The sequence below is a fragment of the Larus michahellis genome, chromosome 2 (genome assembly GCF_964199755.1).
Source record: "Larus michahellis chromosome 2, bLarMic1.1, whole genome shotgun sequence".
NCBI classification, from domain to species: Eukaryota; Metazoa; Chordata; class Aves; order Charadriiformes; family Laridae; genus Larus; species Larus michahellis.
Window position 1 is genome coordinate 113,378,845 of NC_133897.1, and position 133,122 is coordinate 113,511,966.

At 41.8% G+C, this 133,122-nt stretch overlaps 2 protein-coding genes across 3 annotated transcripts; both read right to left on the reverse strand.

Annotated features, from left to right (window-relative positions):
* Positions 1-617: 617 nt before the first annotated feature.
* VAPA (VAMP associated protein A) lies at positions 618-33,062 on the reverse strand. Its single transcript, XM_074576630.1, has 6 exons — positions 32,758-33,062; positions 14,922-15,074; positions 9,434-9,537; positions 7,315-7,395; positions 4,248-4,424; positions 618-3,270 (listed from the first exon to the last, which is right to left on the reverse strand). Exons 1-6 carry the CDS (start codon positions 32,831-32,833, stop codon positions 3,112-3,114), a joined length of 750 nt encoding a protein of 249 aa, XP_074432731.1. The 5' UTR covers positions 32,834-33,062; the 3' UTR covers positions 618-3,111.
* Positions 33,063-48,227: 15,165 nt separating this feature from the next.
* RAB31 (RAB31, member RAS oncogene family) lies at positions 48,228-118,216 on the reverse strand. 2 transcript variants are annotated; one of them, XM_074576633.1, is made up of 7 exons: positions 118,083-118,216; positions 88,761-88,840; positions 86,072-86,153; positions 70,563-70,634; positions 68,558-68,664; positions 63,739-63,848; positions 48,228-52,533 (listed from the first exon to the last, which is right to left on the reverse strand). In XM_074576633.1, exons 1-7 carry the CDS (start codon positions 118,119-118,121, stop codon positions 52,436-52,438), a joined length of 588 nt encoding a protein of 195 aa, XP_074432734.1. In that variant the 5' UTR covers positions 118,122-118,216; the 3' UTR covers positions 48,228-52,435. The 2 variants fall into 2 exon arrangements, with proteins under 2 accessions (XP_074432734.1, XP_074432732.1); XM_074576631.1 differs by lacking the exon at positions 118,083-118,216 and adding an exon at positions 110,331-110,560 and having other exon boundaries at positions 52,153-52,533.
* Between the last annotated feature and the right edge of the window lie 14,906 nt (positions 118,217-133,122).

Here is a 133,122-nt window from a genome sequence, read left to right on the forward strand (position 1 = left end):
GCTTATTGACTTTGTCTTTCCCCCTTTGGCAAAATGTCACCTTCCACCTCCTCCCTCCAGCCTCTCTCCTCCCAAGAGGATAATGAAGTTTCAAGCTAGTGTTTGGTTGCTTCTTAGGTGTAAATTGGCTTCAATCATAGCAGCAGAAACATGCAAGCCTGGGCGACAGTGTTTGTCAACAGCTTTTAGAGAATGAGTAGAAGTGCACAAATAACTTGTGCATCAATACAAATTTTTCTTAAATGAACTTCATATATACATATTTTTTTTAGTAAGTGGCTTAAATTTGGTGCCCAGAATTACTGCAGAAGCTGTATCTTCTATTTAACTAGGCTTTTTTTTTTCCCCTGAACCACCATACTACCCTTTTTTTAAAGTGCTATATTCATAAAAACTTTAAAATACTACTTTGATACTGTATACTTGTTCCATCTTGCCCTTTTGAGAAATCAAAAGAGCAGCCTGCAATGCATATTTAACTGAAGTTACGCATTCAGCCTCACACAACTTTATGGACATCGTTGTCTGATCATATCACTAGGAGCAGTGGAGAGACTGTATTTCCCCATGCTTACATACACAAGTAAGCAGGCAGACAAAGCAAGAAGTTCTAACCATTTCAGGAACAAAGACAAACAATTTAATCCATATTACATAATTCACTGAATACAGTTGATCTCATCCAAAGTGACTCCTGAGAGCAAAATAGTTTTAGCATTACATTTTATATACAGCTAAGAAGGGATTACTGGAAACCAAGACAGTCTCCTTATACCATTAGTAAGTACACTGGTTATGAGACCGCTGCACACTTTCACTTTGAAGACATTACTTAAACCATAACCAAGTTTTACCACCACCTGTTTGTTATTTATTAAAAAAGTTATTTCAATCTGATTTTTTTGTTATTTTTGCTTTATTACTACTGCCAGACATCAAAACCTGAGTCAGCTGCATTGAGCAATGACTCCTTTTTCTCCTCTCAAGTCCTGAAAGTGCTAGCTACCCTTCAAAGTTTCCATACACTATGCTGTAAACATTTTAAGATCTTCCAGAGGATTTTTATATTTTTTTTCCCTTCAATGCAGGAATGACTGCTCTGTCTGAAGTAAACTACATCCTGCACACTATTGCTTTCGTTATTTTCCACATAATCAGTTTGGAACAGGCTATGAAGGTTTGATGTGGCAATGTTCTATTAGAGAAAAAAAAAAAAAAAGAAAAAAATTTGGGAGAATTACACCATTCTGAACCAGCGGAACCAAAATAATCAAGACCTTAACATAGTTTTTCCAGTCACTGGGATGGAAGGAGACTTGAATGCAGACACTGGAACAAGTAATTGGAAACATCTGTGCTAGCATGCTTAAGTGAAAAGATAAGCAGTATTTGCATTTTCTTCATCATCTTCCTTGCACATATGCAAGGTTTTATAAAAAAGTTTATCACAGAGAGCAATAACAGAACATGATGTAATTATAGTTGTTGTTTTTTTTAAAAAAAAAAAGCACTAGAAATCAAAGGCAACCAAGATAACGTACATCTTCTCCAGAACATTTTTCTCAGCTACATAAGATGTGCATATACCAAGGTCTAACACACTTAGCTGCACCACATCAAGTCAAGCTGTCCAAGAGTATATACAATTTTGCTTACAGGAGTATATACCTTCCACAATTTTTCAGTTTACAAGTAATTCCCTGTATGGGATTATGCTTAGTCAGATGTACAGATAATATTTTGTTCCAATACTACTGTTTGTTTTTATGACATATTCAGAGATGAGGCAAGACACAAGATTAAGTGCAGGGAAGCATTTCAGACCCCAAAAAATCCATTCTTTAAAACTTAGCTATACATGGTTAACACAGGTAGATCTGCCAAGACTTGCATAAGAATGATTTTCATTTTCAAAAGGTGAGCAACTGAGGCTCACTCAGCAAATATCAACTCTTCTGCATCATGGAATTCACTATGGGTGTCTGAAACATTCAAATTGCATTTTTGAATATCTGCTAAAACAGAATTACAAACTAAGTAAACTAGTGTATGTGAATTAAGTTCCCTTATGAAATCAAAGAATAATGTTGACTCCTGGAAGACACCCAGAAGATCCAAAGATGGAACAGAAGGTTGATTATTACACTCCTGCACAATCCAAGCAAATTGTTAATATATTGAAAACATTCATGTCTGATATTTGTACCTGCTGGATATCCAAATTATTCTGTCCCAAAACAAGTCTGATAACCATCCTCTCTGTAGCTGAAAGCAGCCAGAAAACAGTCCATCTTTTCAAACAAATGGAATGGAAACCTTTTTTTTTTAACCCCAAGCTTCAATTACAACAGTCTAAGCCAGAGACTTAAGCAAATAAACTTCAAAATAGCCATTTGTTACAAGTAGCAAATTACCATGAACAATGAACTTGTTAGAAATCCCTTCTAAAAGTACGACACACACAAACAGGCTACCCAGCAGAAAAATCTGTTAACAATTTTATTTCTTTTGTAATGTTAAATATTATGGGACAGGACTGTAAGGATGAAGAACTCTCAACAATGCCTCACAAGGGATAAAAAAGAAATTCTGCCATGATATTAACAAAGTAAGGTAAGGAGAAAATTTACACAGTAAGAGGCACCATTTCCCCCAGAATACCTCTTGTCATATTCCTGAATGAGTGGGATTAGCAATCTAATAAATCATTTTTCAAGAGGTAACAGCAACAGATAAAATTTTAAAGGATTATTAAAATAACATTTACAAGACTCTGAACAATTTTTGAATTCTTATTAAAACCACAGAAAGAAAGAACAATTCATTATTTATGAATTTTCATAAAGGACTGACTGTGCAACTGACACCTGCTATTAATGACTTAATGTACAATTTTGTCCAGTAGCCGAACAGTTTGTCTTTTCAGATTGTGTTTTCTAACCGTGCGAGATCATTAAAGGCAAAGCCTGTTATGACGCTGTACACAAAAATGGCCACTTGGGCCACACTACCAATGAAGTGGTAGGTAAACAAATCTTTTTCTGGCCAAGAAAAAAAAAAAAAAAAAAAAAAAGGAAGCTGCATTTTGCATGCTTCTCTCACTCATTCTTTCTACAAGATGAACTTCCCTAGAAAGAATCCAATGAAAATGGCTGCAATTACAACAAGAAGTGAAGGAAGAGAATTAGAGCCATTATCTCTGAGGGCCAAAGCTGTGGGTGATCCAGATTTATCCGAGTGCGCTACCTTTCTGAGCCTCAAGCCTTCATCCTGAGGGGGGGAAAAAGCACAGATGGAAAAAAATTTATGAACACATCTTCTTTACAATTGTAAAATCTGAACTCAAAGGCCAAATTTAGTGGTAAACATATAGATAAAGTTAAAAACAAAAACAACACACCACACCAAAATACAAAATATGAACATAGCAAACCATAATATTTCAAATAAGGACAGGTAATCCACTAGTCTCTCTCCATGCTCTGGTTAAGAAAAATTCTGAAATTCTTGCTAGGCACAATGAAGAATCCTGCTTTTACTTACTATGTGTCAGAATTAAAGAGCAGTAATTCCTTATTGTGAAGGAGAAACATCTGCTTTGTGTAGTGTTTCTCCAAATGTTCCAATGTCATCAGAATTACAGGTATGGAGACATCATTATTTCGTGGTTCTTCAAAAGGCTACCATGGCCAATGGAATTGTCAGATATCCGAAAGCAAATATATAGAAAAGTCATGTAGTGACATATTGACTAGTTACAGGTAACTGAAATGGTACCTTTACATAAAGGTACTGGAGTAGTGTTTGCTTAACTCCGCTGGCCAAACAATTGTTCACTAACAATTTGTGATACAGAGCATTACCGCTTTGGATCTCCTTTACACACTCTTAATTAATAATAATGCACTTTTATTAAAAGCTATGATTTTTATTATTAAAAGCTATGATCAGAAGTACTTCTGATTTAGACTTAAAGCAACTAAGATCACTTTAAATAGGACCATTTAATTTAAGAAGCAAATTATGTTGCTTCAGTATCTCATCCACAGCAATCACAAAGTCTCTATGACTGAGAAGTTCAAAATAAACAGATATATAAACAACAGTAAAATCATATTGCAAATCAATCTTGACATTCTAATAGTTGTATTTACTTTCCGGAATACACATCTATTGGCCTAATTACAAACCAGACCTTTCAGTCAAGAGTGAAGTCACTGCAATATAAACATGGAAGCAGAACTTACTCTCAGGTGCCGATTTTCATCCGTCAGCTTCATAATCTCTGCTTGAAGTCTTTTGCACTCCTCCACTAGCTTCCTTGTTTCAGTATCATTAAGTGAAACACTATGTGGTTTTGGCATCGGTCCATCCTGCTTAGATGTATTCAGTACTGGGGCAGGTTTGCTTGCATCTATATCATTCTACAAATATTAAGAATGACTTGAGAATTTTACTTACCTAGAGAAAAATCAGCCACAGCTTAAAACTGAAACAATCCAGCTATTAATATAGTTCCATGAAATTTATATTTACAGTAATCTGACCAAAGACTTCTGTTATCCATTCAATTCTGATTAGCTCAAATATTAAAAAGCACGAGAAGATTGCACTGTTTACATTTGGTACTACATGCTACTGAAACCAAAATTAATACTTTAGCTGCTTAACACTGACCCAGCAGGCACCCAAAAGATGGCATAAAATACACCAAACAGCATCTGAACTTGAGGGGGGAAAATAAAAGGAAGAAACTAATCCTGCAATAGTAAGAAACAAACCAAAGCAAAAAGAAAGCAGGTTGTGTCACTAACTAATACGAAGTACATATGGCACAAATATTTTGCACTTATAGATAGCACCTCTTAGTGAAGGAAAATAGTCTTGCACAAACATGGAATTTAAGTCTCACAGCACCTCTGAAATATACATTACTAATTTTGAATACAAGTGAAAAGTCACATAAAAAACTGTGAAAAAGCCAAAAATAAAATTAAAAATCTAGTTCCCACAGCTCTGCTCAAAATATACAATGATCTTCAGCAGACAATAATACAATGGATTCAACTGTATAGCCCAGGTTACCATTTGTAAAAATACAGCATTTATATGGCAATACACTCAGAAACAGCTTGTATTCAGATTCAGGCTTCTATATTCCTATTTCCTTGGCTACACAGCTATATCATTTAGACCACCACCATACTGCACCTTTCATAATCAAAGCAGTCCAAGCTAAGTACTAAATGTAATAGAAAACCTACTAAAAGGCAAACACACCTATGTAATAACAAAACAACTAAAAAAAGATGCAAGAAGTTCTTTAGTTCCTAAGCAATTAGCAGTTATTTGGTCTACAGCGTCTACTTGCATTTTATATTTTTTGCAATGCAGACATAGATAGCCTAAGAGCCAGATCCTGATACTCCACACAAGTACTCCTAACTGGATTTAAAAAGACCAACATACTTATATTACGAGTGAGCAGACCAGGATCTGTTGCTTTTTTAATTGGTTTGCTAGCTGAATTGAGTTCCTTTAGTAGCACTGAAACTTCACCAGAGACCTAAGACTTATTTCCCTGGAACAAACCTCCTTCTGCTGTGTGACCTCACTGACTGGTTTCTTCATGTCAGTCTTCTGGCTATGATTGGTAGGCATCTGCAGAACATCGTTGCTGACTGGAGTGAAATACTTGTGTCCTGGTGTAGGTATATCCTGAGGAGGCAGGTGAGGCTTACCCTCAGGACTTGGCAGATTTCTCATTGCCAGGTTGAAGGGATTGACTAAATCAACTGCTAAAGCAGGGTTCTGCAACCCTACACTGCTACTCAGAAAAATCCAAATATTATGTACAGTTAACACTACGAAGATATCACATTAAAGAAAGTAAAAAAGGAGATACTTTGGTATAATCCACCACATTTCTCTCACTTCATTATACATTTTGTAAAATTAAAAACAGGTATAATTTTTCTAATATCTAAAATGTAGTTTAATAAGAAGGTTAAAAACATAGAAAGTAGACAACTAAGTTCCTTGATAATAAATGCTTAATCTTTACAGTTTTAGCATTTCACACACACTTAGGCAGCTTACACCTGAATAAAAGGTTACATCTCATGAATTATCCTTTAAAAAAAAAAAACCACACAAAAACAAACCACCACACCAAAAACATTACACTGACATCACATCTGAAAACTATACTTAGATTACACTCCAAAAACTGTATTAAAAGAATGGTTGCAAAGACAGATACTGGCCAGCAAGCAGCCTTCACTGAGACCCTTTTATGCATGTAAATGAGATGTTTTTAACATGCATGGATTCATGCTACTTTCCCCCAATATGCCTTACAGACTACTGTAAGAACTGGACAGTACTAAAAAGAAAAGTCAAGGCCTCTAGCACTCTAATTCAGGCCTCAAGCACTCTAATTCACAATGCTAAATGGACCATCAAAAAAACCCCACCAAGCTCAAAAAACCCAAATCCAGAACATACAGTATTAAGATTCCATGAATGAGAATTTCAAGTATGAGGGTAAAAGAAGTATTAATCCATAAGAATTTAGTCATATTCCACAAAACTTCTAGGTAATTGATGGTTAACTATTATTCCAAATAACAGGCAACACAAAACAGACATCTTCAGTCAACGAAACTCATCTCCTACACAACTGGAATATGTTTTGTCTGAAGGCAGGAGCATGAAAGAGGTAATGGGATTTTTACTTTTTTTTTGTCTGAATATCTGTCTTTACCACTACCTTAAAAAATGCATTTAGGATTCCCAAAGCATGCGTTAATTTCTAATCAGTACTTCTTTTTCTAATTCAGCTGAATTAGAAAAAGAATTTTTAAAATTGAAAAGCATTTAATACTTTAAAAAGCAAATGATGCAATTCACTCTTCACTGTACGCAGTATTGAAGATTCTCTTTTTCTTTTTTTAATCTGACAGCAATATAATACTAAAGCAAATCAATAAACAAACAATAACAAAAAGATAATAATTTTTGACACTAGTCCCCATTTCTGGAGGTTTTTAAGACGCTGTTGGACAGGGTGCTCCCCTTCCAACAAATGGTTGGACCAGATGGTATTTCAAGGTGCCTTTCAAGCTGGGCTGTTCTATGATTCTATGAATTCTTCCGAAGTTATATACTGAACATGCCTCCTGTCTAATTTAGTACAAATTCCTACAATCCATTTAATCAAAAAATCAAATAGGTTTAAAAAAAATTCAAAATAAATTTCCATGAGATCCTACAAATCTATGTATGACAGTTTCTTACTCTTTTCTTACTTACCAGTTTATCATTTTCATTGGGCATTTCAAACACGCATCTCAATTTGGAGTCCATTAATTCATCAGGTTTTGCTTCTTTCCACTAAGACAACAATTAATACAGTTATTTAACTTGCCAGACTCATCCAAACATCTGAACAGTTAATACACCTGCACTTAGTACTTGCCTCCTATTTAGCTGAATACTGTCCTTACCTAGCTGCAATTTTCAGACTTGCTTCTGAACAATGTTTTTTTGTTCACTTTTACTACTGCAAAGTAATGAAAGCTAGAAATGGTTAATTAAGTTAATGGAAATGAGTAAATTGAACACAAGGATGGATCCAGAGGTTTGTACAGGATAAGAAGGGGACAATATAGCAGTTCTTTTAACACACAATGAGGAACGAGTACCATCTGAGTCAGTTTAAGAACAAATTCTAACCCTGTCACTCTTTAGTGAATGTACTCCTTATGTCCCATCTCGGAAGCACTGATTTTAAACAAAAGATTGAAAGACACCGTTTTGTGAATCTATCTTTAGTTCCAGAGTAAATTTCTGTAGTTCTTCGTATTTTAGATTTTTAACCCTTCCTCCTTTTACTACATAATACATTACAATTCTGGCCTAGAGAATTTTTCAAAGCCATTTATAAAAAATATTTTTAAATTATAATTATTCTAAATATACTTAAACAATTGTGAAATATGCTGGAATCTCTCTGCTCAATTGACAATTAACTTTCACTTCATGTAGTTGCCTTAAATCTTAGGCTCAGAGACTGATCTGAAGTCTGTGGCAATTTTCCCAACAATAGTTACAATAGACCAATTGCAGGTCTTACAGACTAGAATATCCAGGCTTTTCGTAACATCCTTCCTTCTTTTTTTTTTTTTTTTCCTTTTTTCAGTGGCATTAGTTGTACAGTAACTTATAACTACGATTACCGATTTTCTGCAAGATCTGTTTCTCAGTATTCTATACTTGAACACACTAAGAAAGCAGTTATTTGAAAGGTATTTCTAAAGTGGATTTTTATATCCTCACCAAACAATTACGCTTCACTTCCTACACATAACCAAGAGCTATCAGAGCATATTAAGGAAAAGTAAAGCAGATCAACAAGGGAGAGAGACGTTAACTTTCCAGCTACATGTCTCAAAAGCTTAAAAAAATCTAAAAGGTTTTCCACTGCCTTCAGTGAAGAGGGATGCCACAGTAGTCTCTGCCTTCATATCAGGGGACAGAGCCTAAACCTGCACAGGTCTAGCAGATTTCAGTGATTTATAAAACCTCATCTTTATCCTTTGTTTCCCCTCTCCTCCTCTGCCTTGAGTGCGCATTGAATGTATCTGTGTAAACTCAGGCATTCCTTAAAAGAGTCTCTAGAGACAGAAGCCTGCGCATCACTCCCCTCCACTGTAATATACATGCTTGTGGGAGCCCACATACAAAGGGCACATTCTGACAACTGAAGGCTACTTTCTCATTGCTGCCAGCTTGTAACGTCAGAACCAGGTGTCCTTACTTCTGAACTAACAAGCACAAACCTAAATATCTTGTTTCTGGATCTTCCATAGACCAATCCTGTCCAAGAACTGAATCTGCATGTTCTATTAAAACAGAAAATAAATCTATCATTTGTGCTGTGTTGAGCCATTTAGTATCTTGTAAAGAGACATGTCTTGGCCTTCCAAGTGTTTTAATTTATTATAATCCCATTCAACATTTCACTTAAACAATTTTCAGACCAAATGCACACATTTTATACAGCTTCAGGCTTGTTGTTTAAATATACTCTTGATTCCTTCAAATACAATCTGTTTATCCCCTGCATGTTAGCTGCACATAAGCTACAACATGCCCCTATTTTAACACTGAACTGACCTTACCTTAGATTCACTACTATTTCCATTCAACCAGTTCACTAGGTGAGTTCCAAGAACTGAGTTTGTATTCAATATTAAAAACCCTGGATCATGTATGCAAGTCATACTTGTTCAGATAAAACCCAATTCTTCTCCAAAAATAAATGGCAAAACCACGATTCATTTATACTTAAACCTGAATTTTTAAGTAAAAAAAAAAAAAAAACCAAAACCACAAACCCGAAGAGTCATTTTACTCCATTTTTACTTACCACTGCCTCCATATCTGAAATATTTGGTGGTGCATAGGTTGTTTGTACCATAAACTTGTGTTTACTCTTCTCATTTGGGTCATAGTCAAAAGGCTGCAACATTACTGTTCAAAAGAAAAAATAATGCATAAAACTGTGATTCTTCAGCTAATCACTGTAACAAGTATGCTATCCGCTTTAGATGTGCTTCTCACTGAAGACGCACTGAAAGTCAAAATGTAAAGGCAGTGTTGAAAATAGAGCAGATATACACTGTAGCAACAGGTACTGAGAGGAGAGACCTTAAGAAGTTTTCAGTCTGGCGTAGCTGACATGATTATTTCTGTAATTACTATAGCTAAAGGACATTTGATATACAAGTATGAACAAACAGAACCTGTAAGGCAGACAAAAAAAAAAACCCTTAAGCAAACACCACAGGACTCTTCTTTGAAATAAACACATTTTATGATTAAGAGAATGTAAAGTTAAAGAATTGTAGCATGCATTATGATAGTTACTCAGGGGAAGAAAGAAAAAATAGAGAGCAAATCTACATTAGGTAGACCACCGAGAGCAGCAGGGCAAGTTCAACTGACTCTCAAAGATATATTAACCTAAGCTGGGAGCAAAGCTACTAAAATAATTCCATTATTTCTACAGCACTACAATACTTTTAAATGAAAGCTTTAATTACAGAAGAACAGTACCTACACTCACCAAAGTTGTACAAGGCTACCCAGGAGCACACTGTATGTTTTTTCACCATATAGCGGTTGTCCAGGTCACCCTGGCATCACTATTTTGTGTGTGGTTTCTTTAGTCCAAAGGAACTGAAATAATATGTCTCTAATACAGACCAGGAGACTAGAGCTTTTACAGGATACAGCTGCATGTCCAGGGGCGTAATATAAGGGCTTGCAGAAACACCTGAATACACAAAGTTTGTTATGGTAGTGTTGGGGGACTACTGAAGCAGAGGGATGGGTACACAACCAGCAGAGCCTACCTCCAACCATACTGTCTGTCTGGAGCAGACCCTGAAACAAACGATTGCGTTATCCCCCTTGTCTCCTTTCAGAGACAATTAGTTGCCTTACTCCAGATGGGGGTACAAGACCACATGAATTATATTTAAATATATCTGTATGTGGGTGTCATGGTTTCAGCTGGGATGGAGTTACCTTTCTCACTAGCAGCTGGTGTGGGGCTGTGTTTCAGACTGAGGATGAGAGTAGCGTTGATGGCACACTGATGTTTGTGGTTGTTACTAAGCAGACAAGGCCTTTTCTGCTCCTCACACCACCCCACCAGCAAGTAGGCTGGGAGCACACAAGAAGTTGTGAGGAGACACAGCTGGGACAGCTGACTCCAACTAACCAAAGGGATATTCCATACCATATGTCATGCTCAGTATACAAAGCTGGGGGAAGAAGAAGGAAGGGGAGGACATTCGGAATGACGGTATTTGTCCTCCCAAGTAACTGTTACATGTAATGGCACCCTGTTGTCCCGGAGATGGCTAAACATCTGCCTGCCAATGGGAAGCAGGGAATAAATTCCTTGTTTTGCCTTGCTTGCATGTGCTGCTTTGGCTCTACCTATTAAACCGGCTTCACCTCAACCCCTGAGGTTTTTTCCTCACTTCTGCTCTTCCAATTCTCTCCCCCATCCCAACTGGGGAGAGTGAGTGAGCGGCTGCGTGGTCCTAGTTGCTGTCTGGGAATAAACCACAACAGTGGGTACACTTGCAACTTGATCTACCAGAGGATAAGGACTCAAGAGTGAACTGTAGAGATAAATTATTTGACAGTGTACATACACTTGTCTTCCACAGAATGTGAATTCCGGTTCAGTGTATCTTTATACAAAATTAGAAGTTGAAGATTAAAAAAAAAAAACAACCAACAAAGAATTACATTTATGGAGTCCTTTCAACAGTTATCTGTATATTTACCTATTTTGCAACAATGAAAAAGCTATAGCAGAAATAGTGATTTAGCTAGAAAAACACATTGTATGCTCTGAACAACCTTCCCATATATTCTAAACCAATTCAGTCTGTAGAGTTCAATACTGCTACAGTTTTCAACAATTCAACTCTATTTTCCAAAATTATGAATCTTCATTGGATGTGTAGTTCAACATGCACCCCTTCAGACAGAGTAACTTCTTCATAGTAGGACTCAACTGTATTACTTTATAAAATACTAAGTACAGTATCAAAATTACTAGCTTGCCTTTCCAAATTCCTTGGTACCTATGAAAAAAAGTTAATTCTAAATTTAGTCACACTGCCTCCTAACTTTAGGCCTTAAATACTAGTTACAAGTTAGTTGCAGGTGTTTACTAAAGGATGGTTTTAGTTTTTTTTTTTCCTTAAATGTTACATACAGCATAATCAAAGGATAAGTGAATAACCTGAATAAGATATATTTCAAAAATAAAGCACATAAAGGAAATGCAGTATTTGACATGCTTTCAAACAATCCTATTTAGAAAGGTTTAAAAGTCAGGTTTCCTTAATCACTGGTCTCACTGTGGTTCAGAACATAACTGATGAAACTAAATGCTTCTTCCAAGTATGGATGCTATAGCAATTTATTGTTCCATCAACAGACTACTGAATAGCATGCAGTTTCCTAAAGCTAAGGGAACAGATGGAGTAACTTGAAAGATGGCAAAGCCAGCTTTCCATCATCAGAGAACTTCTTCACATGTTGGCAGAATCCCTGGATAACTAGTTAAATAACTTTATGTTCTTTGACCACTCAGTAACAGCTGAAAATCTGATTGAACTGAAAAGCAGCAGAAAAAGACAATCCACAGATTCAAAGAGTTCTTCAAGCTCTTCATGGTTAAAGTAAACATTAAAAATTTCATGAATTTATGAAGCCACAGTTTTCAACACGTTCTTGGAATCCCCGAGTAGTCCAGAGATCACTTCTAGGGGAACTGCAATGAATAACAAGCCTCTTGTTAATAGGCCTAGGTTTTCTACACAAAATAAAACTTAAGAGTAGTCTGAAAAACAGAAGGAACAACAGTAACAAGTTGTGAAAAAAGAAGAGTAACATGCTATATTCTGAAAAGAAAAATCAACAATACATGATATGAAAATAAATAGTTAATTTAGGGCATCAGGGTAAAGAAAAACAGGTCTTAGCAAATTAGTATTTTTGGAAAAAATGTATAAACATGGTTGAAGAAGGTTACCTAGTGATTCACAATTGAATGATAAACAAAATGATGGTGGACTTCCTTAAAATGACTGTTAAATCACATCTCCAACAATGAATTTAAAAACTGGCTTGACTCTGAATCAGCACGATGCATTATACCGGCTGAAGACAGCTAACACTATCTCAATATTTAGTTTTGAACACAGAGTTTCAGCCCATGGTATCCTATAGTGAATTCTTGCTGCACAACAATGTGAGAGAAATCTATTTTTAATTATATGAAAGATGAGTCAGCACTGAAAACATTCAGTTGAGAGACTGATGAGATAAAGTGGGTCACTAGAAAAATTATCTGCGCACTTGGCTTACCAAGTGACCCAAAAGAAATGATACGCTTAAGATCAAAAAGACGAAGCTGACACTTTGGGCAAGAGAACTTAATTCTGAAAAGCACTGTGGAGTCACTCTAATTTAACAATTGCACATGAAAGCAGCTTGAGGTCACTATAGCTGAACAACTGCATGAGAATCCACTAATACAGAGAAAGGGATATCAAAGAGTCCCTGCTATGGAAACTGAAGAGTCGAGCAATACGATACTGTTTCCCTTTATTGGTGAACCTGAAGCTGAAATACTGTTTACAGCTCCAGTATTTCCTCATTTAAAAAACTGAAGCATTCAAAGCATTGAAAGGATGATTTGGAACTATGAAAGCACATTTTACAATAGGCAAACGGAATATTTCAATCTATTAAATTCCCTGAAGAGAAAATCCAGCAATATCTTGATCATGATGTATGACTACTCACAGGAAAGATCCCCAATACCAGATCAAACACACAGTTAAGACAAAATGGCTGTAAGTCAAAGCTGAAGACGGAAATAAAGTAGCCTTTTGACAACTTGAATCTTGAACCAATTCTCAGCAAAATGATCTTTCATCCACAAAATGCTGGACTGTCCACGGTAAGCAATACTGAAGAGTTTTAAAGGGTCACATTCTACAGATCGTATTTGATTAGAAAACTGGCTTCTCTCCTACAAGGGAAGTTACTCTAATGTTTTAATCAATCATAAATATAAAGTTTTCTTGAGTTATTCCTTGCAACACTTGAACGTATCACCTGAAGCTACTTCTCCAACTTCTTTTAAACTTGCCAAAGGGTATAACGATATCAATCCAAAAAGCTCTGAGGATTGCTCCGAGTTTCCCTTTTGCTTTGCTACAGCTCTCCAAGGGTTCTACAAAAATCAGCTTTCTAGACTTAGGAGATCTAGGAGCTCACTCCTGTATTGCTTGTGATCTCTACAACCTATAAGACCACAACCTATAAAAAGGGTATTCCCCTTTCTCCCAGGTTAGGAAATGCGACAGGTCTAGAGAAATAAAATTTCTCTCCTCTTACAATCACCGGTTTGAGAATCCCCTTTATTCTGCAGATTCCTAACTCATTTCCCATTTTCTTGAGAATGTCTACTCCCACAATTACTAACACCTGGTCTTTTTGACACTCTACAGTACAGTATAGGATCAGACCGATACACATCCAGCTATGAAAATTCAGTGAGTTGTTAGAATGAAGTATGTAGGCCAAACCTACATGGAGTTTCACAGGAAAAAAGAAAATATTGTCTGGCTTCAGGGCTCACACTCTGCTGAAAAGTAAGGATTCTTTTTTTAATCCCCTCACGCAAAAACAGAATAAGGAGAGAGTATCTCTATAGTGCAACACGCTAGATTTCCCAAATTTAAGGGCTACAAACTGCTCCACCTACCTAAAATAAAAGAAAACGTATTTTTTAAAAAGGAATTCAGTGATTGCCACTTAACATATACTACCATGATAAATGGAAGAATTACAGAACAATAGAGTTCAGGGACCGATACTATGGTCAAAACTTGCCTACAATTATAAATGAATTATTTTATTTATTTTTTTTTAAATGCAACAAACTGTCAAATGTTAAATTTTGAAGACATCAGACCAGCCAAGCAATGCTCTACTTCAAGATATAAGCATGAATATAGCAGTCTGAAGCAAAGGTACCCTTAATGTCACTGCCCATTTCCAAATTTATTTTCTTCCTTTCAGAGAGCTGCAGATAAATGCGACAAATGGTAAGTATTTCTGTACAGCAGATTTTACATATACTATTGCAGCTCTACATCAAGTTAACATTGCACTAATGAAGGGGAACAGTTTTATTTTTAAAAAATATTTTTAAAAAGCTGACATACTTCAAATAGACTCTACGATCAAGCATTAGAGAACTTCATGAAAGGCCTAAAAACATCTAACTTACAACTGCATATATTTGTTTTTACCTGAAACAACTACAGATGATCCTGGGTCAATAATTCCACTGTTCGGCCTCACACAGTATCGACGAGGTGCTGTGGTCTTCACTTTGAAGCATACTTTTCTATCTGATGGATTTCGTAGTTTAAGATTTGTAGTTACTACATCTGTAAAGGGACCTGGAAAAAGGGTTGATTTTTTTAAATATGCACGTATCTCTGGAAAATAAATCTGTTTACACAGTACAGATTACTCTTAAAAATCTAACTTGATGGCAACAAACTTCTAAAAGGAGGTTAAATCATACACCTGTTAAGCACATATAATGTTACATGCAAAGTACACTATCACTTTAGTTAATTAATATTAATTATTAATCAATATTACGATAATAATATTATAACAAATAACTTAAATAGTATGACAGATTCAAGCTGCTGGTGCAAAAAGTTCATATAGATGTATGCTAATTTTACCATATCATTCCTAACATTTTAAATACCTAGAAGGTAATGGTCACATGCAAAAGTAAATTTTGCTGGATTTTCCCTGAAGAACAGAAGCAACACATACTTTGGAACTCTTTCAAATGTTTAAAGAAAGAAAACACTGTGATACCAAAACATACTAACTGCTCATAAGATTTCAACTTCTGTTGTGCTTCTGAGCTCCAATAGACTCGACAGAAACAGACATCAACCTCATCTTTTAAACTCAAAATAAGTGAGATGACATTCTGCTTATGCATATATTCTAACTGATCCACAGAAAAGAAGCTGTAGTTGCCATATTTATGTATTCAATGCAGTGTATTCTCTAAACTGTGTTTATGTTAAACATCAGCATAGGAATTTTCTCTAAGACTCGATGAGACAAGAGGCATAATTTCAATGTCAAGCTGCAAAAGCACGTCTTCCAACAGAGATTACCGCCACGTGATGCCATACAGTAACAGCACGAAAACCAAGTAAGGTTCACAGTGTTCCGAGCTGTGTTAATCTCCCTTATGCTTGTGTCATCTGAAAGCACGACTGCACAGGCACTAAAAGAATGTAACTTAGAAAACAGAATTTCATATGAACATGAAATTTATTCAATAATACTTCATGTGTACATTAATTTTTAAGAACCTTCTTTATCATTCTTCAAAAATTACACATTAAATTACTACAAAATAATTGTCATAAGTGTTGAAAACATGACAACTACCTTTCCATTAAAAAAACAAAGAAAGCAAACTTTAGATTAAATTGGATGAAAAATATATGTGAATAAACAAGTGGTAAGGTACAACAAAACTACTAACTGCATGAGACAAAGTAAATTCTTTTCTGAATATCTTGTTTCACAGAGGTGTCTGGACTACTCTGAAGGAAACGGTACTGGCCACTATCAAACATGTTACTACACTAAAGGGCTCACTATCTGATCCATGTCTTTGTTTCTATAACTCTCGTTCCAAATCCTTGATTTTTGAGAGTCTTAAACACTCTTGACACAACACACTAAGATACAAATCAATAAAGGACTAAAACGGGAATTACTGAGAACCAGTATACCGAGATGTGGATGAAGATACATGTGAGCTAGGTTTACATTCAACAAGACTCTTTTGAGAAAATAAGAATTGGTATTACTTGTCTGAAACTTCATTTCTAATTTGGCTTTATACAGTGGATGAAATAGTCACCCTCTCAATCCAAGCAAATTTGACAGAGCCCCCAAGAGGAAGATTTACAAAAGTACTTCAAAGTTTCCTGCCACTTGCCTCTTGATGGCTCTTGAAGGATCCAGTTGCATTTACTTATAGACTGTGATCCCAAAATAACTCTCATCACCCATACGACAAGCCAAACTAAAATCAGGCAGCTGAATACTCCTCTAAAACTAAAACTGGTGATACACTCAGAAAAGACCAAACATTTATTTTTTCGAGGTATACAAACAATTTTGAGGAAGTTATTCTAGGAGTTTTACTAATAGCCACCTAGACATTGCTTGTGCAGTGCCCAGCAGCATACAGCACCTTGGATCTGGCTTTCAAAGGTGTGGGTTGCTTTTTTTTTAATTGCAACTCTGCACAACTTGAGGAGCTCTGCTTCTCAATCTTCTCAACTACTATTACTAAGGAAATTCTGCTCAAAGGAAAAAAAAAGGTCAGTTCAGAGGCTCATTTTGAAAGGCAGAGTTGTTTCGAAACAAAACTATACTGTTCAAAAATAGCTTATTTCAAAACAAAGCAGCAGTGAATTTAGAAAATGATGATAAACTGTTTTATAAACTTTAAAAAAAAAGTTCTGTTATTTTGGGTTTTTTTGAGACATGAAAGGTCCCCTCATGCCTGCCTTCTCAAAGTGCATAATAATGAGATAGGATTCAACATACTCTTCAAATTATTCTGGTATTTGCTGTCAGTTCTAACACCACGGACAATTAGAAAAAAATAATCTGTTTTTGTTCCCCAGGTGAGATGAATGCAGTGACTTCCTTTGCATTTCCTGGATACTTCCCAAAAAAAGAGCCTTTAGCTCCGGGACATTTTTTAGTATCAGACATTTCTTTCAGAGTGGACTGAGGTCTTTTTCAAGGTCTAGAGCACCCGTCTGACAGCTTTACCTTTCACCTGCTTTCTAAAAGCTTTAAAGGAAAAAAAGAGCTCTAATAAAGCCTCTCAAGACTTGCAACCATCAGATTTAATAAATAGCTGGTAACAAACTGGTGCACAAAAGGAAAAGACGACTGAATTTCACTGTTCCTGCAGAACTCAGCTATTTTGGTAGTTCAGTGGCATACTGACAGACAGCACTGATCTGAGCATGGATGGGCAGGAGCAGACACAAGGATAGTAAATCAGAAAAAAATACCTATTACTATTCAGGGGAGCCACATGATCTAAATTAGCATGACATATCCTTCAAAAAAAGAAGCCATGCAAGAGCAGAAGAGAATTCTGGAGTTCCCATTCACACAAACATAAACACCTCCACCCTCGGGGGAGTGGGGAAATAAAGTACAAGCTGGCACTAACAACCTGAGTGCAAAAGCCTAGATCATGACTGTTCCTTGAGAAAAACAAGAGAAGCTGGGGGTGAGAGGGAGAACCAGGACGGAAAAACATTTTGGACCTTACCTCACAGATCACATCTAAACAAGGAAAAGAACAGGCAAAGATGGACACAGACATTCTGCACATGCATCACAATGGACAAATGCATGCCAACTTTATCTCAAAAAACATACAGCTACACTAGGACAGCATTACACTTTCAAAAAAAGCACCTCGCTTACTGCTTGCATGACATCCAGGCCAAAGCTGTTTTTTATTTGAGCACTTAAATCTCAGACAGGCTCATGTCTAGCTGTACCCACCACACAAAATACCTCATGAGTTCACATCTACTGTTGTTTGCCCACTACTTCCACTGTAAACTGCTTAAGACTATCTTTAATCTTATATTTGTACAACTTAAGACAATGGAGTTCTGCATCTGCAACTAGGGTTTTCAGAAGCTGTAGTAATTTAACTAATAAAATCCTCAAGCTATGCTGATGTAACCATGATGTCTAATGACAAGAGATCATTGTCTATAAACCTGTAATTTCAAACTAACAGCCTCTGGGAGTCAGAGCTACTTTAAAGGGGACAGGGAGTTCAGCAACTCACTTAGTAGTGTAAATTCAAGACATCAATTACAGTGTCTTCCTAGCATAAAAGCTGTTAGAGCGCCAGGTTATTCCAACAGTTTGAATGGAGCAGTGACAATCCGTGCTGAGATTTTTCCTTTTTGACTTATTAAGGCCTTAGAAAGGAATGACAGACACATACCTAATCACATTCAGAAATACTAGAGATTTCCGAAAACATTATACACTCAATTTCTATTCCAGCAATCTTATAGTGCAGCCATTGCAACATTAATGCCAGGGTTGCCTCTGGCAACTACGCATCTCGAACTACAGCAACTAGTGGGCAGGAAAAAATGACACAGATTCTGCAGAGCCAGTTTCCACCGATGAAACACACTGCCAAGTTCCCCAGCTTGCCACATGCTTGCCAGTTACACTGCAGTAAAACCAAAATACTATGTACTACTGGACAGGTAGGACCTGTACAGAGATCTTTTTGATCAGCGGTGTCATTTTGTCTTCAAATTCAGGTCTCCTTCAGTTCCTCAGCTCCAAAAGTCATCCTTCTACCACCTGGGATGGTCAAACATAAGGGAAAAAATAATGACATGAATATGCCTTTCTAGAGTGGGAAGGAAGAGCTTAGTAGCTCTAGTTGTTGGTAGTACAGAGTGAACATAAAGAACTTCAGAGAAGTGGACAAGTTTGGTTATCAAGAAGCTCCATTCAAAATTAGCAAGGCTGTCATAGTGCCTGTCATAGAATATGAACTCTACCTAAAATTGTGTAAGAAATTAACATTTTATTAAATCACATAAAATATTTGATAATTAGAAAGCTGGTAACTGAGTTGTACAAAAGTGAGCATGCATTATTAAACAAATTCAACAGCATTTTATATGGAATAGCTTAAGTGTTAAGTAGATTGTCCTCTTCGATTTAAGACACTGAACTGCAGCTGTTATAAAAGCTAATACCTAAGCTGACTCTGCCAGAAAGCACTCTATTTCATGCACAGAACTAAAGTTTATTTAAGCTGTAAACTGGTACAGTAAAGTGATATATTCAATCACATCTGAAAACAATTTAAGTCCACATAAGAGAGTACACAGACTGGCAAAAGGAATCCAAACTCCTTAAAACGTGCAAGTTACAGTGTTAACTTCAAAAACTATTGGGATTATATGCTTTAAGCAGGATGTTGTTTTTTCACAACTGGTTTACCACCTTTGAAATTCCAAGAGCACTTGAAACATACAGAACTCTTCAAGGCATCTGTATCAAAACAAACTCAAGCAGGGTAGTTTTCTTTCAGCACACAACAAAGTTAGGTTAGGCAGGCAAAGAAAAATCATTTACTGCATTGACAGTTTGAGTCCTCATGAATGAGAAAGGACTTAAAAGTCAGCAGGATAAAAACTAGCAGTAATATTATAAAGACAGCAAGACAAATTTCGAGAACAAGTTAACTGACTTATGATAGACCTGACAGGAACAGAGTAACGTCTCCATCAACTCATTCTGCCAGAATTAGAAGTAACAACAGAATAAAGAAAAAGTAAATTAAATTAACATAGCCCCACGCAATCTAGTTCATATAATATAATAAATAATTTTTTAATTAGTCCAAACTTCAGTTGTTTTTCCTTCCCATCATTTGGCATAGCAATCACAGAATGGCTGAGGTTGGAAGGGGTCATTTGGACTTTGGAGGTCATTTCAGCCAAAGCACCTGCTCAGGCATGGACACACAGAACCAGCTGCCCAGGACCATGTCCTGACAGCTTCTGAGTATCTCCAACGATGAAGAGTCCACAGCCTCCCTGGGCAACCTGTGCCAGTGCTCAGTCATCCTTACAGTAAAAAAAAAGGCGTTTCCTGATGTTCAAACCTTCTGTGCTTCAGGTTGTGCTCACTGCCTCTGACCCTGTCACTGAGCCGCCTCTGACAAGAGTCTGTCTCTGTCCTCTTTGCACCCTCCCTTCAAGTATTTATACACGTTGGTAAGACCCCCATGAGCCTTCTCTTCTCCAGGCTGAGCAGCCAACTCTCTCAGCCTTCCCTCATAAGAGAGATGCTCCAGTCCCTTCATCATCTTTGTGGCACTTCACTGGACTCTCTCCACTATGTCCATGTGTCTTTTATAATGGGGAGCCCAGAACTGGACCCAAGCACTCCAGCTGCTGTCTCACCAGTGCTGAGCAGAGGGTGACTTTCTGGCAACACTCCTCCTGTTCCAGCCCAGGATACCATTGGCCTTCTTTGCTGCAAGGCCACATTATTGGTTCGTGGTCAACTTGGTGTCCATCAGGACCCCAAGGCCTTTTCTGCAAAGCTGCTTTCCAGCTGGTCAGACCCTAGCCTGTACTGGTGCACGCGGTGGTTGTTAACTCCTCCCCATGCGCAGAACTTTGCACTTCTTGTTGAATGTCACATCTGCCAGCTCCCTCAGCACTCCTGGGTGCATTCCATCAGGGCCCATGGACTTAGGTATGTCCAGTTTACTTAAGTATTCCCTCACCTGATCACCTTCCACCAAGGGTACCAAAAGAAAGATGTCTAAAAGTGAAAGACCATTCTGTGTTCTGTAGTGAGCCAAAAATACCTTGACTGTCAGATAAGAAAACGAATCTTAAAATATATACAAAGCACTTAATTGCTCCAAATGAGATTTTATCGTACTTTCTGAAAAAAGCACAGGTGACACAGATGACGCAAAAGAAAGTGAAAGGAATGTTGTTTATTTCCATAAATTAGTTTTAAGAAATTAATATTCAGACCTCTGTGAAAACAATCTGAGGAGAATCCATGACATGCATTGCCAATGAACATAATTCCTTCTTCTTGAAATACCAAAACCATGGTCATTCAAATACCTTCTTCAACTGGAAGAAAAATTCTGACTCTAACAGATCACCTATGTTAAAATTATTCACGGTCTATGAAGCATAACAGCTTAGGTTTCATGGATTAATACTTCAACATTAGAGGTCTGAATGATCAGGAATTATCAGTGGATGAAGGCGCAAGATTAATAACACCTACAAATAACCATGGCTCTCAGGTAGATATCCATATGTTAGAGCAATAATACATAAATCTTTCACTTCTTATTCTATGCGGGCACGTGAGAAATAGTTATTAGTTTTATCATCAACTTGCATGTAAATGTCAGAATGCAAAAAAGGCTTTAAATAAGAAAGCTGACACACCTCAATGTCCACAGCTCCTGAAGGCTGATTCTACGCTAGAACTGTTTACCACAGGTAACATCATATTTCATCTGAGCTCCCCACAATGACATGCTGTCAGCATCCATGCTGATGATGCATCTGTCAAAGATTTTTGCCTTCTAAAAAATGCTGAGACAATGCCCATTTTTTAATCCTAAAAGAGCTCATCCTCCTCTGTCAAAGGAGCAACTGGAGCCTATATATGGCTATGCAGCTTACTAGAGGTGCTTGTGCTTATGCTGGCATGCATGCTTTACTGGGGGCTGGTGTAAGAGAAATGGGAATTGAAACCTTTTCCCTGCCATTCTGACAGAGGAAAGACAGGAATACAATGCAGTGGTATTTCAAAGCAGACAAACAAATGATTTTTTTCCTTACATTTTTTTTCTGAATCAAAATTTCATATTCCCCCCAGCTAGTTACTGACCTGTTGCTAGTGGCCAAAAAACACAGTAAAAATGCAATAAGCATCTATCTCAAGGGTAAAAACACAGATCATTACCATGAATTCTGGTAAAGAGAACATTATCTACTTTATATATTAGACAAAATACAGACTAAAAGGAGATTGTCCTGCATTTAATGTCAATTATGGACAACGGTTTCTTTAGCCTCGACAACAAAAAACACTATTAGTAAGATGGCACAACATGGAATAACTTCACCCAAAAATATTAATGCCTGTATTTAGCTTAAGCCTTATAAATCTAGCAGTCTGAGTCCAATTCAGTCTATTCTTGATATTTTTGTTATTGAAAGAGTGTCATTACTAAAGAACTGTCAATGCTGCTAACACCAAAGGCATGTTTGTTTACTTAACCTTCACATTATTGTGAATTCCTTACTTCCAATTTACCTTTATGTGGCTACATTGTTATTCTTGACAAATATACATTATGAGCATACTAAAATTGGGAGCTCATAATTCCACTAGGATAAAGTCTTAAGAATCTAACAATATGTAGTATTCTTCCCAAAGCACTCTCACCGCTGAAATAACAAGAACAGTAGAAATACTTTCCTACTGCTAAACAGGAACATTTAAAACAGAAAATAATCCCCAAAGTCCTGAAACAACTAAGTAACAAGCAGTCTTTCAGTACAGATGCATTATTAACAATTTAGTTCAGTAAGGGCCATGGTATAAACCCTTCCTGCTGGAGCAACTATTCTCTTTACTTGCATAAGGCAGGATAACTAATGAATTTGGTAATTACAGAGGGTCTTAGATTTCAAAGAATACTAGCAGATTCGAACAACAAAACTAAATAAACATGGAACTTGCTCTGTATTTTAACCTGCTATAGCTTACAAAAGGTCTCAGTGATGCTGAAAAGCATGCATCTGCTGTTTAAAATATGCAAATATTCAGCAGCTTAAAATATGCATGCATCCTCAAATACTACATTTCCAATTGGATACACCTTTCCGATCTGAATTGCAACATACAAGATACTCTTCAAACTCTATAGCAGTAATCAGAATACTTGTAATCATCTCAGATGACAGCTGTAGTGGCACACAGAAAAAAAATCAGTCTATCCACAGAAGACCTGACCAAAAGCTGTTACCCAGCACTTTTCCCAGTGTGCTCCAAGAAATGGGTATCAGAGGCCAGATTCAAACACTAAACAGAACACCAGAGCCCTTGTGGTTTTCATAGGTTTCCTTGCAAGTAGTATCCCAAGAGTGCAACAAAGTAACTTTAAAAACAAATTAATTTCACAGTTCTCCAGTGTGGGCAAAAGCCCAGAAAGTTCTTTTTAATAAAACCCAAACTGTTTCAGGTGTTTGACTGTCAGATGGTGTCCAACCTCAGCACACAACACAGAGCTCGGTCTAAACAGAACTATACATCAGACATTAAAATTTCCTACAGACAGGTCTAGCTAATACTGGACTACCTCTCAAAGACATGAACAGCTCACTTCAATTTCAGGGTGACCTTTCATTCTCTGGAAGCACAGCCTACAGGTCTCCATTTCTCAAAGCTCCAAAAGCCAAGTACAGCACATCCTACAGTCACTCAGGAAAAGAAACACCTGCTTTAAATAAAAGCTGCATTCAGTTGCAGTCTCGTCACTCAGGCAGGATCACAAACTCCATTCCCTCATTACCTTCATACTACAGCACCGAGCTGAACTAATGCAGCCATGCTTCCCAGGACCAGTCAGCTCACTTAAACAGAAGCAGCTGGAGTTCTAACTTAAGCTGTAACATGGAATACTTCTAATAGCTGTCTAGTAGACGTCCAACTTAAAAACCAAGCAGTTTTTACTCTCATTGGGTCTACTAGACTTAGTGGCCACATTAACATCATACTATTAACATGTTAAACCTGACAAATCAACATCATACTCCTATGAATTACTAGGTTTAAGTCACATATGGAGCATTTACTCCTATGATTACGATTTTTGAATTTATGAACACCCCTTTTTACAAAGAAAAAAAACACTAAACATGTATCTCAGCCAAGCTATTCTAACATCTTCAAATGTAACATGAAATACCAGCTTCTAGCTTAAGGACATGATTAGGTACCACCATTGTCCTACCAAACTAAGAACACTGTAACCTCATAACATAGGAGAAGCCTTCTAATGTCCACACGAAACAAAACATTTTGTAAGACGGTATCTGATGAATTTAAAACTATTTTTGCCCACGTAATTTTTAGAAGGTTGGTTCAGACTGACATGATTCAGATTTGAAACTCAACTAGTTTCTGCTGATCTAAATACATTCATAGCCACGTGATGCCAATTCATTTTTGTACTAGTCCTACCCTTTAGCTTACATAGCTTTTCTTTTCCCCAGTGCTCACCTCTTCTGATATATTTATAGATAGCAATCAGATCCCCTTTCAGTCTTCATTTTGCTAAGATAAATAAGCCAAGCTATTCTACTTCACTTATGTTATTAACTTTTTCTTCGCACCATTCCCATTTGGGTTCATTTTCTCTCACTAGGCGCTGCCAGGGATGCATTCAGACAAAGCTTCATCAATGCCATAAACCTTCACATTAATACTTCCCTCACTACAAAACTACAGTCCCATATTCTCCTTGTTTCATGATTTGTCACACTCGCAATAAACAAGTGATTAAGTACTATTCTCTAGTTTTACTCCTTCATCACTTCCAAGTAAAATGAGAAAACAGCAGTTCTATTACTAGCACGCATCAAATGAACAAAAAAAATTTGTACATCACATCTCCTAACTTTGCATTATCGATGAGCTCTACCAGCACAGTCCTGCCCATACCAAAGTCACTAGTGAAGATACTAAATGAAGTTCAAACACATCCTTTAGAAATGTCCCTATTAAGCTTCCAATAGCCCAACAGCTGTACTGCAGTTTATTTTATAGCTTGTCCCTTCTCCACCTTATATTTTTCCACTAAGCTCTTACCTGCAAGTTAATTAATAATTTTGCAGATACGAAACATACAGAAGACGGTGAGGTAATTAGAGACAGCCAGTGTGGCTTGACCATGGGCAAGTCGTGCCTGACTAGTGGCCTTCTACAATGGAGTGACTGCATCAGCGGACAAGGGAAGAGCTAGGGATGTCATCTACCTGGACTTCTGTAAGGCCTTTGATATGATCCTGCCCAACATTCTTACCTCTAAATGGGAGAGGTATGAATAAGGAACCGGCTGGGTGGTCATGTCCAAAGACTTACGGTCAATGCCTCAATGTCCAAATGGAAACTTGCAGCAAGTGGTGCCCCTCTAGGTCCATACTCAGACCAATACTATTCAATGTCTTCCTCAGTGACACAGTAGAATTGAGTGCACCCTCAGCAAGTTTGCAGATTACACCAAGGTGAGTGTGAGGGAAGGGATGCCATCCACAGGGACCCTGACGGGCTTGAAGGGTGGGCTCATGTGAACCTCAACGTTCAACAAGGCCAAGTGCAAGGTCCTGCACCTATGTCAGGGCAATACCCAGTATCAGTACAGACTGGTGGACAAACGGATTGCGAGCAGCCCTGCAGAGAAGGACTTGGGGATACCAGTGGATGAAAAACTGAACATGAGCTAGCAATGTGCACTTGCAATAGAAAGCAAATCATATCCTGGGCTGCATAAATAGAAGCAGAGCCAGCAGGTTGAGGAAGGTGATTGTTCTGCCCTACTCTACTCTCATGACAGACCCCACCTGGGCACCGCATCCGGCTCTGGGATGCCCAGTACAAGACGGACATGGAACTGTTAGAGTGAGGTCCAGAGGAGGGCCACAAAAAACGTCAGAACACTTCTCCTGTGAAATAAGGCTAAGACAGTTAGGGTTGTTCAGGCTGGAGGAAGACTCTGGGGAGGCCTTGTTGCAGTCTTCCAATATATAAAGCAGGCAGGCAAGAAAGACAAAAACTCTTTACCAGGGCCTGTAATGACAGGAGAAGGGGCAACAGAGTTAAACTGAAAGAGGGTAGGTTTAGATCAGACATACTGAAGATATTTTTTTATGATGAGAGTGGTGCAATAGTGCGACAGGTTGCCAAGAGAAGCTGTGGATGCCCCATACTTGGAAGCATTCAAGGTCAGGTTAGATGGGGCTTTGGGCAACCTGATCTAGTGAAAGGTGTCCCTGGCCATAGGAGGGGAGTTGAACTAGGTGATGTTTAAAGGTTCCTTCCAACCCAAACCATTCTATGATTCTACGAAATACTGTAATGACATCAGTAAATCCAGTGTTAAGATGAGATTTTGTCTGGGGGTTGCACACAGAAGAGACACAGAAAAAAAGAAGAGATACAGAGAGAGAGAGAAGGAGGTCTCAGATCAGACTGACATATTCTACCTGGGACATTCATGCTGAATTTTATTCCATGTTCCATTTTCCTCCATGTCTTTAATTATTCTTTCCTCTAAGGCTTTGCATACTATCAAGGTCAGGCCTATTCAAGCACTGAAGTGTCAAATTAAGAATTACTCCAAGTGAGACCACATTTTCAGAAATGCAGGAGTGAAAAATTCTGATGTGACTATCTTTTTAAAATTCAGGCAAACAATAATTTACAATAATAGAGTCATTTTGCTGATTTATTTTTTATTTTGATATATTAGCTTATACGCACTGATCTGGCTCATCTGACGATAAAAGTCTTGTAATTTGACAACTTTCACACTGGAAAATGTAATAATCACTGACTAATTATATAAGTATTTTTTTTCCATTTTACACACAGCAAGTTCTCTCCAGCAGCCTTTTCCAACTTGAATTTATGGCTTGTAAGCTGAGCATGTAATAACCCTTTAATGACTGATGGTCACAAAGATCTGGTTAACAAGCATCTCCCAAAGACAAAGTTGACCAGAAAGTACAACATATTCACATACCACAGTCAACTGAAACAGGAACGATTTATAATACCACAATGGACAGTCAGTGCACTAAATATGCAGACCTGTTAACTGATGCATAAAACAGCCCCTCTTTTTCACACTAAGTTTCTACTTTTCAACTTGGCTTTGAACAATGGTACAGTTTTCATGTCTAATACGGTATTTTTTACAATATTAATAATGACGTCTTACAGTGATCTAGAACACTTGCTTAGGCTATCAACACACAGAATGAGTGGGCACTTTATACTAATTGACAATGTAAAGGTGAAGCTTTTATATCAATGAGTACACAGGAAGTACAAGACCGCGAGGTTTATACATTAAATGTTTAGATAGTGTTTCTCTGTTTAGTAATATTAAGTAAAATAGAGTCTTACAAATTGCAGGTAAAGGACAAAACTTTCAAATCTTCACTGCTGTATACCTCTTATCATCACAAGAAAATCTTCCATTATTCAATCTTAAAACAAATGGCAAACTAGGTATGCCAAAATATCATCCAACACCTATAATAACACCTGACTTGACAGATCAATACAACTCCCTTTCTATTAGTCAAATGAAGTCTAACACAGTGGTAGAGACATATGTATTAACATACTATCACCTCATAAACAACACCTGGTAAAAAAAAAAAATTATCTTCCTTTCTCTTCCTCAACACATTTCCACCAATCATTTTGTGTCTCAATTTTGACTAATACCTATCATTAAAAAAAAAAAAAACCAAACATTAAAATACTAACAAGTATTATTACATTTGAGCCAGGAAAAAATGGACTCAAGTACAGATATATAGGAATAGTAAACAATTCCTGGAATCCTTCTTGGAATAAAAAATAAAAAAAAAAAAAAAGTCCAAGACTACTTGTTGAATACTGAGTCATTCTATGGGATGTTCAATCTTTGTCATTACGCAATACTCAGCCAACAAAAATATTAACTTGAATGGAATCACTTCAAAGTATCTAAAAGCCACACTGTGTTAGTAATCCTTTACAAACAGTTTTTCCCCTCTGCACTCCCATTGTTTAGTTTCAAAAATTCCCTTGAATGAAGATACCAGAAAACTGACATACCAATTGCCTTTTTTTAACCTATCTTAGAAAGCTGGGATATCACAAATTTGCTGGTACTCAGAATAGAGTGAACACAGGCATAAAATCTGACATAATCAAGGCACACAAGTAAGGCAGCGAGATCACATTTGAGGACTTCAAACCCTGCCTACACTAAAAGATATCCTGGGCCAATTCTGGCAACAGACCTTGAGGGCAGGGGATGTATTTAACATTGAGCTATTTTTACCTTTAAATTCCACCTTCTCGATTTGCAGCAACACATAGCCTGCAGCTTTCAATGTTACCAATAGCAGCGTAATGATTACAAAATAATCTACAGCAATATTTCAGTGTTATTTAAAAGGTCGTTGAAATCTGCATTTCAGAATGAGCCGTAATACTTAAGTGAAGTGCTCTCTACCTCACCTGGAAAGAGTCAGTATACCAGCCGATAGCTGATTTTATACACTAACAATCCTAGATCATGAATCAGATTAATAATCAGAAATTAAACATCATCTGTTATACTGACCTCTCCCACTAACTCAAACCATCAAGGGGAAAATTTATTGCACACAGACATGCTCAAAAGTTGATTTTTGTTTGCTTACTTGCTCACTTATTTCTAGCCTCGAGGTTACAGAAAAAAAGTGTGCCTCATTATTTTGAGATGTTTACAAAGGTAACATAACTCAATTTCACACACTTGTAAGCAAAAACTTGAATAAAGGATATCACTTTAGAATATTCAGATGGTTTTATGTCTGACTATAGTAATAGTCAGACACCTCTGAATCACATGAAATTCAAATTCTGAACACTGTCTACTAATCTTCCAAGGCTCATCAAATCAACTAGTGTTGATTTCAATTAGGTATTGCAGAAGCATGTCTTATGACTGATTTAAAGATTTGGCAAAGGTTTTTAAAAAAGGACCATCATCTAAGACCAACTTAAAAACACATTACTTAGAGTGGCAAAACTGGCTTCTTTGACTTAAAGACGACCGCGTTTCCATAGACAGCCTAGAAATCTTTTAACTGAAAACTTCAAGTTTCGCTATCTAACTACAGAACTGTTAAAAAATTTATTAAATAAAAATGTATTTACTCACAAGCAACCAATTCCAGATTACCATAATCTTCACTAAACTAGAGCTACAGACAATGATTATATGCACGAGTCACGTGAAAAAGACCACAATAAGAAGCAGAGGATGTTCCACCTTCCAAATTAGTTGCTTTTAAGCATCTCATGTTTCAATTCTTCCTATCCAGTCCTGAACAAACCCAAACAGCTTCAGATTTGAGAAGCTAAACAAAATACATTAGACTAAAATATAAAAGAAAGCTAACCTACAGGAGTAATATGGCTGAAGACCTGGATACAAGAACCACAAGGCAAATTCTCAATGCACCATATTGAGTCTCTGAAAGTGGTATCACGTAGTGTATCAACTGCCTCTTAATTTCACTACTTTTAAGTACAGTTTTTCCCCTTGTCACATTTGCACAACACTCTGAAAAGTACTTTTTTTTTTTGTGGTTTTCCTTAGGTATTCCTGATAGTTCCAGAATCCAAAGAAACCTAGCTACCGTAGAAGCAGAGGGAATTAACCATGATCCAAAACACTATTAATAACTGAAATTTCTAGGAATGCAAAGTACTATAATAACAGGATTCAAATCTTTTGGTCACCAAGGGAAATATGTAATGTGCTAGCCACCATGGGACATATTATTTAGACTCCCCCCCCAAGATGTGTGGAATAAAATTCCTAATAAATGTATTATAGACGTTATTTTTGCTGACCAAGTCAATTAAAAAAACAAAACAAAACGACAGTTTCATCAGACAATGATGAATTTAAAGCCTTTTCAACAACCCCTTAAGATAAGCCCTATGTACTTTTTAAATTAAATCACTGTTTGCACAGGGTCGTACTAACACATTTCACTGTTACCCTAAAGGTCAGCAAATCCATTATAAGTTCCTGAGTCAAGAAAACCAACAAAACTATTTGTCCAGTTCAGATGTTTAGACAAACTGTATCTCTGTTACATACACATCAACAGTATTAAGTCAATAATAATAATGGATAATTGTCCCAATAAAATAACCTTGAATAACCAGCTGCACTGAAAAAATAAGTCATTTTTTTAAACCAAGTTGTGTGATTTTCCTATACTAAGTTACACTTATTCCAAGTCATACATTCTCTTACTAACCTATTACTTCTTAAAAGATAACACTCAGAATTTCCTTCTGCCAATATTGTATTATTTAATGTAGTACTTAAGAACTGAATTAGCTTGTGGCCCACAAACCTTTTTAAAACACCTCAGAATAATAAGCAGTTAGAAAATATTTGAGAGTGCACTCAATGCTCTCTCAATAGATAGCTCTTTCTATAGTATATTACTGTAATATTATAGTAATAGAGAGTGCTTTCCATAGAGTATTAAGACTGCAGTCTCATTATGCTTCAGATTTTGCTTTTGCTTAGTCTGCTCTACAGAAATTTTCCTAATATATGCATTAGCCTGAAACCAAAGTTTATGGTTAAAGAACATTTCATGCTCTAAGTACATAAACACAAAGCACAATAAAGATCACTTACTGACAATGGCTTCATGCAGACAGAATTTCTTATCTAGTAGTTATTCTATATTCCCTGTATCAACACTTTGTTTCATATCACATAAATATGGCTTACTTTTAGCTTGAAGACAGATCAACATTTGAAAGCTTTGTATTAGACACTTTTTAATCTGATAAAAAATTTAAAATAAAATAATTTAATTTAAAAAAATCATGCATTTTCCTCCAACCTGTTCTTGCAATAAGAATACAGTGTATTGAAATCTGAGTGCAGCCAGACCTGGCAGCATTTTAACAACCAACACAGAAGTGAAAAAGGTAAGTTCCCACTATGGTTTTGACCCTGTCTATGAATTTGCCATTTAAAAATTGAAGCTATCAAGAAATTAATGTGTGTGATCAGACAGATTTTAGTTTTTAATTGATCTAATGGATCAATAAAACAAGTACAGTTTGTTGAAAATCTCTTCGATAAACCAGACTTAAGCTTTATTTCTAAAACCCAGGCCAGCCAAAGGTATTTTGGGGGAATACAGCGTTCTTCTCTAATGCAAACATTAATTTGATCTAGTTATCCATTTAAAGATGCTTATAACATCATAAATTGCACTCTGTCCCTCTAAAACAATGAAAATGAGTCTACTAAAAAAAGGAAAATAAAATAGAAATGTTTACAAGATTAGGCAAGTACATGTGCTGACACTAGTTACAAAATATTAAAACGTAAGTTCAGATAACATTAACTGCTTTAAAAAAATCTAATATTGCTGATTCTAAATCTGAAATGTTCTGAGATTTTTCTCAATGCCTCTTACGGGTATAAAATATAATCACAGGATACTACTGGAAACTACTTATTCTGTCATGCTTTTCTTTATGCCCTTACCTTTCAACGATCTTTGGAAGAGCCTTTCTTTTCACAACTAGCTAATTTATTAGGAGAGAAAAACTCCCACATGATAACCGCACTAACTGGGACCTATTTTGACAGCAGCATGTCATGCCGGTCACAGTCATGCGGTCGGCACGCAATATCCAACACACAGAAACTTCTGAAACACACAGATTCGTTTCCCTCATTCCCAAGAAAGGAGCTAGCTGCCTATTTACGTACCGAGAACCTGTCTGAAAGATGACAATTTGGGGGTAAAAGGGCGGGGAGTCATTTACCAGGCCAGCGGGCCAGGCTGCACCGGGCAGAGCGTGCGAGTGCCTGCACATCGCCCACTCGCACACCCCTGGAGTGATGGTACAAAACCGCACCAGCCCCCGCGGGGACACCGGCGGGGCAAGGGCCGGCCTCTGACAGGCGCCCACAGCCGGCCCTCCGGGGCGAGGAAGGAGGAAAAGGCCGGACCTGAGGCAAGTTTTCCCCCTTCCCGCTCCCCAGCACGGCGACAAGGCTTCCATCGCCTACTTCGGGGCCTCTCCTACGCGCTGCAGCCAGAGGGAGACCTCACGGAGAGGGATCGGCGGCCACAGAAATGACAGGAGAGTGACTCCCCCTTCCCCGGGCCCCGCTACTCCAAGGCCGGGCCTCCCGAGCGGAGCAGTGACACGGCAACGGCCCCGCCGGCATGCAAGGGGACCAGCGGGAGCGGGCGGACTGGCACACCGGCGGGGGCTGGAGGGCGGGGGACGTGGGGGGCGGCCGGACGGCCCCCTCAGCGCCGCGCCCGGTAGAGCGGGCGGGGGCCCGCCGGGGCCGCGGACACGCTCTCGAGTCCCCACGGGATCCCAAGATGGCGGCGGCCGAGCCCGTTCACCGGCTCGGAGGCGCCCCCCCCACCCCACCCCTTCCCTCCCCTCCGACGGACCCGGGGCGGGCAGGGCCCGGCACCGCGGCCCGGCGGAGGAGGAAGGGGGGGTACGACGAAGCGCCTGGAGGCGGCCCAGCGCCGAGGCGAAACGGGACACCCCGCCGGGGCTGGGTCGTCCCGCTGCCCCCCCGGCAACTCCCCTTCCCCGGGCTCCCCCCCTCACCTTTGAATTTGAGGTCGGTGGGCGGATCGAGCACCAGGATCTGCTCGTGCTTCGCCAGAGCCCCGGCGGCCGCCATCTCGCTCTGCTCGCTCCGGCGGGAGGAGGAGTGAGGGGAGGAGGCGGAGGCGGGGCGGGAAGGGGAGGCCGGGCGGCGGCGGTGGCGCCGCTCCCTCGCGGCGGGCGGGCGGTGGCTGCGGGCGCTGTCGCCTGCCGCTGCGCGCGCTGCCGCCCCCAGCCCCACGCGACTGCCTCAACGGCCGGCCCTCAACGGCGGGCGCGAAGGCGGCGGCAGGCGCGGCCCCCCCGCGCGCATGCGCCCGCTCGCAGCGCGCGACTCCCCGGCCCTTGACGCGCCGGCGGTTGGAGCGGGACCCCGCGGTCCGGACCGGTCCTGTCCTCACAAGCGGTCCCGGCTGGAGCCGCCGGGGCCAGGAGCAGCGGCACACACGGCTCGGGTTCCGATCGGCGGAAGAGGGAGGGCGCCGCTAGCTCGGCCGTTCGGGCCGCTGGGGGAACTACCGCTCCCGGCGTGCGGCGCGGCGGGCGGGCGCGGGGAGTGCCGGGAGTTGTAGTCTGTGAGGGACGCGGCCTCCCCGCGAGGCCCATGGGGCTGTGGGGAAGCGCTGCCCTCACCGCCTGCGGATGGTTTGGGTGGCCCTTCCCTTGAAGCTGGAGGAGGGAGGGCGGAGCCTGGGTGGTGATCCCTGAGGGGCAGTTGGGAAAGGGAGAGTGGCAAATTGGGCAAATAGTCTCAAACGCCCCATGGCCACGTTTGAGGGTGGCTCTTGTTTGTGTCCGGGCTGCTCACAGGTGAGGCTTGAGGCGTCTGAGCCAGCTCCCAGCTGCTGTCAGGTACTCACATCCGAATGGCTGCGGCCTGGTCTAAAGGCAGCTCCACCACCCTGCCAGGCAGCAGACGGGTACTGAGGTGGATGGGCCTGGCTCTCAAACAGGCCTGGAAAGCATCCAAAAAATCTCCTTGAGAAGGAAAATTGTCATTAAGTGAAGGCTTAGCAATATTAACACAGAGTCAATGTTGAGCGAGATTGAGCTCTTGCAAAACCTGAATGAGAAATAAGAGCTATTATTTATCTGTAGACAGGAACACGGGGTATTTGCCATCCTTCTCACTTGCACTTTTTGTCAGACACAGTGTTTTCACAGTAGGCCTTTTCATGAATACCATACTTGTCAAGCGGATGGTGCATCTTGGGATATTTGAATACACCAATGATAACCAAACAAGAAAAAACAGATAGACAGCCAAATCCCTCTGAACCTTGATGATTCATGTGTCCTAAATCTACTTCTGAAGAATCTGGCTGTAAGATACACAAGTTTGTATTCATGTGAGGTTGAAGTACAGGCAACGGAAATGAAGTCAGAAGGATTAACACATTTATTTTTTCTCTCTTGCAATCTGGTGTAGGTATGCTAAGAACGTGTGTAGGGACATAATAACCCATTTGAAAAATATGTCCTGATAATAAATACATTGAAATGACTTAAATGCTCTACTTTCAAAATCAGCTCATGATAGTAAGACTTGTGAATCACATGATTTCTTTGGTGAATACCTGTACCTCAGCCCCAACCACAAAGGAAGGGTTTTGAGGCCATTCAGCAGGGGAGACCCTCTAAGTAATTTAGGTTCAGGCTCTGCCTTGGCTCCAGCAGAGACTTCATCCACTATTTTGGCTGCCTGCCTCTCCTCCAGGCCTGCCACCGTCACGCCTGCCTACTTCGGCACTATTCTCCAGGCCTCTCTTGCCGACAGCAGACATCCGTGTAACTTTTAATACCGTCAATGACTGAAGAAGAAATAAGTGAAGAAAGCTGTAGAAAAGTACTTCAGAACAGTTTTACCTCATTGGAATTGGCTTCAGTGGGTGGAGTTACATGGCATATATGTGAAAATGTTGCTACAGGTCTGCAACTATTCTGGCTGCAGTTTTCCTGCTACAGACTTGTTTTATGATGCGCATAAAACAGCATCTTAAATGACATCCTTTATTTACAGTGCAATATTTAAAAATACTGTCTGGTGGTTTGCTGGGCTTTGTTAGCAAAACCAAGGTTCCACTCTGTTTATGCATTCTTGGTATCTGGAAAATAAACTGGAAGACAGAGGAGTTTTTTCTGTCCTAGTATATTTTTTTCTTCTTCTGTTAACACGGACACTTAGTCTATTACCTCCACTCTGTTTCTGTTCATGAATCCACCAAAGATTAAGCCACAATGTACACTTCTCAGAAATAATAGTTCAGCTTCAGAATTACCTGGTGATTATGTACCAGAACTTCTGGGTCTCGGCTTGCAAAGAATGGGGAACAGCTGCAAAATACTAAATGCCACCAAAGGTTCTGTCTTTTCTCCTTTTAATGGGGTTTAAAAATAACAGTAAAGAGTACAAATTCAAAAGAAGCTTCCTCTATGCAGATTTAGAAGACAGAAATACCTCTGTTTTTTAATTCTTTTATACATCTCTTTTTAATCCTTATCACTAGCATATTGAGAGGCAGTGAATGAAGACAGGGCACAGCCTGAAGTACGCTGTGGCTCACAGAGGGAGCATCGCAGCATCACTGAGGCTGGAGGGGACCCCAGGTGGGCCGTAGTTCAATTTCCAACTCAAAGCAGGGTCAAAGCTGGATTCAGGCCAGGTCACTCAGGCCTTTGTGCTGTGGGGTCATTAAAATCTCCGAGGACAGAGATTTCACATCTCTGCCCCTGCCCGGGACAGCCCAGCTCAGTGCTTGCCTGTCCAGCTTCAGTCTGCTCATTTTGTGTTATAGTAATGGCAAAGTTAGTACATAAACATTGAGTGGGTGGATTAATGGAAATTATGTATGAACATGTTTTTTTAACGTAGTCTTTGTTGTTGCTTGAACACATTGAGAATCTTAATAATGCATTAATCTGTTTTGTTGCATTCAGTATCATTTCTCATCTAATGCTTTTATTTCATCCAGACTGATGTCATTTTTTTATATTAAACAACACCTGTCCTGTTGATCGGCAATATCTGGCAACCTTGTTCAACAGCTGATTCATTTCATTTTAACACCTCACAGCACAGTTCGGGAATGAAATCTTTGATCTCTTGCAGTCAATAGAAGTCCTCTCACTGCTTTCAGTGAGATCATGATGTCGTTCCAGAAGTGTCTTCAGTATATTCATCACTGCTTGCAAAAGGATAACATTTGCTTAATCTGAGGTCAACCTTTGTCCCACGTGTTTGCAGATCTTGATGTTTTTCACACTGAGAATTCAGTATCTTTGTTATAATACGTCAGTTTTGAGATGGACATTCACATTTTTCAAAACTGTTTGCCATTAAATATTAAATAAGCTCGCTCTATACCGGAGAAGTAGCAGAGTAGATTCGGTTTCGTAATAGTGTTTTCCACTGTTTAGTATGCAGGTAGTTTATTCAGTCCCACTAATTCTGAACTTGAAAATGTCTTGCAATAAAACAATATCGTGACCTTCTTTGCAATTTCTTGGTGTTATTAAGACTGTCAGAAAAAGCAACCGAGTGCCACATTACTTGTCATTTTAATGGGAAAATTCTAGAATGAACTCAGTGAAGTATCTCATGCATCCTGCACTGCTAAGTCAGTGAGTATTGCAAAATGCAAAGGTATAAAGGTAAGAGTATGTTTTAATTTCTCTTTAAGGAAATACCTGGCCTTTTGGTGCTGCTGTTTATCTTCTGAAATATAAAACTGTTCATACAGCAGGCACTAGTCATCATTTACTTGACTGCTAATGAGTTCCATATATAATCTTAGGCCCACTTGTTATATTGTAAATCAAAGGTAAAATTGGAGTCCGTGCTGTTATTGAGGATTTACGGCATTATTCAAATGTTGCCACAGACTGGAAAAGTAAATCTTAGTTAAATATCTTCAAGTTTGTTCAACTACAGTGTATTTCTTTACCTAGTGACATTATTATAAAAACATACAATGTGTGTTGAATATTCAAGTAGAGAGAAACCAATAACACATAATGGCATTCTCATATATAGCTATAGCATAAAATTTTAGGTACTTTTCATATTTTGGACCCAGTTCTGTTCTGCTGAACACAAAAATCCTCTAGTCCATTAAATTATGTAGGAACAAGACAAAACTTGTATCTTGTCTTTGTGTTTTAAAGTAGCGTTTAAATAACAGAATGATTCCCGAGACAATTTTAGATGTGCTAAAAGCCATTAGTCCTTTGGAAAAGGACAAAGTTATTAAGGAAATGGATTTTTGAATACTGTTTTCAATAATTGGTTCTTACAATTCATATACATTCATGAGGGATGCAATGAGACAATTCAATATACAAAACATGGAATGTGTGTGTTGGTTCTTGTTTGCTGCTGTTGCATTTCTAAAAATGCACAAACACTTTGCTAAAAAGTAGCCAAAGTATGCATAGGTAAGTAAACAAATATAAGTATGTACTTGAAACTCACCTCCAGAAGAGAAAAACTGTCTTAAATAACAGTCTTATCTAATTCTGCAGGAATAGCATGATGATGCCCTGTGGTCATTGCATCTCTTTTCCAATCTGAAATTCTTGCAAACAACATCATGATCTTTCTCAATCGCAGTTTGGAGAACTCATCTGGCAGCTAGGATTCAAATTTCACCTTTCATTTGCTCTGTTAATACACATAGCAGCTCAAGAATGCTAATTCTGCCCTCAGCATCTCCCAAGCAGAGGGAAAATTGTGTTTTCACATTATGCCTTGGTTCAGTTCTAATGGGTCACAAGGTGAATGGGAGCAAGTAATGTCACATCAACGTGCGAAAGACAAGCATTGTACTGCGACTGTGCATGACACATGAAGTGCTTTCCCTCCACTAAACATCGATAAGACATCACTGAAGTGCTGTGTCCAGTTTTGGGCGCTATCCTCCAGGAAAGATGTGGGATAATTGAAGGGAGTCCAGAAGAGAGGACTTGTAATGACCAAGGTCCAGAAAACAGATTGAAACGTGAGAACAGAGTGAAAAACTGAGGTTGTTTAGCCTAAGGAAGACAAGATTGACTCATGCATTCGGTAACAGTCTTCAAATACATGAAAAGCTCTTGCAAAGAGAAAGAAAATAGTCTGCTCTCGCTTAATTGGAATAGGGCAGGAACTAATGGGTGTAGATCAGAGCAAGAACTGATTTACAGCAGATATGAAGTTTTTAAGAGTAAGGATAATTAACAAAAAGATTGCCTGGAAGCGTAATCCATGGAGTCCCAGTCACTGACCTTTAAGAACAGGTTAGACATCTGTTGGGAGATATAAATTTAGCTGATCCTGCCTTGAGATGTGACCTCTGAAGTCCTTTCCAGCCCTGTGAGTCTATCATTGTGTAAATTCCAGCATGCTCAAAGGTTAAACTGATCATCCGCAGTGGAAATGTCCATTCCCTAAGGTCTGAGCTACAGTCCATTAAAATCAGGGGGGAATTTTTCCAGTGACTTCAATAAGCGTTGGATCAGGCCCTAATTGAGTGTGCAATTTGGAGCTGCGTATGGAATTTGATCCACAATTCTGTTAATGGTATTTGCAAATGAGAAGAATCCAACTCCTTTTCCCAGGGTACATTAGTTTGCAATGTTTACAAGAGAAAGTAAACACACGCTGAAGAAGCAGTGCTAGATCTTTCTTAGAAAATTGAGTAGAATTGACTGAAGACAGACACAAGGAGATGATCTCTGGGGGAAAATTAGCAACTTTTCTCAAGGAAGAACATTTTAGACAGCTATTTTTTCTATCAATAAAGCAGGGCCAGGCAGAAAGAGACAGCAAAAACTATGTTAACAACACTTCAAAAATATATAGGTATCATGAACATGAGAATGAAATGTTTGTCTCTGCTGAAAGATGAAATTAGCCAGGAGCCTGAAAATGGGCAGAGCAAAAGAACGGGACACATGGAGAAACTCAGCCTGTCAGTGGATTCCATCAGTTGCGTAGTGACTGACAAGGAAAGATCCATTCCCTCGTAGTCTCTTTACCAAATAACATAAGATTTTCCTCCACTCTGAATGATCAATTAAATCGCAAGGACTTATGCCAGCTAAAGCTCTGCCTCTGCAATCGCACATGTTTATGCAATCCGGAGGAATACTAATACGCATAAAGTTAAGAGTCTGCAGATTTGCAAAATCACAGCTCCTGTGGGCATCCGCAGCTGCTCTGCTTTCGTGGGTTGTCTGCATCTGCTGGAAACTCTTTCTCCGTTACCCTCGTGTTGTGGCAGGAAACAGGCAAATGCTCAAAATTCTCCTCTAACAGATGCAGGAAGCTAAGGTTACTAATACGTGGCTAATACACACATGAAAGATCTTTGCTTTTGATCAATTCATTATCTCTAGCAGTACAGACACAAGGCTTCTAGAATCATCTCCCCACCCCAGTTGGTTTGTGGCAGACATGTTCTGTGTCTGCACACAAGCTTGAACACTCAACCTGAGAGTTCATTTATGAAATATTTATTTACTTTGCATTCGGGGAAGAAAAAAAAAGTCTGCATAATATTATTGATGGAATGGTTGACTGCCAAATACTGAATTATTTATAGCTTAATTGTACAAATGATAACCACGAGGACCTGTTAGATTGCAATATGCAATTGATACACTGGGCAAAACCAGGGACACATCTTTCAGACTTTGTTCTGGTACTTCAGTGGGTCACCTTAAAACAGGTATGAACACTTTGCAGAGGCAAAGCTGGAATACCCAACAGCAGTTTTGAAGTTGCAAGAGGTATAAAGGCCTGCAAGAAAGCCCCGTGTAGCAAAAGATTCCCTGACCTGGATTACCTCATGTGGGACCTTTCCACTCCCAACCTGTGCCTGCTCGTCAACCAAGGATCTGACAGGCTGTGCACTATTCCCTGGTGCTCTCCCTGCCCGGTAACCCTGAGTATTCACCATTTTCCTCCCCCAACACCAAGCGCGAACAAGGAAAGTTAGGATAGCGTACCCACTCACCCGCTACTTGGGTCCTGTGCCTACCATACCTGTTGCAGATAGCTACATAAATAGATGTTTCACCACTAAACTCATAAAGTTAAATGCTTGTAAATATTTTGTGAGCATGCCTTTTAATACAGACCTTAACTGCGCCACCACTGTTTCAATTCCACAGGTTTCCTGGCTTCAGTTCTGCTTTTCAGAGGGAAACACACTAAAATGCATTGAGACCCTTCTGCTCCCACTCCATCACCCCAAACTACTTCTCTCCTGTTTTGCTGTTTTGGTTTGTTTTTTTTTTCCTTCCCTCTCTCCTAATCCACATTGCTCCTGCCCCTTTCTTTCTGCTGGCAGACAGACAGGACAGCAAGCTTCCCCTCCTTTCACCTTCAAATGAGGCAGGTGTGTTTTCTCCTCCTTTGTCCCTAGTATGAAAAAAAAAATTAATATAAATTAATAGCAATTCAGTGTAAATTAATAGCAATTTAATAGAAAACCAGAGTCAGCCACTGCAAACCTGGAATGTGACTTTTTTTCCCATGCCTGGCATTCCTTGCATTTTTTCCTTCCCCGAGTAAGGCAGATAACAGAAATGAGGAAAATGGGAATCTGTAGTGGATCAGAGAGCAATTTCTGTTCATCCACCATCCTCCCTCTCTGGGCCAGCACTGGGGGCTTCAGAGTCCCGCCACAGACAGATAGCAGATAGTATCTTCCACATTGAGACTCGTCCTATTTTTAAATACTGGCTTAAGGCTTAAGATCTGAAGCACCACGTTAAATACCCTTATGTCATTTTGTTCTCTTTCGTCTTTCCTTTCCAGCAGTTTTGGTGTCATTTGCAAAGTTATCAGCAAAGAGTTTACGTTTTCTTCCAGATCACTGATAAAGACATTGAGCTGCGTATGCTCCTTTGAAGCCATTAAATAACCCATTAGAAGCGAGTAGAGACATGCTGATGTAGCTGCTAATTGGTTCGCAGAGCATTTGATACAGGTAAATTGATTTTGTATAGTACTGGGGTTTTTTACCAGATTGTCATGCAGGGCTACATCAAATGACTTAAAGTAATCTATCTGTATTAAGTCAATACATCTACCTTAAGCAACTACCTTTAAATCTCATCTTGTTGCTTGAATGCACCTATTTTCCATTAAAAACATATTGATTAGCATTACATAAGCTACCACCTATGAATTAATTCCTATTTGTTTCCCATATCTGTCTTCATTAGTATTTTGCCCAGGGCCTATGTAACGCTTGTAATTATCCAAACCCATCACGTTTTTTCTTTACAATGTGCCACGTTCACTTTTTACCAGTCGTCTGAAATTTCCCCTGTGCACCAATATTTGTTCAGAATGAATATGAATGGCTCCAAGAGTATCTCCACCAATTTTTGTCATACTCTTGGGAGCATTCAGCCCTGAAGATTTAAATGTGTTTTGCTTTCACTGATGAACATTCTCTCACACATACAGTGAAAGGGAAAGAATTTCATATCGCTTCATTATTGTAACAGAAAAAATTCAGCTTTTCAAAGTAGCTTAGTAAAAACTGTGCTTTCTTATCCAGAAACTAGTCCCCAGGTGAATTACGGTGAATTCACTCACATCAAAGGCAAAAAAAGAAATCGTTGCATTTTGCTCTTGTTAGCTATTCAGACACAATACAATTGTGACAGAAACAGCTGAGCTGGATTTTGGCTTATGCATCAGAAACAAAACTTTTAACTAAGTTAAAATATTGGATGTTCAATCTTAGGGACGGCTAAGCCAAAGAGGCAATTTTCACATTCTCAATTGAGTTTCCAAGTCTGGCACGTAATCTTCAGCAAATCTTAGGAAGCTTCATCTGGATAGCTTTGATGGACAGCAAAGCAAGGAACTGCATCGTTACGTTTTTACTAAGTCACATTTTAAATCTGAGAATTAGGCTCTTCCTTAAAAACTGTCATGCATTTGGGAAAGCTTGTGTATTCCAGTGACATCACGCATGGTATTTTGTCACAATTTTTTTTTCCTTTATATTTAATGACAAGCGAAATGAGCATTTAAATCTTATGTTTGTCTCTTCGAGAGTGAACTGGATAGAGGTTTCTGACTGACTCATTTGGGCTACTAAATTTTAACAAATTTCAGTAACAACGTGTTATAAAAGACTGGACAGGATGGGAGGGCTTCTGGCCACATAATGACTGACCCAACTTCTGATTGGTTCAGCCTGGATAACATGGACGGATTCATTCTTAAATGCAAGCAGAAGCAATTTGCTTGGTGGGATGACCATAGGAATGTCTATCAATTATCTGACTCCTTTTCTAGAATCTAGAACAGCAGAGTTTGCCCAAGGCGTGCTTAAAAGGACTTTTGCACATTTTCATTTTTTTTACTGGCCTTTGTGTGAGTTGAGTAGCCAATAAAATATAACACTTCCCTTCATTGTGTCATCAGCAGATACCAGATGACATCATAAGGAAATGAAATATTTCCAGTTGCCTCACAGGAAAACTTAGAAATGCACAAAACCGCCCATGAAACCTGCTCTTGTATGAGGCAATACGGTGGCCAGTTCTGATGGAAGTGATGGTGTTGCCATGGGGGCCTGACAGCGTGTTAATTCAACGTACACCGGGGCAACCTAAGGCATCAAGGTCTCAAAGGCCTGACTCAAAATTGCCCTTATTCAGTGGCCTTCTAGAAGGACGGCATAGAATGATCCGTTCTCATCTGGCCTCTATCCAGAGAGGATGGATACATAAATGGGAAGATACATAAATTGGAGGCATTTACCCTGGTGGGAGGAGGCTGACAATTTACACTCTGTCATAATCAGTCAAAATCTCACTCTCCATAGACCAGCTCTGAGTATGAAAGACGTAGGTAAATGACAACTGTGACATTATAGTAATCGTTCTGTTTAAAATTGCAGATGGCTACAGAATTTGATAGAGAATTTTCCCATCACCTCATCACACACTTTTTATGACATGGTTGTGTGTAAAATCAGATAGGCCACCTAGCTTGAAGCATGGCTTGCTTACACCTCCAGCATGACCTGAAGATACCAAAAGAAAATCACAAGTTCCCAAACTCTAGTTTCCTGCCTGTGGCTGCCTGGCTTAAAATATACTTTGGAATTATCTAACACCCAGGATTTATTTACGCTTCCTGCTGAGTGGAAGGAAAATTTCCAATGCTGGTTGAAAATGGCAGGGAGCACGCCTTTCCTCAAATGTCTTGAGGAACGGGGACCTCTCCTGGGAATTCTGGCACCATTTCACTGAAAAAACCCCAGCTTTCTTCAAAAGCAGACCTGTCAGGAGGCAGCCTCAATAACTTCAGGCTCTCCTGCACTACCAGAGACATGGGCTGAGTCATCTTGCCAAATAGCTAAGTAACCACTTTCCCAGCGCTTTGAAACCCATAGCTCCTGGACATCCTCACCTCCCTGTCACTGATGTGATGCGGAACAGGCTTCTCGGACGGAGGCTCTCCTTCTAATCTGGTGGTTGCTTCAGGCCCTGTAATTTTTTAAACCGTGTCTATCACACAAGGAAGGGTGCAGTTTTGTGCCGTGGCGTGCATCTTTCGCTGGTGTGGGATTCGCAGTGAGATGAGGCGAGGTGTCTGAGAGACGTGCCCGCTGACGGTGATGACTGGATGACTCAAATCTTCTGGATTTTCTAAGGCATCAATTTCCTCCGGGAAAAATAAAATAAAAATCCCTCCATTTTATCTTTCAGTGATGGATGTTGTGTTATTGTAAAGCCTTTATACTCCCAGCAGCAAGTACTTAAGTACATACTACATGCTGCGGTTAAATCAGTCAATGCAAATCTACTTGGATACATTTATCACCACCTCATCCTTTCTTCCTTAGCCATCTCTCAAACAATTTGCCCTTTTCGTGGAAAACTACCCACCATTCCAAGACATTGTTCAGCCAAGTTCAAGCTTCATGAAAAGCTAAAGCATGCGGGCAGGGTGGCTACGTAAGTGCATCGGAATGTATTTGCCAAAGCCCTTTGTCCAGGGCTCCAAATCAGTAACCGGTGTGTCACGGACTGCATGAATGGGTATCATCTTTTATTCAATGGACTTTGTACTATTTAAATTGGGGCATACGCACAGGTAAAGATATGGTATCATTTTTTACAGGTGGAGTCTAGGCACCTGATGCACTCTTAATCTTGTATTTGATTATGCTCATTTATTAGCTAGGGTTCTCAAGTAACGATGGTGTTAACGTGGCTGTGCCATGAATAGCATGTATACGCACTTGGACCATTTATAATGTGATATCCTTTTTACCCCAAATCCAAATTTCTTATTTCAGACATTGCTTTTGTTCCTTCTCTATCACCTCGAGGGGGTTGTGACCCACCATGAAGAGTATCTTCCAGGGCAGGACATCATCATGTTGTTTGCCCCTTCTTTTCAATTCTAAACATTATTTTCCCTTCTCAGAATTTCATAATCAACGTCACATTCTGGCCTTGTTCTCATTTCAAGAAACCTATTTCCCCTCCAGAAATTTCACCTCTGAAAAACATTAAAAATGAAAAAAAAAAAAAAAACGTGGTGAAAAACTTACCAAAAAAAAAGGCGTTTTCTTTTGTGGTATCTGTCACGAGGAAACAAGTTTATCTGTTGAGAGCCCTTCCCTAGATCATTATGAGGTCATATTTCCAGCATATCTCAAAAGCCTTCTTTGTATTCAAAACTGCCAAGAAACTGAGTAACCTCCATTAGAAACATCAGGGGCTAATAAGACTTCTTGTCCCTCCTTACTGAGACTATGGGGAGAACCATTGCGGCGTTAAAGGCTGTGGCGTAGGAGGAGAGCTGGTTAGGTGCCAGCAGGCGGTTCAGGTTGCCACCTTGAAAGCAAATTTTCCCTGAGAACCAAGAATGACCTACAGAGCGTGGTGAAACTCAGAGGACAAATGGTATCTCTAAAAGGAATGCTGCCAGGAAAGCTATTTCATTCTCATTTGTGTTCCTGACTGTCTCAAGAAACCGCACAGAAAACTGAAGTCTTTATTTTGAACGTCCTTCTTTCTGAGGGCTCTTATTAGATTCCTACTACACATTTTATCCTTTTTTGGTAAATATCTACAGCGCAAAATTGTCCCATGTGATGAGTGATGAACAGAGACGGGAACTCGGATATTTGGCAGTGGTTCTAGGTGTGCTGACAACTTGATTTTTTTGCAGGGCTAGAATTTATCAGAGAGGGATTTTGAAATGCACTGTGTCCTCCAATTTGCATCCATTGGCCTTTCTTGCTAAACCTCCTTGAAAACTCCCAACGTATATTTGTCAGCAAAGCAGCCGGCTTCTTTGAAGATGACAGGAAGCAGGGATTTATTTTCTAAGGTGCTTAACCTACATTTCAACCCTACTAAACAAGCGAATAAAAACTGTTACCATCCTCTGACTCATTTTTTTATTTATTTTAAGTTACTAATAGCAAGCAGCGCTATCACTTGCCCCCCCAAGTCATGTTATATTGAGAAAGAGGAAGGAACGTGATGTTCATTTTCCTCAAGGGCATCTCTTAGTCATGTAAGCTGACTTCCTTATTGATTGGTACTTGTCAATAAGTACTCAGAAGCCTAGGGACTGTCTCTCTCTCAGTCCGTAACAGATCATTTCCCCCGAGGAATCTACTTGCTGTAGGGGAACAGGAATGATGGTGACTTGGTAAAATAAACGTGAATTAAATGGACTTCAGGGGAAACGCATTTTATCTTATTTATTTTATTTTATTTTATTTTATTTTATTTTATTTTATTTTATTTTATTTTATTTTATTTTATTTTATTTTATTTTATTTTAATTCTCCGAGTGTGGTAATCAGAAGGGTTAAGTGTTTCATCATAAATAAGGTGTGTCTCAAAGAGCTTTTGACAGATGATGGGAAAGATAAAGCTCGGGTTCTCAGGGAGGTTTTGAGAAAACAAGGTCAGTCCTTTTCAAAGAAAGCTTTTTTTTTAAAAAAAAAAATACTTCAAGGAGTCTCAGGGATAAAAATGATTTCTGGCAGGAGTAATTTAACAGCCAGAAAAAAAGAAATCCTTCCAAGCTGACAAATGTTTAATACCTAACCAGAAGCCTCAAAATTCTCTTCTACCAGAAGCCTCAAAATTCTCTTCTACCCTGGTGCTAGACTTTTCTGCACTGAATAAAGACATCTTATTAAAAACTTATTAATTGGTGCGACACTAAATGCAAGTTAGTACAGGTCTCTTACACTTCAGGTTCTGCCAGCGTGCTATCTTCAGTTTTCACAACAACTGTGTTACAAAACAATTTCAGTAACACTTCTGCCCTGTGTCTACTGAAAACACAGTGATTATGAATGCTAATGTCACGCACCTGCCCCCATGCTCCTACAAAATCCACAGCAGCGTAAGTGACCATGCAAACTAATCTGCATCAAGACCCACTTGGTAGTATCAGAAACACAGACATTTTGCAAGAAGGACTCCTCTTAATCAAAAGAGAAGAAACCCATCTGAAATAGATTTTTCAGACACGAAAAAGGCTGTATGATACTACGTTATGCTATTATTTATTCCTTCTCATCTTAACCTGCTAAATGCGGTCAATCATTGACTTTCCAGTTTCTGGTGAAGAAACTGTCTTTTGGACAGTGAGAGAGCATTTATATCAAGCACTGAATTTACCCGTTCCAGCTGTCAGAAACAGATGTAATCAAAAGCGGATCTTATTAATGGTCAAGAAGCCCATTACACGTGAATGCATCCTATCGTTGACGCCGAGTCCTTAGGGAGTAACCTCCACCAATTAACAGAGGCATTTGTACAAATACTTTTAGCCAGTCTATCCTCCCACGAGCGTTTTAAGGCTTTTAAGAAAATTACTGTGTAGCCTTCCGTAAAACAACACTGAGGAGGAAAAGGGAAAAAAAAAATTAATAAAATAATCCCGCAGCTTACTGTTTTCCTTTCAGGGAAGGGAGGCATTTCACAAACCCGGTAGTAGGCTAAACACTTTTGCAGATTGGGTGAGGGGGTGGAGGTATGAAGTAGATACACAGACTATTTCATCAGCCGTGCTGTCCTGATTTCAGACCAGTGCTCAGGAGAGCACAGCAGGGTGTCCTGTGATGCTCCCTGCAGAAAGACTGAAGCCGCTGTCGTGAAGATTTTGAAGGCTGAAACGTCAAATACTTTTCCTTAAGTACCCCGAGACACAACCTTCAGTCTTCAAAAGGAAAGCAGAGGAAGTTTATTTTCCAGACAATTGTACGGCTCCCCTCTCATTGCTAAATTCAACTGTAAACTAACCCAAAGCACTACAAGAACATGCTTCCAGGCCATGTAAAACATCCCACTGGCAATGCAAGGCCTGGTCCATCAAAGGGGCACAACTCCCTGCACTGAAAGGAAAAACAGCATTCCCTTCTGATTTTCCAACACACTGATAACAGTTGCGAGGAGCTCAATTGGGCTTTCCTTGAATTAAGTACATCACCTTTTACAGTTTACAGTTATGTACAGGATCATTTTTATTTACGCATAGCTGGAGATGAGGTATGTAATTTTTTCAATGTGATTATGAATGCTTTAAAGCAGGGAACGGATCCTGCCGGGTATCTTCAAGCTGTAACTAAACTCACAACCTACATAAATCCCCTTTGAAATACTGGTTTCTCCTTACGTAGAGAAATGGTGTTCTGTGCTGTTATTTGAGTTACCGCGCTTCTTGTGTACTGGTGTGTGTTTTTATCACGGTAATTTATCATAGTAATTATAATTTTTATCACAGTAATTTATTTAATTTTAAAACTTTATTTTATCATGGTAGTTAGAAAAGCCTTACTCCAAACCGCTGCTTTTCCTTAAAAAAAGGAAAGGACTTTATTCATAGTCCTCATAGTTGCAGTAACAACTTTGGAAATACGAACCAGACAGTGCAAAAAACTTCTGGTGAGTTTAAAGTCCTCCTGAAACAATAGCACTAAGAGCTATGAAATACTGCATACTTCTTAAGGGAGTGTTAATTCTTAACTCCTAAACACAAGTTCAAGGGACATAAAGTATGATAAAAAATTAAATGCACCACCAAAATAAAAACATACAAAAGAGAACGTGTCTTGTGAGCCATAGTCATGGTTGCTGTTCAAAGCAAGTGGTAACCGTACGCTCAATTTTTACTGACAGCTACTATTCTAAACTTCCAAGCTGACCCTGGCCATCAGGTACCTCTCTTCTAATGGATAAATCAACTAACTTAGCAAAGGGATTTCCAGATAATCTTTTTCTGGTTTTTGAAAGTTCGTCTGCACCGTGGGATCCCCCAGGAAGGCATTCAGTTTCTGCTAAAAGGCCAGCCACACACCTTTCAAGCAGCTTTTAAATCCCAGGTAAGCAATCCACAGACTGCAGACAGCCCTTTTGCGAGGGCAAATGATGTGAAAAATGGGACCTATTTTGCTTTACTGAAACCAGACATCTCCAAATCAGAGGTATTTAAAACATTTATTAGCATTAATCATTGTAGGTTAAATAAAACACAAAACCTACGTTTTAGGGCAAAAAAAAATATTATTAGGTATGATACAATTAATATGTAAAACAGAAGGTAAAGTATTAACAGATTGCAGCATCCCATACACCAAGCGAGTGGGTCCAGCCCAGTCAAAGCCCTTATATAAACAAAACAGAGGAAGAGTACTTAGCAGGTGATTTTAAACTTACAATTTATCACTGACTCTGGTTTAAATAATGAAGGGTAGGATAGTAAAATATAGCATCATTGTACTGAAAAGGTCTGATTATAGTCAGAGTGCTCGCATGTATAATCTATCTAGTCACGTTTATTACCACGTGCCATGAAGGATTAGTGAAGACAAGGGATGACAGGTAACTTTTCTAGGTATTGATACAGACCCATGTCACATTGCAGCACTTCAGATAGACCTGCTGTACCATGAACAAAAACTATAATTTTTTTTTATTTTTAGAGTGTAACTTGAATGCTTCTGAGTCCCAATTCTTGCAAAATAATGGCCTTTTTTAGATTTCTCAGTCTGCAAGACAAACTTTTTCTACAATATGCCATTTTCACGCGTAAGAATGGCAAGTCAACAATTGTACCTACGTGTACCTTCATCTTCTTGCTACCTTTGATCCGTAACTTTAAGTTCAGAGGTGAAATGACCATTAACAAAAAAAATGTACTTACAGAATACAATGTGCAGTATATGAGAACCAGACATAGTGAAAAAACACTACATGTCAGCATAACAATATAAAACTGTACTTATATACACACACATATGCAGAGCATATATGAAAACTAGTTCCTTCATAATCTTGTTTTTAAACTAGTTCATGACAAGCCAGAAAAGCAAGTCACCCACAATTGGACAGTCAGAGTCTGGAGTCACGGTGCAAACAAGCTCCACCAAAGATCCTTGGCACTGCAGCCTGGGCTTCGCTCCTGCTGCCGGCTCTCTCCAGAAAACCCACCTTGGGACGAACCCAGCACCAGCTGGCCAACCTAGAACCACAGCAGCGTTATTCTTCTTCATATTATTATTAGAGCAGATCAGCTACAGCGGCAGGCGCTCCTGTACAGTAATTGAGCTTTTCACCAGCCATTAACTGCTAAGAGGAATTCCGGTTGCTGCTGAAACTTTTGACTCAGATTTTGGGGTCGGTTTTTTTTGTATGTCATTTTTCTGGCTGTTTATGAAGGGTGGTGGTACTTTCCAAGCAACGCAGGCAACAAAAGGCAGCAGAAATCAGGAGTTTTACATTTGAAAAAAATCACAATTTTTAAAACAAACCCTTCCCCCATTTGAAGAGGCAGGTTAAAGCTGCACTTTAGCTTTGACGAACAGCAGAGGTGCAACATCATCGTCGGAGGCGAGCCCTGTCTTCAAAAAAAACCACGAGCTGCTCTGCACAGCACTGTGGCCTGTTATTTTTCCACCTGTGACTTCAGCGTTCCCCACTGAAGCTCACCATAGCCCAAATCTCAAGAACTTAACACAAACAGAATCCTTATTCATTTAAATCTTTTTCTTGACTAAAAGCAGAATGAGGTGATTAAGATTTGTCCCACCAAATGCAAAAACATCTTTGAGCCTAGTTAGCCAGCATTTGAATTTTAAAATCTGCCAGAGATCCATTGTAACAACTTCTGATTTTAAACTATTTTAATATACAACTCGTAAACCTGTTCTGATTCACACACAGCTCAACGGCAGCTGGGAGCGTTGGTTGTTCAAGACAATAACTATTCCATACAGATCGGCATCAATTGCCAGTTCCAGCACAAATTAGAGTATGCAAGGTACTCGCAGAATTGTCTTACAAAACTTTCAGACATCTCAAGCAGGGTTACATGAGTTTTCAGATGTCATGTTAAAAAAAAAAAAAAGAAATATGCCGCAAAGATTCACGAAAGCTTAAAAATCAGTTATGCATAGCTATTGTATGTTGAATTAGAATTTATGACACCTTTAAAAACGCGGGTTTGATCTCACCTTGTTTTCTTGGTAACAGGTCTAGCCTTTTACTGGGTTTTATTTAGGAAGAACCAGATCTCTTGCAGCGTTGGGTCACAGGTCCCATCAATTAATGAATCTGTGATGTTGATAAATTTGATAATTCTTTTGTGCTGAAGGCCAGGTTAACCTCTCCCTCCGCAGCCAGTTGAAAGAGGCGGGCACCCACAGCAGACCTGCTGGTACTTGGATGGGATGAAACGTTCCCTAAAGGAGCCTGTCTCCATCCTCAACTAGCAACAACTGACGATTGCTGAATTTTCACTTAAATAACCCCAGATTATCTGTAAAATAGTTGCTGCAATGAAGCAGTGACATGGATCATGTACCAGCACAGGTGGCAACTGAAAGTTTAACCAAAATATCCTTTTTCATGGTAGCTGTCAGTGTATTATCCAAGGGCATATTTTTCAAGTATGAGTGCTTCCAAAGGAGTCCAAAATATCTGAAAACCGGATCATATGTGAAAAAACAATGCAGTTGATTCTTAGATAAAATCCAGTGGGACATTTCCCACCTCCAACTACTTCAAGCCCTCTGAAGACAAAGAAACGTTCCCGTTGATTTCATCTGGCTCCGTTTCAAGCCCTAATAATTAGTGCCACTTTATCAAAGCAATCTCACAACCAAGCAGTAAGATCTGATTTTTATGTATAAACACGGAAACCCAGCTCTAGCCTGCCTGTTCGTGATTTACTGCGGAAGAGTCATTTTCCCCTTTTGTTTGCTTTTCATAAGTCCCCAACAAACGTGCAGCGGGGTTAATTTTCCTCGCAAGGGAACAAATTAACTTGTGGAATGCAGGCTGGGCTTTGGTTTTGAAGCCTACATTCTTACCCTAGATCCGATTTACCAATGAAATTGACGACGAAGATAAATTTGTATTTTATCATCTCGGTCACACACATTCATGACAGACGGAAGTGGAGAATAGATAGTTTTGCATTATTTCTAGTTCATAACCACCTGTTGGATTTTTTTTTTTTTTCCTACACTGTATTTTCAAGTGCATCAAGCTTCAAAGGTATCCCCCAGTGGGTCTTCCATACCACATCCCGATGTGGGTGAGGGGACCACTCCACAAATTCACAGAACCGCATTTGTAAAGAAATGCTCTGGTTTGTTTTATTAGATTCCAGCCTTTAACCCCAAATTATATTGTGCTCTCTTAAGGTGTTTCTGCACAGAAATATCGTTCTTCCAACTTGGAGCCTTCTTGGAGCGCTGCAGTGAGACCACGAAGGAGCGGGGCGGTGCGGCACTCTCTTTTAGAAACAAAGGAAGTGGCATCTTTGAGCAGAGACAACTTTGGTCTGGGGCACAGATTTGGAGGAAACACGGTAAGCAGCAGATATTAAGCTGGCGTTTGTGTTCTTTTTACAATTTCAGTAATTAATGAAGCCTGCGCCCTAGAAAGGGAATCAATTCAGGCAAAGCACAGTGGCTGCATCTTCACTTTTATTCCAGAGCAGACTGGAACTGCGTGGGGTCCAGCAGTCTACTTCGTGACAACTCCTTCTTTCACATACACAGCACCTCCTGACACAGATTTTGACTTCTAGCCTGTAAAAATTGCACTCACTCGTCCTTTAGATCCATTTTTTTTTTTTCTAGTTAGCAAATTCAGTCCATTTCTTGCTGATGTTTACTGGAAATATGAGATGAAGCCACAGATTTAGAAAAATACTGAAGCAGAGTCCAGCTAGAAAGATGGCAGAGAAACTGTAAGCCAGAATTCAGGTTTTATGGGTTTTTTTCACCCTATTATTACAGGGAAAACTCTAAAAACATGCCAAGTCCACTTTGCAATATAAGAAGAGAAGTTTTTGCAGCAGATCTAAAATTTATATATAAAAGGGTCTTTTTATTAAAAAAAAAAAATCAAAACCAGTCATTGGCTTAAACAGAGAATCAGAGTACTTTGACATTGTAATTTTGTCAGGATATTAGAGAGGATTTTCCAACTAGGTTTTGCAAAATCCTTTTGAAGTAAAGCTTTCTGCTTCTGGTCCTCGCATTATTGCTCATGGGAAGTATTGAAATTACTGCTTTCAAGACAAGGAGCCATGTCACTGCGATCATGAAGTCCTTTCTCAGTGAAAAAAGCAAATGGTGCTGTTTTTTCAAGTAAATCTAAAAAGATCCCAGTTGGGTCAGCAGCACCGCCTACCCGTCTGTGAAGTCTGCTTTCCAAGTTTGATTGCTCCGTTGTTACCGTTTTCGTGAGGATCTAAGGGTGGAATTTGCTGACCTGAAACACACAAGGAGACAGTGAATTCAATTTTCCCGAGGTAGTAACAACACACGCAGGTAACAGTTAAGACAGTTTAGCTTGCATAAGAATTACATCTGTAAAACTTCACCAGAAAACAACCCTCTCCTGTGTACCTTGATTCTTTTTCCTTGCATCCTGCTTATGAAAGATTTTCACATTTTAAAAAGCATATGAAATACGGCTATTGAGAAGGCATCAAGTACACTGAAATTACGTTATCCATGTGTTCAAAAAAACCCCCAGTTATCTCACTGAGCACCTTACAACTAAGAAAGAGAAAATTCTCAGCTTTCTCCTAATTCCACTTACATGTGAGCAGTGCTAGTTTAACAAGATCTTGCCTGTCCTAAATCTGCATGGCATTTAGCCCTTGTACACTAGAGTTTTACAAAGCACTGTAACTAAACACATGCTGCCTATACTTGAAAAAGAAAAAAAAAAGAAAGAAATCTTTTCATCGAATCCCTCCCTCCTTTGAGGGCTATCCATGTCTTTCCAGTTGACAGCTTTGATTACTTAACACACCACCACTCCCCACCCCCCCCAACTCTTCTGACTTTTTAATCATCTTATGGGGTGATTATTTTAAGTGTTTGAAGGAATTACAGCCATCGCAGGAGAGCTAGAGTTCTTTCCCAGGGGCAGAAGGCACTGTTCCAACTCCCTCCCCCGTGTGCCCTTTTAGTACTGCTGCATCTTTTGTCTAGCTGGCTTCCTACTCGTGGACAACATACAATGTGCTTAATAATTAGAATTATAAATGGAAAAACAAGAACCTCCCAGGTCCAATCTATCCTCTATCTCTGGTGGGCCTGTTTCTTCCATTAAACTGAGTGATCTCTCCCATCAGTGTCTTAGAGAGTTTACAGTCATGGTAACATACTTTCTCATTACCTTGTGGATTTGCTGGAATTTTTTTCTGTAGTTGAATCTACTTTCTATGACTTACTCCTGGTTTTACTATTACCCATGTTAAATAGCAAGAGTTAAAATATTCAACATTTGTTCGTTATGTGCCACTTGCAGAGAGCATAAAGTTCCTGCGAACAGCTCATCGTAATCCAGGTGGATTTTACAGTTTAGGTTCTCCGATCCTTTGCTGCATTTATTCACAGCTCGCTCTTGCCAAACGTTCCATGAATTATGTCCCTATGTTGAAGCTTGAGTCTTACAATTTACTTGGGGGCAGGGGGTGGCTGTGGGAAGGCAAGCAGCTAAAAGCATTCAGGTAAAATCCAATCCCAATAAAATCAAACAGCGAAATTTCATCTGTAAAGCTTGTCCCCAAAATTACCTTTGGTCAAGCCCATCAAAATTTCACCCCTCTTATTCAGTCAGTTCTGAACAGGTACGTTATACAACAAAAGTGTGACTTTTGAAGCAGATAATCTTGGGTGTTTGCACAACTGAATGCGAGGGGAAAAAGTCCTCACATTACTAAGCTAAAGATACTGTACTTGGTCCAACGGAGTGAGAAATGGGTATCTTGAGGGCCGAAGCATGTATAAGCACTGACATTACAATGCTGCACTCTACTTAGGTCACTAAAATATCAACTTCACACCCTGTTTACATTATGTTTGGACTTCTTGTTTGTAGGCACCCTTCCAAAATAAAATAAAAATCAGAATGGGTGGTTATAGACACAGCTGTCACATGCTTTAGTTCTGTTGGCTCTCCTTGGAGACAGAGAGAATCCACCAATTCTTAAAACTCTAGGCAATAGGAAGAACGTAGTATCTGTGAGAGGCTTTCCAAGAAGGTAGCGCTGTCATTGTAGAGACCTGGAGAGAACTTTTGCATTAGGTACCTACTATTTCCAAAGTGCTTTCAACTCAGTCACAACTAAAATAAAAGTCTATCAATCCGACTCAGAGCACAGTGTAGCTAAAAAAGTTGGAATCTACAGTTTCCATAACATACCACTGAGCAAATACTCTCTAAACATGAGGTTCTTCTAACGGCAAGTTTGGAAGAGGAGAGCTTTAACATGCAACTAGCTTAGCTTTCATTTTACAAGTCCGCATTAAACAACTATGTTACCTCTATTTGTTTCTCATCCGGCATTTCATAGTTCTTACGAGTATCAAATCTTTTCTATGCAAAGAAGCAGGCAAGCTTATCTTTGAAGCAAAACCATTGTAGGATTCAAGGTCAGCAAGCACTTTGTTTCATTCAGGCCAGGACACAATATATGTCATTAAGAATCACCTTGATTTATTTAATTTCTCAAAACGATAAAAACCTCACAGATAACAACTACAAATAATAAAGAGAAAAAAAATCTCTAGATACAATATTTGATGGTTAGTTATTCTGGCCTTTGAAATTAAGTACTGTTTGTCATTACCTAGCCATGTTTTCTGCTGTTTGGATACCCGCCCCCCCGCCCTTGAATTCAATACAAGGAAATAAAGCTTTAAACAGTCTTAAAGTTTTTCAAGTTTGAGATTTTTTTTTTTTAGTAGGTGAGTTTTCTCACAATCATTATTTCTCTTATTACCAGATTTATTAAACCATCAAGTTAAATCATTTTAGTTTTAGTAATAAGACTTATCCCTGCCCAAGCAGCTTTTACCATCTGATGCACGGTTGACTGGAGCAAACTCTTTTGGAGCATAAAACTCAGTCTAACACCTGAGAACCAGCTCCACAGCAAACAATACAGTGATTTTTCACCAAGGGTCGGAGGGAGTGGATGAAAATGATCAGTCAGAACTCTGTTTGACCAATTGTCTCTCCCTGGGCCTCCTTGACAGCTAGTCTCACGGCAGACGCTGTAACAGAGAAAGGTTTAAGCAGCAGCAGAACACTAAGGACGATGAGCCTGCACCTACGCTTCCTGCTTCTAAACCAGCTCAATCACTATCGCTGCCTAAAAGTGCCGTGATCATCTCATCTCCTCATTCATCTCTTGATAAATATGGCATCAATATTGCTGACACCAACTCAATCTAGCTGGCACTGAGTCAGGATCAACAAAGGTCATAACACCGAATTAATTTTAGAAAATACATAGTAATTTCAAAAGTATATCTCACTGGCATACATAGCCTCTGTTCCACAGCAACAAAAAATACCCCTGCATTAGACAACACACAGCATTGTTACTTTATGCTATTTCTTTCAAGCAGTTGATGTCAGAAAGGAGCAGCAGTGCCCTGACATCCAGCCCAGCAATTCTCCTGCTGAAGAAACAAACAGATTAAGGCAATTCCCCTTCAAACCGATGACTGCTCTGTTAAGACAGTCAGCTCAAAAGGGCCACGAGAGATTGAAATCTTCTCTTGCTTAACTTAAAAACGACAAACTGGACCAGAAATAAGAGTCTTTTCTCCATTTTACAGAGCAGGACAACTATCCAGCTTGCCAAAGACCACCAACAGCACATCTCAGGATTCCAGATGAAAACATCTATCAGAGAAAAACAGATGCGCATACGTTTATCTAAGAACTCCACAGCTGAACTGGTGAAGGAACTTAGGGATATACTACTATTGAGACAGTATAAAAGTTCCATGTGGTTCCCATTGCTGATATTTCTAGGGAATGAGGTCCACTGACTGCAATTTAAAAATTAGATTTTTACACTTGTATTAATTAAATATATGATTCTATATTTTTGTTTTCATTTCACTAATGTTTAGACCCTGTTTCACTGATTTTGTGCAACAAAACTGTTTGTAAACATGCACCTCTACACATTCGTGCAGAGGTCTTGGTGTCCTCTATGATCTCATTCTAGTGAACGCACCACAGTTTGTAAAATAAGTGTCACAAGCGATTGCTCAACTGTAGGGTTACAGAAACTGTCATGGTTCTGAAGTGAGCCATCCAGGTTAACAGGCGGGAAGCACTAAATCAATTGCATCTCCTCCTTCCTGGCATGTTTGAGTTGGGCTGAGGCAGTCCAGGATGGAGGTCAGAGTCTTCTCCCATGCCTGGTAGAGTTCCAACTGCTGCTATTGAATCTGAGACTTGTTAATGTAAAGAGATTAATCAGCACGCGGGGAGTTGCGGTTCTGAGAGCGCCAGAGGCAAAGAGATTGGGAAATGAGAGGTTGGGACAAGAGGTAAACAAAATGGGAAGGGAGACAAATGAAAACTGGAGCAGGGAAGGAAGAGAGACAACAGGGACTGGGTGACAGCTCTGCAAGCAGAACTTGGCAGACAGGGATTGCCCTGCTGCAGCTGGAAGCACGATGCATCATCACAGTAATAAAATCTGCTCTCTTTGTTCCTTTTTGAATGCGATGCTCCAGTTATGAGCTGTGGCATCCATTAGCTCAGAAAAAAAAAAGTCAGTCTTGGAGTTGGGCTTTTTGTTTTGTTTGTTTGTTTGTTTTTTAACATGAAACTAGTTTCATCATTGACCTGTACAAGACTGCCTGAAAAGGCTGGAAACAGCCTTAAAGCTGAGCGTAAGGAAAAAAAACCCACAACTGTTTACCATGCTGACACAGGGACAAACACAACAGTGCATCGAACAGATAGTTTAGTGTGGAAACAGATGTGCTGTGATCAGCCTGAGCTGGCACATCGAGATGATGAAGTCCAAATCCAAAAGAGGCACAGCCCTACCATCCAACACAACTACAATTCTGCTAAGGGTAAGAGGCAAGACATCACGATGCTGTATGTTGACTTTCTGCACATTTATCCTATCTGTTCTCTTCCTGAAAATCATGTACAACTTGAATTTTTGAGGGGGCCAGAGGAAGGGGAGATTTTCATTAGCGCGGGATGGAAATCGACGGCTCACCTGAGACAAGGCAGACTTATTCAAGTAGCGGTACGACAGCTATATACACAAGGGCCAGAACCTCCTCCTAAAATTGCTAGTTGCATCACAACAAGGTGAGCCCCTGCAAAGCACTGCTCTCTATAAACCTCATTAATAAAAGCACAGCCATCTGTGAAAGCATGGCAGAAAGAAGCAGGCACATCTTATCCAACAGTTTTGGCATTTGCATACAAGACTCCTTCTGCACCTGTAGGACTTACAACAGTCACACTTCTTATCTCCCCAAATCCCTTCATCCTTTGAAACCAGTTTCACTGGTATTTTAGAAGGTCCTCGTGTCTCTCACATGGGTTATAAAGCTTGGCCCACCAGTCAGCCTCTAGTTTCTTTTACTCCCCCATACTTGCAGTGAAGCAGGATTTCCTCAACTGACGGAGATGACCGCTGTTTATTTCACGTTGTAAGTTTTCATGCAAGGTAACACATATTTACAATAAAGGATATTGCATAACTAAACAGAGTTAACTTGCAATTATTTTAATACTCCTAACAGCCTATCTAGCAACATCTGCATGCAAGAAAATAAAGCTGTTGTGTTGTTTTTTTTTTAAGCAAATTTACAGAATGCTGACACTGAAGTTCTTGCTAGGGGAAGCAGCAATACAAATAAATTTTGCCCCATTTAATTAAAATCTGATGCCCCACCCCGCCCCCCAAGATTTAAATCTTACATGCATCAAAGTAAACAACAGAATTCCTAATGATTTTAATTACTAAGAGATCCAACTTTGATACGAGGTCCTGCTCTAATCAACTTCGGGCTGTTTTGGTTTATTTACTAGCTTTTGTTGAAGAGCTCTGCTATGGTTGCAGAGAAATCCAGGACGTCACAAGTTTAACTTTAAGAGTAGTACAAAGGCCAGTAAGTTTTGCTTCATTTATTAAAATTTGAAAGCAAGAGGAGAATTAATCCTAGAAACACAGGGAGCATAAACTGTAAAGAATATAATCTCAAATATTTATAAGTTAGGGCAATGTTTTTCCATCCTTTCACAGTAGGTGCACACCCCCTATAAAAACTCAGTTACGAGCTTCGGCTGCCTTAAAAATGGCATGTGTGAACTGCTCTGCAACGTAAACATACTTGCTTTCCTTAAAACTTTTTTCATAGACCTCTTCACAGTAGTTCACAGATATCCACACATCACCAGACAGCAGGATGAAAACCACCAAAAATGTCTTGCACAAAGCTCAAAAATTGTCTATCTGCTTACCCCCCCCCCTCCAAAGACAGACATTTCACACATTCGTCTCTAGTCTGTCCAGTATACAACTGGTTAAACTGCAAACTCTAGAGGTTGGGTTTGTTGTTTTTTTTTTTTTTTTTTAATCTCCCAGTATTTCTAGGAAACAAGTATTTGGGTTACATTAAATATTCAATAAATGAGTTGCTGGCAAGGCATCAGAAAATCAATAGCTTCATACATTTATAACTGAGCATTTACCACATGAAAGGTTGTACACTGAGACACAAACTCTCTGCTCTAATTAGGAAGCCTCGTCTAGGAAGAACATCCTTATCTGGATTTTTAAACATCAGCCTGTCACTCCTTCTCGTAGTACCAGCATCAGTAAGACCGAGCGTGCTACCAACTCTTTACACACTTCCGTAGAGTGTGTAAGCTCACTTCCCTCTCACCCTTGACAGAAAATGCTGAAATGCTTCAACCTCGTCCCCCTTTGGCAGCCCACCAGTCTCCAACATTTGCCATACTTACAAAAATTAAAGTAATACTAATGCATGCCCATCATTTATTTTTTTGTTTAAGCACAAGTTTCTTTCATATTTCACTTGGCTAGGTATTCCTCAGCGGCTTCCTCAGTCCCACCGCCTGTTTACCTTTGGACCTCCTGTTGCAGACCGGTGTTAACCTGGGAGGTGCCGCCTCGGCCTCTATCATTTGCGGAGGATGGCTTTCACGTAATCTCCTCTTTCGTATCTGGGGCACCTTCATGCTCAGGAAACAGGCAATACCCACGCCGAAGAGAAACAGCTGGGCGTGGACGAGAGCCGAATAAGGTAACTAAGGCTGATTTGAGTTGTTAAGTGAACGGCTGGCTGAAAATTGCCAGGGTGTGATTGCTACCAAGCGACAGCACACTTGGGGCAGCTTGTTTAGTCACTGAAAACCAGCCAGTTTTAACGGGTAAAGCTGCCTTCCCAGGCACAAGCAGTGGTCAGTGGACTAAAGCCTCCACAACCAAGACGGGGCAATACAGAACCGGTATGACCCCCTGCACAACTTTACACTGTGTTATACTGCTATCATGCAACACATTCCTGGCATTTTTGCTGCTGCTGAAGTATAAACCAGCGACAAGGAGCCGCCGTGACTATGATCTGTCTGCAGCTGGGAATAAAAAATTAATAACGTTTGATCCTATAGACACTCAGCTATTAAAAAAAGAACTGCTGGGAAACACATGAAAAACCGCTATAATCTTGAGCGCCCTTTTTATGTCAAAAACCTTTCCAGAAAGACATCGGGAAAAATTTAGCCCAAGTGGGGAATACACAATTGTACTAAAAATATCCTTTTCTTGTTTACAGAGAAATAAGCCAGCCACGTGACGTTTTACAACCACAGCAAGCCTTCAGTCAGGCGCTGCTAAATGTAACCCGGGTAAGTGTAGTGGCTTGCCATCTGAAATCACAGGGGCACAACAGACAGCCAGGAGCTGCATCCCATCAAGCAGCTCAGCGAAAACTCTGCAGCGCGGAAAAAACACCAACTTTGCTGACTCTTGTGCTTGCTCTGCCTCCTCAGCCTTATTTGCCAGAGTACAGCCGGCCAGATTCGACCCATCCTCAAAAAAATCAGAAACTTTTCCTGACTCTAGTCTTGCATACCTTGCATTTTCCTGAGAAGAATTAAGGACAATGGATTTGTGTTGAGACTCTGTTATTAAGACATCCCTCAAAGCAGTCAAATCCTCAAATCCTGAGAGAAGCATTTTTAAAAAATGTTTTTAAAATAGTGTAATATAATAACCTAAGAAATGAAGTGATTTGTCTATAATCTCTCTAATGTTTCCAAGATTAATCTGGTTGTCAGCAAAACATCCCAGTTCCCCTTTTATTTTCCGCCTTCCTTACATCATTACATTGAGTAATTTTTTTCCCATTATACTATTTCACTCCGTTCACAACATTTTCTCTGGAAAAGAGACAGTTGTTAGACACCTTAGGAAGGAAAAATGATTATGTTAAAATACCCCTGGGAAATGAAAAGCATAAGCAAGCAGGAGGTAAATTTTTTAGCTAAATTAAAATGTAGTCTACCCCTTCTGTTTAGGGTATTGATTTCAAGAAGGTTTTTAATGGAAAAATTCTCCACGCGTGTTGGAATATCCTTCCAAATCCAGGCTGTAAAATAGGCAATACATGCAGTCTACCTTCAAGATCTAAGGTTAACAGGAAAAACAGAGAAGTTGCCATCTCCCTGTTCAGAGGCTGGGGAGCTGCACCCTGCCCTTCTACAGTGCAAAGAGAAGGGCACGAACTCTTCGGGCAGCGTGAAAGCAAAATTAAAGCTGTAGCATTACTTCTAGGGCACCCCACAAATAAATGAGTCAACAGGGTAGGAGACGTGGCCACAGAAGGACTTCATACACTGAAAAGGCAGAAATGCTGCCGTGCAATTTGGGCATAGACAGACTTTTTTGGAAATCGCACAAAGACTGAAGTGGTGTAAAACATCAGGAAGTTATCCATACCCTCTGCCCAGTCACAATCATAATAATCAATTCTCCCGCTAATTAAGCATTTTTCACTTGGTTTCCACCATATTTCTATAAACATACTCTCTCCTTTCTCTATGCTGAGTACTTGATAAGGTCATGAGTACATCCACTGAGACCAAATATTTCTATATATAGAAATAATTGCCTGTGGAATTAAGTGCACTTGCCTGGGTATCTAGTTCATACTAAACTTAATTTAGCTGATTTTCCTCGTCTATTATATCCATTATTAAGGACAGCATATGCTGCCAGCTGCAGCATTGCCTATCAAAGACGGAAACTAATTATCTAATTACGTGGCAAGGATGAGTTCCTCTGCGAGAACATTCACAACCATCAGATGCAGACAATCAAGTAAACTATCACAAGGAAGAACCAGTTCCTCCAGACAGCCATGTTACACACTCCTCCTTTTTTAAAGGAGGTAAAAGAAAGGTAGCGTATTCTAGGAATACTGGTTCTCATTAACCATTTAAAATACATCCCATGCAAGTGAAGCAAACACTTGAACAGGCCCTGTGTCAGGCAAAGTGTGGTAGGTAGTATGAGCCGATTATGGACATGTGAAATAAAATAAAATAAAGACTTTAGGGAAACAAAGTTGAGTCTCTGGACATGCTGCCTCCCAGGCAGGAGTCAGGGAGAGGAGGTACCACCAGTAGCGAGAATCAAGTCATGGACCTCTTAAGAAATCTCAACCCATACGAGCCTGAGGATGCAGAGGGAGCAAGCCGATATCACTGCAAGGCCATTCTTTATCATCCCTAATGCTTTTGTAAGGTTGTGGAGAACGAGGGACGTCCCCTGTGACTGAAGAAAGGTAAATGTTATATCTGTCTTCAAAAAGGGCAATAACAAGCCATGGATCTATAGGCTGATTAGCCTCACTCTGCTTCCTGGGAAAACCACAGAGCAAATCCTTTCAGAAGTTGCCTCTGAGCACATGAAGGTGGAGAAGGTGACTGGGATCAGTCAGCATGGACTTACCAAGGATAAATGATGTCCAACCGACCTGGTTGCCCTAAATGATAGTATGACTGGATCTGGGATAGAGAGAGAGCATTGGGTGTTGTTTACCTTCACTTTAGCATGGCTTTCAATACTTTCTCCTACAGCATCCTGGTACATCCAAGTTGGGATGTTATAGTAGACTATATAGTAGACTGTTCTACCTGTAGGCCAGTTACAAGTGGAATACCTTCTTAGTACCTTTTATCAGTGTCCTGAAGGAGGAAAAAATATGCACCCACTTCAGTTGTCAGATGATACCCAACTCAGAGGTGCGTTCAACACCCTTGAGGGCAGAGCTGCTGTTCAGAGAGCCTTTGGCTGGAGGGAGGAATGGGCCAACAGGCCTTACATGGTTCAGAAAGGACAAGTGCCAAGCCCGGCTTGTGGGAAGGAAGAGCCCCTGGCTATAAGACAAGCTGGGGACTGTCTGCCCAGGAAGCAGCTCTGCCAACAAGGACCTGAGGGCAGCAAGCTGAGCACGAGCCAGAAGCGCGCCCTGGCAGCAACGACAGCCAACAGCATCCGAAGTTGTACCAACAAGAGCCAAGCCAGTAGATCAGGTGAAGTGGTTATACCCTTCTAGATACGGCCTAACACAAGCTGGGTAATGCATCCAGTTTTGGGCCCCACGACACAAGAAAAATGTTGACAAACTGGCGCAAGTTCAGAGGAAGGGCCACCAAGACAGCCAGGGGGCTGGAGCACTTGTCAGGTGAAGAAAAGCTGAGGAAATGGGGCCTGTTTAGGGCTGGAGGAGATGAGATGGCTTTGGGGGACCGCAAAGCAAAGTCAGCACCTGTGGGGAGGGCTGCTAAAATGACAGAGACAAATTCTTTACTGAGGTGCACCCAGGACAATGAGTGAGGTGGTCGTGAATTGAACCAGGAGAGGTTCTGACCTGATATGCTGAGGGGGGATGCCACAGTGAGGACTATTTAAACACTGGACTCATCTGCCTAGAGACATTGTGAAACCTCTGCTCTTGGTCCCAGACAGACAAGGGCCCGAGCAACCTGGTCTGAATGCGCTATCAATTCTGCTTTGAGTGGGAAGTTGGACTGAAGGTCTCCTGAGGCCCCTTCCAGCCTGCAAGGTCCTTCCCACTTGCAGCCAGAGACCAAAACTGGAACCCCTAGAAGGCAAACTGAACAAGACAGGGTTTTTTTCTCCTCATGAGGAATGCCAGTCTCATCTTGTTTAAAGGACCTGGAGAGAAAAAAAATTTTATTTAAACGGATTCCACTGCAATGACTATTTTCTACTTATCATAGCCCTCCAGGCGCATTTCTCAACATTTAAGCTTTTATCAAGATGATAAGATCAACAGTATCGCTTCTACAGCAGGCTTGGTCTGAAAGAGAAGATATGAACCAGGTCAGGATTTATATACAGATTTAGAAGGAACAGGCTTACCCCATATCTACTGTCTACTACGTTTTGCTCTGGTGTATTCAAAGTCATTCTTAGTTTACATCTACATAAACAGCCATCATACTGCTGGCCCCGTGGATTTCTTGATGTCCTTGGGAAGGCATTTTTTAGACCCGAAACAAACAGCTATTTTCAGAAGACCTCCAAACAATCACAAACAAATAAATAAACAAGAGGGAGCATTTACTTACTTATTCCTTGAAAAAGCTCTTCAATGTTAACAGCATTCTTTGCACTGGTTTCAACAACAATTGCACCTATAGATTCTGCATATTCTTTGGCATCCTTCATAGGAACCTCCCTACCAAAAAAAAAAAAAAAAAAATTAATTACAAATAAAAGAAAGCAAATTTTCAAAAAATAATTTAATATTTTGTGGGAAAAAAAAAAAAGACCTCAAACACAGCCTAATCAGAAAAGCATTAGTATGCTCCTCTTCCCTGTAAAACCAGTACTATCTTTCTTCCTCTTATGGCATTTAGATCATCATATTCAAAATTTCACCAATGACTGATCTGCAGCTTGGACTTGCTGCTGAATCCATGCCTTGCAAAAAAAAGGAAGATAATTTAAATGACAACCCCATTTGTTTGTTTTTTAAACTTGACCCCAATAAGAAAGGCATTAAAACACCAGAGAAAAGACATACAACTCTGCTGGCCCAGGCAGCAATCAGCACTGTCCGCAACAAGTGTTCAAACAAGATAGGATACGACTGTTGTGGAAGAAAACGATAAGAGCATTGTATGTCTAAGTGTTTGCAAGCAGCAAGAAAACAAGAGAGATTCTGAGAGAAATATGAAAGCCACTGACTCTGAGCACATTGTCAAGAGGAATCTGTGAGTGCCAGATTCACTGGGGGAAGACCACCATTCTGTGCCACATCACCAAAGTGACACCATCTTAAAATCAGTAGTAGAACATCCTCATTTTGTAGCCGATGCTTCATACGCCAAAAGCTTGTAAATGCAGTTTACAACATGCAAAAGACCTCTGCTTCAGACACAAAGCAAGCCTCACGCTGACCTTGTATCTGCCTGAGCCAGGTGGCAAAGCTGAATCTGCCCGTGTCCGCTGCCGTCTGTAACCACTGGTATTCCTGATTTTTGAGCAACGGCTCAGAATCAGAGACTGAGCATGCTAACAGGCACCCAAGGGACACCAGATAAGGGGAGCACGTGTTGAAACACCAGGCTGACAGCACTATTTTTCTTCCAGTTATTCAGTACATCAACCGGTGTGTTTCGTGTGGCTTTATAGCTCTCTGTTGCACATGCAGAATTTGCACTAACTCCTTCACCCCACAGCTCCGATGTACCAAATCCAGAGACTCCTAGGGCAATTTCCTCCTAGTATGAGTTCATTGGATTTTAACAGAGGGTACCTAGGTGGGAGCACAGCAATGCAATTTCACAATTAGCTTACGGAGGTATATATTTTAAATAAATCAGATCTGCTGCTCATGGGAAACATGCAAAGAGGCAGAATAATTGCCTGATTTATTGCAAATGGTTTTAAAAGAAACCATTTTTCTTCTTTGTGTTACACGTCCTTTTATTGTGGAAGACACAGGGAGGGCAGCATTCCCCTTACTCTTTATGAAATGGCACCTTGGCCTTTATTATGAAAGGTACCACCATCCGCGGATGGCCCTGGAGACAAGAAAAAAGGAACTTAACTGCGTAACGTAATATTCAAACAACAGTAAAGGAAAAAATTTGAAAGCATAGGGTTATGCAATGAAGACTTTCAACTTGCTGTAATTTAGATGAGAAAGCAAACTTCAGGAATTCTTCCTTTCTGAAGGAAGCCTATAAACATCCACAGCATGTGGGCAATAAGCATCATGCCACCCAGTGCTGTTGACACAGAGAAGGCTGCATACATCAAGTGGAGTTATAATCTGGATGTCAGCATTTCTAAGATGCTACTGTGTCAAAAAGGAAAAAAAACACATAAGTTTGAACTATAAGCCAAGAGATATGAATATATGCAAAATGGGGTGAAGAGGGAAGAAAGCAAGAACCACCAGTGGAGTGCTGAGGAAGTGTTATTCCAGGACTACAGGGAAAGTCAGAGGAACACCTATTCTGAAAGATGTCAATCATTTCATTTTGTCCTTTCCAAACCATTCTATTTATTCAATCTTCCTTGAGATTTTCTGAATAATTACGGAATAAAGAAATATACCGGATGCAGAGGGAAGATCTGAGCATGAAATTCTGCTGAATTCTCTTAACCAAGGATCTGGCAATTTCCAGTGAACACAACTTGTTAAGAAAGTGCACCATATTTTTTAGGGAAGTAAACACTTCTTAGTTGCTGTTACAACTAATGACTTCTATAACGCTCAAAAAATATTTTGGACACTTAGAACATTTTAACATTGAAGTCTCAGCTCCTGTCTTTGAAACTACTTTTAACTGACCTGTCAGGAGGACAGGACACACATCAGACGGGAAAGTCTACTACTATTACTTAAAAGTATGCCAAACACTCAACAGTACTGGAGTTGACAGTACTATAACAAAGATCAGGATTTACACCAAACAAAATTGCCTGTCTACCTATAGAAATTCCTTCAAAGTGGAGAAGAAATTTACTTAAACAGAGTGCCAAAAACTGCTGATAGCCTATTAACAGCACTGAGAAAAGCAGCATGACCCCTGAGTGTCCCAAATCCATTCTGGCAGCTCCAAACCAAATTTTACATGCTAAATGAGGAGGGTAAAATGGTCAATGATTGTAACAAATAGTGCCAGTCTTTTCCCAGAGGAAAATAATCAGTTCTTATTGCTCCCATTCATTCCTCTTTACGTTATCTCCTGCAGTCGCAGAGATGGTAGAGTGAAATCAACTTGGACCTGGTCAGCTTGTCCTCTTTTGCTTCTATTCACGTTAGTCTTAAAAGCAGCTGTCTCTCTAATACCCAGCAAAACATCTGCCAGAAGTTCTACAAATCTAAAGAGAGACGTCAAAAATGCACACAAAAGCAGCTTTCTCCTGTGTGCTTACACCACCTTATTTTTAAATTCTCTGTGCCCAAAGGCAAGCGTATTTCCTACTCACTGGAAACAATCTGATAAAATGGTGACACATTTCACCTAAAATCATTTTTACTCAAGTCAATCTGAATACATAAAGCAGCCAGAGAATACAGCTGCATGTATCGCATAAGCAATCAGATTGCTGGAAGAACTGTGAAAACATATCACGTACAATACAGTCTGCTCTCTATTTGTCCACCAAAATCCCTTTAACTGGGCATCACTGGATGACTTTAGAAAAAGAAATGGCTGGGAGATGTAGATAAAATAACAGCATAAAAAAATTCTCAAAACTATTCATATTTTTGGGAAAAAAAACAAAAAAACCCAATAATAACAGGTATTAGCTCATTGAGGACAACAAGCACTATGCAAATGCCAGGACATTTTGCGCATGGAAGAGCTGTGCCGGCTGAATGGGAGCAAGAAACAGGTGATCAGCAATCAGTAAACAACAGGTAGAGTTTGAGAAGAATGCGGTGGGAAGATCACAGTCACCCTGTGAGGAACCCTAGTATTGTCCAAACACTTCAGGGGGAGGGCTGATTATGGATTAATTTGCTATTCGTGTCATTTGTCACAATCTACAAACTTATTACTCCCAATTTAATCAGGTAACTGTATTGCTGGGAACACTTAAGTTTAAATTTAAGGGGACTCTCAGGGCAACTGGAAACTCCAGTTTGCACTAACTGGTTTTGGTTTGGTGTTGTGTTTTTATAATTGTCCTTTCCTCTGTTTTTTTTCTAGTTCACATTTGGAAAACTTCGGTTTTGTATTATAGGTCTCAGCTTCACCATGTTGACAAGCGTATCACAACATCTAGTAGGAGATGCCAACATACTGTCTGCACCTCTGATTCTTAGCCCAACAGAAACCAGGTTATCTTCTAGTATCAGGGCTTGTTCAGGTCCTACAGAAAGCAGTGACTCACGGTTTTGTGTTGGTTCACGGCTGATGGGGGTGGGGTGGGGGGGTGACAGGAAAGAAAAAAAAACCAAACACAAGCAAAACCAAACCAAAACAAACCCAACACAGTTTGGTTTTGGAAGCACTGTATCACTTACTTAAGTTAAACACGTGCTTCAGGGCTCTGATGAACCTGGGCCAAAGTAGTGATTATAAAACAGGGGGATATATTTGAACAACCATGAGAGCCTACGAGGTCCTAAGAGGAAAGCATCAAGTACGGCCACTGAGTCTGTACTCCATAGTTGAAGTGCGAAATAACAGGGTCGTGGGCTGACACAGAGGATCACTACTGTACAGCAGAATGTGCTTCCACTTCCAGAAAGGATAAATGTGAATCCAAACTAGAGCTAACAGGCAGAAGAGTGACTCTGGCTTCACTCTCATCCCAAACAGCATCATCTTGGCTCTTATGCAGGAGGGTGGACCCAACCATCCCCTCTTTCACCCAGGAGGTTCCTTGCTTCACACAGGTGACACAAGTTTTACTTAAGGTTATGCTCCTAAAAACAACAAAAATCCACTTTCTACACCCAGTATTATGGGGCAGTTTCACAGTTGTTGCAAAGCACAAAGTACAAGTTCTCAAAGTTGCTCTGTCAATAACATTATTCTAACTCAGGCTGACCCTTCTAGCTTTACATCGCTGGTTTTGCTCATCGCTTAATGCATTCTGAGCCTTTTAACATGAATGGAAGAAAAAAAAAAAAAAAAGAGAACGCTTTTCCATTCCCAATGATTCAGCAGCTAAAGGATGTAGATTGTACAAATCCACAGGAAAGGCAGTAAAAGAGAGGTTAAAAAAGAAGTACATAATTCAAGTTGTGCTGCTGCTGGTGAGGTGGTACATTGGCAGGACCACTGGTGTTAGGAAAGACTCAGTACAGCTGACAAAAATTATATACTGTTATAACAATAAAACAAATTGTTTACCTGAAGGAAAGAAACAATACAGTTACCACAATCAAAGCAACAACAAAAATGGATGTATTACCTGATATCAGAAAGATCACATTTGTTTCCAGCGATTGCCATTACAATGTTTTCAGGACCATGTTCTTTTAGTTCTTTCACCCATTTCTTCAAAGTATGAAAAGAATCCTAAGTCAGAGAAACAACAAATAAGCTAACAGCCTGGTATCCCTTGATGTATGTGCTTATTTTTCTGAAGTTAGAGGAACAAGGCTTTATGAATGCAATAATAATTTTATAGATCACAAGACCAGAAAAAGATGGCTGTATCCATTTAATCTGCTTTTCAAACTTTAGGTCATAAGACTTCCTAAAATTAATTCTTGCTTGAACTTGGACACTTCCCCCTTTGCCTCCCCTCAAAGCAGCACTGAATATTTGTCTTAAATTTTCCAGTGATGAAGAAACTACCACAGCTCTTTTAAGTTTAGCTAGTAGCTAATTTCCTTCACTTTTAATGTGAGCTTCATTTGTCTAATTTCAGCTTCTGCCTGGTGGATTACTATCTCAACTACTGTCATATTTTCAGTAACATCCAAGAGAGGTTTCAGTGACCTCCTCACCCCCACACTTCCAAATCTGTGACCCGGTAAGCCTCAATTTACTCATTATGAAACCAAAGAGACAGGTGATAATTCACTTGGCTTTTTCTCTCCAATACAAAATTCAAACACTTTTTGATGCTACCTACCTTTTAATAGTAAATTTTCTGTTTCTTTATACTAATGAACTAATAGCATGAAAATCACTTTTGTTCCTAGACATTCTAATGATCGTGCATGGTTGAAATTATTACTGAAACTCAAAGTGAGCTCCCAAATAAATTATAAATCATTTTTTCCCCCTTCAGAAATGCACGTAAGAGTTGTGTCTAAATCAGCGATGGCTGTATCAGTATCACTGAAGGGAGAGCACCATCAGTCATTTGGGAAAAAAAAAATATCCATTCTGCTTTAATGGTCAACACTGAATATTAAGCATCAGAAAGTGAAATACACATTGACTTTCCTCTCCTATTTTCTCTTCTTTATTCTGTGAGCTGTTCCACATACGCTTGGAAAAAGGCTGGCAAAAGAAAATTCTATTCTTATAATGCATTAGAAGATCAACTGTAAGACATTTAAGTTAAAAATAAGTATCAATCCAGCAGGATTCACTCTTCCTCATCTTTTCTTGGCAAATTAGCAAAGGAGAAGAGTACCGCTGTGGCCACCACCATCAGCCACAGATCATTACACTAATGCACTGGAGAATCAACCCAGCCCTCTCAGCCTAGTAGTAAATAATTCAACTGGCAGGGAAGGAATAAAATGCAAGTGAACTGTCATGACCATCCATCCATTAACGCCGCCTCTAACTCAGCTTTATCAGCGGGGGTTTCTTTCAAAAGCAGTGGAAAAGGCATTCAGCTAGAACCTCCTAACCTCCTCTGCCTGAGAAATGCGCAAGAGCAGTTTAGGATCTGAAAAATACAATTTTCATTCCAAATGAATAATGTTGAGACAAAAGGTCAGAGACTTATTATTTCATTACTGGCTTCAAAGGTAAGACACAAGTCCCGCAATGCAAACACGAGATGATACGCTTCGCTAAAAATAATTAGTTTTAAAATCAGTAATATGCAAACAACTGAATTTCTGTTCAGCCGATAAAGCAGCCAGCTGCTTTCTGTAGTAAAACTTCAATTCCATACAGAGAACATAGGTGGTGGTGGTGGTGGTGGTGGGAGGGGGTATTGCAGGATATTGTCCTGTCTACGTAGCCAGAGGAAATCCAAAGAAACTTTGACAAAATGCAGTCTCAAACCTTTTGTCTACATGAAGTTTAAACAACACAGAAGCAGGACTTTAATTTTTTAAGGCAGTTGGACACCTCCGTCCAATTCTACACCAACTACTGAAGCATCTAAACCCCCCTGACATAAACAGGGATTAACATATAAATACTTCTGCAGTTGTGGGTTTTAACTCCAACTCTGGCCCAAGCAGAGGAGCTAACGCAGGTGAAAAGCGTACAGCTGGTCTTACCTGTTTGGTGATATCATAAACTATTACGGCTGCTGCTGAACCTCGGTAGTACATTGGAGCCAAGGAATGAAACTGTTAAAACATAACACACACCCCCACAACAAAAAAATATCATTAATAAATCAGAATTATCACGCACTTTGTCAACTCACAAAAACTTGCCATGGCAGGACCATCGCCTTTCTTTCATCCCACAGAGAACAGATCTCTTCAGTGGCTGCCCATCTCTAATTTTCCCTTAAATGCCAAGGAAGCAGAATTCCTTTATGTCCTGGTGTTCATCCTGCTGGATTTATGCAATCAGCACTTACTGGTTCAATGCATCTTTTCCATTACAGGGCATGGACTCGGAGGACAAGTTTTCACATGGAGAACACCTACACTTGGAGGCCTAACCTGACAGCATACAGACCCCTTTCCCTGGCAAACTGCAACAATTTGCCTTGTAGTTGTAACAGTGTGGGTTCCAGTTTTATAAAACATTGCAAATGACTTGGATAAAATTAACTTGTCAGAAAACTCTGAACACCTGTCATGTTTACTTATCCTGTTCTAGGACAGATATTTTGAAAAACATGGGTTCTTGCAGTTTAAGTTACTCTTCAGCTTTTTGTCTCAAGGGAAACATCCTTTGAGGAAAAAAAAAAAGCAATAAATATGTTTATTATAACAACAGCTTGCCAATGAACAGCATAATTTTCGTAATTTACCATGACTAAGCAGCTGATTTAGAATATCAGCTTATAATTGCACAGAGAAAGAAGTCAAAAAGCCTTTCTGCTGATTCAACTAAACTTAGTCTTAAGCAAACCAAAAATAATCTTTCTTGGAAAATACATTCAGTCTCATTGTCTTACAAATTTTAATTTGCAAAGTGATCTGCAAAAGCTTCATCTGAAGCTGCAGCTGACAACTGAGGTCAACTCCTAAATCAAATGCGTTATTAGGGCAGGGTATGAGTCTCATTGCCCTGTGAACGTGCATGGACCCACGTGTTATGTCACAAACCTCTGCAGATTTATTGGACGCATCTTCTTCTCAGAACTGTACTTACAGACTGAGGGTTTAGACCTAGCAGCTTCCACATGTCTGGTTATTGCACATGCAATGTATAAAGCGAGTTATTTGTAATATGGGTTCGTTTGCCAGTTTGTAAGCTACTCATCACAGATCACACGCTCCAGCTCAAGGTCGATACTTTCTCTTACAACAGTAAGGATGCACAGCAGCAGTGACAGATGGTCAAGTGCTGAAGTGTTTTGGGGAGCGAGGCAGGTGGGATTGCTCATTAATAAGAGAAAACAGCAGGAAGGAGGATGAGAAAGAAACAGGAATCAGTCAAGAAGTGTGGTATGAAGAAAAGGGATCAGCCAAGATCCTGAGGGAGTTGGGTAGACACGTGCCTTCTGGGCTTTTAGTGTGTGGCTTTATTACTTGCCTGTTTAATGCAATAAATGCTTTACAGAATTTTTAGGCTTCCAGATCATGACAGCAATTTCCAGTGAGAGGAGAGGAGAGGAGAGGAGAGGAGAGGAGAGGAGAGGAGAGGAGAGGAGAGGAGAGGAGAGGAGAGGAGAGGAGAGGAGAGGAGAGGAGAGGAGAGGAGAGGAGAGGAGAGGAGAGGAGAGGAGAGGAGAGGAGAGGAGAGGAGAGGAGAGGAGAGGAGAGGAGAGGAGAGGAGAGGAGAGGAGAGGAGAGGAGAGGAGAGGAGAGGAGAGGAGAGGAGAGGAGAGGAGAGGAGAGGAGAGGAGAGGAGAGGAGAGGAGAGGAGAGGAGAGGAGAGGAGAGGAGAGGAGAGGAGAGGAGAGGAGAGGAGAGGAGAGGAGAGGAGAGGAGAGGAGAGGAGAGGAGAGGAGAGGAGAGGAGAGGAGAGGAGAGGAGAGGAGAGGAGAGGAGAGGAGAGGAGAGGAGAGGAGAGGAGAGGAGAGGAGAGGAGAGGAGAGGAGAGGAGAGGAGAGGAGAGGAGAGGAGAGGAGAGGAGAGGAGAGGAGAGGAGAGGAGAGGAGAGGAGAGGAGAGGAGAGGAGAGGAGAGGAGAGGAGAGGAGAGGAGAGGAGAGGAGAGGAGAGGAGAGGAGAGGAGAGGAGAGGAGAGGAGAGGAGAGGAGAGGAGAGGAGAGGAGAGGAGAGGAGAGGAGAGGAGAGGAGAGGAGAGGAGAGGAGAGGAGAGGAGAGGAGAGGAGAGGAGAGGAGAGGAGAGGAGAGGAGAGGAGAGGAGAGGAGAGGAGAGGAGAGGAGAGGAGAGGAGAGGAGAGGAGAGGAGAGGAGAGGAGAGGAGAGGAGAGGAGAGGAGAGGAGAGGAGAGGAGAGGAGAGGAGAGGAGAGGAGAGGAGAGGAGAGGAGAGGAGAGGAGAGGAGAGGAGAGGAGAGGAGAGGAGAGGAGAGGAGAGGAGAGGAGAGGAGAGGAGAGGAGAGGAGAGGAGAGGAGAGGAGAGGAGAGGAGAGGAGAGGAGAGGAGAGGAGAGGAGAGGAGAGGAGAGGAGAGGAGAGGAGAGGAGAGGAGAGGAGAGGAGAGGAGAGGAGAGGAGAGGAGAGGAGAGGAGAGGAGAGGAGAGGAGAGGAGAGGAGAGGAGAGGAGAGGAGAGGAGAGGAGAGGAGAGGAGAGGAGAGGAGAGGAGAGGAGAGGAGAGGAGAGGAGAGGAGAGGAGAGGAGAGGAGAGGAGAGGAGAGGAGAGGAGAGGAGAGGAGAGGAGAGGAGAGGAGAGGAGAGGAGAGGAGAGGAGAGGAGAGGAGAGGAGAGGAGACCTACAATGACCATCTAGTCCAACTGCCTGACCAATCCAGGGATGACCAAAAGCTATTATTAAGGGCACTGTCCAAATGCCTTTTAAACACTGACAGGTTTGGGGCATCAATCACCCCTCTAGGAACCCTGTTCCTGTGTTTGACCACGCTCCTTCTCAATAAAGACATGCTTCCTAATGTCCAGTCTAAACCTCCCCCGGCGCAGCTTTGAACCATTCCCACACGTCCTATCACTGGATCCCAGGGAGAAGAGATCAGCACCTCCCTCTACACATCCCCTTCTCAGGAAGGGGATGGTTGCCCCTCAGCCTCCTTTTCTTCAAACTAGGCAAACCCAGAGTCCTCAGCCACTCCTCACAGGACATGCCCTTCCAGCCCTTTCACCAGCTTTGTTGCCCTCCTCTGGATGCATTCAAGGACCTTCACATCCTTCTTAAATTGTGGAGCCCAGAACTGCATGCAGTATTCGAGGTGAGGCCGCACCGACACTGAATACAGCAGGATAATCACCTCTTTTGCCCATCTGGCCACGCTGTGTTTGATGCACCCCAGGATGCGGTTTGCCCTCCTGGCTGCCAGAGCATACTGCTGACTTCTACTGAGCCTGCTGCCAACCAGCACCCCCGGATCCCTTTCTGCAGGGCTGCTCTACACCTATTCCTCTCCCCATTCATACTTGTACCCAGCATTACTCCATCCTAAGTGCAGAATCCGGCATTTAGACTTGTTAAATTTCATCCATTAATCACTGACCAATGCTTCAGTCTTTCTAGATCTCTCTGCAAGGCCTCCTGTCCCTCAAAAGAGTCAACAGCACCTCCCAATTTGATATCATCGGCAAACTTGCTAATGGCGCATTCAACTCCTGCATCCAGATCATTGATAAAATGCATTGAACAGAACTGGTCCTAGAACTGAACACTGAGGAACACCACTGGTGACCAGTCACCAGCCCGATGATTCACTACAACCCTTTGAGCTCTGCCCTTCAGCTTGTTCTTCACCCACAATATTGGACAACTTGTCCAGAACAATGCTGTGAGGGACAGTACCAAAAGCCTTACTAAAATCCAGAAAAACTACATCCAACTGGCTCCCCTTCATCCACTGGGTGGGTGACCTATCATAGAAGGATATCAAATCAGTTAAACAGGACTTTTCCTTTGTGAACCCGTGTTGACTGTGCCTGCTGACTGCATTATTCTTTAAATGCCTTTCAGCAGTACCCAATACAATCTTCTCCACAATTTTTCCAGGAACTGCAGTAAGAGTAACAAGTCTATAGTTACCTCGGTCTTCCCTCATGCCCTTTTTGTAGATTGGAATAACATTGTCTAGCTTCCAGTCAGCGGGGATGTCCCTAGGCTCCCAAGACCTTTAGTAGATGATAGAGAGGGGTCCTGCCATAGCATCTGCTAGCTCCTTTAGATCTCTGTGATGAATCCCATCAGGCCCCATGGACTTGTGAACATCCAGCCGATACAGCTGGCCCCTTACAATTTCAGTGTTCACAAAATGCAAGTCACTGTTCCCACATCCGTGGTTCTCTGACGCAGGGGCACTGGGAAGCCCAAGGTCTGTCAGTATTACTAAAGACTGAGGCAAAAACCACATTGAATGCCTCCGCTTTTTCTTCACCTCTATTAGTCAGATGACCATCTTCAACATGTACTCGTCCAATGTTTTCTTTAGACTTCTTCTTGCTATTAACATATTTTTAAAAGCCCTTCTTGTTATCTGAAACAACAGCTGGCCAGTTTCCACTCTAATTGAGCTTTCTGGCCTTTCCTGTCTTCTGCCTGCATAAATGAACCACAGCTCTCTACTCTTCCTGCGAAGCCTGACCTCGGTTCCAGAGATCATACAGTTCCTTTTTCCTCTGGAGCTCCACAAGGAGTTCCCTCTTCAGTCAAGCTGGTCTTCTGCTCTGCTTGACTTATGACTCAGTGGAATTGCCTGCTTCTGTGCTTCTAAAAGGTGATTCTTAAAGACTGACCAGCACTTGTGGACTCCCAAGCCCTCAAAAGCAGATTCCCAGGGCACTCTGCTAAGTAGTTCCCTGAATAGCTTAAAGTTTGCTCTCCTGAAATCCAGGGTAGCAACTCTGCTGTCCTTTTTTCTCATTACACTCAACCACTCCATGATTACTGTGGCAAAGGCAGCCACCTACCATCACATCCCCCACGAGTCCTTCTCTATTCACAGATAAGAAGTCTAGGAGGGCACCTTCCCTAGTTGACTCACTGAGTACCTATGACAAGAAGTTATTTCCTACAAACTACCGTAATTTCCAAGACCCGCTCATCAACACGTGTACCGTGCTGAAGTAGCCCGAAAATCAGCGACCTTAATGGTGGAGGGCAGATTTGACCTTTTTGGGGTGTATGCAAACTCCTCCCAGCCTGCAAACTCCTGGAAAAAAAACCAAACACATACCTTACACACATGCTGATTTGGTTTTAATCTAGATTACACGTATTCATGAATTTACAAAGAGCTCTCAGATAACAGTAATCACACTTCACAGGAGCCACGCAGTTAAGCTCACATGCTTCAAATTCCTTCAACACTGGCCCGGACGACACATTGAGAACCTGTACAACATCTTGGGAATTTCTCCCCCTTTTCTTTTGACCAGGTGACAAGAACACTTTCCATAATAGCTGTTTCACTGAAGAATATTGCCAGTGTTAGTGCCAGAAAGTAGTGGCAGTAGCAGCAGTAGTAACAACAACAGAAAAGCAGACCTCTTTCACTGGATCTTGGACAATCAGAACCAGATGCAAACTGGAACCAGGACGCAAACTACCATTTTTTGGGTAGGATTAATTTTTAGCTGGATTCCCGGATCAGCTTGTTGTGCATCAGATAAGGCTCAGCCAAAAGGAAAGGGTGGGAAAGCATGGCTGAGAAAAAGAAGGAAGGACAGGACCACCAGAAGCCAGATTCATATCAGTTTAGACCACGCTCAAATAGCTCTGCACTTGCAGAACTCCTTTGTGCACATCTCTGCTGGTACAGTCTACTGTCACTGGCAGTTTTACTCTTTTCTCCCCTGTAATGGAAGCAATAATCATTTTAAATCAGTGCAGGTAATATGCAGAAACAAAGAAAACTTTTTTTGAAACATTTTTGGAGATAATTAATCGCTTCAACAGCATGTTGCATTTCAGTAACAGAAATGCCAAACTATGTCAAACTATGTTTGACCTGCTCCTTGTGTCAAGAAACACAGAGCGGCGACCAGAGGCACAGCACGCAGAAGGAATGCAGTTCCTCTGCTATTTAAAACAAAATAATCTACTAAAATATTCCAATTCCTCAGAAGCTTGGAAAGAGAGAGGGTAAGACCACAGCAAGCTAGGCTTGGACAGGGAACTGCTTTTGAAAGGCACTCAGGTTCAGCAGTTGTTATCACATAAGCATGACCTCCCTACTCTACTCCACTGAAAATCTATTTACTTGCTCAGCTGCCAGGACAGTTATTTCCCCTTTCATGATTCTACAGTAATATTTTAGCTACAAGGCCTTTTAAGAGGAGAAAACATCTCATCCATATTTCAGCGTGCAGCTTCAGGATTTGGGGTTTTTTTTTTTTCAATATCAAGGGATAGATTTCATCTGGCAGGTAAGTTTATATTCTTATTTGAATAAACCTCACACACAAGATTTCATATTTTACATTGGACGAAGTGACCAAAATGTGATTACAATGCATCTTAATGCAATTTCCTCCGGTCAGTGAGGGGAAAAAAAGTGCTTTGAAAGTGTTTAATAACAATGGGAAGTACACTAGTTACAGCTATTATCAGTTATCACAGTACAGAATATCAAATAAAACCAAAATTAAATCCCCTTTGTCATCCTTTTGTACAGTCTAATAAACAAATACGATGACACACTAATGACGTCCCAGTCATTAGAAATCACTGTTGTCCACAACAAAACAGAAAACGACTCTTTGCAACACTGAATAAATCAAGAGGGGTTAAAAATTTGTAACTCTGACTAAGTTTCATGATCTAATGATCTCTCAATGAACGTGTTTTATAAGCATGGATTTTCCAATCACAGACATACTAGTAAAAATATTATGCAAAAAATTATGTTTATTTGATGCTCTCCCCTCCCCCCCCCCCGCCCTTGTAAATCAGTGCCCAAAAGCAAATTCCTCTTGAACCTTTTTCTGGCCTAATTACCTAGAAAAAGAGAGACATGCAAAATTAATTAAAGGGATACCAAATACTAATGTGTGCATTTTTCACCTGACAAGGACAAACGTGGGACAGACGCCCACAACAAATGACACACAAAAATCCAGCTCACAAAATTAAATCTCACAGGACTACCTTCTGCATCATAAATTACAAAGTCTATAACCTTGATTTTATAGCTCAGTATTTCTGTACCCGGTAATTCCCAAGAAAACTGGGAGAAACAGGAGCAGTTCGAGATCTGATTTGATAGGATGAAGGGTAACGGTTTCAAACTGAAAGAGGGTAGGTTTAGATTGGACATCAGGAAGCAATTCTTTACCGTGAGGGTGGTGAGGCACTGGAATGGGTTGCCCAGGGAAGCTGTGGATGCCCCATCCCTGGAAGTGTTCAAGGCCAGGCTGGATGGGGCTTTGAGCAGCCTGGTCTAGTGGGAGGTGTCCCTGCCCATGGCAGGGGGGTTGGAACTAGGTGATCTTTAAGTTCCCTTCCAACCCAAATCATTCTATGATTCTATTACCCGGCATGAGAACATCTCTGCTTCTCAAGAAGGGCCACCTAAAACACTTGGGCGGCCACCTCCGTCTCTGCCACATGGACCCCCAGCTCCCAACCCCAGCTTGCCGGGGAATCAGCCCTGCCGTAACTCGCAGTGGACAGCAGTGCTCTGGCAGATGTCACCCCTACCCGCGGCCAGCAGCAGCTCACATCACCTCGGGTGAACAGGGAAACACAAACCCAAACCAGTCATCTATCAGCTCCAACCATCACAAGTAACCACACTCCTAACCTGTTTCAAAGGCTGATCAAGGTCCAGCCTGAAATAATATTTTTTTTTTCCAGGATACTTCTACAGGGATCATCTTATTTTTATGATTAATAAAATTCTGAATTCCTAATTGCTAAATTACTTGTCATTTACTTGCACCTTGACTTCCTGAGTTCAAGCATTGATGCTTGCCTTTAGCTGAAATATGAATATATAGAGCAGTCTTGCACTCTTAACTTTGCCAGTCTGATAAACCAGGCTCTTCCAGTCCGAAGATAAGGTAATGGAGAGAAAGCAGGGCCTAATCGCCTTTCTCTGCACCTAGTCCAGCTTCAGTTCATCTTCCCTGACTGCTGGTGACCAGGTTTGTATGCAGCACTCTGGACATAAATCAGCTTTCACTGTGCTTCCCCTACCACTTAACACATTTCTCATGGCTGCATCATACACACACGATCATCCTTTAACCAGTGAATACATTCACGGGTGGCTTTGCTTCTCTGTTTCAAAAAAAAAAAAAAAAATCACCTACAACTTTGCAGCATACATTTTTGTTGGCAGTCAAAAGGTACAGGGACCTGCTACTTACACTACTGATTTTCATCTCCACCATTTCCTTCTTTCACCCCACCGTTTTCCACCATGTCCTTCTAGGCACTGGGAATAACTCCCATCTTTGTATAATGAGTGAACCATCATTAGCAGCTCACCTACTGTGGAAATTTAGAAGTCCTGTGCCTCTCACCCAGTAGCCGCCAAAAGCTTGCCTATTTGCAGATACTGACCCACTTTTACCGCTCATTAACCTGTTCTGCTTTTGTAGGGGTTGGTAAAAACTTGTGAGGCTGAGGTCACCAACCCACGCAATGCAATCCTTAAGTTGCAGGGGCAACATTTTCCAATGCAACAGCTACAGCCAGGCCAAAAGGGACATTCAAAATACAAATAAGAAACTTATTTTACCGGAGACCCGCCAAATAACGAAACCAATGACTTGCGTAGCTTCATGCAGACTTTCAAGACTCTCTTCCTCAGTGCACGCCACGCTGCACGCTATGTACCTACACATGTAGTACTGGTCTGACGCTGAGTTCAGAGCGCCTCTGCACTCGTGCTCCTCTACCAACGTGTCCACTTCGCGCTTGTGGTTCATCATCTCTGCCACTAAGGAAGAAGCGAGGCCGCATATGCCTTATGAAATTTCCTCTGAAAGCAGGTCCCCTTTTTCTCTCGGGATCCGACTAGAAACTGCCCAACCTGTGCAGCCGCACAGCCCGGCAGCGCAGAAGACAAATACAGTCATAAGTGGTGCAAATGCAAGTCCAGCATAAGCAGAGTTGCTCTCTTTGATTCCCAGGAGTATTTTGGGACTCTGGAACCCCTGCTCTGGCCATCGCACTGAAGTCAACAGAACCTTTGCCCTTGCAAAGGGCAGAAAAATGGAACCCACCAGCCATTAAGGAATTTACCCCTGATTTGAAAGCTCTCTAACATTTTGCGTTCTGTTTCCTGTGCATTTCATCATGGAGGGGTATATTTGGTTGTAGGTAATGCTTTTCACATTTCCTCTGTACTAATAGCATAGAATGGGGAAGAAGAAAAACCCACAGAGTAGCCATACCGCAATACTTGGAAGAAAAAAAAAAAAAAAAGAAAAAACCCACAAATTCAATGGAACACAAGGTAAGTCACACCTGAGCTGTGGTAGTGAAAGTCTCTTAACTATGTAATGCTGGTTTAAAAGCAAAACAGAGGCCAAATAAATACAGAAATAAAAATCTACCACTCCTGCCTATTTAAACGGAGGCTGGCTGACAAATGCTGCTGAAGACAGCCTGGATGCGCTCAATCTGCCAGGCACACCAGGGAACACTAATTCACGTCTGCAGCTCTTTGCACCATCCTGTAGTGCTACACCCCAGCGCTGGCTTACTGCCACAGCAGGGCTGTCTCTTCCAAACTCCACAGCCAAGAGGAAAAAAAACAAAACAAAACAAAGCAACAAAAAAAACCCCACAACCCCTCTGTTGGGTTGCTTTTACCACCCTAGACTGTAAAGAACATCACTTGTTCTTGCCGCAAAAGGATTATAATTCTGCCTTACAAGCGTGGCTGGAAAGGGTGAGGATGCAGAGAGAAGGCAGAATCAGCCCAGTGCTCAGCAAGTGTTACGCACCTTCTCATGTCAAGGGCTGAATTCAGATAAGATTTTTTCCACATGGTGCCTTTTCAAGCACCTGCAGGTGCATAGCAACACAAGATTTGCTTCCTGACAGCCGTAATCATTTGACTAGATTTCATTTGCATTCTTGAGAAGCTGCTCTCTGAATATGTATGTTGCATCTGAGCGGTCAAGACCACACCACTCGGCTAATCTTGAGGTCAGGGATCCTTACCCTTTCTTTATCTGGCTCTCTGCCTACCGCTTACAGTGGGCAGTGACGTGGCTCTGCAACCTCCTTCCCCTTTCTATCACACACACTCACCTTTCTAGACCAGGACCTTCACGCACCTTGGTCCCCTCACTCAGCCGTCCATTCCCAGGCCCCTCTGCAGGTGATTTTGAGTGTCCTTTTTCTCCCGTCCTTGGCCCTTCCTGCCACGTCACCCCACAAACCCCTTCAGTCCTGTCCCCAAACCCACCTGAAGCACATTCCTCCTCACGTTTTGGCCCCTCTTCCTACAACTCAAACCGCAGAGCTTCTCGTGGTGAAGAGCGTGGTAGACCAGTGCCAGAAACACTTTAATACCAGCCTGTTTAGGAGAGCTGCCTTAACTGCTTCCGTGGATCAGGTAAGCACCCACGGGGGAAGAGCCAGAGGTTGCCACCACTGTGTCCCTGCGTTGCATGGGCTCATTGAAGTGGTCCATGCACCATGAACAGTTCCACAGCTGGGGAACCTCTGCTTGCCCAAGTCTGGGCATTTACATGCCCTGTTCCTGTCGCCTTCGAGGCAGCGGCTGCCAACAAACAGAAAATCAGGGTGTGGAGAGAAGCAAAGGCAAAAACCAGAAGTGTCAAACAGATGATCCTGACACATAAGCTTCTCGCACAAGAAGCGGCAAAGGGAGGGATACAGAATTCCTGACATTCTCAGCTGGCAAAGAGCGAATGGAAAAATGTTATGCATGAAAGCCACTATCAGATACCGTTTAGCATTTTATAACCTTGAGTAGTTTTCCCTACATGACTGAAGGCTGAGATTGCAGTTCTCAGGACTAGCAAGCTGAATAAATCAGGAAAGATCTGTCTGTCTCTGACCTACAGGTATTTTTCGCTAGTTAAACTGAAGAAGATGTATATATAAGAATGGGCATTTTTCTCAAACATGCGGGATTCTTAAAGGGAAGACGGAAGAACTCCAACATTTTAGGATAATATTTCGAAGATATTTTAAATAAGCGGAAAGCAAACTTCTGCAACATCGCAGACTGAAGTTTACAGTCATTAAACAAAGGATGCAAAAGACACTACACCTAAACCGTGGCTCACTGTCAAGCTAGACATGCTACAAGCCTGTTGAAGCTTCAGAAAAAACACATCCACTTGCATCTCTTAAATGATTTACCATGCTTTATGCTCGCTCTAAAAATAGTAAAAATAGCATATTCCCTTGCTAGCTTTAATGCCGCTTGTTCTTTCATGAACACACATACTACCAAATCACCTGTTGACCTTTGCAGCACGCAAGCAGTAGCTCACTGGAGGGAGGTCCTTACACCACATACAAGGAACCACCTCCACACTGACTGAGGGTGGGCTACCATCAGTCACCTACATCAAACTGTAGAGCAAAAATTCAGGCCACGTCTTGACTGCAGAACTAATTCAAGCCATTGATAGTTGGTGTCAGCTCGTCTCCGGATAGCCTGGTTTCAGAGGAAGCATCGATAAACTCAGTGATTCGATTGCTGAGCTTAGGGGGAACATCCCAGTCAAGACTGTGGCAAGGACAAGTCCTCGCAAGGAGCATTTTCACCCCCTACCTTGTGACACTGTCTCTGAATCACCAGGACAACTACTGTCACTCAGAAAAGAGGGGGCTATAAAGCACTGTAGATATCTCATCAGCCAGCCTTTTCCTGGAAATGGAGCAGTTTAAAAAAAAAAAAAAAAAAAACAACCAACAACCCACAACCCAACAAAAAAACTCCCCACAACTCAGGGTAATTCCTTTCAGTGTTTAAATTGGGCTCAAGCAATTGAGGCTCCTTCTATTAAACAAAATTAAAAATCCCAGAGTTCAACACAGTAAATTTAAAAAGGACAGAGATAAATTTTCCTGCCCTAGAAACATGGCCCTCAGGCTCCCTAACTATTTGCTACAATATTCCTCAGCTGGCAAAATGGAAAGCTGGCAGCCACCCAAGGTATTCAGACAAAGCATTGTAATTAGAAGCCACTTAGGGCACCATGAACCAAAATATATGCTAATAAAAACATCATTAACTAACTTGTGAAGAGACTCTTCTTAGGGGAGGGAATCTTTGCTAACAATAACATAATTGTCGTGCGTTTAAGTCCTGAAGTCCATGGCAACAATTTGAAGCTGATGGGGAAAAAGTGAGACAGGGAAAAAGTGACTTTTGGAAAATAGTGGGGTGAAGGGAAAGTGACTCTCAGAAACAGAATAGAGCGAGCTTGTCTGATAGCACACCAACACAAAGCAACTGGGTCTGCAGAGACCAGTACTCAGGCACAGAAAAGTAGGGGGATTTTGTTAATTGTGCTGCCAGTTTAAGGTTCTCCCTACCCAAAAAAGGGAAAAGAAAAAACAAGATAAAAGGATTAAGAAGCTCTCTCCTTTTGTAATCAAGTACAATGTGAATTTTTTACTGCAAGAGTTGCCGGAGAGCCACATACCCCTCTCCAGGGTCTCCTCCAGGAAGCACACTGAGCATTTGCTCCCACCAAGGCTATGATAGAAACACTTTTGATCTCCATTTTCTGCTGCGTTATTGTCATTCTGCAGAAGTGACATTTGCTCGCTGTTTCCCACAAAATGGCAATTCTGGTTCCTTCTCTACTCTGCCTACAATTCCGAGTTTCCTGACACAAAAGAAACAAAATATTATATCTATTATCCATATAAATCAGAAGTTATCAGCTCTCCATGACCAGCTTCTCGCTGGCTGGCCTGTATATTAAGGTTCTTCAACGAACTCAGGTGTTCCTACAAGCTTTTAAACCCAACAATGACCAGCACTTCCGAAGGCTTGAAATGTTACAAGTGGCTATCTGAAAGTTGATTTAACACCTCAAGGGGGTGCCAAGTGCTTCCAGCCGGCTTCTCTGAGCACCCAGGATACCTTTTCAGAAGCAGCCACATGAATTTCCAGTTTCTCCCAGCTGACTGAAGGCAGCCAGGAGGCACACTGGTTCTCGCAGAGCACTGCTTAAATAAAAGCTCGTGACTAAGATATTTAAGAGTGGTTTCTCTACACTCTCCAAGCTGGTAGTTTCCCAATCTGTTGCCCAGAGAAGCTCATGAAAAAGGAGGAGAAAACTCATGAAAAATTAGAAACTCATGAATGAGGAGCTCAGAAGTGCTGCTGCTGTTGTTTCCACCCTCCTGCTCGACCGTGGTTAAGATTTGAGTTTAACTTTCGAGGCGTAAGTAAGGATTCAGTTAAATCTCAGCCGAGGCTCTTCTGCTGTGAAGGTTCCACATCAGCGCATAAACACAGCAACAGCTGGCACAGCTGGGTAAGCACAGAGCACCCCGACTCCAGAATACGCACATGCAGGTCCTGTGCTTGGCCTTGCATTTAGGAGAACGAAGCCAAACGAAGGCAATGTTGAAAGAGCAGGAAGTGCTAAACACTGCCATCAGCAGTATAGACAATAGGGACATTGACAAAACTTCCAGACTTTAGCAGCGGAACATAAAGCTTCAACAAAATCGCAAAGAAGGGAAAGACAACAGCTCTTGAAGCAGAAACACCACTGAAAAGACAATTATTAATACACTATGAAAAATAGCAATGGGACCAGAGGTTGGGGTAGGCTAGAAGCTTTGGGTCATCACTGCTGTTCAGAGGATAACGAGAACGAAATTAACAGGGGGATACATTTGTTCTTCAATAACAGATCAGAAGGAGCAACACAAGACAAAGTAACCAAAATCCCAAACATAAATTAAAGTGAAAAAACTCTGGGGATGCATCACGTGTTTACCTGTAAAATGGGGATGTTCTAGGACAGAGAATAACCTGCAGTGGCACGGACCTCGCCTTGGGAAAATTTGGGGTGGTCACTGCTCATTATTGTTGCACACAAAAAAAAAAAAAAGGAAAGCAGATGTTTGAAAAACGATGAGCTTAAAAAAAAATTGAGAGGAAACATAAGGGACTAGATGGGAAGGATGGATGTTTGCGTCCATGAGTCAGAGCTCAGTCACAGATTTCCTGCCTCAAATGAGGCATCATTTTGTTCAGTAAATACAACTTTATTAATATTCATCTACTGAAAAAAAAAAGCTTTGAGAGTCTTAAGACTGTGGGAAAATAGATTAAGACATACCTAAATGTCAAGAAGTGACTTGTGTGCAAAAGAGCTAAAAGGGGAAAAAAAAAAAAAGAAAGTGGAGCACGGCATCAGAGGAAAGAGAGAGAGAATAAGCAAGGAAACTCAAACCATGGGAAAGAAAACTGAACCTTTGCTACCTCTTGCAATAATTAGTCAGTTATCAGCTCCAGACCATGCAGAAATGAAACAAAGAAGAGTCAAGGGAAGGAATTATGCTATGCTTCAAATATGTTTTTCAAGATCCGTTTTCCCATCATAAATAACATACTGAATTGCTAAGAGTCAAAAGATTTCATCAAGGCCACTTTACATTATGCTGTGCATTGTAAATAAAAGCACAAGCATTTCCTGCACTTAACCGCAAAAATCTTCATTGTCTGGAATTCACGTACAAGGTATGGAGAATACAGTGGCATGTATCAGGACTGACATTACAGCCTGCAGAAGCATCTCATTTTACCCCAACCTAAATGGGCATAGCTACATTTATCTATTAACAGCAATGGTGCAATTTCATAAGAAAGTCTGAAGATATTTTAAAATGTGTCGGTGGGTTTTTTCATTTCTTTCAAACTTCTGCAGATAAATGTGGGCGTACATTAAGAGAACTCTACAGTTCTACAGCCTGTTACTGCACACTACTGCCATCGAAGGTATTTAAAGAAACAAACAACCAACCAGGGTTACATACGGTCAATACAAACTAATGCCCACAAACTCCACTGTGGCTTTTTTGAAAAGCCAAAGGAAAAGCTACTGAATTTGAGCAACTCACTTCACAAACTTGAAAAATCAAGACGAAAACTCTAAGCGGTTCAGGTTGCCAGTGCTAATTTCCAAAACAATAACCCCAGACACAACCCGTGCCCGTTTTCAATGTCCCAACTGAGGACAATCCTGGAGTCACCACCCAAGTTCACGCCACCCACCAGCCCACGTGCTGGAAGTCAAGTGCTTTCCAACACCAATGAGAGCTGCCACACGTAAACCTGATGAAATCAAAGGGGAGCTGGAGCCCACCTGGGCACTGCTTGAGTTGTAAGTGGTATGGTCAGCCTGCCTCTGCATTTTCCCCACCTGTGAAATGGGAACCTATATACCTGCTGACTGCTGACCACCTGCTTCGCCGAGCCTTGCCAAGATTCAGTAGGTCTATACTCACAAAGCCTTCTGAAGACGAAAGGTTTAGAACAAGTATGCCAACGCGTTAAGAGAGACCGGGATAACAAAGACATACTGCACAGTAATACTCACCCGCTCCTGACCAGCTGTGTCCCAGATCAGAAACTTATGAAGCTCATTCCCACAAGGTACGGTTTTAGTCATGAAGGATGCTCTAAAAAGAAGGAAGCAGCAGAAATTAGTAACATGACCAATGCTCTGAATATGCAACCTTAACCAGTTCTGCTGGGTTAGGCTGCATATGGGGAAACTCCAAAACCTTGACAAAATGCCGACAGAATTGAAAGTCTCCCTTTTCTCAGATAAAATATATGATACCTATATATGTATTTTAAAAGAAGGGAAAAGCCTCTGAGGTTTAGAGAGCATCTGTGCATGGGCCCAGCTCATTTGTGCATGAGCTCCAGCTGCTCACATGTAGCTTCTGCTGCTAGCTAGCTCCATCTTCTCAGCGATATGGACCTCAGAAAAAGGCATCAGCCAGCATCATACCAGGCAACAAATGCGCAACTTTTCAGTTAAACCTAGGAGACTGGATCACCAGGGAGCAGAAAAGTCACCTGCTGGAATGCACGTGGTGAACAACTGGAAGAAAGTTCTTCCTATTCTCAACTCAGATGAAGAAGTCTTCATGGCGGCTTGTATTTTTTGTAGGAAATGCAATTTGCTTGTGTTTTCACAGTGTGATTTTTCTTCTTCTAGGAACAAGGGTTACAAATTTATAGCTTTTTTCTATATTACAGCATTTCAATTGGAAGCTAGGAGACACTGACAAACTCTGGTAGATTATTTTTTTTCCTCTATGCTTTCTGGACACTGATGAACAATTTTTGTTGTGGTAATTTTTTTCATGGCTCATAAAGGTGCATTTGATACAAAAAGCACCAAATGACAAATGACACATAACGGATCAAAACTTTTCCTAAGAATGATACACCAGAGTTCTTCTCTACAGCCATCTGCAAATTGCTCGAATTTACCAATGCAGCATTGCTTATAAAAATATTAAGTAAGGCAAAAAAGCACAGCATTTTCTTTGGTTGTTTTCAGGGTGTGTGCTTTCAGTTGTCACTCTCCTCAAAGCATTTAAGCAACATTTTACAGCTTCAAAAACAGGAACTTTATAGCCACAGCAGCTATATAGGTTGCAAGGATTGTATATTTAAAACATTTGATTAATTTGGAAGGAAATAAAAACAAAACCCTTATCTATATAGACAAGCAGTATCACCTGCATGCAAGCTACCCTTCACATTTTAATCCTCAGATAGAAAAATATTTTCCCTTTGTTATCGTAATTATGAAAATTAAAGGATTTTTTTTTTCCCCATTTGAGCAGAAGACACTTACTTAGCAACAACAACTGCTTGGGGAAAAAGGCTGCTGATGATTTAGAAGTAAAAAACCACTCAAGTTCCCATCAATTCCTTCACTGCAAACAAGTGTTCTTCAGTCAAGTAATGTTATTCATTACATGTTTCCTTTCTCTCTGTCCATTTTTCTCTATTCATTACATTCAGGAGTCCAAAATTGTCCTGGAACTTCAATGTGCAACTTCCAGCTGAGACTCCTTCATGCATCAAAAGGCAGAGCTATGGAAGATATCATCTAACTCCCTGAACAAGACACAGCAATCAATACCAATCCTTCACAGATGGTGTAAAACAGCTCTAACAAACAAGCCAGAGCAGCCCTTCCTACCCAAATTACTCTTTTGTGAAGATTACATATTAGCTTCCTTTCCCGTAAGAGATCAAGAATTTTCAAAGGTTTCCGGGTAACGTTGGACTTGGCAATTTTTCCCTAAGATATTAAAAGAAAAAATTTTGGAATCAAAAATCAACTACAGGACTAATAGGCTGCTTCTGATGGTCTGACACATGGAAGCGTGGAGTTTTTAAAGAAGAACAGGTATGAATTAATTATACTTAGTTTAAACTGCATTGTCCCTATTTTGAGAAAGACGGGATAATGTAACACATCCTAAACCTAGATGAAAGCATGTCCACACCTGGGAACAGACACTGTCCATGTTCCAGCCCAGCCTGGCAGGACACACAACGTTGGTACAAGGTCTCCCCGTGGTTCTCCTGCCGTTACTCAGCTATGGGTGCCCTGGTCCTTGTGCAGATCCCAGCCTCTTTCAGTTCCTTAACCTCCAAGGGTCAGATTTGATACCTCATTGACCACTGGGAACTAAAGCGATTTTAACCCTAAGGTCTTATGACCAAAACACAATCTAAAGTGGGAAGCTCTTGACAAGACAAAAAGCAAAGGACACCAGCTGAGTAAGACATCTAAGAATCTCTTGTTGTAAAACGGGTGCAGAAAAACAAAAAACAGAAGAGCTGGAGGTCATGGCCACGCACAACAGAAGTCAATAGAGCATGGTTCTGGAGAGCCCCAGAAAAGAGGCTATTTCAAGAGACATGGTTCACAGGAGCAGGATGGCAGAGCTCTGTCAGCCTCTCCATAATGGAGTAGGCTGCAATATAGCAACTTTAGGGCCTCTCTGTATTCCCAGAGCTGGGAGAGCAAAGCAGATTTGGTTTGGGGCAGCCCTAGGCTCTCTGAACAGGTAACATGACCTGAAAACCATTAAAGAAGAGTAAAGAGTTGAGTGAGATTGATAAGCTGGGGAGAAAAAAAAATAAATACAGTATTTAGAGCCTTAAAACTAAGGAAAAGAAAGGAGATCAGCAGAGGGCAGTGAGTTAAAAAAATACATAGAAGAAAAAAAGATATTATGCGTGGTACCTACCCAATAGTAGGACTAATATTGTGATCAAAGTGGTCCTGGACAAAGCGACAAACGATGCTCGATTTCCCAACCCCAGTATCCTGAAAATAAAGGAAAGCATGACAAGTGAGTTCAGGAGACCCTAGAAATCAATACTTCACCTGACAAAATAGTCAAATATTTATTTGTGACCTTAAATCCTCTTTAGTGGCAAGTGGGGCAGGTTGAACATTTCAAAAGAAAAGCGAGCACATGGATTATCCTTTTCAAACACCAGCACTGCGAAAGGAGCTCCCTGGTCCTCTCCACAACAGCCGCTTCTCTCCAAGCCTTATATTTTTTTGAGTGGATTTTATATCTGCGTTGGAGGGACTGCAGTACTTTAAGCATAGCCATTTACTTGTACAAGAAAACCCTGTGCTTTCAAACGCCTGGTGCGCTACCCAGCAAAGCCAGAGAAACAGTTTGGTTCAGGCCTGTTGCAAGGGCAGCCCAAGCGCGCTTCCAAAACAGACTACCAACGCCAACCTTTTAGTACGCGGACAGCACTAACTCAGTGGAACTAACCCGCGCAGGTCAAGACAAACAAGCCCTGCTTGGCGGAACCTTTGCAGAGGCTTCAGGTGTTTTTGAAAAGGCAGGAATCTAAAGGTTTGGATCCCCGGAGGTGTGCAGCTGTCCCTCTGCAGGTTCTGCTACTGGGCTGCGGTGAAACGGCATTACTTTAAATGCAACACAATTTGCTCTCTACACTGCAATGTGGCAGGCCGCTTCCATTTGCAGGAATAATCTTTTTTTTTTTTTTTTTTAGCCCTCCCAATCAGTAAGGAAAAATAACAGCAGTACAGCACTGGGTTGTGGGGTTTCAGTTCCTTAACCTCCAAGGGTCAGATTTGATACCTGCAGTACAGTACTGGAATAAAATTCAGAATAACTTGGAGGGCGCAGAAGAAACCTTGACGTTATGCAGAAATACTATTTTAGGCATTTAAGATATGAAAACTTCCCCAAAATGCAGCATTTTTTGGTTTGTCTCTGTTATTCCACAAAGCTTTGGATGGTAGGTAGAAGAACTTAAATTATACAGAGAATTATCAAGAAAGAGGAACAGCAATATCGCTATGTCTCCCATAGAATTGCAAAGAGCCTCCTTAGAGACAAAAAGGATGCCAGGAAATCGATCCTGACCTTTCCGAGACATTAACAATGACAGCCTAGGGTCCGATCTAACTCATTACAAAGTCAATGTAAAGTTTTCTATTAATTTCATTGGAAGTGATTGCAGAACTACCAGATTGCACTGGATAGTTGCATTTGTAATCCTCGCTTTAAGACACTTTACTAATTTACATAAACTCCTCAAAAAGTGCCAAGACAAGAGAACATAGTTTGTTGAGAGCACTACACATGTAACTACGTATTTTAAAAAAGCACCTTTGCCCTTTCTGTAATCAATTTTGCAGAATTTTCTCTTCTTTTTGAATATGAAAGAAAAAGAATGCCTGTAGTTAAGATTTCCCTTCACCATGTTTAAAATGACTGTATCGCCACTGCAAGAGAAGTCTTTATAGACAGCACGTATTAGAAAACCATCACTTAAACTCTCATACTTAATTCAAAGCTGTCCTTAGTCAGCTTAAAAGCCATAATAAATGCTCATGCTACACAGACGGTTGTTTATCTACTGTGTTCAATCAATAGGAAAAAAAAGATCAAAGAGTGGAGCAGTGTTTAAAACCAGCCCCACTGCCTTTGATCAATAGCAGCAACACATCCTGTTGCTATTCCCAAATTTTGCCTTCATTATCGATTCCAGCTGACATCTCTATATAATTACGAGACCAGGACGGCAGAACACATTAACAAACAAAAAAAAAAAAAAAAAAAAAAAGAAAAGAAAAAAAGTTCCTCTGCGCTGAAACTGAGGATCTAATTATTATTCCAGATTTTAAACGTTGTGGAGAAACCAGAACTCCCACTTGCTGGGTGCGAGGAAATACACCTCCCTCTTGCAGGGACAGAGTTTCTGCCACCGTATTTGAAACTAAACATTGACTCCTGTGACCCGATGATGCTTTAGTTTCACCTTCTTCCTTCAGCTCCCTTGACAGGTCACTCAGAAGGGCAACCTCAGTTACAGCTCCTGAGCAAGAGGACCCCAGTCTCTAGCAGGGACACGACATCCACCAGAGTGGATTAAAGCTTAGCTCATTTTCCTAGAAGATCCTACACCTCTTCATCTTTCAAGTTCGTGGCTCTTAGTAACATTTCACGCCAATGTTAAAGGAACTCTGAAAGTTTCTATTGCCCTCACATCTCTCGCAACAAGCACAGCTAAACTTAAGCATAAGCCAATCACACCAATAGCCTTCAAGAAGCTTACAGGCACTCTTAGACCTTGCTCCTGGGGTTGCTCGGACTACCAAGAGGGCTAAATTTACCCCTACTGTAGCTCCAGTGAAACCAATGGACTTGGACCACAATTGGACCTGTCTTTAGGATGACGACTGTTGGAGCCAGCGGCCAGTGCTCTCCAGGAGCCAGGCAACTTATTGCACCAAGGGGTTCAGTTGAAACCAAGTGCTCCCAGCTTCTGTTTTGTTGCCTGGAGGATACAAACAGCTGGCTATCGGACTATAATTAGACCACAGAGGGGAAGGAAGTAAAAAAGAAAAAGCTTCCCACTTAAGGCAGTGATTATGATTCCATCACGGGATTTCAAACTACTTAGGCAGTTTTCAGTCCACGTTACCGTACTCGCCCCCACCAAACAAGACACTCACCTGCCTGAAAGCAAAGCAAATCACGGTGCGTAAACATCATACAACTTGAAAACGTAGCAGAAATCTTTTACTGCTAATCAGACCTTATCTTTTACCGAAAACAGGGAACTATCTATCAAGTCGATCTCGAAAGCACAGTAGCTTCAAAGAAGTGGAAAAGGCATTCACTTCTCAGCAATGCATTGAAATTAAAAACCTCCCTGCTAAAGCTGTACAAAGCTTTCCTGCTACCATCTGCTTTGTCCTCTGCTATATGGTCTTCCTCTACATACATCCGTTTTTCTAGCATCTGATGGGGATGATCATCCTTGTTTTCCTCCTTTTCCTTCAAAGGATTATAACAGACTTGTCAAGCCACATGCCTGGGTAACACTCAGGCGTGCAGATGACTTATTTTTTTCAGTTCTCAAAGTTCTGCTTTTTGCCAGCTTTTTACACCCTCTTAATCTGTTCTTTTTTGTTTTACTCCATGTTGGTGTACATGGAACATCAAACATACACCAGGGAATAACGTTTTGGCATATGTAAAAGGTCGCAGTGGTATTGAGCTGAGTGGAACTGAACAAGCTTCAGAAACTGAGAACACGTCTTCAGGAGTTATCTCGCATTTTAAGAAAGAGATCCTGCAATTCTTCAGAAAAATCCTTATCCATGGGAAATCCAAGGGTTTCGGCACTGTACTAATTGACTCATCACAAGCAACAGTCCATGCCAGTCCATGAAAGGAGTGTCAAGAAAGGAGCAAATATAAAATAATTATTCTGAATCAAGGTGTTCATGATGCATTTGATGAGTCACTCATGGGATCAACTGCATGTCTTGCTTTTCTCCTTTCTTCTTCGTAAGCCTCATAGCTTACAAAATCCCAGTTATAAACTGTATTGTACCGAGATAAGCAAAAGAGGTGGGGTGGGAAGGAAGGAAAGGAGTAGGAATGTAATCCACAGTAAATGAACCACTATTCGTTCACCAGAAGGAGTAGCTACAACTTCAGAATATCCCAGTGGTCAGCAAAATGGCTATGGGAATCTGAAGCCGTATCAGATGTTTCTGATAAATACAAAGACCCAATGCAAGCATGACTAATTCCTGATTTTTACTTTAACCCTGAAAAGACGTTCTCTGTTCTTCCAAAATCCCTTACCCACAGATTTATGATTTTAAGAGCACCAGAACGGAGAGCAGCATGCCACAAAAAACAGTGCTTCCACCCACACTCCTGCTCACAGAGAACCACCCCACTTGGCTCTTCCCAGCTCACATTACTGTAAAGGAGGTGAGACTGTATTTCAAGCCAGCACAACTACAGGATGCTGACAACTCATTTGCAGGCAAACAACAACTGAGCTACTGATTTCTTATGGATGATTTGCAGCAGCATAGAGGAAGATTTAAAAAAGAAAAAAAAAAGCAGAAGTTCAATATGAGCAATATATTAAAAAAGAAAACCATTTTCCCATTACAAATAGGCAGTTGTTATATTCCTCTGTCCATTGTTCCAGATGCACTTATCCTGGCAGAAAAAAAATAATGCAGAAAAATTGAGCTCTCTAATTTAAATCTGGATGTCTCACACCTCTGCAGTAGCACAGGGCCCAGTCCTCCAAGCACTTTTCCAAATTGAAGGGTACTATACGACCCTGTAAACACATCCCTGATTAGGATGTTAGTCTTTAGCCTTGATATTATAATAGCTTTTAATAGACTCAGATGGGTCAAGCCCTATTGTGCTGAGCAAACTAAACTCTTCATGTGAATTCATTTTACATCTGAAATGGAAGAAATGTTGAATTCACAAAAAAAATCCACACATATCGTGACTGATGACTAAACAGCAGCCCTATAATTATGCATATTGCTGCAAGAGCTTTTTTATTCTTGACTACACAGAATCTTTCTGTGCTGTGTTAACACACAGGGCTTTTTTACTATATGTAAAATTAGATAAACCATGCAAAAATCCTCTTATGACTCTAGGATTTTGGAAACACAAATAAAACAAGAATACTAGACGGCACTTCACACAACGAAATGGCACACTAAGAATGAACATACTGAAGAAACTGCCTTCTGTCCTCCCACTTGCGGGGAAAGAAAAAAAAAAAAGAACATCTGGCTTGTAACCACCACAGATCTCATGACTAACTTCCCATTTCAGCTTTAAAAGAGGGTTGAGACACCCTGGAGATGGGTGCCACAAAAATCTACATTGAGAAGTAACAGAGAACTGATCTCTATAAAAAATGTATCCAACACACGGCTCCTTCAGAAGGACGGAAGTTTTCCCATCAGCTTAGACAAAGCCAGGACTCAATCCATGGTATTTCGATTTGTATAAATTTTTACAAATTAAAAATCTCTGCTTCTCCAAAGCATTTCTTGTAATAACCAAGACTAACTGAGACATGACCTATAGACAGAGGTCTCATTAAAACTGATTTGGTTTTGCATGCATTAGTCTTACATATCAGGAGAAGAACAATCATGCCCTAGCAACCTGGAGGGTATTAATACCAAGTTCCCCCAAAAGCAGTTAAAGCAGATGTTATTTCAACAATAATATGAGAAACATTTGGAAGTGACCAGTCTTTATCCTCTCCCACAACCAAGAAACTGATCCCATAGCTCATGAGGCTTCCACCGAATGTGGCGGGACACCCCTGCACCTCACAGCAGGAATGCATCTGCCCCTCAGAGCCTGTTTGTGCTGGGGCTCCCCTAAAGCTGACCTGCCCACCACTCTAACTGCAAAGGTACCACAAGCATTTGGCAGCTGACCCCCTCCTCCGAGCATCCCTGATCAAGAGAAAAAGAGTGCCACCGACACAGCCAGCGTTGATTTAGAGTAACCCGCAGGCAGCCTCTGGTGGCGTGGCTTCTTCATCAGGCACCATTGAAAACCCGGGTTCCAGGCTGAAAGCAATACTGGAGCTACCAGCAAGCTCTTTTGAAGCTATCTCAAGACAGGTTAGCGTCAAGAGGTGCAATAAGGCTGAAGGATTTGGGTCTCTTCAGTCTGGAAAAAAGACGACTGAGGGGGGATCTTATCAATGCTTACAAATACTTAAAGGGTGGGTGTCAGGAGGATGGGGCCAGGCTCTTTTCAGTGGGGCCTGGCGACAGGACAAGAAGTAATGGGCACAAACTTGAGCATAGGAAGTTCCACCTAAACATGAGGAGGAACTTCTTTCCTTTGAGGGTGGCAGAGCACTGGAACAGGCTGCCCAGAGAGGTGGTGGAGTCTCTGTCTCTGGAGACATTCAAAACCCACCTGGACGCGTTCCTGTGCAACCTGCTCTAGGTGACCCTGCTCTGGCAGGGGGGTTGGACTAGATGATCTCCAGAGGTCCCTTCCAGCCCCGGTCATTCTGTGACTCTGTGCAATAAGTGCACGCAGCAGAAACAACCGTGGTCAAATTTGGCTCACTAATGATCTTCTTGGTGCACCTTCCTGTGAGATAATGCTGCCTTGTGTCATGTTTCAGACGCGGGGAGGAGGGGGGAAGGCTCAATCAAACATATAGAACAAGGGTACAGTCAAAAAGCTGTCCCACTCTCCTGGAAGAGGTCTGCTCAGAGAGGAAGCTGGCTGCTCCTGATTACTAAGAGAAGAAACAATTCCTGGCTCCCCGTCACATATTCATGCCACCGGACAAACTTCTTGGCTGGTTCATTACTAACTGAAAAATAACAGAGGAGCCAGTTTATGCTCAAGATTTCCCAAGCTAAATTCTCCTCTTTGTTACAACGATTTGAGACCTGCCAGTGCTATGGCAGAGGGGAAGGAGAGGTCCTTGCCTTGCCCAGTGCGGAACTTTCATTGTTGAAGTAATTAAGATGTACAGACGAAAACATCTGAATTGGTATGAAGTTGCCAAAAAGGAGAAAACCGTCCTTTATCATCAATGCATTTGATATTTTAAATACCAGAAAAAGGCACTCAAAATCTCTGCAATTGGCCAGGCAAATCTGAGGTAGAAAGACGTGATTTAAACTTTAGGGGGAGAAAAATAATCAGTGAGTCTTACAAAAAAATGCAAATGCAGAGAGACCTTTCATTCCAGTAGCTCTGTAAAGCGCAGCTGCTTTTGACTTGGCAGTTCAGCTTCTGCGCATTAAAATAGCCGTTCTTTCCACTGTCAGAATTGGCCACGCTTTAGTTTTTGATATACAGTTGAATCCCCTTGGCCCATTCCCATTATCCTCAGCAGGACTTTGATGGAATTTGAAAATTCACAGCAGCGTAATCACATCGCAGCGCTGCTGGATGGTTTGCATTTTATTAGCTATCATCAAACAAATCGCTATGCCTGCACCGTAAAGTATCGCTGGGCTTTTGCAGAAATGTACGCCCAGCTCTGGTCAAGCCTGGTGTCTAGGAGGAATGTCACTCCTCGCGCAAGGACTGGCATGCAGCACCGAGATATCCAGCCTGCATCTTCGATGCTTTCGGAGATGCCAGTCCTTGACCCAAAGGCATGCGATGTGGTAAGGCTGAGTAGAGGATTATGGCTGTCTTTTAAATTCCAATGGAAGTAAAAAGGCAAAGAGCTGAACAACAAAATAAAGCTTTGCAATCTGCAGCCTGCTTTAGTCCTCTATGCCTGCCATTAACATTTTAATCATTACTCAGACGATCAGATGCAGGCAGCATTGCAATACTTTCCATGTCTTACTAATCCAGTTACAGCTGCTCTGGAAGGCTGTGGCAGGCGGCTTGAAGAGCATCTGAAACTGGCTTTGGATTTTTATCAACAGCATGAACATACAAGGAAGAGTTATGCACAACAGACTGCTGATCACAGCTCCCAAAGGCAGTATTTTAATCCAAGAATTACTCTACCCAATAAACTTTTTGCTAGCCTTAAACACATCCTTCATCCTTCCCTGTATTTGGGTATCGCTTACTTGTCTGAAAAACACTGCTGTAAGGAGAAATATCCTTCAGGAGACCTGGGTTCAGAGACGCCCCTGGGACTGAACTGCATCTGCCAAGCGTCAGGCTTGTCCCAGCGAAAATGCAGCCATGCACTGTGGAGCGGTGTCTAGGAAGAAGTGCAAATAGCTTCTCGCTGTATTCAGTTTTTCCATCTGCAAGACGTATCAAGTGAGCAAATCCCACCACTGCATAAGCACACAGATGAAAATACAAGAGCAGCTCTTAAGACTGAGACGTTGGCTCTCAGCCGCTTCACCAACACAAAGCCGCCTGAGGCAGGACCAGAGGGACATGGGCTGAGGTGCTCTGAAGCCTCGCTTCTGCGGTCGAAAGAACACACATCCCATTCAGGACACAAATAATTTTTGTATATTCCTATTTTCGCTACAGCCCTGTACAATGAGAAATAGATTATTTCCCCCATGAGCCACATGATTCTGGGAGAAGATCCTTTTCCTCTTGATTTGCTGGGATCCTCCTTCCAGAGCTACAGAACTGGCCCAGGGACATGCCTGATTCCCAAAGCGGCGGCACGTTTTTTCAACTCCCTCTACCAAACAAGAGGTCTGTTGTGTTTCTTCCTCCCTACCCCATCACCACCACCTGTAATTGTTTGACTTTCTTCATTACCAAGCCTGGCAATGTACTTCTGCAACAAGAGCTCCACAGGACAGACACGGCCTTACACCACCAGTGATGTACAAGCAGTTTCTGCAAAGGCCTGAGGGATACACAGTTTGCAGAGAAAATTTTTGAAAGGGAAGAACTGGAACCAGCATTGGCCTCCAGTTGCGTCAATATGCTATATCGTGTACTTCCCTTAGTGAACGGTACTTGCCAAACGAACATCAATGCTCCCATTGAATATTGGAACCAAGTTTCCAAAGATCTCAGCACAAACACACGGATCTCGATACAACTGTGTTTTTAGGGAGAGGATTATTCTGCAGCGTCCCACTTCTTCAGGAGGGCCCACCACAATTCCTTTGGTCACCTGTCCACATGAGCCTTACAAGAATATCCCTGTCTGTATTTCCATTTGTCATACACCCTTCTTTCAACTCATAATATGTGGTAAAATTGGTATCTTTTAAGTCAGTCGGTGTACTACTTCTACAAAGTTAGGATGGTCTGTGTCAGTTCTCCTGCAGTGAAACACCCCACGAACCATTTCTAATTGCTAGTGTAATTTCAGGCCAATGCTGGCGTTGTGGAGCACGAATTAGCTACAAAATAAGGCTTTTTCCTCTGGTGCATGTTAGAATTAGATTAACTCTAATTCCCTCTACACATAGGAAGTGCACTGCTTGTTCTCAGAGACATTTTTCTACCCCCAACCAGGTCAGTCCTGTTACATCAGAACACAATCCTTCCTCCTAGTGCTGCAAGGACTGCATTTGGCACAGGAATTCTTGGCTCTATTGTTCTCAGCTCACTAGCTGTTCAATGAAAATAATAATTACTTGATTTTACCTTGTAACAGCGTTATGGGGATTTAAATCAGTGATAGTTGTAAAGTATTCATACAGTACAGTGACAAAGATCAATTTAAGTGCCTTAAGAGATAGTCAAGTGCTGAGTTTATTTGTTTGGTATTTATATGCATCTTCAATACCACCTGTATATTCCTAATAGTCATTTTAAAACAGAAAAATATCTGCTGGCCAGGGCTTAATGCTGGCTGGCCCCTTGTGGTGGGTCAACCCTGACTGGACGCCAGGTGCCCACCAAGCCGCTCTATCACCCCCCTCCTCAGTTGGATGCGGGAGAGAAAAAAATAACAAAAGGCTCGTGCGTTGAGACAAGGACAGGGAGATTGCCATCATGGGCAAAACAGACTCAACTCTGGAAAATTAATTTAATTTATTACCAACCAAATCAGAGTAGGATAATGAGAAATAAAACCAAATCTTAAAAACACCTTTCCCCACCCCTCCCTTTTTCCCAGGTTCAACTTCATGCCTGATTTCTCTACCTCCTCCACCTGCCGAGCAGCACAGCGGGATGGGGAACGGGGGTTGCGGTCAGTCCCTCACACCTTGTCTCTGCCATTCCTTCCTCCTCAGGGGGCAGACTCCTCACACTTCACAAACTGCTCCAGCCTGGGTCCCTTCCACATGGTGCAGTCCTTCAGGAACAGACTATTCCAGCGTGGGTCCCCCATAGGGTCACAAGTCCTGCCAGCAAACCTGCTCCAGTGTGGGCTCCTCTCTCCACAAGGTCACAGGTCCTGCCAGGAGCCTGCCCCAGTGCGGGCTTCCCATGGGGTCACAGCCTCCTTTGGGCATCCACCTGCTCCAGCATGGGGTCCTCCCTGGGCTGCAGGTGGATATCTGCTCCACTGTTAATCTCTGTGGGCTGCAGGGGACAGCCTGCCTCACCGTGGTCTTCACCATAGGGTGCAGAGGAATGTCTGCTCCAGCACCTGGAGCACCTCCTCCCCACCCTTCTTCTCTGACCTTGGTGTCTGCAGAGTTGTTTCTCTCCTATGTTCTCACTCCTATCTCCATCTGCTGTTGCACAGGGTTTTTTTTTTCCCCTTCTTAAATATGTTATCACAGAGGCGCTACCACCATCACTGATGGGCTCGGCCTTGGCCTGTGGCAGATCTGTCTTGGAGCTGCTGGTATTGGCTCTATCGGACACAGGGGAAGCTTCTAGCAGCTTCTCACAGAAGCCACCCCTGTAGCCGCCCTGCTACCAAAACCTGACCACCCAATAACACCTCTGAACGTATAACGTATCATCTGATCCCTTCTCTGGATTTGTTTTCCTCTAGTCCACATCAGTTCGCAGAATGTGTACAGTGACTGCCCATCTGCTGCGCCTCAGAGGGGGATCTGCCTGGAGCCCTCCCTGTCCACCTCTCCTGTTCCCAATCAGCCACCTAAGCCAAACGCCTGCTGCCAGTGTGTGATTTGGGGAGTGATTATTCAGCATGTGGTTTCCTTTCACACACATCCTGCACACATCCTCCTGTGGAATTAAGGTTGGGCATGCATAGCTCCTCTGATATCTGCCATACTTGGAGCCAGGGAATGCAGTCCTACTTGTCCTGCCATTTTGCAGGCTTCTCTGGAGTTAATAAGTTTCGCCGTATTCACTGTCACAGGTCCATTGCTTTCCACCAGATCCCAGCCCACTAATCTTTCAGAGACAAAAACCCCTAATGCCCAAATTACAAATACACCTTTAATATTTTGCTGCATCTGTTCCTCTCTTATAGACAAAGAAGAATATTTCCAGACTTCCCCCATCCCCTGACTTCAATATTCTTTACAATCTCTCCATCTATCTACTTCTGTCAGAGATATGCCCAGAGACCCCAACCAACACTGTGGCCTCAGCAAACCATAAAGTACAAAAGCAAGCACAGACGGCCAAAAGCACTTTATCATCCTATCAAAGCAATGTGCCTGGCCAGAGACGAGACAGCCTGAAGAGCAGCTAATGTCTGTATAGTAGCTAATGTTAACAATAAATTCACTTTCCCAGAGACATTGATATCTTTGTACATGTAATATTATATGAAACCAAAGTCTCTCCTAGAGTGTTTCCAAGATATTTGGCATTATCCTGCTGTCATAACTAGGGCTCCAATCTCAAGCTCTTCGTGCTGAGTGAGAAGCATGGAGAGTCTCAGATGCAGCCTGAAAAGCTTCAGGTGAGCAAACTGGGCATACCTTCCCTCCTCTCTTTTCCCCAAACACTTGGTTTTCAAAAGGATTTGCCCAAAGTGCTGTCTCTCATCCGTCAGCTAGTAGGCGCTCCACTAACTTCGGCTGAAGGTTTGACTCCAAGTGTGGAAAGGTTTCTCCAAATGTGGGGACTTGAGAGAAGGAACATTATCACCATGAAAGAAGGCAAGACGGTGCTGGAAAGATGACCCACTCAGAAAGAGATCTTTCCTTCGTACATAGTCCAGTGACAGACATGGCATTAAATCAGCAGTAAGGAACAAATCCTTGTTTTACACTGCATTAGCAGTGGGTGGCAGGATTAGCAGCCAGTTAAACTATATACTACCCAACAAGTCACAGAGTGGCCCACGTGGCTGCTGTACATTTACTCACCCAGTGCTTACAAACTGTGCTGCTCTTCCGCAACCTACCGACCCTTTTTTGTGTGTAAAGTTGGCAGGGGAATTATAAAGCAATCTTTATGTATGAGACAGGGGGCTGCAGAGGGAACAGGAGAACAAAGAAGCTTCCTTCAAAGCTATTCTTTAAAATAACTCAAATAGAATAAAAATAAATAAAATCATAAGGCAAAACAGAAATGCGACTGATGTAGAAAACATGGCCTGTGGGTCAGTGCTCCAACTACCTCAGTTCCTTTCTCTGCAACATGGCTCAAGAACAGCAACACTGCAGAATATATTAAAAAAGAATAACAAATTAACACTGCAGCCAACCTAGCCCCAGAATGCCCAATTTAGTAATTTTTAAAGCTCATCATCTTCGGCCAAAAAAAATACCCAAACCCACACTCTTATTCAAATATACATGCTTAATCACTGCATCTCACTGTACAAAGTGCAAGCAAACCACACTGCCAGGCTACCATGACTGTGGACAGCAAAGATAACAGCCTTCAATCATTATTAACATTATTTGGAAACCACTTCCCAACATCAAAATTCCAGCTAATTCTCTGTGTCTTTTCCTACACATTTCCTTCCCCACTTCACACAAGTTATCTCTCAGCTGAACTGCAGAGAGAAATGGAGGATTTTAAATTGAAATCAAAGAGCAGAATCTCAATCAATCAATTTCTTCTGCCCTTGACAGCGTGTGGTATGGACCGCTGTGGAGGAAGAATTGCTTAGCTTGGTGAAAAGGAAGATGGGAACTTGGTGTTTATTTGCATTCCTTCATCTCAAATTGTGGCTTTTGGGGGCATCAGCGATTTGCTTAAGATGCTGAACTCCTTGTTTTGAACAGCCTCTACAGTTTCAAGTAAGAGCATGATCTCTATAAAAAGCAGCTGCAAATAAGGTGGTAGCTGACTAATAAGATGAGAGGAGGAAAGGAGAAACCAGAGGAGCACTTTTCAAGTGAGCAGTCACACCCACACACAAATCTTCTTTGGAGTAGCAGCACACGCCAACAAACGAGCAACAAACCTTCCCGCTGGATGCGGGGGGGGGACCCAACAGTGGAAAGCCTGAATATATCCTTAGCAAGACTTGCTCATGCTTTACACTATGGTAAAGCAGCTTTTGAGTGCAACAGTGTGGGTCACAAGCTGTGTAGAAGCAGCCCAACCTTTTCAGGACCTCAATATCGATAAGGCACTGGCCAATTAAGTCAGAGGAAACAACTTCGCTTCAAAAAAAACAACTCAAGACTGAAGGCATGGTGAGGAGCAAGACTCCTCGCCACCTGGCACCGCTGCCCACCAAAGAAAGCTCCATCACAAAACCCAACACTGCAAAATCCTTCTCCAAGGGCTGCACTGCAATGCAAAGGAGGGCATTTCATTGGGAAATAGCACCACCTGGTGACTTCTGGCACTAAGGGAGAAGGAAATGGTCAACTTGGCCATACTGGGATGGGAGGAAAGGAGAAAGGAACACTGGCTAAATTGCTCAAGTGACTTGGGAACCAAGAGCCTGGGTAAGGAGGGAAAGAGGACTGCATGATGGAGTTACAAGAACTAGACAGCTGGGACAGACAGAGATGGAAAGAAGAACGCCTGAGCACCCTCCCTTGGAAACACGGGCATCTCCCACTACTGTTATTGCCCTGGGAGCCCTGCGTGACAACAGGCAGTGTGCAAGTAGCAAAGGCAGCTGCAAAGGGATGCCTGTATCCCACACATAAATTAATGTACCATGAAAGGAAAAAAAACACCCAAGCCTGCAAAGTATCAACAATGTTGTATGCCTCAGAGGGCCTTTTTTGTTGTTGTTCATTTTTAGGAGATCTATAGCTGTGCGACTTTATATAAAGTCACTACCACCCCAACAAGAATCATGCCAGTATTTGCTCTCTACTGATCACTGAACCATAGGACCCTCTTGACGGAGGCATAACACAGATCAGCAAGTAAACCTACCCTGCCAAATGCACAGTAAATGATAAAAAAAGCGTATTATCTCGCACTCCATGGTATGCTCTCCCATCTTTTCACTTCCACCACCCCAGTTCACCTTAATGACCTCTCCCTATTACTGGATTGCTGATTTCCCAGCTGAGCACTACCACAGATATTTAAGAATCACTTCATTTTTCAGTTAAGGAGGAGAAAGGAGAGCCCCAATTTACCATGGGAAAATCCCTACTGTGGTGCCACAGATGGGTAGTGGTCACCACTCATCCCCCACCCAACGAAGTAGGAACCAAGAGCAAACTTAGCAGATCTCTCCAGCATGTGAAACCTCAAGAGGGAGGAGCTAAATAAAGCTGAAGTAAAACAAAGAAAAGTTGCAAGCCCTGCTTTAATGCCTATGCAATTTTACTGAGAGCAATATCTGATTTTGGCAACTTAAATGGTCAGACTTTATTTTCTGGACAAACTTGGGAGACCTTCTAACATCTGCATACTGCCATCCTTCATCCTTTTCCTACCCACCATCTCAAAACATACATGCAGTCACAAAAATCCATTTGACGTAACGCTCTTCACACAACACAGATAAATTCCTATTTAAAATACAGTAAAAATCTGTGTGAGTAGTATCTGCTTAGGAATCCTGATAATCAGCCCTCAACTTTAAAGATTAAGTAAGGGATAAGTGCTAAGGAAGTAATTTACAAGTCACTGTACCTCACATTGTCAATGATAATGAGCATTGATTGCAGGGGCTGTTATCTCTATAGGCCATATGCGCACACACCAGCATAACAATCTGGTTAAATATCATTCATCATCATTGTGCAATGCAATGATCAGAAAAACTAAATTCAATTTTCAGACTAAATACATAAATAACCTGAGGCTTTCATAGTTCAGTAAACACATTAGGCAACAGCATCCTGACAAATGTTGGTTTTGAGTACAGTTTGGCAGCAAAAAATGGGATAAGCAATTCCGTGTTATTCTTTCCAAAGCAAATTCTTTTCCTAAGTGAACCTTCCCCACATATATTTGTGGCAGCTGAAACTTTCAAAATAGTGGTATGACGAGGAGATCATCTTTGACCTGAATTGCTGTTTGACAAATTTCTATTCATACTCCAACACCCTGTCTCTTCCATTGTCAAATCCCATCACCAGAGGCCATAATTTCAGAATACAGGCTTGTTAGTGTCACTTACTAAATGGGGGGGGGGGGGAGATTTTATATACCTGTCCCCACATAGAAGATATTCAAAATCTTCCACCCAGTCTAGAATTGATAATCCCAATCCAAACATTATAGTTTCATATCACAGATTGCCTACAGATCCCAAGAAAGTAATTTTCTTTCATTAAATGAAGGCAGTGGCTCTTACGCAACCAACTATATGCACATTAACTAGGTACAGCATTTGAGGAAATGGCTCTTGGTGTTCAGTTTACTATTTCAGTAATAGAAAAATTGTCCAGTGGTTGCCTGGAAAATTTGTAAAAGGGCTGAATTACCTTCAAATTTGTCCATCCAAGCTCAGTAAGCAACTCAATTCAATGTTCAGATTTTCCCCTTCCAATCTGTAATTACCTCAACCTGCAACTTATTACCACATTTCATAGCAAAGAGGAAGAAAAAAACCACGTAAATTATAAGTGCCAACTGAAACACCAGTTGAAAACTTCAGTCTTGGAGAAAAAAGAAAGCCTGATCCCTTCTCTCTTGCAGCAACAGGCGACAGAGAGGAAGGAGGTAGAGCTCCAGGGGGCAGCTATATAAAGACATTTCCCTTAACAAATGGGCACCAGCCTCACGGCCCCAGATCTTTCCTCCGAATTATAGGACTCCTAGTACAGGGTATGTCACCTACCAACAAGCAGAGGCAAACAACTTTTCCTTGCCTCTCTGCTGGCCAAAGGCAGCCAGACACCAGCAACCTTGAGCGGTTCAGGAAATGCCACACGGGTGGGACAGGGGCTAAGGATTTCGTTAGTGGTTTCACCGCCAAAAGCTCTCCCTCTGCTTATCAGTTCCTTTTTAGCTGATACAACAAACATGTAAAACCAGCAGTCTCTGATGACCATTGAAGGTCTGAGACAGTCTCCCTTTATCAGCAGCCTAAAGGTCAGCCAGCTGCTAACAGCATCTTCTTTACTCAGGCCTTTACCCCAGCCTTTCAAGCTGCAACAGGGTAGGTTTAGACTGGACATTAGGAAAAAATTCTTCACAGAAAGAGTGGTCAGACACTGGAATAGGCTGCCCAGGGAGGTGGTGGAGTCACCATCCCTGAACGTGTTTAAGACTCGTTTAGGTGTAGTGTTAGGGGATATGGTATAGGGGAGAACTTTGTAGAGTGGGGTTGATGGTTGGACTCGATGATCCCAAGGGTCTTTTCCAACGTAAATGATTCTGATTCGGAATCCTGCCTTCATTACCCTTCCAGACACATTACAGCCCGTTCCCTCCCCTGGGGCATCATGGGGAGATTTACTGGAATTTGCCATTATTTGTTATTTACAGTTAAATGTAGATAACGTAGATGTACGTTATCTACGTGGATATTAAATGGTATCAAGGAGAGGTCTAAAATCCTTGAAACTGGGGGGTTCCATTTCCTGGATTGATGTGCACGACTGGGAATGGACAATCAGAGGCTTGCACAAACCTAATTCTGTTTTAGAAAATTTTTCACCAAACTATCATGTTTAATTAACTTAGAATAACAGTGATCTCATGCTCATTTCACTTATTGCCTGGATCTGAAGTTCTCCCTAATACAGTAAACATCACCACTTATTTTAAACAGCGTCATCTAAGGACCCACCTGGTGCTTTCCCCTCTGTCACCCATGAAAGTAAACAGAAGAGTTGACAGCAAGCACAGTATAATAAAACCCAGGGCTGAGTTTTTTATCTGTGGATTTACTGTGCACTGCTGTGAACCTACTGAGAGTAAAGCTATCTGCACCAAACAGGCTCGTAAAGGGAAGACATTATCAGCGCAAGGACACAACCCTTAAGCAGTTGACTTCTTGCATGTTTTCACCTCCCATTGATTTTAGCAGGAATCAAACTCAGCAGCTCCTACAGCTGGTACCACTAGTGCCAGGGAATCCAACTTTTTAGGGAAAAGCCCTTTAAATGAGCAGGAACGGATTTTATTGCTGTTATTGTTAAGGCACCTTCCATCACAAAAACAACTAGGAAATAAGTATCGAACTTATAACTGACTCTCAGAAGAAAGTTTTGACGCACCTGGCCAATTTTTCTCATCTTCACTCAGAAACAGAGATCCAGAAATGGTCAAAAGCATACAGACTTTGCAAATCTCAATTGAAAACACGCTGGGAGCATTTCAAATGGCAATGCTGACCCATGAAGGTTCAGTACATTTAAGGACATCTCCTCAAGGGACAAGAATAGCTGGGTTAGAGAAAAGCAGGTTTGATCTTTCCCTCCAAAGCAGGAAGAACCTGAGCCACGCAAAGGGTAGACCTTAGGAGTCCCTCCCAGGAAAGGCTGTTGGGGTGTTAAACACGTTTTCTGTGTCACAGCCTGAGTGTTGGGACCGTGTGGGACTGAGCCCAAAGCTCCTGCAGACCCCAGGCACGGCAGAACAACAGGCATGGGGATTTTGGACAATGTCTGAAGCGGCTCACAAGACCCTACCAGACCTTCCCTTTCAGTTACCAGATCTGCAACAGAGTGTTCTTGACTGGTCAAAAGATACAGCTTAATTTAATGCAATGTAAACAACAATTCTGCAGGTTCAGTGGGACAAAGTGTTTTGAAACAGAAATGAAACAATGCTAACTAAGACAAAGTTACAGTTTTAAAAGGAGAAAAAGAAAAAAAAAAAAAAGGAAACTGAAGGCTAAAACCAAGGGAGAGGCGACCGGCATTTTTTCACCCCACCTTGTTATTTTGTATGTATCACTCCCTTCGCTGTTTTCCTCTGTGTGGTTTTCTGTTCCCTTATTCTCTGCTTCTCTTTCCCTCCCTCCTGCTCCCCCCCATGTTCTTCGTTCCCTCCCACCGGTCCCCCACAACACTCCTCTCATGTTTTCTCTCAGTTTCAGTCCTCCACTTCCTCCTCCGTTAGTCTCTTTCTTTATCACTTTGTTCCTCCAAATCTCCTCTACACTTTTACACCCCTTTTTCTACTGCTCATCGCTTAAACTATTTCTGAAAAATGTTTGGGGCTGTAGGGCTGCCACTCTCCTTCAGACAAACTTTTTTAACGTGGACTTATTCTACAGCTGCCAAAGGTTCATTCACTCTCTCTCTTTCTCCACACCAGCCTAAAGGAGGAGGCAAACCTAGCCATGGAACTCTGGACCCACTTAATTACCTGGTCAAATAAAGCACCATCTCCAAGGAGACTACCAGATGCTGAAAACCAAGCTGAGGTAGAACTGAGCTACTTTACCTGCGTTCAATGTTAAATGACAGGAGTCACTCAAGAGCTGTGTTATCTCAAATACTTAATTTACATAAACTTTTTATCTTTGTCCTCCGCACAGCACTGCGTTCAGCTGTGTATTAAAGTATACACTGAGCTTTAAGCTTGGGGCTCAACTGACCCCGTTCAGCAAAGGCTGTACCCCTAAACACTGCTCAAGAGGGATTACCCCAATGCTTCGAATTAAACACGTGCTTAAAGACACTACCCAAATTAGGGCTTCGGCAACATAATCTCAAATCAGTATTTATTTTATCTGGTTTGATACAGCTGCCATTTTTGTCACATAAAACATGCTCCAACTATCTGTCAAACGCCTAGGCATCATGGGTTTATTCTTTTCAAGCACATCCTGCAAGAAAAAAAAATAAAGAAAACATCCAGGGAGGATGGGGAGAGGGGGAATATCAAAGGACAAAATAATTGACACTGAAGGCTATTCACACGAACTGTACTCTGCTGCTGGAGTCCTAACAGTTGAAGACATTAAATGGGGGGGGATAACGTTTAATTCCTTCATTGACATTCAAGCACACTAGGACAAAAAGTCCAACTTTCCTTGATTTTTCCACAAGAGCAATATCATCCAAAAAAAAAAAAAAAAGACAAATGCTGACTTAAGGGATAACGTAAGAGAAAACCTTGTCCGTAGCACACTCAAGAACTGAATATCCTAGAAGTAAGATTGTCTGCATAGTATTGCAAAGGTTGAAGTCAGCATGGATTATGCACCGTGAAGGCCTTCTGGCCTAAATGCGTCTGGAAGCTTCCTGTTCATATCAGCTTTAACAAGATATATTGCAAGTGTTGATTTTATGACTCTTAAAATAGATACACTTACATTTAGTACACTAAGGAAAAAAAAAAGGGGGGGGGGGAAGAGGGAGATAATGAACTTCCTACCCAATAAAGGGAATCTGTTCTTTCTCATTTCCCAAATTCCTCCAGGAATTAACCAACCACCAGATTTATACAGCCACAAAGTGGAAGTGTAACCTTACAGACTGGTAATGGTGTATGTCAGTCAGAGGTGGTTTTTTTAAAGTAACAAACGCTGTCTTAAGCAAACACAATATTTCCTTCCACAGACGGCAGAAGTTGCTGGAGATTAAAATTGTGAGACTGCGTATGGACAAACACCTCAAATTTTCCAGTTGTAATATGCTTCTAACTCATAAACTACTAACCATAGCGATAACGTACTTTCTCCCCCTTAAATCAAGTAATTAAAAACTAGTTAAAGTCTCAAGAGCCAAACTGAGCCTTGGTGTGACTCTACACCACGTTCCGGAGAGTCCTCCCGGGGATGCTTTTCACATCAGTCTTTGGGAAGCCCTGTGATCCCTACTACAGCTTCTCTGCGTTGGCACACACCAGATGTTGACCAAATACCTAAGGATTCCTCCTCTGTCACTGAATTCCCAGCATCAGCCTCACAAGCCAGAAATAGGCACACCTGGAGAACACACGCAACAGCAACCCTGGCGACAAGGTCCCAGCTATTATTTACTAGCATCGGATAGAGAAGGTTAAAGCTACTCCAATGCCCACTGTATCTCACCGGTCACCAGTGAGCATGGGAGGACATGCAAATGGCTTCAGACACATCCCATGGGTGAGAAGCACAGCTTTGCTAATGAACCATTACATCCTATCAACACTTATTAAGGTTTTTTTTTTTGCTGCAGGATTAAATGGGCCAAAAAAATTAATTTTTCAAAATTAAACCCACATTAGGAACCTCTTTAACTCACTTTCGTTCTGTAGACAGGCTTTAGAGCAAAGGCAAATCTGCCTCAAAGAGTCCCTAACCGTAGGTGAATTTCCGCAAGAGAAATTTTAATCATTTTAAAAGATTGCCCTTACAGTTTTTGGGTTTTTTTTATAGTCCCCTGCAGTTGTGCCCAGCAGAGGCTGACGGGTCCAATCGGGACACCCAATGACGTCTGCAGCATCCTGTCACTCTGCTGACAAAGGAGGAAACAATAACTCGGGGACACAAAGTATTTAGTAGCTGGATTTCATGCACATGTACTTCCACATGTTGCCCAAATAAGAACATACTCCGTCCAAAACAAAAAGTGCAAGGCCGTAACTGCTCTACCCTCTCCTCCAAGAAATATAAAAAACACGCACTAAGTAGCATTTATGTTTAAAAATAGCTGGGTGAAAATAAAAAGCATTTGTTCCACGGCCTGTTGTTCAGCTTTCACGAGCGGCCCTGCGAGGCTGGAGACTGTAAATCAAACCACTGGCATTTGCTTACACAAGGCTGTGCTCCGAGCTGGCCTCCCATCCACCTCCGCTGGCGGCTTTCTAAAGCTTGGATTTGTCTTCTTGCGGTGGTGTTCAAAACTGCAAGCGTTCGCAGGAAGGGTGTATAAGATGTTTCAGAAGGAAACTGAAATGTCTGCCTTTCCTGGCGTACTACAAGTTGAGTTGAGATGGAATTTAAGAAATTGCCATTCACTTTGACCCTTATGCGGGTCTGTACGAAGTAGGTAGAGAGAAAAAAAAAAAAAAAAAGACACACAACTCCATGAGAATAATAACATCTTTTATTCTCATTTAGTTCAGGAGCACACGTCCCCATGGCAGTTCTCACACACCTTCTGGTGAGGGGCTGCAGAGCTATAGTTACACGAGCTGCCCATCAGCTGCAAACACGAGTTAGTGGTGGGCATGACAAGCCCTGACAAGAAGCAGAGCAGTGAAGGCTCTCCAGGAGAGTTAGGAAGCAGCAAGCACTCCTTTTCCTCCTCCCCCATCAGGCAGGGACACTGCCTGGACTGCCCAAGGACAAGCTGTTCCCACCCGTGTCCTCGTATCCCCCCTGCAGAAGGCTCCAGGGATGCCAGAGCGACCCACAACCAAGAGCTTCAGCCATGCCCGGGAGGGCTGCTGTGGGTCTGGCTCGCCAACAGGGCTGCAGAGCTGGTGGGGAGCAGCTGAAGCCACGACCCAGAGTAGGAAGCCCTCAGCTACTAGCCTGTGTGCCAGCATCCATGGCACGGGCAAGAAAACTGAGGAGCAGATACTTATTGATAGTATCCTCCAGATACTATCAATAACCGAGGAATAGATACTTACTGACCTGACATGCGCTGCCAGCTCTGGAAACAGCAAACGACCATTGCACTAAAAACAAGCTCCTTGGCGCTCCCAGGATAAGCTCCAAAAAAGAACGAGACCAACCCTGAGAGAGACTGAAACGCCCAAGAGGCACGCTACCTAATTTAGCCAGGGCAAACGCATTTGTTCCCTTCGATGTCGGGATCCAGTAGACCAGAGCGAATGAACCCTCCCAGTTTCCCACCACCTTGCCCAACCCTTTTGGAGAGTAACTCCGGGTACCTCTGGGTATCCATGTGTTGGGCATTCAACTGGCCCCAGAGGCAGCTTGAGGAAAACACGAGCAGAGGAAGCCCCAGATCTCCAGGTGGAGGTGGAGATGATGGCGAGGAGGTCAACCCGCAACTCCAAACCACAGCCTTCCATCAACGGAGGTTGGGAACTGAGCACCTGAGCCACTGAAGCTGAGAAGACACGAGCTGCCCTGCGCTCAACTGCTCCTTTTCTGAGGCAGCACCTGAAATGTGGGGAAGTTGGGGTCAACTTTAGCAAACCTGCCAAAGCCAGCTCTGTTCCCTTTCAACGCACCCCTCAAAACCAAGGTGTGGGAAAGGAAAAAGATGGCACCAGCCCCGATCTCATCTGAACAGGGGACGCAACCATGAAATAGATATCATCACATCAACAGTGCCTGTAGGGCAAATGTCAGTTGGAAGAAGGTGCAGAAGGGAGACAAAAAGAAAAACTGACCATTTGAAAGCAACAGGAGCAGAGCTGTGGCTCCAGCCTCCCTGTAAAGGCTTCTCTCAGCAAGGCCTGGTGCCTGGTGCTTAAGAAATTTTATAAATAGTAAGTCTATCCGGCCTGTGCACTTGCAGAGTCCGCACCACCCACACACCCAGCTCAGACACAACCCAACACTAGCAAAAATTTACCAGCACTGTAATTTGTAAACATTATCATATGCAAAAGCCCTGCAGGTCCCAAGGCCTTTGCCCATGAGCAGCTCAGCTAATGCCTCTTTTGCCTCTTTCTTAAACCATGCTCCAGCTGCAACACACCTTATCAATAAGGCAAATTATCACCCTTGAAACAAGTCGTACCATCAACCAGAGTCTCAGAAAACATACTTTAAATGTAAATTAAAAACGGCCTTTGAATACGGCTTGACTTAAGACGGTTAAAAGGAATCGCCTGATGAGAATGAGAGGGTTTTTCTTGGCCCCCCAACACATTCCTCACATCCAGAGTTTCTGGTTGATTCACACAGTCTGCCTCAGTACTGCTTCACTGAGTAGGGCTAAAGCTGCATTAATCTGTGTTTAAAAAAAAAAAAAAAAAAGAGTTTATTACCGCTTCAACTTCTTTATTTTCATAGAAAGAAAGAATTTACTTTTTTCCTCCGAATTACTGTAAAACAAGAAGTTCCACCATTTTTCAGCCAAATCTAAGAAATCAAAAAAGGGACTGAAGCAATGGGGTGGGGAACCCTAGAAAAAAAAAACAAACCCAACATAGTTTTATAGTGGTAATACTATAAAACAAAAGAAATAAATACAATTTGAGAGACAGTAAAGCTACAGCCTGCACATGATTTTTGGATGACAGCCGCAGCAGGGTCTCGTTCAACAGGCGAGTGATAAGCAGCAGATGGGAGCTGAGAGCTGGTTATCGGTGGATCGGGAGTCAATCCCGTGCAATCCTCCCAGCAACTGGCACCAGCCACTGGGGTATTCTTTTGCTGCCCAGCTGATGAGTAATAACGAGCTTCCCCTTCAGAGGCTTTGCAGCTACTGAAAGTAAAACCTGCTTCAAGTCCTGCCTTCTCCTGCTTCAGAAAGCCAGCTTAGTTGTGCTGCTGGAAACGAAAGCAGAATGCGGCCTCCACGCTCATCTTTTCCTAGAAGGATGTTCAGGTCATAACCCAGTCTACTCACTTTTCTCAGCAATCCCACCCAAAATTTTTGGAATATATGAGTAACTGATAAAGTTTTGTAGATGCATCAGGAAAGCAGTACACATGAAATCCTGAATTCTGTTAAATTCTAATAAATTGTTTACCTACGTATTTAATGTCTGCGTTGCAAAAAACCTGATTTAGACATTTAAACATTTTATAAATCAATAGGAAAAGAGTAAATTAGGTTTCTGAACATACTTACTTACTGACACAAGAGAAAAGGCATTTCTCGCTTGCTATGTAACTGGAGTTTTATGCTATATTTTTCCCCCCAAAACCAAAATGACCGCAGTCCCTGTCTTTTTCAGTATCCTCGCAGGCTGTTCTTTTGAAAAGCAAAGCAGGGCAACGGAGTATGTAAATATGCACACGTAAGTGCAAGCTTTAGAGTATTCTTCACCGAGGAAGAACACAGAGAATACCATTTCCCAAGGAAATGAGGCATATGTAGTCATGCTAACCGTGTGTCTGGCTGTCTGCTTTTCAGTTCCCTGTGGACTTAAAATCATTGTCCAGTTTTACACATGATTTGATGTTTCACTTCAACGCGAAGAAATAAGCGGCTAGGAGAGAGACACAGATGAGGGCTCCTTTGATGGAAAGGCTGCAACAATGGACATTTCACACCAGTGACTCTACAAGACAAAGAGCCATGCAAAGTCATGATTCAAAAATTACTCTCATGATAGAGCTACTTGTTTACATAATAAACCATGAATGAATAAGTAGATGATGATGAACCACTAACATGGAAAAATAAAAAACAATAATAGTTTAAAAATCGCTCATCAGAAATCACTTCTCTCAGAAAGATGTTTTTTGGACAAAACTTTAGAAGGCATACATTTACTTCATCGGTACAATTTTCTTCTTTTCACAACCACCTTTGTCATCTGCGCTACTTTGGTCCCTCTTGTTCTGTTTCAGGGTACGGCACTGCAGCTGTGTAGCATTACTGTCTTCAGCAGGATGCTCATCTTAACCTGTAGACCCCCTTGCACATATCCTGTGAGAAATAAGGTCCTTAACTGCTACAACCCATCCCCGGGATGCGTTTTTGGTTTTAACAGCAGTGCTCCTATTTGGGTTGGGACATCTAAGCACTAAGAGCATTAATAATGACAAGCATACTAAGAGTCAAAGGAGAAATAAAATTGTTGTCTTTTATAAACACCAACACAAACGAAAAGATTCTCAGTCATACGTGTTCAGTATAATAGCTACATAAAGAAGAAGAGCGGGTACTTCAGCTTCGCATTGAAAGGTCTGACACACACATACACTCTGCTACAGGAATTTGTTCTCCATCCGCACAGAATCCAGACCTTTACATTATCATAGCACGAAGACAGGAAAACCAGAGGTATTTTTCTCCTGAAGAAAACTACTATCATATTCCCAATTACTTTAAATATCAAACAATTCTGAGCTCATTTCCACCGCCTGCACATGCAGACACTGCACATGGAGGCGCACGACATCTTTTAAGGTAATAAACTGTTACCCGTACCTAACAATTGGGATCCAGCTGTGGTGAAACTCCTGAGGAAACCTCCTTCTCCTCCACAGAGGAAATGTCACTCCATTTTACAAATGCAGGCTTAACAACTTCAGACAGTATTTTCAGACTACACGCCAGCAGAACGCATGCCAGCAAATGACTTCTTAACGAGCAAGAAAATGGAAACACAAACAGGAGGGTGAAGAAGCAAAGTCTCAGGCAAGGAAGGTGTAGGCATTATGTTTGGGGAAATAACTTTGTACAGTAGGGGCAGTTAAGTTCTGGGACATAACCCTGGGGAGGAGATAAACCTTCATCGTGAGATTTTTTTAGGAACAGGCAAGACAAACATATGTCAGGTAAGTTATAAGAGGAGCTCTAGGGCCAAGGGATGACCTCCAAGTGTCTTCCAATCCTAAATCCTTTGGTCCTATGATGAACACTCACAACATAAAAATGTAATAAACAAAAACAAAAGGAAAGGAGTAATGGAGATCACTTTAGATGGCAGTTAGCAAGCCACCTCCCAAAGTCTCTCTGAAGGGTTGTCAAAGTTTCCTCAGGAAGTGACAAAGACGAGAAACTTTGCCTTAGTCCTCGACCTGGCAATCTCCTCTGGTTGCCACACACAATTATGTCAGGACTTGGCAGAGAGCTGTAAATTGCTCCTCCAGCCTGCATCAAGAAAATGTTGGGAGCCAAGGCACATGGCACTCAGCACCCACAGACAGATTAGGAAACCTGGCAGATCTTCCCAGCCGCACGCCCGGCCATGTTTCAGCACTGGAGCACGGCTCAGGAACACACCAGCCCCTCTCCGTCCCTCCCTCCTTCACCCACTCAAGAGGGTGACCACTCAGGACAGAAACATCGTGCAAGCCAAATGGGAGCTGCAGTTCATTTCGCCACATAAACTGAGCTGCAGCTAAAACCTGCTCAGACCCAGAAGCAGGTGGTACCTCTAACACAGGGACAGCTGCTGAGAACGATGAACAGACCAGCCCAAGAGACCGAGAAGAGTTTGGGGTGACAAGACAGGACTTGGAGCAGATGCTCAAGTATCTTCCACGTGCAGATACCTCGCTGCCCAGCAGTGGTAATTTCCCAGGTGAAGTAGTTTAGAAGCAGGCTTGAGGCCACTTGCATGGCAACATGCTCAAGAGAGCTATTAAAATTGCAGCTCCATAGCTCTTACAGCTAAGGCTGCGAGGCGCTGCACAATTAGGCAGGCATCCTGCTCCTGACAGCCCACAGAGAGCCGGAACCATCTCTCCTTAAAGAGCATTGCCCTCCCAAATTCACAAACAACAAAGCTCCGCAAAGCCTGCCTTCCAAACTGACTCACACCTAGCCTTGAGCTGCCCCAAACTTCCTCTCTGTCGTTCTCTTGCTGGTGTCTCCTTCAACTCCTACAAACCCCACGACCATCCCTGTGCTGTGCACGACTCCAGGCTGCTCCAAATCTCCCATCACACCCAGAGAGAGTTTTAAAAACCCCGAGCTGCTCTGGAGGAGGAGGAAGTGAAATGCAGATACCCCAATCGCAGTTACGATACATTTACGTTGAAAATTAAAGGCCAGGTTCCCTCCTGTGCTATAGCGTGACCCAGGCAATGCAGGGGACACATCTGAGCGCTGATAACTGACTCCCCATCTCCACTGCAACGGCTTCTGCGCAAACGCTGGCCCTGGGGTTCCGAGTTAGCTTACAGGGGCTGGCAGCGTGGAGCACAGCTCTGGTTTTCCTCTTCCCCTCTCTCCTCACCCTCCCATCTAGACCCTTCACAGACAAGTAGGGCTTCAGAGCTTGCGGAGAAGCTGGCTCCGAAAACATTGCACCAGCTGCAATTTTTTCCCTTGCTGGCAAATTCTGAGCTGGCAGAAAGAGCCTGAGCCCAGACCCTTTGCACAGCTGAGGGCTGCAGACCATCAGCGATCCTCCTGTCTGATTTAGAGGTGCAATCCAGGGCCTTGTTCAGAAGTGGACAGGGATGCAGGTTTACAAACCAATTTAATCCCTAATTTCTAACAAGGATAGGAACTCGTCCTGGGACTTGGACATGCCAGACTCAATTACCAGGGGACCTACTAGATAGAATACCAATTCACCCTCCAGGACCTGTTGAAAACTGTTGAGATTCCTTTTGGTAGACCTGAAAATATATTTTTGGGTTATCAAAACCGATGCTTGCACTTGTTCACACAGACAGGTACAGAATCTCTCTGTTCTGGAAGTCTGTCTGAGCTTCCCGAGGGGGTGTGTCATACGAAGGAGTCCTTGCTTTTGGGAAAACAGAGCATCAACCTCCATGGTAAATGAGATGCCTACGATCAGTAGTAGATTGTTTTCTAGGATTACACCCTATTAAAACTCAGGAAGGAACATCTCACTAACTACTATAACTACAGACACTTAGATCTTCCTAAGTGTTCCCACTGCCACCCTATCATTTTAATGAATCTACATAGTAATTGCATACTCCTAGTAACACAGAGCTGCTTTATAGATTTCTTTTCCTGTTTTAAAAGAAGTAAACAATTGTCTTCCAAAACCTCCAGCACATTTTTATGTTACAAAACAGCAATAAATAATGGGCGAGAGGAATGTCATTCCACAAGACACTTCATCTCTATAAAATTACAGGATTTTCTACTGGGGAAGAAAAATAAAGACATAGCCGCATATTCTACCACAGACTCCTCAGGTCTGTATAAACCACATTTATTTTGTCTCTGTACTGTTTTAAAAGTTGAAGGCAGGAATTTTTACTGAGAAAGGAGGAATGGTCAACTGCAAAATAGTTCGGGTTAAACTCTCTAGTGCCCTGGCACCCTGTCCTGGTACTTACTCCAGGGCAAGGGACACACTCCTGCTGGGGTACGTGTCAACATAAATCAAAGAGAACTGGGGTGCCTGCATTTGTTTGGTTTTTTTAAACTGTCAACTCACTTGTACTGCATGAAAGAGAATTAACTCTGAAATGCCTTCGTTCGTGCTTTTTTGAATGTTTATGGAGATCAGGACCTAAAGGCAGCCGAAGGGCAACGAAGCTGGTGAGGGGGTCTGGAGAACAAGTTTTATGAGGAGCAGCTGAAGGAGCTGGGGTTGTTTAGCCTGGAGAAAAGGAGGCTGAGGGGAGACCTTATCGCTCTCTACAACTACCTGAAAGGACATTGTAGAGAGGAGGCAGATGATCTCTTCTCCCAAGTCACAGGCGACAGGACAACAGGAAATGGCCTAAAGTCACAACGGGGGAGGTTTAGACTGGATATTAGGAAAGATTTTTCCACTGAAAGGGTTATTAAGCATTGGAACAGGCTGCCCAGGGAAGTGGTTGAGGCACCATCCCTGGAGGTATTTAAAAGGCGGGTAGATATAGTGCTTAAAGATATGGTTTAGTGACGGTTTTTGTCAGAGTTGGACTAGATGATCTGAAAGGTCCTTTCCAACCTAGGCAAGTCTAGGATTCTATGATAATTTGAGACGTTTGGGGTTTTTTTGTTGGTTTTTTTTGTTTGTTTGTTTTTGTTTTTTTAATTAAGTAGCCATGCTCTGTCAGTGACTGTCAGAAGAGGTGGCCCTGTCCTCCCCGCGGTGTTTGTACCAACTCGGTGAGCGCCTTTCGCCGGGCAGCGGGGGGGGGGGGGGGGATAGGGGGGGACGGGGCCAGGCGCAGCCGAAGTGCAGAGCTAAGCACATTGCTGCTCCAGATGTGAACACACGGCGCGCACACGGGGTCGCCAAAAAAGAAAAAAAAAAAAAACAACAACAAAAAAAAAAAAAGGCAAAAGAAGGAAAAGCAGTGGCAGAAAGGGCATTCCTGTAAGGGGCCGAGCGAAGGAAGCTCTGAATAAACCCAGGCGAGTAATGAAACGAAGCGCCCCGGCAGCACATAGGGGCACAGGGAGAAGGAGCCACCCCAAAGAAGGTCTCGGGGCTGCCGCTTCCCCCCGGTTTGCGGCAGGGGCTCGGTGAAGCCAGGGCTGGCCAGTGACAAGATCCGAAAGCCCGCCGAGGGGGTGGCGGGCTGCAGAACCCTCCCGGATCCCTTTCGGGGCTCCGGCACCGGACAAGGGTTGGGGTGGGGGGGGGGGGGGGAAGCCACCGCCTCCCGCGGCCGGGGAGAGCCGGCTCTCGGGCGGCGACGGCCCCCGCTTAGGAAACGCTTGGGGGGGGGGGGGCGCCCCCCAAAGAGACCCTCTCACTCCCCCTCTCTCCCCCCCCGCAACCCGCTACGCCCTTCTCGCTTTTAAAAAAGTTCAGAAACAAGACAAAAACAAAACAAAAACCCCACCAAAGCCTCCCCCCACAGGCCGGTGAGCGGTGGCCAAGTCTCGCCGTGGAGGAATTCGCGGCGGCCGACCCCCCCCCCCCGAAGCCCCCCCCTCTCCGGCCCGGGGAGACGCGGCGCCCTCCGGGAGCGATGAGGGGGGAGGTGGGGGGCTGGAAGTGTTCCCCTTTCTAGCGAGCACCCCACCTCCCTCAGCCCCCACCGGGAAAGGAGAAGGAAGCGGGTGTCCGCCCGTTGCGTGTGTGTCCATGTCGTACCCCCCCGGGGTCCCCTCTACTCACTCCAAGCAGACACACTTTCAGCTCGCGTATCGCCATCATCTGCCCGGGGCCCGACCGCTCCGCATCCCCCGGCCGCCGCCGCTCCGCACTGCCCCGCCGCGGCCCGGCACAGCCGCCGCCCCCCCCCTCCCGCCCCCAAACCACCCCCCCCACACCGGGGCCGCCCCCGCCGCTGCCGCCGGTCACATGCGCGCGGCCCCGGCCCCGCCTCGCGCTGCCCGCCCCCGGGTCGCGGGTGCCGTGTCCCGTCGGCGAGAGACCCGGAGCTGGGACACACGCGCGCGCGCGCGGGCGGGGAGGGGCGTATTTCGGTTGGAGAAGCGGGATCTGCTCGGCGCGGGGAACGCTGCGCCCCGGAGCGGGCGGTGTTGTGCGAGGGGCGGTGTAAATGGTGTAAATATTTGCTGTCGCGGGAAAAAAAAAAAAAAAATAAAGGGGGGAGGGAAGGGGGGAGACTGCCCCCTGCCCGGGGCTGCCCGGCGGCTTGGTCCCACACGCCGTGTGCTGGTCTAGGGACAGGGTTTGGGTTGTGAGAGGTCTGCGTCCATCTACCTATTCTAAAAGAGCGACTCCGTTTCTACCCAATCCTAGTAATAACCATCTCTTATCAAAACGGGCAACCTCAGGTTGATAAGTAGGGCTGCACCCCACGCATCCAAAAGTCACGGTAAACACTACATAATGTTAGGAGCAGTCCACCAAAATCAGTGGGGTGTGTGTTGTAACCACTCTTCTCTGCTCCCTGTAGCCAAAGTCCTAGAATTTATGGAGAAGAGTTGTATGCTATAACGCCGGGAATAGCAGAACATCATCTGTCAGCTATTTTAAGTCAGAACCTCGTTCTACTTACAGGTTTATTTTCATTTTTTCACTAATTTATCAGGTAGAGTTGCCGAAGGGAAATGAAGATAATCTTGATTAGTCATTGTGAGATTACTGCCACGTCATTGGGAGCTTCCTGGCAATAAACTGTTGTGTCGTTCATTATGTCACTAATTAGTTCCACGTTGGGTCCTGCTCTCACACTGATAGGCTGGAAGAAGATGTTTGCACTCTTCCAGAGCTCCCAAATCCTAGGCCGAGGAAATGCTTGGAACAAAGCAGTTGTTATCCCCAAGGAGGAAAACACAAAGCATTTCTAGTGGAGTATCACAGCCTGTCAGGAGAGAGACTATCAAAAGAGAGATATCAAAGGAGAGGCTCATCAGAGAGATGCTTGTGGTTTAATTAAGCTTTTCCTTTTTTTTTTTTGGCAGAATTTAGCAAAAAGAAACAAAGCACAGCAGGTTTTTCAGACAAGCAATACAGAATATTGCCAGGATTCTCTCAGCTCTTTGTCCTTCCACAAGAATGCATTATACAAAAAAGTCTTTCAATAAGCAAGTATAATACACTCACTAACATAGAACAATTACAGTTTGCACTCGTAGCACAACTAATTGAAAGCAGCCCGACATTTCAGCCAGTAATTAATTCTACAAATAGACAGGAGATATGAATTTTATGTGTTTTACACCATTTCATTCCATCCTTTCTTTCAATTTTAAGTCTGAGTAAAATGTTGTTCCTCTAACTTTGATTCAGACTTTTCCACTGTTGAGGGGCTGAGATTCGCAGGCAGTGGTATGGTTCAGGAAGACCTTTCCATAAATTCTTCTGTCTTCTGTCAGATCTTTAAACATTTTCGTGTCTTTAATGTATCCTATTGGTCATTTATCCCTTTTCTTTGGTCTGTATTTTGTAATACTCAAAGTTTGGGAATTTTTGCTTATTTTACACGTGAAACATTATACCAGCTGAATGAATTTCAGCAAGAGGCACTTGGATTACATTAGATTCTAATCTAATCTACATTAGGTTGTGGATTACAAAAGGAGATTGATAAATGGTACACCGTGTTCAAAGCTGTTCACTGTCACAAACACAGCTTGAGGGCTTGTCTATAGGTTTGCTTGGATTAAGCTGCAATGATGTAATGGGAGCATCCACAGAGCAGATTAATGCACTTTGTTATACGTGCATTGACTCTGCAAGCTTTCACTGAGGCGCCTTAGCTTTCCCAAGCCTCTCAATGCAGGCGTGCACTACAGTACAATAAGTAAAGTTGCAGTTTGGGAGAGCACTTGCTTAAACTCGTCCATTTTTGAGACAGTAATACATCCCACTGACTCCAAAGGCACGTAAGTACATGCCTAATTGCTGCCTTGACTCAGTACCACCGTAATACAACAAAACACCTGAGAAATCTGCCCAGGAAAGCAAGTCAGATTCCCATTTTTTTCCTTACCTGAGGAAACTTCTCAAATACACAGTGGTGAAACAGGAGCCCTCACTAGAAAAGGTTAAAGCCCAGACCTCGAAAACTTACTTCTGAAGACAGCAAATAACTAATGAGCTACTTTTAGAAATGAGCAAATTTTTTAGAACGGTGGCATGAATATGACCCAGTGGAAGCTGTTCAGGCTGAAACAGCAGGAGAGAGAGCATTAAGGAAGGGCAATTTTACTTACACAGGCAAAAAGTCTAAAGAGCCAAACAAACAAAAAAAAAAAAGAACAACCAGAGGAAAAAATAACCCATTGTACTCATTTAAACAAAGAGTCTAGGAACAAAGAAAAAAAAAAAAAGGAAAAAATATCCCCCAAAATTAGGGAGATAAGAAGAGAGAAAAACAACAATACAAACAGACATGTGCTCCAGTATTAAAAAAAGCTTATGACGTTTGTTCTTCCAGGAACTGGTATAATCCTTGTGTTTGTCTGCATGCAAGACGCTGTGGTCAGGAAAACATTTTTGAGGAATTGGTCATGTTGCAGTGTTTTCAAATGGCTGGTTAAAAGCAAAAGAAAACAAGTCTTTGCATCCTAAAGGTTTTCTTTTTTACCTTTTTGTAGCATCTTATTCAATGAACAATTACAGGTTTTGAAGCAGTGATTTAGCTCACTTCTTTCTACCCAACTGTATTTTGCATGTGGGAATTACAAAGCCAAGAGCAGCTCTCTTCTTCAGCAGCCTTCCTTGAGAGTTTCAGGTAATCCATTCTCTCCTCAGAAATCATTTGCTTCAGTGTCCAGAAACCAAAGGAGCCAGACCGTCCTTTAGTTTATTCTAACTTCATAACAGTGCAATTGCACTGATCTCAAATTAGTTACTCCTTAGTGTGAGAGATTTGGGTCCTCGGAGCTGGGCTTAAGCCAGCAACATGCGATCTGGCTCAAGGTGTTTCTGAGTGTGTGATAATTGGAAAGTTTGTTCAGGCCTGTCTCTGTCTGGAAATTCAAGGTAGTACTAGTTGCCTTGGGAGGGTAGGATTGATTCATCCTTCACTTTGGGGTTTGTTGGGTTGGGGCTTTTTTTTGCTTAGGCAGTTAAAGGAGGACTATGCTGTCACTCACCCTAGTTTTTTCAGTGTAACGCCACTGATTTCACGTAACAGAGGAAGGAAGACAGCCTCCTGCTTAGAGGCGCAAGACCAGGAGTACGGAAGACAGGGTTATTCTCCCGCCTGCAGCGTTGCCTTGCTGTGAGACCTGGGGCTGGGTGCCTGGCAGTGCCCTGTTCGGCGTGTGGTCCTCCAGCAATGCTGCTGCCCCCTACATGTTCCTGGGGTTCGTGCTGGTAGAAAACCGGTCCTACGTGTAAAAGTTTTCTACAGCCTCTCTAAAAGTGGTGTAGTGGTATCTATCTAGCCTATATTGGTAGGAAACTGGATGCTTGTGAGGTGCTGGCAATTTTCCCAGGTTTATGAAGGCATTTGCCTTCCTCCTCCTGCTTTCTGTCTCCGCTGAGTGACCTATGCAGAGAAAGATCCCTCCAAGACCCTGATGTGTACCCATCTCCCGAAACTGCTGTTGCCTGTCCTGAGCACCTGATGAGTTACTTCCTTTCTCACACTGTTGCTTTCCCTCTCCATTTCTTGGCAAGCGTCTTCCTCACACAAAAATGTTATCCCTCCTCTTCACTGGCGAGTTCAATCCAGACCCTCCTACTATGGGCTGCCATCCCAGCTCTTATTCCCAAGGCTCAGAGCGGCAGGCAAGTTAACTCAATGCTGCCCGGGGAGAAATGCCTCTGCGTCCCATGGATGACACAAACGTGCAGTACAGCAATGACTGCCGCCACGGAAATTTTGCCGGTGCCTGCCCAAGGAACTGCCAAAATCTCTTAAAAGGAAAGCAGCTGCTGCTGAGCAAGCAGTTCTTCGAGCAGGAGGCGCAGCTTCCAGCTCCGACCCTAGATCCCACACAAAATCCAGTGGTTACGAAATGGCTAAAATTCTGGAAGATGCTATTTTTTGTTCTTTTGTTTACTTAACCACCACAAAAGTTAGAAAAGGGCTGCCCTGGAATGGCATCATGAGGCTCCTGAGACATGAAAACCTGAGAAGTACAGGAATGACCTTCTGGAAATCAAGGGCCTGATTCCAATTTCAGTCACATAGCTCTTAAACCACTGCAAATTTTTTTTTTTTTTTAGCTTGAGTAGGGTTATTCCACTTCATTTCACATGCAAAAAGTAAATTAGGCCCCTCATAGCATTAATGCCAGGAGAATCTGCAGCTGCCTGTTACTTCATTTTATTGTAGTGTCTCTTCATGTTTTAACAGCTCTTGTTTGTGGCATTTATATAGTCCAGTTACTCCATCCTGAATAGGAAATCTGCTGGGAGAGGTTAGAGGGGAGTAAACCTCTGCAAGATCCTACTTGCAGCTTCACTGCCAAGTATTTTGAAAAGCAGCATTATTGCTATTGAAAAAAACCTGGGGGTTGTTTGAATAAAGCTTACCGGCATGCTTCTTCATAGACCTTGTAACAGATACACTGTTCCTAAAGTGCTTGGGAAAGATTTTGGCAGTAATAAATATAAGTTTGTCAAGAGGGTCAAATTTACTCCACTGGTTCACCGTTAATCCCCAGGGCAATCTCCTATCGCAGGAGAATGGTAGTGAAAAGTAATGCAAGTTTTCTCATTCTTTGCAAGTGATGTGCCGTAGCCCCAAGCTGGTGATAGCGCTACTTCTCCACTGAGACTGTTAGATGGGGAAAGAATCAAAAAAAACTTTTTTCTTACACCTGAAAACCAGAAGCCGAAGTACAAGAACACTGTGTATACTATAGGCAATTAAGCACCAAGAAAGGACAAGAACTAGCTAAAGCAAAATACCAGTTCAACTAAAAAATAGACTTAAATTGGCCTTAGATGGATTTGAACTGGAAGTTAGGAGTAGGGCTTTCCAAGGCTTTGGAAACTCTTTCTAACAATAGCTGCCAGAGCAATAAATAAAAAGCAAACTAATTTAAAGGCAGAGTTTGATATATGTAATAAGAAATTTCTGAGATTAGCTGATATAAGACAAGTCAAGATTTGGTGATCCAATCAATGATTTGTCTATATCACTGAGTAAATTTACCAGTCAACACCAACTGTTCAGGCTGGACATCAGGCCTGATATATCACAAATGAATCAAGTTAGAGCTCTTTCTACTGAGATCGAAATCACTAATGTGATTTCATTTAGTCCAGCAAAAACCATCCAGATGCTTCAGCCTGTATATCACTTACACAGGATGAATTCATACAGTCAATTCCTGATGAAAGCTCCATATCTTATTATCAATCTCCTTTTCCATATGAACCTTATGAAAATACTTATGTGAGCCCACGATGCTGGATGAGTCCTTACTCGTGTGACATTCCATACAAAAATATGCCTGAGCACGCACATGCTTGCAATGTAAACAGCGATCTAAACAAAAGGTTTGTTGTGATTTCGTGTACCAAGGCGCAGTTCAGAACAGGGGGCTCGCTGGCTGTGGGCATTCAAGGTTGCAATTCGGTCGTGTCTGTAGCTATTATAACACATTTCATTTTGCAGGTTTTCTCCTTGGCCTGTCAATTTTGAGTGCAGTTTGAGAAGACAGTGTGATTTATCATGAGTGAGTTCACGGAGGTGACATGAACTGTCTCAGTTTACTTTCGGTGGTGCTGACATTGGTTTGCTCCGTTGTTTTTATGCTTCTGGTTTAGCTGATACCTGTTAGTCGCTGCTTGAAAAGGGAACGTAAAGATCAGCTTCACCCAATTAGATGTTGTCTGCTTGGAGCAATCAATGGAGAGAGATCTCTGCTTCAAAACGCAGGGAGGCTTTGCAGCAGGACAGCGATACCTTCTTGCCTTCTGGCTCGCTGCAGGAGCAGCCCAGTGAGGGTCTCATTATAAATTACAACTGGATTTACTGAATAGCAATGCTGTTTCCCTCTAGCAGTATATTCCACAGTACACTATTAGCTTTACCACCATTAGCTTTGTATGGGGTGAAGGAGCCTGTGTTTACTACCAAATGAAAGGAGGCCATCCACAATTCTCCTTTTAATTAAGCTTAGCCTTGTAAACTATGAAAAGGGTATTATATTAAGGCCAACGTTTCATTGTCAAGCAAGCAGTCTCCTATTGTGCATATTGCCAAGGAGAGATAACAGGGCTCTTATACTGTCAGGAATTTGTCCTGCCAAGTGGGCACCAGGTTTGTCTAAAACATGCCCAGTGTGTGTGCGCTGCCAGCCAGAGAAGGTTCGAACTTCACATTGATTATTCCTCATTAAATCCTCAGGCAGTGAATGCACGTTGATAGGTGCTTCCTCTGGTTACAGAAGACCCAAAGAGGGTTCTTCCAAACAAGCCTCAAATGAAAATGCTTCTATCCATCCTGGCCTTACAGTAGTTTAGGTGGCGAGCAGGGTGTCCGTAGCCAGCTTGTGGTGTCGCTCCTGTCTTTTTGTCTGCAGCAGTGGAACTGGGTGTTCATTGTAAACAACCATGAGGCAACTGAAAAGGAGGAATTAAAATTCAGTTGTAAGCCAGGTGGTGACCGAGGAGACTTATCTTACGGACTAAAGTTGATTCATTTGTTTAGATTTAACAGTGAGATGGTTCTTTGCAATACAAACACTAAATAGGAAAACAATTTGAGAAAGCAATCTCAGACGGAGAAAAATCTGATCAAGAAATTCTCATCAATCCAAAAAATCTACAGCAGGAAAGATAGAGTTCCTTAGAGTTCCTAACTCTTTCTGCTATGAGTAAATTTTTTGCGTGTTTGAATGGGTTGAAGTCTGAGTTTGGGAGCGTGACCTCTCCTCTTCCCACCACCAGTCTAAACAGTTCTGAAATGCAGAGGAAGTTTGATGTAAACTTCAAATCCCCTTTGAGTCTATGTCCTTTATGAGGACAAATTAACCCTTAAAGAAACCTGCAGTTTTGCAAAGTTTTGACCACAAAAATTATAATTATTGCTGTTATGATGCCTGTATTTTTCTTTCAGGACAAGCCCTTGTTTAATATTTATTCCAATTTCCATGTACATCAGTGGTAGTACTGCCTGTTTATGGAATTTGCCTTCCACACAGATAATCTGAGTTTGTTCAAACCTAAAAATAAATGAGAAGTCTGTATGGTTTTTTTTGTAGATTTTTGAATATTTAGTAATAAAATAATTTACAAGGGGGACAAGGATACACTACTTGATCGAAAGCTTTATTTTTTTAATGAGGACTGATAATATAACAATCTCTTCAAATAAGCAATAATTTGTCAGGGCCTTGAGGGCACCAACAGATGATGATTACCCTGACATAACTAATAGCTAAGAGGCCATCTTGAAGAGCAGAAATCGGAAATATGCCCAATGCAGTGTATTTTATCAGTCGAGATTTTTTACCCTCCCCTTCAATAATTTTTTGTGGTTTCTTTAAAGGTGATTGAACGGTGAGGGGTGCATCAGGTACAAAGATCCTGTACTACACTAGGAGGCTCTAAATGTTATTATTTAGGGTGATTAAATGCCAAGCAAAGTTCTACACTAAGCCTGCATTCTAAGGGTATGCAGCGACACCTCCATCAAGTAGCAGGTAGATCCGGAAATCACATCTCTCACCTTCACAGTTAGAAAAGTTTTAAGAACAGATGAGAATAAAAATAATAGAGCAATAATTGGAAAGGTCAGTTGTGAAGGTATAGTTTAAAGAGAACTGGCACTAGTTAACTGCAGTAACGGAGCCAGCAAAGTGAAGATCTTTCTGCAGGACAACCTTAGAGAGAAGCTACCACAGTCATAATCTTTCTAATGATATCAGGTGGGTGATAAAATGGATTAGAAAATAATTAAATCTGACACTCTGACAGAGGCAAGATATCATTCAGTCAAAACACAGAAAGAGACAAAAGTCTCATTTTGGTCTTAGGACATATTTTAAAAAAATACCTCTTGGTTGAACTCTTCACCCCTTGGTTGAAGTCTGAGTTTGAGAAGCCAAATAAACCTTTTCATTAGGACAGGTGGCTGGAATGGAGATGTGGTCTCCAGCCGTTCAGGTGCAGGTGTTCATGCGGTCATTAGCAAGGGAGGGGCTTAGCCCATGAAAAATTTGGACTATTCAAGCTACCATCGTTCACTGAACTTCTGGGCATGTGTCTCGACTGTAATCCCTGTTCCAAAAAAGCTCAGGTGAGCTGCACCTCGGTGGGAATATCTCCTTTGGCTCCTCCACGGGGAATGGGAGCACTTGGGCATCCGGGTGACCTGTGTCGTAGCGCTTGCTTGTGGCTTGCAGAACAAACAGCAACCTGGAAAGTAAGGAAATCAGACCTCTGGAAATAACAGAGGATTTGGGGAGCTGAGTCCCAAATGCTTTGCGCAGAGGATGGGGAAAAATGGAACTCACAGCTGGCTTTATCCTGCAGGAAAGGGAGGAAAACGACACTCTGTGAGCTCAAGACTTTTATCCAAATGCAGAGCTCCCCTGCTGTGTTGTCCCACAGCAGTAGCAACTTCATAACATCTTATTTATTCCAACACGGGAGTGAGGACATAAGCATCCCTTTGAGGGGACGCCTATTCTACACCTATTCTTGAACCGGTCACCCAAAAATTGAGCTCAAACTGAGGGCTGGTTGGTTTGTTTATCTAGCCAGAGGGAAGAAGTAAAACAGGCACGTAATCAGGTTCAATGTACATATGCTGTGTTAGTGGCATCTAAAGAGCTAAATGTGGAAGGAAAAAGGATGCAGAGATTTTTGAGGATAAGAACACAGAAAGTCTATCTTAAAGCAAGCCATGCTGCTCCCAGCTCTATCTTTATGAAAGCTCTAACTCTGGATCAAAGAAACAAAATCACTCTAACAGCTTGTTTTTTCAAGATAAGCCAAATTTTCACTGCCTCTCCTCTAACTTGTGCTGGCATGCTGTACACTGTATGCTTTTCTGTTTGCTTACCAAAAGGTATCATCAGATGTATATAAACACATATAAGCTAGAGCTTTCCAAGAGAAAGGACTTTTCCTTTATTCCTAAATTCCTAATATCCTAAAGTTTTGTTCCCTGACAATTTTGAGAACTGTATAGATTAATTTTTAAGGGGTAGGTGAAGGACACCACAGCAAGCACAGCCTTCTATTTAATCTGTTTCTCGCTGGGGCAAATTACAAACTAAAATCTTCCCTGTGTATTTAATCTAATTTAAATCTTAAAGTATATTTGAGTGAAAGGACGTAATATATTATTGAAAGCTGATGCATTAGCCTATGGGTTAATAGCATTCATACCCTTAAAGAAAACAGAGTTGATATAGGAAATGTTGAGGACTAAATAGCATCTGTGGAATATTAACTCTCTATACACAGGTCTTGGAAAACAGCAGGCTGCCTTTCAAAGTCAAAGGTAGAAAGCCTTCTGAAAACAGATATATCTGCACTGTTTCCTATACTGAATTCTTTCCAGCATTAGGCTCAGGGCTACAGTTTTTCTTTTAGCTCCTGTTCTGCAGGAGAGTTCACCTTGACCCTTTCTGCCCCTGTTTTCTGGGAGTGTAAGTCTTGCAAGCTCCCTTTCCTCCATAAAACTCTTCCTTGTGAAACAGGGTATCCACAGCCTTCCTATTGCTAGTTTTCCTTTTATTCCAGTAAACTGTCCTACCTCACAAATGCATGGATTTTGCCGAGGAAGCAGTTAGGACTACTGTAATAACATGGTTTAGCCACTGAACCGTACCGAGGCATTGAAAAATGGCAGTGGTACTGTTAAAGCAAAGAGAAAGCCTGCCTGCTCTGGCTCCCTGACGCACAGCGCATGTACGTGCCGTGCCATCCGCTGGGTATGCGGAAAAGCGGAGGTGTTCTGCTGGTTGGATCGTGACATCCCTCAGCCGTGCGGGGGCTGTGGGGACACACCACTGGGCTTCCCAGGTGGTTGTGCCCTCCGGGTGTATCAGAGTGGAGAAAGCAGGGGTAAGGGCAGACTACTCCGTTCCTACCGTTTAGCAAGCAGTACTGAAAAAGAGAGATGTAATGCTTGATTGGGAGCCAAAGAGACATCAAACATAATATATTTAAACAGATGTTTTATAAATGTAACAGCTTGCTTTTTAATGATTGAACTCAGGACACCATTATCACTCCTACCAGTATGAAACCCACAAGTTTCCCAGTGTTAGAGCTTCTTGTTCTCAGTATGAGTGGCTCCTTAGTCTCAGCAACGAAATCAACGCTGCAGTTTTCAAAATGCTGGCTGGAAAGGGATGCGAACAGGAAGAGTGCAGAGAGAGCGAGGTATATGCATGCAAATGTACAATCACAACAAACCCAGCTCAGCAGGCTTGTGGATGCTCAATTAATAGCAAAATTGTATTTAAATAAAAGTGTTGCAGCCATCCTGTCAGAGAACACATAGAATTTTCTTCTGTGTTGGAACTGCAGACAGTGACCCTTTAAATAAATGTTATTTTTATTAATTTTATTTGTTTTCCTGCCCTTTACTCCCAACAAGTCTGACTGTAGTCTTGTTGCCAATGGAATATCTGAGGGTGAACGATGCAGCTTTCTCATTTCTTTTTGATATTTTCACTGGGGTTCACTGGAATAAATGACACTTGGAAATACACTGAGGTTCTCATGGGCTAAACCCATCTTTATTCAGAAAGAAGATTTCCTGTGTGCTGTGCTTGACAATCATATTCCACTAAATCATTACTTTGATCCCACCCACATTCCAATACCACTGTGCATACTTTGTCGGACTTTCTTTATGAATCACCCAATAAAACACACCCAGTTCAAGATATTATTGGCAATGCTATGGTCTACGTACATTAAATCTCATTTTAAACAAAAACCTTTGAACCTGAAATGTTGCCAGTGCTCGAATCCAAGAAGTCGTCCAAGAAATGCAGTAATGTAAAGAAGCTTCTTAATATACCTGACACCCTTTAACTCTTCCCACAGTTAAAAAATATTACAGCTTACATTTGTACCACAACCAGGCACCTGGTGGTTCAAGCCCTATATGTTGCTTTAAAAAAAAAAAAAAAAAAGGAAATGGTTATTTATATATCAAGTGAGCAAAGTTGATTTGGAAATTATTGAGACAATGAGCCTAGCCAGGAGTTGCTTTAGGACTGTAATTGCCCTTTCATGTCTTAGGTAATTTAATTAAACAAAGGAACTATTTTTGGACCAGGCAGTTCTTTAAACTTTTGATACTTGCTGTTACAAACCATCTGGCCCTGTATATTGTCATATTTTGTAACTCATACTGTATCACCATCTTCCTCAGAGGTTATACATGGGATTTCATGTTTATTTGAATCCCCTCTAGTTTTATGTACATTTATTTCAGATAAAACAATTTGTTCTTTGGATTCCCTCCCAGTTCAATAGCTAAAAAGTTATGTGTCGGAACTGGCACATGTCAAGAGCCATCATTCAGTTGTCTTCCTTATTTTGGGTAGATTTTTGGTGGTTGTTTCCTCTGTTATACAATCCTTGCTCATAGTCTGTAGATCATTTTCTAACACTGTAAATAAGATAGACATTGAGTCTTTTAGAATATTCTCAGCCTCCACTTTTAGAGAAACAACAATTTTGATTTCAATTATTTCTTCAGTGAACGGACCTCTGCTGTATTTTGCGTATATTTGACTGGTTTCCAAATGTCGTGCCACTGTCCGTCCATACGCCTGTCTGGGCTCAGTGCTACATGAACTGTAATTACACTGTTGCTGATTGAGCTAGAGCACAAGCAGAATGAGTTCTGCCCTCAAATGCCCTCAAAAGACTGTACAAATACACACATCTAAAGACTGACTCCTCCAAAGGTCTAAAATACACGTGTGTTACTGACCCTGAAATTCAGTGTGCTTCCTACAAGAGCCAGGGTTATCTAAACAAAGAATTCTTAGGATGTAACTCCTTGACTTCTCCACTCCTCGCATTTTTTAGGGTCGACAGGTCCTAGCAATCTCACAGACTGGGATAACAAGCCATGTCTCAAAGCAATCATTCTCCTGACACACATCCCACTGGCACCTACCACCCTTCAGATCAGCAAAAAAAGAGCTTAGCTGCCTGCATAGGCATGTACCGAATTCTCCCTGACTAAATGGATTACACTGTTGGTGGCTCAATAGGGTGGCCAAGAAGGCTTCCAGCCAGGCAGTATTCACACAGGTTGTGAACCAGAGTTACTCTTGAAGCTGACCTAAGCCCAGTTCAAATCTGAAAAGGGTCTGCAGACAGGTTCGCAGACTCCACTTGGGTCAGGATTTGGGTTTTGTTTCTATTTCACTCTGGAAAAATGCATTTTGAGTGTAAGAAAACAGTAAGAAGGTTCAAAAACTGTTGATGAAAAAAGAATTTGAAGCGCAGCTTGCTGAGAGGAGTTCAGGATGGAGGAGCAAGAGGGTGGGGAGCACTGGTGCTGTAGTAAGAAGAGAAAGGATCATAGGAAGGGACAAGTTGGAAGAACGTGAAACTGATATTGGAGGACAACTGCCAATAGGGAAAGCGGGTTTGGTGGTAGTGGTAATTCAGTCCCACTTGTCCCTCCGAGATGTGTTCTGGGAACAGAACTCAATCAGAACTCAACTCTGATTCAGGAGAAGAAGAGTGTGAGCTGTTTGTATGTGCCAATATCTAAGCAGACCTAGAGAGATGCAAATTTAAACTCAGGAGACCAGGAAATGAAGGAGTGAATAAATGCAAATATATTAATCTGAAAATCAGGTTAGGTGTTGCCTGGTAGGGGCTGGTTGGGTGAGAAGACTGCGTGGGCTGAGGAAAGGCTGGAAAGCCTGGCTGACTCAAGGGCAGGTCTAACAAGGAGGCAGGGTCTGGCCTGGCATGTAACTTAGAGCTGGCACATTCAGAATCACGCATTACATTGCTACCTGTCACATATGCGCTGGCATCAGATAGCGAAAAATAGCATGGAAGATTTTTTTGGGGTGTGTTTTGTTATATTTTATTCACTGTTTTCCATAGAATCATTTAGGTTGGAAAAGACCCTTGGGATCATCGAGTCCAACCATCAACTCCACTCTACAAAGTTCTCCCTTACACCATATCCCCTAACACCACATCTAAACGAGTCTTAAACACATCCAGGGATGGTGACTACACCACCTCCCTGGGCAGCCTATTCCAGTGTCTGACCACTCTTTCTGTGAAGAATTTTTTCCTAATGTCCAGCCTAAACCTACCCTGCTGCAGCTTGAAGCCATTCCCTCTTGTTCTATCACTAATTACCTGTGAGAAGAGACCAGCACCAACCTCTCTACAATGTCCTTTCAAGTAGTTGTAGAGAGTGATGAGGTCTCCCCTCAGCCTCCTCTTCCTCAAACTAAACAGTCCCAGCTCCTTCAATTATTCCTCATAAGACTTATTCTTGAGCCTCAAAAAGTATCAGGCACATCATTTTGCTTCTTTTCTTCACTGCTTCGTTACCTGTAAGATGAGAGTAATGACTTTTATTTCCTTTCAAAATGATTTGGAGATCTAGGATGGAAGGTTGGGGGATATTGGTGTCTACTACAACAGTATCCCTGCTGCACATATATGTGGTTGCTGTAATTTCTTGAAATAGCCAAAACTCTGATATTTTTTTTCTCTCTGCCCAAAAAAAAAAAAAAAAGAAAAATCAACAGGCAATTCAGTGAGGAAAAGACTCACTTTCTGGTTGCTCAGTCTTGTTTCCTTCCAGTATGTCGGTGAGACACAAATCTCTGAGAACCAGGAAATCCAGAGCCAAGGTACATCGGTACAACGTGAACTCTGCCTTGTTTGATCAGTGATTCAGTCTCCCCGGAGCATACATATGCATGACACATGATTCCTGAAGCAGAGCATCTCACAGCTCTCTTAAATGAAAATCTGTGTCCAGGCGAGTGTTACTAAACAAAGAATCCTGTACATGTGCTGCCTTCAAGCACTGGCACCCAGCTCCCTGGAACAGCCTTTGATGCATTAATTCTTTGTTCTCTTTTACAGTGAGCTTGAGCGCGAATAGAATCAGATACATAGACTTTCACTTACCCGCCATAAAGATCACAGAGCACCATCGCACAGTGTCTACAGACAAAGGAGGTGGAGATATCACCACTGTTAGTGGTCTTAATTGCAAAATAAAGGCATCAAGACTTGTCTCCCTGATTTACACGCCTCTCTTCCTTTTGCCCACACAGCTACCATCTTCATGCTACTGGTGCAATAGATTTGTCTGCAAATTAATGCCAAGAGCCATTGCGAGCTCCAGGTGTAGCCTTAACGTTGCACCAGCATGAACCTCAGGTGGGCATTTCCTAGTTTTCAGAGGTCTGAGCATCACTTGAACTTGCCACTGAACTTGTTGCTGTCCTGGAATGACATGAGGAATCCCCAAGGCAAACTTAACTTCATACTAACCAAGCTCTTTGTCAGCAAATTTAGGTGTTAATTTATTCATGGTTGGCATGCTAATGTGTTTATAATCCTTCTGCGAAGCCTTCACTGGTACAGCGGCAACTGGACTCTGATGTTCAGGTTCACAGGTAGTCACCAGCTCAAACTCTTACCAACGGAACAGGGGAAATTAAATAAAACTAAGTGGTGCTGAGTCAAAAACTTTCACAACCACGTGGGACGTATCAAAAAACCCCTCCAGTATTTTCACTGGAGAAGAAAAAAAGAACAGCAATAAGGAAGGAGAGAAGGAAGGAAAAGGGAAAGGAGAAGA

Excerpts from the sequence above, each read along its gene's own strand:
- VAPA (XM_074576630.1), bottom strand. The coding sequence starts at position 32,833 with ATGGCGGCCGCCGGGGCTCTGGCGAAGCACGAGCAGATCCTGGTGCTC. Across the intron at positions 4,425-7,314 it reads CCAATGAAAATGATAAACTG|AATGATATAGATGCAAGCAA; the intron begins GTAAGTAAGAAA and ends TAATATTTGTAG. Across the intron at positions 3,271-4,247 it reads ATGAAAATCGGCACCTGAGA|GATGAAGGCTTGAGGCTCAG; the intron begins GTAAGTTCTGCT and ends TCCCCCCCTCAG.
- RAB31 (XM_074576631.1), bottom strand. The coding sequence starts at position 110,474 with ATGGAAGGCTGTGGTTTGGAGTTGCGGGTTGACCTCCTCGCCATCATC. Across the intron at positions 68,665-70,562 it reads TTTATGATATCACCAAACAG|GATTCTTTTCATACTTTGAA; the intron begins GTAAGACCAGCT and ends TCTCTGACTTAG. Across the intron at positions 52,534-63,738 it reads AGAGCTTTTTCAAGGAATAA|GTCAGCAAATTCCACCCTTA; the intron begins GTAAGTAAATGC and ends TGTGTGTTTCAG.